The 144,179-nt window shown below is 41.2% G+C and overlaps 1 protein-coding gene across 4 annotated transcripts; it reads left to right on the forward strand.

Annotated features, from left to right (window-relative positions):
• The first annotated feature begins 5,559 nt into the window (after window positions 1–5,559).
• ARHGAP12 (Rho GTPase activating protein 12) lies at window positions 5,560–115,189 on the forward strand. Of its 4 annotated transcripts, none has more exons than XM_082845827.1 (19): window positions 5,560–5,705; window positions 22,408–22,446; window positions 24,083–24,837; window positions 66,307–66,570; window positions 73,792–73,872; window positions 80,379–80,504; window positions 83,991–84,065; window positions 84,395–84,409; window positions 91,520–91,581; window positions 95,634–95,715; window positions 101,464–101,565; window positions 103,804–103,902; window positions 106,666–106,768; window positions 108,513–108,629; window positions 110,644–110,742; window positions 112,058–112,135; window positions 112,235–112,369; window positions 112,599–112,701; window positions 113,534–115,188. In XM_082845827.1, the coding sequence occupies exons 3-19, from the start codon at window positions 24,154–24,156 to the stop codon at window positions 113,706–113,708; spliced, it is 2,400 nt and encodes a 799-aa protein (XP_082701953.1). In that variant the 5' UTR covers window positions 5,560–5,705; window positions 22,408–22,446; window positions 24,083–24,153; the 3' UTR covers window positions 113,709–115,188. The 4 variants fall into 4 exon arrangements, with proteins under 4 accessions (XP_082701953.1, XP_082701955.1, XP_082701956.1 ...); XM_082845829.1 differs by having other exon boundaries at window positions 80,400–80,504; XM_082845830.1 differs by lacking the exon at window positions 66,307–66,570 and having other exon boundaries at window positions 113,534–115,189.
• The last annotated feature ends 28,990 nt before the right edge of the window (window positions 115,190–144,179 follow it).

Consider the following 144,179-nt stretch of genomic DNA (forward strand, 5'->3'; position numbering starts at 1 on the left):
TAAGCGGGTGGTGAGGCCTGCAGCCATCAGTACAGCCAGGAGCCCTTCCTGGGCCTGGGTCGCTCGGTGGAGGAGGAAAGACCAGTGTTCCAGAGCCTGGAGAGAGCAGGAACCATGACAGAAAGGCTTCCTAAGGGAACTGCATTTGTGGAGGTGAGCAGCTACCTTTCCACCAGAACCTTCGAGGCAGGGAGTAGAGAGGAATGAATACCCTGACCTTTCTCTCTTTCCACCCTCTATCCTGTGTCAGTGCCTTCCAGCCGAGAGCCACCGGGGCAAGGGAGCCTGGTTGTGATGCAATTCCAAGGAATTAGCCTCCAGGACATAAAGCAGGACAGAGAAGGGTGGAGAATGCATCTGGGAATGCTGGTTGGGATGGAGAATAACCAGCCTGTTGAACTCAGAATTTTGGATCAAGTAAAAGTTTTGTGCATGAACTCTGTTCCACCTTAGCGCCAACTCACCATTTTTTTTTCTTATTTTTTGGTTCTCAGCTATTTGGATAGTCTATATTGCCAAGATATCTGATTTGTAGTTGATCTGACTTATAGTTTTGTAGTCATATCATCATATTTGGGTTGATGCTGGGAAACAAAACGGTTATACTTTATGTAGCAATAAAGATGACAATGTGCATTTTAATATTCTAATATTTTTAATATAATTCTGACTGCACAAAAACATTTTCTTTTTTTCTTGATATTTCTTTTTTTAAAATTTTTATTTTTTATTGGAGTAAGTTGATTTAGAATGTTGTGTTAGGGCTTCCCTGGTGGCGCAGTGGTTAAGAATCCGCCTGCCAATGCTGGGGACATAGGTTCGAGCCCTGGTGCGGGAAGATCCCACATGCCGCGGAGCAACTAAGCCCATGTGCCACAACTACTGAGCCTGCGCTCTAGAGCCCGAGAGCCACAACTACTGAGCCCGCGTGCTGCAACTACTGAAACCCGCGTGCCTAGAGCCCGTGCTCTGCAACAAGAGAAGCCGCCTCAATGAGAAGCCCGTGCACCGCAACGAACAGTAGCCCCCCGCTCGCCGCAACTAGAGAAAGCCCGCTCGCAGCAACGAAGACCCAACACAGCCAAAAATAAATTAAAAAAAAAAAAGAATGTTGTGTTAGTTTCAAGTGTACAGCAAAGTGATTCAGTTATACATATACCTATATCGATTCTTTTGCAGATTCTTTTCCCATATAGGTTATTCCAGAGTATTGAGTAGAGTTCCCTGTGCTATACAGTAGGTACTCAAACAAGTATCATACAAGATTATAAGGGTGAATTGGAAGTACAAAGGCTGCAAGCAATGTAAATGTCACAGGCTCAACTAAAAGTGGCCAAGGCTCCTGCTATTGTGGGGCTGGAGGGCACATCCTGGATCTTCAGGAAAATACGATTATGATGGCCAGCTCCATGTGCACATATGTTTTGAAAATCCCACAAAATCAAGTATGTATTTGAGCTTAGGGCTGCTCAGTTTTATTTGAAAATGAAAGAGAGGTTATTCTTTCCAGCTCCCAGAATTTCCCTAGTGGGATTACCTCCAACTGCCTGCCTGCTGGATTCAGCACCCTGGATTAATTGCCTTCTTCCCTATCTCACTTCCTCACTCCCAATACTGGTGCTTCCATCACCTCCCAAATAATCTTGCACTTTAATCTCTGCCTCAAGGTCAGCTTCTGGAGGAACCCAAATTAAGAAAGAGGTATACTTTCATCTCCTGCGTAAATCTGTAAAGGTGTGTCTTCCACGACTTTATAACAAATTACTCTTTTACTAAGAATTGAAAAAACGCTACAGAACTTGTTTTATCCTTTACTGACCACCTACCAAATGTCAGATGGCACCAAAAGGGCTAGGTGTTTTACCTCATTCAATCCTCCCAGCTGCCCTGATATACCAATCATATGGATTTTAGTAAAGTGATTTGTTTGCATGTTTTATCTACTGTACCAAATTACATAAATTTACATAAAGTATTATCTGCAAATTTACTTATCACCAGTTACTTGCTAGAACCACCAGTACAATGTTGACTGGAAGTGGTGAAAGCAGATATCCTTCCCTCGTTCCCAAAGTTAGGGAAGTAGTTTTATTTTTAAATCAAGAAATATTGGGATTTCCCTGGTGGCGCAGTGGTTAAGAATCCGCCTGCCAATTCAGGGGTCACGGGTTCGAGCCCTGGTCCGGGAAGATCCCACATGCCGCGGAGCAACTAAGCCCGTGTGCCACAACTACTGAGCCTGCGTTCTAGAGCCCGTGCGCCACAACTACTGAAGCCCACGAGCCACAACTACTGAGCCTGCGTGCCACAATTACTGAATCCCGCGTGCCTAGAGCCCGTGCTCCGCAACAGGAGAAGCCACTGCAATGAGAAGCCTGTGCACCACAACGAAAAGCAGCCCCCGCTCACCGCAACTAGAGAAAGCCCGTGCACAGCAGCGAAGACCCGATGCAGCCAAAAAAAAAAAAAAAATTATTTCTACCTTAGCTATGTTTCACATTGAAACATTGCACTACTGTCTAGCTGTGGCAAATATTAAAGGTTGTTCATGCATTTAAAGTGGTTTAAATAATGAATTTTTTTTTAAGTTTCCATGGAGTTAAATTTCCTTTTTTTAACTTTCTTTTTTCATCTCTGTGACCTGTGGGAACAGGAGGCAGGTGACATTACAAAGTGGGTGAGTGAACAGATACACACAGAAACACATGCTTTCGGTGTTTTTTCTCAACCTTAATTAGGAGATGAACAAATGGTCCATACAATTCTCATTTTATTGTTTAAGACAGAGGGTCCAAGTCGTTAAAACTTAAGGCCCCACTTTAAGAAAAATAAAGCACTCTTGAAAATGTACCTATATTTGATACGATGTATACTAAGCCTCAAACTGAATGTAGTGACTGGATCTTAAATTATTATAGTAAAGAACAGATATTTGAACTTAACGAAAATAACTCAATTTTTAAAAAAGTTTACCTGGCATGTGTAATAATTTACCTGGTATTCTTATTCTCCCCAGGTAAACTTTGATAAAATAGATGAAGCCTGAATGTTTTAATAACAAAGATACCGGAAAATTTTTAAATTAAACATTTTAATTTGTTTGAATAGATAAATCCTTCTCACAGTTTGATTATCAAAAAGTTGAAATATGAACACAGTGAAAAGTCCTACCTATGCCTTCCATCCACAGATTTCTCATACCTCGTTACTTTGTCTCAGTTTAATGCATATACAAGCCAATACGTTATTCTGTTCCATTTTTCTTCTTTTTTCATTGAACAAAAAAATCTTGGAGAGCTTAATATTAAAACATGTTAACAGCTACATATGTTCAAATGGATGGATATATCATAATTCAACTAGTGTCTTGTTGATGGATATATTTATCATTTGCTACTCTCAGGGAAGGATAAGAAATACCTTATCATTTCTCGTGTGTGTAACTACATCTGTGGGCTAGATCCCTAGAAATGAAGCTGGAGGTTCAGAGTAGGCGTGCATTTGTAATTTTGATAGATGCTGCCAAATTCCTGTTTCTCTATATTTTAGCCAAAGCAGTGATGCCAGCTATAATTTTATGCTTTTTTTCATTTCATTCAGAAATGCACAGTGAAAAGTGGGTCACCTATTAAAGAATAAGGAAGAAAGCAAGGCAAGTTTATTTGGCAATTTACAGAGTATATTTTCACTCAAAAATACATTCAACAGAAATTTATTGTGCATCTACCGCATGCCAAGTGCTTTTAGGCTTTTGGACACACGTATCTAAACAAATCAAACTCAAATCTCTGCCTTTGTGGAGCTTACATCTTGGAACTCTAGGCTACTTCTTAAGAAGTGAGTTAAATGTCAATATCCTGAAAATGATCCGTTGCGATCCTGAGCCCTGGCGCCAGACATACGCTACCAGTGTGATTTAAAAACTAACTAGAGGCAATGCTGCATATGATTTCATAGCTTTCCATCAGGTCCTTTTAAACAACACACTTGGGCGAGAGCTCTTTTTATCTGACTCCATCTGCTGTCGGTAGTGATCAGCATGCTGTGGGCATTGTGGTAGCATCTGAGATTAGGTTGTGAAATAGGAAGCGGGGTTACAGGCAGATCAGCAAGGATGAGCAAACTGTTTAGTTCTATCTCTAGCTGGAACCAAGGGTGCCCAACTCAGGCTTGGGGCGTAGGGAAGATAGGGTTATCAGCACATTCCCATCAGGGCACAGTTTCCTTATTGCTGTCTGTTCCTGTTTTGGTTCTACAAAGAGATCACAAGGGATTTTATGGAAAACAGTGTCAGGATCATACAGCAGCAATACTGTGTCTGCTGAACAAGGGCATGGAAAAGATGACTTGTTAGAAACTGAGGGAGACTGAAAAGACCGTTGATGCCAAGGAAAGGGGGTATCGAGTGTATTGGCAGAGATAGTATGGTTTCAGGCTTATGTATCTTTTCTTTCTAAAAGGAGAATATCGTTCAACTTTAGACCCCCATTAGATCCAGATCCAACGGCATCTTCAAGCATGAGGTGAAGAATAGAAAGGAACCAGTTCCAGAGAGTGTCTCTTGAATCACAGCCTGGCCTTTTTTCTTGTATTATCAAAATTTCATCCCGGCCATAATAGATACGATCAACAACTGGTTACTAATGAATGGTTTCTGCAGTCCTAATACACATCAGTTAGTTTTCTCAGTCGGTGAATCTTAGAGTTTAGAAGGAGCCTTCGGACTTGTCAACATGCTCCTCTGACAGCTGAAGCGAGACGGGTGAAGTGACAATGGCAGAAGCCAGGTCTCTCTCGATTCTCAGGCCAGCACAACTCCCGCCCCCGGATCCCCACGGGAAACCTTTTCACGCCTCTGACTTCCGGAGTCTGTGCTGCCATCCTGCAAGCGCTGCAAGCTGGGGTGACTTCGGGCAATGACACCGTGGCCCCCCGGGGCCTGCACACTGCAGGCCAGTGGACGGCGGGGCGCGGGGTGAGCGGTCAGGCCGCCCTGGCGCCGGCCGCCCGCCCGCGGAGTGTGCGCGCTGGCCCCGCACTCTGCCCGGGTGGTCCCGGCGAAGGACAGCTTCGCAAGGACCGGGTCAGGGATCAGGGCCTCCAGAGTTGCGTTCCGTCCCGCTGAGGTCGCGTGAGGACTCTTCCCGAGCCTCCCCGCGGGACTTCCGGGCGCGGGAACGGCTGACCGACGCCGGCAGCGCTCCCAGCGTGCCGAGGAACGGGACAGGCCCTCCTTCCCTGGGTCCCACTTCCGCCACGCAGCGCTCGGGCCGTCTCCCGTGGGCCCGTCCCACGTTTTCCCCACGAACGCTTCCTCAGCGTCTCCCACTACGCGTATACAAGGCGCCACCGCCCCCCTCCGCCGGCAGCTCCGCGCGCCGGCCGCGCCCCTCCCTCGGCCTCCCCTCCCCCTCCCCCTCCCGGCTCCGTGCCGCCGGTTCCCCCCGCGCCCGCCGGGCCGTCACGTGGCCGCGCCCCGCCCCCGTCACGTGGCCGCGCCCCGCCCCGCCCCCGCGCCGGCGCGCTCCGACGTGCCCTGGAACTCTGTCTCACCGGGAGGGCAGCCTGCGGGGACGCGCCGGCCGCGGCCGCCGCCGAGTGAGCGCCCTTCGGGCTCGCCTGGGCGCCCCGCCGCCGCCGCCGTCGCCGCCGCCGCCGAGCTGGGCCAGGAGGGAGCCGCCCCCCGCGGGGCCGCCGGGCCCTCGGTGAGGGGGGGGCGGGCCGCGGGCGGGCAGGTCGGGGCGGCGCTGCACAAAGGCGCCCGGGGCCGGGGCTGCGGGGCTGGGGGAGGCGTGTGCGGGCGCGCGGCGGCGCTGGGGTGCGAGAGGTGCGGCCGTGGGCGCGGCCGGCGGAGTCGGGGCGCGGGGCCGCTGCCGGTCGGTCGGCCGACTGGGGCGACGGGGTTTAAATGGCTGGAAGTTGCGGCTCTTCTGCCCCCCGGGTGTCCTGACTTCCTGTGAGAGGGCAGTGCCCGCCGCCCCGCCCCCAGGAAAGAGGGTGTTGGGGTGTGTGTGTGTGTGTGTGTGTGTGTGCGCGCTTGTGCGTGTGTGTGTGTGCTTGTGCGTGTGTAAAAGGCCGGCGGTGCCGCCCTCCTTCCTGGCCTCCCGCCGCCGCCGTGCCCGCTCCGCCAGCGCTGCCGGGGCTGCAACCTCCCTCCCCCAGGGCCTCCCCTCGAGGGCTGTTGACCTCAGCACTGGGCACGCGGGGCCTTGCAGCCCTCGGATGTGCCCCGCCCCTGCTCGGTGGGCTCTTGCGCCTTTCCAGCCCTTCTGCGAGGAATCTTCTCCAGGTCCTTGAGTTTAAATAATGCTGTGCACTGTCCTCGGGGGTGGGGGATTGTCTTATAAGCATGACTGTCTTTGACGTGTTGCGGCTGAAGGTACCGAAGACCCTTTGAGACGAAAAGGCCACAGGGTCATCAGCCCTGAGAAGGGCACGGCCTCCTGGCGTTCTCGAGGCGTGTGGTGTTTTCTTTCTGACTGCAGCCGCAGTTTTCAATGCACTTGCGAAGGCGAAAACAAAAATGTTCAGAGCGTGGCTTTATGAAAGTTTTGATGTCTTTCCAAGTAGAGTGTGTGTGGTGGGTAGAGCCAGTTAACACTCGTGCTGCCTTATGGTTAATCATGACGCGATGAGGTAGACTTTATTGAGCAGTTACGCACATGCTCCTAAGGGGAGGTGACGTAGAGAGGAACGAGCTTTGAATGAGGAGTCGCTCGGGTTCAGATTCCGCCCCCCCGCGTCTGAAGGCGAGACCTTCAAAGACTCTTGAATGTTACAGTGAAAGGTGGTTTAAACAAGTGTCCAGTTCCTAGCCACGCCTCTTTCCCACTTAAACGCTGGGAAACGGAGGCCTGGAGGTGTATGTTGGTCCATATCCAGTGTTCTTTCCTGATCCTCAGGAGGGTGCGTTACAGGATGGGGCATCTTTGTCTGTCTTTTGGTCCCAGTAGACAGTCTGGCTGCTGGCTCCAGTATTTTCTCTTTCTTTTTATCTCTGTTTTAAAAATGCCTTGCAAATGTTTCACAGCAGGGATTTGGGAGCCCAGAGTAGTGAGCCGGGCTCTGAAGACTTGACCTTGAGTGGGGCACCCCGAAGAGCCAGAGAAGCTGGGCATGTAGGTGTGACCCGTGGTTGCAGGTAGTAGCTCTGCTGCTCTGGGGGGGGCTCTCTGGGGAAAAATGAGTTAAATACAGACTAATGTAGCAGATTACGTGCGCATGCCGCAGTACTGGCTGATAGGTTTCTATTTATACTTGATCAACGACAGACGTTGGAGAAGATTGCTAACTCATTGATTCTTTTTAAAAAATTAATTTATTTATTTTTGGCTGCGTTGGGTCTTCATTGCTGCGCGCGGGCTTTCTCTAGTTGGCGGCGAGCGGGGGCTACTCTTCGTTGCGGTGCGTGGGCTTCCCGTTACAGTGGCTTCTCTTGTTGCGGAGCACGGGCTCTAGGCGCGCGGGTTTCAGTAGTTGCAGCACGCGGGCTCAGTAGTTGTGGCTCGCGGGCTCTGGAGTGCAGGCTCAGTAGTTGTGGCACAGGGGCTTAGTTGCTCTGCAGCATGTGGGATCTTCCCGGACCAGGGCTCGAACCCGTGTCCCCTGCATTGGCAGGTGTATTCTTAACCCCTGCACCACCAGGGAAGTCCTTCATTGATTCTTAATATGATGCCCTCTATAGAATAGTCGTCCATATATAGTCAATATTTTACATACCTTTAGATTTTTCAAATTATTGCACTAGTTGTGAGGCACAAGTGAAAATATGTAAATACTGCAGAAAAACAGCGCGTTATTTGTAGTCAGTCATTTGGCTTTTCTTTCATTAATTAGAAAGTATCTGCTGAGTGGTTTTTTTAATAGGTTGACAGAAAATGGGTTTTACGATTGTAAGTTCTTTAAGAATGCAGTTGACATTTCTGAGCACAAAAGGGTAATAAACAGTTTAAATTAATTCAAACAGTGAATGTGGTGATGTGTAAAATTACTAACTGGTAGTACTGGTTTTTGCTTATCTGAGAAAATTGGTACTAGGAAAAAGCAGCTAAAGGTAAACCTGCCTAAAATGGGCAGTACAGTTTTATAATAGTGGGAGAGAAAAGTGAAATTAAATGTTTATTTTATCTTATATTTAACAATTTTAGTTGTAATTGCAAATACGCACTGCTTTGTAGAATGAATCAGATGTGAAAAGGCAGGATGGTACCACATAGCATCATTGTGCTTCAAATCATGCTTTTCAAATCATTCTCTTTTGAGGAACCCACTGGGCCACTGTCTTTGTGTTTTCTTTCCTTCAGTTGTTAACTGTTCTAATTGTGCCACACCCTCATCTGTGGATGGCTTTGCAGTGATTCAGCCATTTTCTTACTATATTGACTTAGTATTTTGCAGTTTCATTTTGCAGTTGAGCAGCTTTTCATTTGAACTGAACTGCCAGACACTGATGTCTGTAAGCACCCTTCCCCTGTTGATAATCTGTTCCTTCTCAGATTTCTTTGTGCATGGGAATCACCTGAACTTCTAACAAGCCCCGGATGATACCGATGCTGCCGGGACTTCAGACTGCTCCTGTCCAATAGAAATGTAATGCCAGTCACCTGCGTAATTCTCAAGTTTTTAGTACTCACATGATAGGTAAAGTTAAAAAGAAACCATGAAATAAATTTTATTATCATTTTTGTCTACATGGCATCTTCAAAACCCCGTATGTATTTGACACTTCCACACGTCTCAGTTTAGATTAGCTGTACTTCACATGCTCAGGAACCACGTTTGCCTGCTGTGTTGAGCAGCATGGTTCTGGAGTCTAGAATCCAGATCAGTACTGTTCTCAGTGTGTGTTCACATTGGCCCTATCAGCAGCCCTTGGGAACGTGTTAGAAATGGACATTTTAGAGCCCCCCACAAACCTACTCTCTTTAGAATATCTGGAGTCTCAGTAACTTGCAGCATATGACTACGAAATGTATATGTGATGTTTTGGATGGGATCCCAGAACAGAAGAAGTTCATTGGGGAAAGACTAAGGAATATGGACATTATTAGGTATCAGTATTTTGTTCATTGAATATGACGAATGTACCATACTAATGTAAGATGTTTGTAGTAGGGTTAACTGTGGACAGTGTATATGGGAACTCTACTATCTTTGCAGTAATTCTGTAAATCTGAAGCTCATCTAAAAGAATTTTTTTTTTTTTTTTTAAAAGAAGCTCTCCAGGTGATGATGCCGTCTCTCACTAAAAGTGAGAAGCAGTGATCTAGATCGCTAATATGACCTGCACTATTGCAGCTTGGGTGGGTAGGATGGAGGCTACTGTTAGGTCTCATAGGATAATAATGGTATTTTTTGGGGGGGGGGCACGCCTCATGGCTTCGGGGATCCTAGTTCCCTGGTCAGGGATCGAACCAAGGCCCCCTGCAGTGGAAGCTCAGAGTCCTAACCACCGGACCTCCAGGGAATTCCCAATAATAGTATTTCTGTAATAAGAGCTAAAACTTATAAAACACCTAGCATGTGCTGGGGACTATACCAAGTACTTTACACATATTTAACTCTCCCAATATGTGATATGTACCATTAGTTAGCTCCTTTTCACAAATGGAAAAAATACTGAGGCTCAGAGAGGTTAGGCGACTTGTCTTAGGTAGCAAGAGGCAGGAACAGGGACGTTTGAGGAGGGACTAATTTAAGAGCAATCAGTTCATTTGTGAGTGTTTTCCTTCTCGACAAGTTTTGCTGCTTTGAGTAAGCACTGATTAACGTGCGTGTTCTGTATCATGCCTCGCAGTTTACAAAGTACTTTTTTGTCTTTCCATTTTCACAAGGATCTTCTGAGGTTTGTGTTGTTTCTTTTGTTTTACAGATAGTTGAGGTGCTGAGGGCCTGAGAGCTAATACATGGCACATCCTGATTTAAATTTCCATCCTCCCACCCTGAGTTCTCTGTTCCTTTACCACAGGAGAATTCAGAATACATTGACCAGTTAGAGTGATATCTTTAAAGTTAGTTGAAAATTACCTGTATTTTGCTGTGTATTACTGGTTTGTTTTAAAAAAATCAGTTTTGAGTTAAAATATACATACAATAAAATAAAACACTCAACGATAAAATGGGGTGAACTGCAGATACATACAAAGACATGAATGAATCTCAGAAGCATTGTTCTAGGTGAAACAAGCCAGATATGAAAGGCTACAAACTACATGTATATATGCTTTTGTCTCCATTTGGCTTCCTTGAGTAAACTGTGATTAATGTGAAGCTTTTTATCACGCTTTATAATTTACTAAGTACTTTTTCATGTTTTCTCTACCCATTTTCACAGGGATCTTCTGAAGTTTGTATTGTTTCCTGTTTTACAGACGAGTGTATCACAGTTAGTTTAGGCATTCACCAGTTGATAGGCCTCTGGGTCATTTCCAGTTTCTGGCTGTTATGAATAAAGCTGTTACGGATGTTCATGGAAGGCCTTTTCAGGGATTTATGGTTTCATTTTTCTTGGGTAAATACCTAGAAGAGGAATTGCGAGATCGTATGTTAAATGTATGTTTAACTTTATAAGAAACTGCCCCAATGCTTTCCAGAGTAGCTGTACCGCTCTGCATCACCACCAGCAGTGAATGAGCATTCCTGTTGCTGGTATCCTTACCCTACAAAATATCCTTTATATGTATGTAAAGCCATTCTAAATATATATAAAGTTGCTCTGGGGCATGTGGGATCTTCCCCGACCAGGGCTCGAACTCGTGTCCCCTGCATAAAGCCATTGCATTATAAGGGTTTTGTCTTATTGAGGTATAATTGCTGTAAAATAAACTGGACATATTTTAAGTGTGCAGTTTGATGAGTTTGGACATATGAATAGCTGTGCCTCTAAAATCATCACCATTATCAGGATAACAAGCATATCCTTCACCCACCTCCCCATTTCCTTGAGCCCAAAGGTGATTTGTTGCCCTTGTTCCCTGGTAACTATTGATCTGCTTTCTGGCACTATGTATTACTTTGCATTTTCTAGGATTTTATGTAGATGGAATCGTACAGTATGCACTCTTTCTTGTCTGGATTTTTTTCACTCAGCAAATTTTTTTTTTTAACATCCTTATTGGAGTATAATTGCCTTACAATGGTGTGTTAGCTTATAACAAAGTGAATCAGCTATACATATATCCCCAAATCTCCTCCCTCTTGCGTCTCCCTCCCACCCTGCCTATCGCACCCCTCTAGGTGGTCACAGAGCACCGAGCTGATCTCCCTGTGCTATGTGGCTGCCTCCCACTAGCTATCTGTTTTACATTTGGTAGTGCATATATGTCCATGCCACTCTCTCACTTCGTCCCAGCTCACCCTTCCCCCTCCCCATGTCAAGTCCATCTTCTACATCTGCGTCTCTATTCCTGTCCTGCCCCTAGGTTCTTCATAACCATTTTTTTCCTTTTTTTAAAATTCCATATATATGTGTTAGCATACGGTATTTGTTTTTCTCTTTCTGACTTACTTCCACTCAGCAAAATTATTTTGAGATTCATCCAGTTTGTTGTGTGTATCAGTAGTTTGTTCCTTTTATTGCTGAGTGGTATCCTATTGTGTGGATATTACACAATTAGTTTATCCGGTCGCCTGTTGGTGGACATTGGGTTGTTTCCAATTAGGGACTATTACAGATAAAGCCACTGTGAACATTCACATACAGGTCTTTGTGTGGGCATGTGTTTTCATTTTCTTTGGTGACTACCTAGGAGTAGAATCCCTGGGTCATATGGTAGATGTATATTTCAAGCTTTTAAGAATCCCTCCAACTTTTCCCAAAGTGGTTGTACCATTTTACATCCCCACCAGCAGTATTTGAGAGTTCTGGTTGTTCCACATTCTCAGAAATACTGGTATTGTCAGTCTTTTAATTTTAGACATTCTAGTAGACGTGTGATGTTATTTCTTTGTGTTTTTAATTTGCATTTCCCTAACGACTAAAGATGTTGAGCATCTTTTCATGGGCTTATTTACCATCTATAGATCTTCCTTGGATATGAACGCTTGTCTGTTCCTTCTTTTGCCCTTTTTTAATTGGGTCATTTGTCTTAATGGCTTCTACAGTTATTGTATATTCTAGATATGAGTTCTTTGTTGGAGATAAGTTTGTGTCTGAGACATTTGTGTCTATTTTCATGAGGGATACTGGTCTGTAGTTTTTCTTTTTTATAACGTCTTTGTCTGGTTTTGGTATGAGGAGAATGCTGACTTCATAGAATGAGTTGGGATGTTTTTCCTCTGTTTCGATTTTCTTTAAGAGGTTTGTGTAGAATTGGTATTACCTTCCTTACATTTTGTAAAATTCACCGGTGGAGCCATCTTGGCCAGGAGTTTTCTTTGTGGGAAGATTTTTAAAGACGGATTCAATTTATTTAATAAATATAGGACTCTTTAGGTTATCTGTTTCTTCTTAAGCTTTGGTAATTTGCCAAAGGAGTTTATCTGGTTCACGGAGTTGTTGAAGTTATCAGCATAAAGCTGTTCATAATATTCTCCTATCTTCCTTTCAGTGTCTTTAGGATATGTGGTTATCTCTCCTGTCTCATTCCCGATACTGGTAGTTTGTGTTTCTTCTCTTCAGTTCCTGCTCAGTCTGGCGAGGGGATTGTCAGTGTTACTGAGCCTCTTGAGGAGCCACCTTCTGGTTTCATTGATTCCCTCTAACATTTTTCTGTCTTCTACACCTTTCTGCTCTGACCTTTATCATGTCCTTTCTTCTGCTTGCTTTGGGTTTAATTTGCTCTTTATCTAGTTTCTTTTTTTTTTTTTTTGCGGTACGCGGGCCTCTCCCGTTGCGGAGCACAAGCTCCGGACGCGCAGGCTCAGCGGCCATGGCTCACGGGCCCAGCCGCTCCGCGGCATGTGGGATCTTCCCGGACCGGGGCACGAACCCGTGTCCCCTGCATCGGCAGGCGGACTCTCAACCACTGCGCCACCAGGGAAGCCCTATCTAGTTTCTTAGAGTGCAAGTTTACATCACCGATTGGAGACCTTTTTCTTTTCTAATTATGGGCATTTAGTATATAAATTTTCTCTAAGCACTACTATAGCTGCATCCCACAAATTTTGAGCTGTCACCTTTTTGTTTTCAACCGGTTCAAATTTCCTGTTTGATTTCTTCTTTGACCTCTGAGGTATTTAGAAGTATGTTGTTTAAATTCTAACAGCAAATTTGTGGGTTTTAATATATCTTTTTATTAATTTATAATGTAATTCAATTGTCAGAGAACATTCTTCATATTATTTCAGTCTTTTTAGATTTATTGAGATTTGTTTCATGGTCCAGAATATAATCAACAAAAAATGTATGCTTAGGGACTTCCCTGGTGGTCCAGTGGTTAAGACTCCACGCTCCCAATGCAGGGGGCACGGGTTCGATCCCTGGTCCGGGAATTGAAGATCCTACATGCCACACAGCGTGGCCAAAAATAAAGAAAAAAAAAAAAGAGAGAGAAAGAGAGAAAATGTATGTTTATAAGAAACTGAACTGTCTGCCTATACCATTTAGCATTCCCACTAGCACTGAATGTGTGTCCAGTTGTTGGTATCCTGGTCAGCACTTGATATTGTCTTTGTTTTTTAAAAATAACTTTATTATAGTTGGTGGATAGTGATATCTTGTTTTGGTTTTAGTTTGCATTATAGGATATTTAATGGTTTGTAAAATAATTTGAATGGAATAAAGATGAATAATCATGGAATTTTGTGGGTTTTTTTTTTCCCCAGTAGAGGACAGAAACCTCTAGGGGATTGGTAGCAGTAGTAGTTCATCATTGTCTGTGTGCTACAGAAGTGCTACTTTTCAGTTTTCTAAAAGGTTGAATGTTTATTTGCCTTATAGTATTTACTTTGAAAGAGAATCTGTAAAAGCTATATGAGGATTTTAGTGATTTTTATGGTTTTGGAATAGACAGGTATAAGGTGATTTAAACTGCATTCTCCATTTTACATTTCCACCAGCAATGCATAAGAATTCCAGTTTCTCCACATTCTCACCAACACTTGTTATTTCTGTTGTTATTTTACAGTAGCCACCCTAATGGGTATGGAGTGGTGTATCATTGTGTTTTTTTGTTTTGTTTTTATACATTTATTTTATTTTTGGCTGCTTTGGGTCTTCGTTGCTGTGTGTGGGCTTTCTCTAGTTGCAGCGAGCGGGGGCTACTCTTCGTTGCGGTGCGTGGGCTTCTCATTGCAGTGGCCTCTCTTGTTGTGGAGCACAGGCTCTAGGTGTGCAGGCTTCAGTAGTGGCACGTGGGCTCAGTAGTTGTGGCTCACAGGCTCAGTAGTTGTGGTGCATGGACTTAGTTGCTCCGAGGCATGTGGGATCTTCCTGGACCAGGGCTCGAGCCTGTGTCCCCTGCATTGGCAGGCGGATACTTTATTTATTTATTTATTTATGGCTGTGTTGGGTCTTCTTTGTGGTGCATGGGCTTCTCATTGCAGTGGCTTCTCTTGTTGTGGAGCACAGGCTCTAGGCGCGCGGGCTCAGTAGTTGTGGCACGCGGGCTCAGTAGTTGTGGCTCGTGGGCTCTAGAGCGCAGGCTCAGTGGTTGTGGCACACGGGCTTAGTTGCTCCGCAGCATGTGGGATCTTCCCCGGACTAGGGCTCGAACCCGTGTCCCCTGCATTGGCAGGTGGATTCTTAACCCCTGGGCCACCAGGGAAGTCCCTGGCAGGCGGATTCTTAACCATTGCGCCACCAAGGAAGGCCCTATCTTTGTGGTTTTGATTTGCATTTGATTTGCTTATTGGCCATTTGTGTATCTTCCTTGGAAAAACGTCTATTCAAGTCCTTTGCCTACCTGACTGTCCTTATCACAATTTAATTTGAAGTAGATTGGCATAATTTAAGCATTATAATGAGTACTTATTTCTTTTTTTAAGTAAGTTGCTGATGTCTGACTAGAACTTTGCAGTGACCAGACCATAATGATCACTGGACTTGTAGCTGTATTTGTCTTTGTTTTGTGGACTGTATCTTTTTTTAAAGCATGGGATTAGGTAAACATTTGAAAGTGGTTGAATGTAAATAGTCATCTCCGAGATTAAGACGGTAGCATGTATAGTTTCAGAGGAATATCTGAATGGGTTGGGCTGGTGGTTAATGCTTGGGTAGCCAGTGGAGTTGTGAAGTGAATGGAGTTTTTCTTCTAAAGTGAATTGTTAGAGGATTGGAAATCCTATTAAACTGCTAAAGACCAAGATTATGATTTTCTCCTTAATACATAACAATTTGTATAATTATGTGGACTGAGACCCTGGGCATGGGGTTGTTACAACAGGTAGGGTGGGCGAGATGCCACAGAGGCAAGAGGAAAATTGTGTTAACTGTAAAAATCTTAATTTCTTTCTTCTGGGTTTTTTTTTTAACTGATTATTTTATTTTAGTTATTTATTTTTTTGGCCAGGCCACACGGCTTGCGGGATCTCAGTTCCCTGACCAGGGACTGAACCCGGGCCACGGCAGTGAAAGCTGGCAATCCTAACCACTAGATCACCAGGGAACTCCCTTAGCTGATTATTTTAGGAAGTTCTTAGTGAGAAATTAAAATATGGGACTCAGGTGATGAGGATATAGGAGGAAGAATCCATTGACTAGAGTGCATGTAGCAGGAAGTAAAGAGCTGAAGAATGTAGAGGCTAAGTGAAGATCGTAGAAGGCTGGTTTTAGAGGTTGATGTGGAGCTATTGTTGGTATAGGTAGCTTTTGATGACACAGCATATGAAGGAAAGGAAGGTTTAACCTATTGGTTCAAGAAAAAGTTCTTTTTGTTCCTTAGACTTTTTACTGATTATGTGTTTTTTACCTTTAGGCTATCTTCTTGGTATCCTGCATCATCACATAGCACAGGGAGATCAGCTCGGTGCTTTATGACCGCCTGGAGGGGTGGGATTGGAAGGGAGGGAGACCACAAGAGGGAAGAGATATGGGAACATATGTATATGTATAACTGATTCACTTTGTTATGAAGCAGAAACTAACACACCATTGTAAAGCAATTATACTCCAATAAAGATGTAAAAAAAAAAGTCTTAGTGTGTGCAAGTGAATCCGAGGGGTTTAAAAGCCAGTTTAATAGTTTTTGGTCTGAAGGGCTTGATCAGGGCTGTTTTCCTAAAGTACTGAATTTGTGAAATTTTTTGGATACAGTACTCTCCTCACTTTCTACCCTATGTCAGTTGGGTCAGTAGTTACATTTCCATGTATAAGAAGAGATCATTTTAGAATGATTTTGAAGCTGTAACAACCAGTGATAATGGAGAACTCCTAATACCTCTTAAATACTTGTAATTTGTATTTTGATGAGAAAAGCAGTGTGTAAAAGTAAAGAACAAAAGAAATGTAATTTTGTTTAACTTATTTAAAGGTGGGACAGCATAATGTAAGATATGTTAATAGGAATATCAAATATGCATGATACCACTTTTAATTTGAGTTACTGTTTAAGAAGACAGTTGTCTAATGATAGGAAGCATTTAAATCAAGTACGTAAAAACCAGGTGGGGAGAATGTGTCACTGAAGGCTCCAGGCTCACCTTGTATATTTCCTGCCCCAGCCCTTGAATCAGTCATTTCTCCAAAGAGCCTCGGTTCCTTTATTTGGAGAATGGTATTAGAAACCAAATCTGGGTGCTAGGTGTGCTTGTTGCTGCCAAGGTGTCATTTTTACTGACAGCAAGGATCTGTGTATGGTGTACTAAGCAGTGTATAGACATATACCTGTAATACTTCTTTATGTAATCATCTGTATCTGTGGTAAGCTCAAAGTGAGTTCATATTTCTGTCTCCAAGTCTAATGTGTTACCCCAGGACCATTCTAGCCTTCTCCCTTGCATGTCTATAAATTCGTATTCCAACATTGGGAAACTTGGTGCCCACATCTGCATTCTGTGTACTTAATTATTCAAGTCCAGTGTGTGTACATGTATAGCAGTATCAGAATTTTTAATTCATACCCCATGGGGAATGTTTTTTATGTGTTAGAACACGGTACTTATGTGCAGTTCCTTTATCTGTGTTCTTATAAACCTCACTTATTTCCAGAATGAGTGAGGTTAGCCTCTCCCTCCATCCCCTCTCCATTCAGTGAGGTCGTTCCATGTATGTGTAATACCGTTAGACTATCTTGTCACATCTGCTTTCCATCCTGGGATTCCCCCGACCTCCTAAGTGATTGTTTAGAATTTGCAAACATTGAACTTCATGCTTGTGTTGTAAAGATTAATGGGTTTTGACAATGGCATAATGTCATGTGTCCACCACTACAGTATCATACAGAATAGTTCATTGACCTAAAAGAATCCCCTGTGTTTCATCTGTGGAATCCCCCCCCCCCCCACTTCGTCCTAACCCCAGCAATCACTGTCTCTATGGTTGTGACTTTGCCAGAATGTCATATAATATAATCATTCCGTATGTGGCTTTTTCAGGCTATGTTTTTTTCTTTCACTTAGCAAAATATATCTAAGATTCATTTCTGTCTTTTCGTAGCTCGATAGCTCGTTTCTTTCTATCACTGAATAGTATTGTAAGTCTGGCTGTCTCGCAGTTTATCCTTTCTCCTACTGAAGGACATCTTGGTTGCTTCCAGTTTTGTGCAGTTATAAAGCTTCTCTGAACATTTGCATGCAGGACTTTTTGTGGAAATAAGATTTCAACTCATTTGGGTAAATACCTAGGGATGTGATTGCTAGATTGTATGGTTAAGACAACATTTAGCTTTGTATCAATAGAAACTGTTAAACTGTCTTCCAAAGTGGCTGAACCATTTTGCATCCCCATCAGCAGTGAATGAAAGTTCCTGTTGCTGTATACCCTCATCAGCATTTGGTGGTGTCAGTTTTTTTGGATTTTAGACATTCTTCTAATAGTTGTACAGTGGTATCTCGTTTTAATTTGCAATTCCCTAATGACAATGTTGAGCATTTTTTCATGTGCTCATTTGTCACCTGCATATATTCTTTCATGATGTCTCTTTTCAGATCATTTTCGATTAAAGAATTTGGTCCTGGGGCTTCCCTGGTGGCGCAGTGGTTGAGAGTCCGCCTGCCAATGCAGGGGACACGGGTTCGTGCCCCGGTCCGGGAAGATCCCACATGCCGCGGAGCGGCTGGGCCCGTGAGCCATGGCCGCTGAGCCTGCGCGTCCGTAGCCTGTACTCCGCCACAGGCGGAGTGGGAGAGGCCACAACAGTGAGAGGCCTGCGTACCGCAAAAAACCAAAAAAAAAAAAAAAAAAAAAGAATTTGGTTCTTTTGCGTTTTAAGAGTTCTTTGTATATTTTGGATAAAAGTCTTTCATCAGATATGTATTTTACAAATATTTTCTTCTTGTCTGTGGTTTGTGTTTTCATTCTCCCAGCATTATCTTTCACAGAGCAGAAGTTTTTAATTTTAATAAAGTCCTATTTAATTTTTTCTTTCATGGATTATGCATTTAGTGGTATATCTAAAGACTAATTGTCAAACCCAAGGTTATATTTCTTCCTTTTTAAATTGGAATATTTTCTTCACTGTTGTAACAATCCAGGAAAAATTTCTTACGTCCACCTCATTTCTTTTTTTAAAAAATTAATTAATTAATTAATTTTTGGCTATGTTGGGTCTTCGTTGCCACACGTGGGCTTTCTCTAGTTGGGGCGAGCGGGGGCTACTCTTTGTTGCGGTACGCGGGCTTCTCATTGCAGTGGCTTCTCTTGTTGCAAAGCATGGGCTCTAGAGCGCAGGTCAGTAGTTGTGGCATGTGGGTTCAGTAGTTGTGGCACGTGGGTTCAGTAGTTGTGGCACGTGGGCTCAGTAGTTGTGGCTCACGGGCTTAGTTGCTCTGTGGCATGTTGCATCTTCCTGGACCAGGGATCAAACCTGTGTCCCCTGCATTAGCAGGCAGATTCTTAACCACTGCGCCACCAGGGAAGCCCACAAATATCATTTTTATTAAAATCTGCTGGCTCTCCCAAGTACTTCTTTTGTTGTTTCCTCATTTTTGTTTCATATTTCAATCTGGGTGTGAATTTCCTTTACCAGTTTGTGCTTGGCTGAGTTTTCTCCTGCTTTCCAGGTACCTGATTATTTCCTGTCTCCTTTCTGGTGTTCCTATTTTTGCTATTTCTTTATGACCAGAATAGTTTATAATAGCAATGAGTATATTTTGCTTCTGTTCTTTAGGCCTAAATATATATCTTATATTCTATATGTTTTTATTCTTAGAAAACAGGGATCATGCATTAAGAAGCAAACCTTAGGTGCCCTATCATGGCCTGTGATTTCTTGTTAAGTGTACAATCTACAGAATTATTTGGTGGAATAATTTCTTATTGTGGAGCTTATGCTGGAGTTGTTTTTAACTTTTTTGTTGTGCTCATTAAGTTTAATTGATTTCTTTAGCAGAGGGCTGTTTAGGGAGTGTTAATTTTAAACAAGTACTTTTAAAGCTACTGGAGGACTTAGTGTCAAGAATCGGTGCTTAAATTGTGGTATTTTTAAGTGGGTTAATATGTGTGTGAGGCTGTATTAGCATTTTGTTGTTCATGGTGTTAGAATTGCTAAGTATGTTGTACATGTATGTATCAGACTTAAATTGTAAGGTCATTAATTATGGATACAATTATCCCAGTCCTCTTAAGACTTTGTTTACTTGTTTACTTTTTGATGTACCTGGTAAGGATCTCACGCTGTGAGATGTAGTTGATTAAAGCAGATGTCTTGGGGGAGGAAGATAACATTTGCTGGCTGTGTAATTTGTGCTAGGAAAGAAAATGAGAAAAATTGGTAGAAAGGAGGAGTCCATTAGATTTTAAAATAGCCTGGTAGAAATGAATCTGACTTTGGTGGGGGGTGGGGAAGAAATAAAAGTTGTAAAAAGTTGTGTGTCTCTGGGTGTGTCTGTTCTTGTTGAAGCTCGAGGAAGAGGACCACTGGTAAGAGGCTTTTCACGCCTCAAAGAAAAGCAGTGGTTGTTACCGAATAGTAGATGTGCAAAAACTCTATCCTCGTGGTTGGGTGCTTAGTAGTTGTGTGTGTGTGATGAAAAAGGGTGGAGGAGTGTGGTGATAAGTGTAGAATATGTTTCAGTTGGAGGAGTGTTGTGCTCAGAGGGCGTTGTAGTTGAACAAGATTCTAATCGAAATACTTGAGAGGTTAAGATAGCAGGATAAACAGTGCTCAACCTAATCTAAAGAGAAGAATACACAGTGTGGGGAGGGATAAATTAGAAGTTTGGGATTAACATACACAGGCTAGTCTGTATAAAATAGAAAATCAAGGGACTTCTTTGGTGGCGCACTGGTTAGGAATCCGCCTGCCAATGCAGGGGACACGGGTTCAAGCCCTGGTCTGGAAAGATCCCACATGCCGTGGAGCAACTAAGCTTGTGTACCACAACTACTGAGCCCGCGAGCCACAATTGCTGAGCCCGCATGCCACAACTACTGAGCCCGTGGGCCTAGAGCCCGTGCTCCGCAGCAAGAGAAGCCACCACAGTGAGAAGCCTGCACACTGCAACAAAGAGTAGCACCCACTCACCACAACTAGGGAAAGCCCGTGCACAGCAATGGAAGACCCCACACAGCCAAAAAATAAATAAACAAAATAAAATAAAAATTAAAAATAAAAGAGATGATCACTCTTAATTAAAAAAAGATAATCAACAAGGACCTATTGTATAGTACAGGGAACTATACTCAATATTATGTAATAACCTATAAGGGAAAAGAATCTGAAAAAGAATGTATATATAACTGAAGTGCTGTGCTGTATACCTGAAACTTACATGATATTGTAAAACAAGTATACTTCAATAAAAAACTTAAAAAAAATCCACAGTTTGGGGAATAGACGAAGAAACAAACCAAAATTAAAACCACAAACATTTGTTTTAATGCAGCTTATGTTTTTAAATAGAAATAGGCAGCAGATGTTATTCACATATATGCAGATAAATTTCCCTTAGATCCAAGTTTTTAGAGCTACCCCACAATTATTTTAATTTTATTTGAATCTGTAGTTTATAATAGGGCTTTTCTCTTCATATTTATTTTATCTAACTTTTCCTAGACCTTGGATTGTTGCTACGTGACTTTCTAGAAGCTTATTATTTCAGTTGTCTCGGGCTTCCCAGTTCGTTTCCCACCCCCATCCCCGTATTAACTAGAAACCTCTCCTCAGGTCCTGTTACCCCTGTGCTCACTCTTGCTCATGTCATCTGCCTTGTATCAACTACCTGTTCTATCTGGATGTCTTTTGACTGCTTCTCCGTCTTTCTTGTCCTCCCACTTCTCATTTCCTTTACAGTACTGAGAACTTTAGTTTGGGTGTCCCATGTTGAGCGTGGTGAAACTGACTTTCCGTTTTCCCTGGTTCCTCTTCCTCCATACCTCTGCGGTCGGTGGGGAAGGTGTGGTCGTAAAGCCTGGCAGTGAGAGGCCCGGGCGTGGACGCCGCTAACCTGTGCTGCACCCCACCCCACGGCCCCTCCCGTGCTACCAGGAAACCATGCAGTTTACTCCTTACTCTTCATACTTCCCTTTGCTCCATGCCCGCGGATCAGTGTCTGAGCAGTTCTGGTACACCTGAGCTCCTGTAGCCTTCTGTGTATTCCCTGACTTGTTTCAGTATCTTCAGAGATGTTTCGTAAGTTATTTTATTACTTCCTGGAAAGTAAAAGAAAAAAAACATCACCTGAGGATAAGTATTTCAATGTGGAGTTTTGAAAAGTTGTAGTGAAAACCTTTTATGTAGGTAAAAGGATTAAGGTTCATAGTGACTAATGCCCTGGTAATGCGTGAAAATAAAGGCTGATTGCTTTGAAGCTTAGAATTTCTGTTTACTGTGTGGGGAAAGACCAGGCAGATTGGGCAGGGTCGGGGTGGGGGGGGGAGGTTTTGGATATGGTTAAGTTTTAGGTACCTGTTAGGACACTGCGTGGATTCAGTTGTTGTGTGTCAGTAGTTGCCTTTAATCTAGAAGAATCTCTCTCTCTCTTTCATTTTTCATGAAATTGAGTTTTTGAAGAGTTCAGGTGTGTTTCTCATAGAATGTCTCACATTCTGGGTTTGTTTTTTACTAACGATTTTACAAAAGTTGTTACTCATGTTATTAGAAGTTTGAAAAGATATTTCTGTCAGGATAAAAACTAAGGGCGAAAATGAAGTTGAAACGAAGTGGAAATGAAGTAGGAGGGGCAGTGGTAAAGGGTGCTTTGTTTGGAGGGCGGTGCTGGATGCAGTCGTGATATGTAAAATTGTACTGTGTGCCTTATAGCTGTTGTAAAAAAGTTATGCTTCTAAAACCGCGAGCAACATTGCATTCTTAGCCTTCTTTAAGCAATCTCGGTTAAAGTTAATGAACTTTATTATTTTTTTTTCTATAGGTTTAAATGTAAGACTGGCTGTTTAGTTCTCCTTCTAAGGTACGTTTTTTATTTTTATTATTTTTTTTGAAACAACATTACTATATTAAATTTATTATTCAAGTAGTTTGTCTAGAAAGTAAATTTTAGTTGCTGAAATTGTATGCCTAACTAGTTATCACCTGGGCTTTGTCTGTTTCAGAGGATGTTGTCCGCAGGGGCGTGGTGGTTACTGCACATATAGTGTAAATAGCTCCGTGCCGGTACTTAGGTGCTGAGGAAAGTTGGGAGGCTCCGCGACCTTGTAGGAACATTTCTGGTACATCTCACTAGTCAGAGTTACTCTGGTTTGCCTGAGGATCCTGGAGTGCTGGGTTGAGTGTGTTTCCTAGGGCTGCTGTAACAAAGTGCTACCAACTGGGTGACCTAAAAACTACAGAAACTTACTCTCTCACTGTTCTGGAGCCAGAGGTCCTCTGTGCTCCCTCTGAAGGCTCTAGGGGAGAATCCTTCCTTGCCCATTCCAGTTTCTGGCGGTTGCTGGCATTCCTTGACTTGTAGCTGCTTCACTCCCCATTTCTGCCTCTGTCTGCACGTGGTCTTATTCCCTCCGTGTCTCCTCTCCTTGTCTCCAAGGATTTGGGGCCCACCCTAATCAATGTGAACTCATCTCAAATTGACCCTAGTTCCGAGTACGGTCACGTTCACAGGTCCCGTGTTAGGACTTAGACATACCTTTTTGGGGAACACAATTCATCCCACAGTAGTTGGGGCTCGACTTGAATTGTAGCAAAATCGAGATGCTGTGATCATTCTGAAGCTTGAATGCTGTGTCTTATGAGGTACTAAAATACTTGGAATTGTAACAGTGAATCCTAGGTTTCTCAAGCCATTTTAGGGATATTTCTAGTAGGCTTTGCATGGTGTGTGTGTGTGTGTGTGTGTGTGTGTGTGTGTGTGTGTGTAAAATTTACAAATAAAAGGACTGGTTATTTGCTGGGATTTGTGGGATTCAGCTAAGGAGGATGTCATCGTCCTGGGGTGGATGTAAGAGGAAACAAGTAAACTAGCAGATTCTTTTCTCTGTTTGTGTGTATTTTGCCTAAAAATAACAATGCTGCTTTTTAATCAGTTTATATTAGAAAATGAAACATATATTTGGATAACTTTTTTTTAAGCTCACTAATGCACTTGATCATTTTAGAAAATAAAGAATACAGGGTCAGTGAATGAAATTCAGGGTCATTGAAATTCAGCCTCAGCTTCAAAGAGGGTTTTTGATAAGGCATGCAGTGAACCTAGAGCAATGCCTGGCCTTGGTAAGTGCCTAACATGTATTAGTTATTGTTAGTGAGCCTTTCTAAGAAAGTGAAGGAGGATTGAGGTAGTCATGAAAGGAAGGAAAGTTCTTCTCACCTCTTATTTTTGATAGTCGTACATCTGGTTGGTTAGCGTATTTACCATTCCAGTCATTGGTTCAGTTTTGGTCATAAACGACTGAAAAATGTAGATTACAGTTAGAATGAGAGGGTTTGTAATGCAGGACCATACATACAATATTAGACACATGTTTAATTTCTGGGTTTGAGATTTGAAGGTAATGTTCTTTATTCTATGATGCTTGTGAATGAATATTAAAAATCCGGACTATGTTAACTTTTTTCTTCATTCTTTTCCTTCATTTAAATAAAAATAGCTGTATCGATCCAACAAGCCACAGAGCCATAATGTGGCAAAGCATCCTTTTTGAGAGGTGAATATTACGGAATGAAAATGGCTGACAGAGGTGGGAAGATTGTTCCAGGGCAGGTGTATATTGAAGTGGAATATGATTACGAATACGAAGCGAAGGACAGAAAGGTCGTGATAAAACAAGGGGAGCGATATATCCTGGTGAAGAAGACCAACGATGACTGGTGGCAGGTGAAGCTGGATGAGAACTCCAAAGCGTTTTACGTGCCTGCCCAGTATGTGAGGGAGGTCGGCCGCAGAGCCCTGATGCCACCTGTGAAACAGGCAGCGGCGCTGCCGAATCATTCTGTGAAAACGATGCAGAGTCTCCACCTTCAGCGGTCAACAGAAAATGTGAACAAACTGCCCGAGCTTTCAAGTTTTGGAAAGCCATCGCCGTCTGTGCAAGGAACAGGTCTTACTCGTGACGCCAATCAGAATTTTGGACCCAGTTATATGCCAGGTCAGACTGTCAACCTCAGCCTGGACCTGACCCATAATAATGGAAAGTTCAACAGTGACTCACATTCTCCCAAAGTTTCTGGCCAGAATAGGACACGGTTATTTGGTCACTTTCCTGGTCCGGAGTTCTTGGACGTAGAGAAAGCTGGCTTCTCCCAGGAACAGTCTTGTGATTCAGCAGGAGAAGGCTCGGAACGGATACATCACGATTCAGAGTCCGGTGATGAGCTTAGCAGCAGCTCCACTGAGCAGATAAGGGTAAGACTGAAAGTGGATGATGGAACACTTGTGCCACCTTCATAACCGTTTAATTATAGGTGTTACTATTTAAAAATTTTTTTTTTTTGCGGTACGCGGGCCTCTCACTGTTGTGTCCTCTCCCGTTGCGGCATGTGGGATCTTCCCGGACCAGGGCACGAACCCGTGTCCCCTGCATCGGCAGGTGGACTCTGAACCACTGCGCCACCAGGGAAGCCCCTTTGTGTCAATTTGTCAAGTAAAGTGAAGTAATTTTAAAAGCACATGCGTGAAACTGAAATGTGTTTAGAAAAGTTTAATCATTAGTGAATTTGATAAATTTTGGGCCTAAAGCTGTGTTGTAAGTTTTATTCGTCAAATTCAGTCAGTGAGGCTGCTCTTAAGGTGTGTCTGATTGTAACGGAACTAGTATGCTCTTTTTCTTTTATAGGTTTTAATTTTTCTTGTGACATTTTGAGTGGAGACAGGAAAAGGGAAGGTTCTCTAGAAAAACTTCTGATGCTTGAGGTCAAGCCAGTTGCTGTCAGTTTATCATCATTCGTCTTAGTCTTTTCTTCAGTCCTTACGTGATACTTTGATGTAGAATATTTCTTTCGTGTGTCCTGGAATTTTTCTGCATGTGGCTCCTTATGTATTAGTTGGACTTGGGAAAGACATGTGTTTTCTCTTCCATCTGGCCATCACCACTGTTTCACACCTGAAATTACACGTTATGTGTAGGTCCACTAGCAGCCCTGTGTTCTCTTCATCGTGCTCATCTTAAATTCACTACGTGGAAGGTCATGGCTTCTGACCTCTCCTGGACTATTTGGAAATCCTGTTCGATTTCTCTAGCCAGACCTCGTCCTAGCTCTTCGTGGCAGCTGTTTCAGACCTTTTCCGTTTTATTCAGTTCTCTGATTCACCTGCTTTCCCCTGCTGTCTTAGCAGATAGTCTTGCCTTCTGTTTCACGGCAGAAGTGAAAACTGGGGTGGGAACTGCTTCTGCTTGGGGAGGACGTATGCACAGCAGTTAATCGAGCTGTCCTTAGATTTGAATCCGGATCCATATCTCTTGCCGGCTGAGTGATAATTGGGGCCAGTTACTTAACTTCTGTGTGTCTCAGTTTCCTCCTCTTGACATGGGGATCACGAGTGGGTTCCTGTATACCTAGCATGCCTGGCACTCAAGCAAGTAGAGAAGGTATCTACTGCTGCTTAATAAATTACTCCCAGATCTCCTGGCTTAAAACAGTAAACATTTATTATGTCACAGTTTCTGTGGCTCAGTCATTCAGAAGCAGCTTAGTTGGTGGTTTTAAAGGCTTAGGGTCTCTCACGGGATTGGCGTCTTATGAAGTCTTGGCCGGGCCGGAGCAGCTGCCTCTAGGATGGTCACTCACGTGGTACTGTTTGGGCCTCTTTGCAGATGCTTGAATGTTGTGACTAGCTTTCCCCTAGACAGAGCCATCCAAGAGGGAAGAGGGTGGAAGCTGCATTGTCTTTTATGCCCCGATGTTGGAAGTTGCGCCCTGTCATGTCTTAGCAATCACACAGCTCAGCCCTGCTCTGTGTGGAGGTTACAGCACAGAGTGTGAATGTCAGGCTACGGGACATTAAGGGTCACCTTGGGGCTGGCTATCGCAGTATGCATTCGGCACCACAGAGCTGTCATTATGGTTGTCGTCGTCGTTTCTGTTATAGTTATTCCCACCATGAAACCTACAGGTGCACCAGTGTCATCAGTGATCTCGCCCCAGTACAGGCAGTGCAGGCGTGGCATCTTCTATCAATGAGTGGTCTCTTCATATTTGCTTTTCCCTCTTTTTCACAAACCTTTTGCTAAACATTGTGTAGCGTTGTGCTCGTATGGCTTTAGACTCATTATTTACCAAGTTTTTTTCCTTCAGGATGTACATTTGCTCATGTTTTCCTATTTTAGTAAAGCTCTTCAGCAATACCTTCCCTTCCGAGTATCACCTTATCACTCTTTACTGGCAACTTCTGGAAAGAGTTGCATGTGTTTGCTTCTTTGTGTTCGCTCATTTCCTGCTCATTCCTTAACCTGGTCTCATATGGCTTCACCACCCTACCTGAACAGCTTCTGCTGAAAGCTGCCCACGGTTTCATTGTTGATAAATGTACAGACAGTTAAAAAAAATTTTATATATAATCATATGGTTACAGTGAACAAGATTAATAACCAAAAGGCAACTTAAAATAAATTTTCACTGAGGCATAGCATATAACCACGTGTGTAAATTGTACTAATCTTAAATGTATGGCTTGATGGATTTGTGCTTGTGTAAAGCCATGAGCCCCTTCCCAGTCAGTATCTACACCCTCCCCGCCGTGTCTCTGCTAGGAGATTTTCATTCTTCTGACATGTTAGTACTGGTCAGTCTTCTTTAACTAAACTTCCATTTTGAGATGATCGTAGCTCCATAAGCAGTGGTAGGAAACCATAGTGAGGGGTCCCCTGTGCCCTCTGTCCATTTACCTCCGTTGTAACGTCTTGCCAGACTGGACCGTAGTATCACAGTCAGGGTGTTGATGTTGGTACAGGTGAGATGCTGGGCGTTTCCATCAACACGACCAACCCTTATGTTGCCCTCTTAATGGCCACACCCGCTCCCCTCCCACCCCCAACACCGCTTAACTGCTCACCACCACTAATCTGTTCTCCATTTTTATAATATTGTCATTTCAGGAATGTTATATAAATGGACTCACAGCCTGTGTAGCTTTTTGGGATTGGCTTTTTAAAAAATATTTATTTATTTATTTGGCTGTGTCAGGTCTTAGTTACGGCACGCGGGATCTTTGTTGCAGTGTGCAGGCTCTTCTTTGCGGCACGTGGGCTTCTCTCTAGTTGCGGCTCACAAGCTCAGTAGTTGAGATGCGTGGGCTCTCTAGGTGTGGCGCGTGGGCTTATTAGTTGTGGCATGTGGGCTTAGTCGCCCTGCAGCATGTGGGATCTTAGTTCCCCAGCCAGGGATTGAACCTGCGTTCCCTGTGTTGGAAGGTGGATTCTTAACCACTGGACCACTAGGGAAGTCCCCGGGATTGGCTTTTATCATTCCACATGATTCTCTGGAGATTGATCCAGGTTGCTGTGTGTATCAGGGTTTGTTCTTTTTGTTGCTAACTAGTATTCTGTGGTATGGATGTACCGTACTTAAAAATAATTCACCCATTGAAGAACGTCTGCGTTTCCAGTTTTTGGCTTTTGCAAACAAAGCTGCTACGTATAAACGTTTGTGCACAGGTTTTTGTGTGAACGTACCTTCTTTATTTCTTTGGCATAAATGCCCGTGTGTATAATTGCTGTTTAACTTTTCAAGAAAATTAAGCAGCAGTTATATGGCAGTTGCACGTTTAATTTTTCAAGAGGCTGCCAAGCTGTTTCCTAGAGCGGCTGCACATTTTACACTTACGTCAGCAATGCTTGTGGTCCAGGTCCTCTGCATGCTCACCCGCATTTGGTGTTGTCTCTTTTTTATTTTAGCCATTCTGATAGGTGTGTAGTGATTGCTCCTGATTTTAATTTCCATTTCCTGAATGGCTAATGATGTTGAACACCTTTTATGTGCTTATTTGCCATCAATAGATCCTTCTCATTGAAATGTCTCTTCAAGGCTTTTGCCTATTTTTAATTAGACTTTTGTGCTGTTGAGTTTGGAGAGTTTTTAAATTTTTTTACTTTTTTAATCTTTATTGGAGTGTAATTGCAATTTACAATGGTGTGTTAGTTTCTGCTGTACAACAAAGCGAATCAGCTATATGTATACATATATCCCCATACCCCCTCCCTCTTGAGCCTCCCTCCCACCCTCCCTATCCCACCCCTCTAGGTCATCACAAAGCATCAAGCTGATTAGAGAGTCTTTTTTTGGTATAGTCTAGATACTAGTCATTTGTCAGATATATAATTTGCAAATATTTTCTCCCAATGTCTTTTTGTACTCTTAACAGTGTCTTTTGCAGAGCAAAGGTTTTTAATTTTGATAAAGTCCAATTTATTAATTTTCCCTTTTATGGATCAGGCTTTTGTGTCAAATCTTAAGAACTCGCTATATAGCTCTATTAGTCAGGGTTCTCCAGGGAAACAAGCAATAAGGCGTGTGTGTGTGTGTGTGTGTGTGTGTGTGTGTGTGTGTGTGTGTGTATGTATGGAGAGAGATTTATTTTAAGGAATTGGCTTATGTGATTATACAAGTTGGCAAGTCCAACACCTGCAGGGTGGGATGGTAGGCCGGAGACCCAGGGGAGAGCCAGTGTTGAAGTTCAGATCCGAAGTTTGTCTGCTGGCAGAACTTATTCTTGCACGGGAGGTCAGTCTTCCGTTGTCTGAGGGCCTTCAACTGACTGGATGAGGCCACCCACTCTATTGGGGGCAGGGGGCAACCTGATTTATTCAGAGTCCACCAATTTAAATGTTAATTGCATCCAAAACACCCTCACAGAAACGTCTAGAATAATGCTTCACCAAATATGTGGCCCAGCTGAGTTGACACACAGAATTAACCATCACAGTAGGTTTAGATTCTAAATATTTGCCTCAAGTATTTTTTTTCCCCTAAAAGTTTATAGTTTTACATTTGAATCTGTGATCCATTTTTTAAAAAAAGCAATTTATTTATTTATTTATTTTTAGCTGTGTTGGGTCTTTGGTTTTGTGCACGGGCTTTCTCTAGTTGAGGTGAGTGGGGGCTACTCTTTGCTGCGGTACACAGGCTTCTCATAGTGGTGGCTTCTCTTGTTGTGGTGCATGGGCTCTAGGCACGCGGGCTTCGGTAGTTGTGGTGCACAGGCTTCAGTAGTTGTGGCACGTGGGCTCAGTAGTTGTGGCTCACGGGCTTAGTTGCTCCGCGGCATGTGGGATCTTCCCGTACCAGGGCATGAACCCGTGTCCCCTGCATTGGCAGGCGGATTTTTAACCACTGCTCCACCAGGGAAGTGCCTGTGATCCATTTTGAGTTTAATTTTTGTATGAGGTTAAATCAGGGTTCATTTTTTTTGGCCTATGGGTATCTGATTACTACAGTACTGTTCATTGAAAAGCTATCTTTCCTCCAATAAATTGCTTTTACACTTCTGTCAAAAATCAGCTGGCCACACTTGTATGGGTCTGTTTCTGGGCCATCTCTTCTGTTTCACTCAGAGACATGTATGTCCCTCCTCTAATACCACACAGGCTTCATTACTCTAGCTATATAATAGTCTTGAAATTGAGTAAACTGATTCCTCCTACTTTCTTTTTTTTCCAAGATATTTTTGCTATTGTAGGCTGAAGAGGGGAAGAAGGCCTTTGCAGATATGATTAAGGTAAGGATTTTGAGATGAGGACATTATCCTGGACCCTACATGCAACCACAGATGTCCATAGAGAGGCAGAGGGGCACCACACAGAGGGAAGGTGTGAAGATGGAGCAGAGGCAGGTTTGAAGATGCCAGCTGGGATTCTAATAGGGATCATCTGTAGGTTGATTTGGGGAGTAATGCCATCTTAAGAGTATTAACATTTCTTGCAGGCAGGTCTGCTAGTGCTGAATTCTCTCAGTTTTGTTTGTTCAGGAAAGTGCTTCACTTTGGCGCATGATTTCTTTAGGTACAGAGTTCTTGTTGGTGATTTTTTTCTTTCAACACTTGAAGTATTTCACCCGCTCTTCTTTTGTTTGCATGGTCTCCAGGGAGAAGTATGCTGTAACTCTTATTCTTGTTCTTCACTAGTTCAGTGTTTTTGCTTCTGGCTTCTTTCAAGATTTTCTCTTCATCTTTGGTTTTCTGCAGTTTGTGTGCGTTTTTTTGTACTTTGGTATTTGTGTAAGTTTTTGGTATTTATCCTGCTTTCAGTCTGGGAAATTTCTGTTGACGTATCTTCAAGCTCATTGATTCTTTTCCCAGCCGTGTCCAGTCTACTGATCATCACATCGAAGGCATTTTCTCTTTTCTGTTACAGTGTTTTAATTTGTGGCATTTCTTTTTGATTCTGTCTTAGATTTTCCATCCCTCTGCTTGCATTACTCATTTGTTCTTATATGTTGCCTACTTTTTCCTTTACAGCCCTTAAAATATTAATAGTAGTTATTTTAAATTCCGCCTGATAATTCCAACATCTGTGCCGTATCTGAGTCTGATATCTGAGTCTGATGCTACCTTTATCTCTTTAGATGCTTTTTTTCTTGCCTTTTGCCATGCTTCGTAGTTCTTGTTGAGAGCCAGACATGTTTTATTGGGTAATAGGAATGGAAGTAAATAGGCCTCTAGCGTGCAATGTTATGTTCAACGGGCTAGAAATTGGACTGTGTTTAAGGTTTGATGTAGTTGTAGGTACCAGACAGAGGCTTTAACCTCTTCAAGTACCCATGTTTTTGGCCTTCTCTGAGAGTTCCTCATTAGTGCCTGGCTCCCCAGTACATCTCCCTGCTGCCTTCCTGGCCGGGGCGGGGGGTGGCGGCAGTGCCTCATTCCTTGGCCCACATGCCCTCCACTGATGTGCTGGTCAGAGGATGGCCTCCTTGCTGCTCGGCAGTGGTGCAGGTTCTGAGTCTCCAGTAAGCGCCCTCCGTGTGTATGTACATAGGTTGGGGGGTCTTGTGACTGTCTGGCAGTGACCTCCCTGGTTGCTGCCTCTGCCTTCTCTGACACCACCCCGGCGGGGGTTGTAGGGTGCCTGTTACAGCCCTGCTTGTCACCGCTGGTGGTCTGTGGGTGGAATCAGTGGTTTGTTCTGTGGCATTTGGCTGGACTAGTGCGGTAATATCCAAAACCTTTCAGTCTTGCTGGTCTTCCCCTTTTCTGGATCTTCTGCCAGATGTAGAGCAGGGATTTGTTGGGGCTTTTTTGGTCTGTGCCTGTTGGTGTGTCTGGGTTGCTGACTTCCCTCTTTTTTTTTTTTAATATTTATTATATTTTGGGTGCACCTGCTTTTAGTTGCAGTGTGCGGACTTCTTAGTTGTGGCATGCGGACTTCTTAGTTGCGGCAGGCGGACTCTTAGTTGTGGCATGTGGACTCTTAGTTGCAGCGCGCATGTGGGATCTAGTTCCCCGACCAGGGATTGAACCTGGGCCTCCTGCATTGGGAGTGCAGAGTCTTACCCACTGGACCACCAGGGAAGTCCCTGACTTCCCTCTTCAAACCTGTGGTGTATGAAGCCACAACTAAACCCAGGGAACTCACCGGTTTGTTTTTCATTGGGTCCTGAGGTCACAGTTGGTTTACCTTCTCTCTGCCTTTCAGAGTTGTCTTCTGTTTGTTTTATATATTATGTTTTTATTTATACCTAGTGTGAGGAATAGGGTAAAGTACATTTCCTCCTTTTTCCCAGAACTGGAAGTGATTGGTAAGTTTTTAATGGTAGTTTTTAAGTACTCATTGTCTTGACCTCTTAACAGTCTTGGTTAGAGGATGGCCTCTTTGCCACTTGGCAGTGGTGAAAGTTCTCTGGGGGATCCTCTCATCACAAGCTTCCATCATGCCCTGTCTTTTTCCTTTGCTGTACTCATCACACTTATGATTGTTTTCTTTCTTCTCACTAGTCAGTCTGTGGTCTCCAAGGCCAAGCTATCTACCATGTCTTGATCTCTCTGTCTGTCCGGTGCCTAGCATAGTACCCTGGTACATAGTAGATGTGCTAAATGCTTCTGTAATAATGACCAGTGTTTAGCCATGAATACATGGAAGGGGAGACCTAGATTAACGTCCCATCAAAGATGCATGTTTCTGCTTGAAAAACAGCCGTCCAGCAGTGCTATGACCTTTGACACAGCATAGGCTCTATGAAGAATGTTATTAGAGAGGTGAAGTTGGGGGTAGAAAACTGTAATGCAATAGAGAGATTCCAAAATTTGAGTAAAAATAAAATCATAGGGCTTCCCCGGCGGCGCAGGGGTTGGGAGTCCGCCTGCCGACGCAGGGGACGCGGGTTCGTGCCCCGGTCCGGGAAGATCCCACATGCCGCGGAGCGGCTGGGCCCGTGAGCCATGGCCGCTGAGCCTGCGCGTCCGGAGCCTGTGCTCCGCAACAACAACAACAAAATCATAATATTCAGTCTCCACCCCCCCCCCTTAAATTGGGTACATCATATGCAGGGTCTTCATCAGATCAAGTTTTTAGGTCATTTCAAAGTTTATACCAATGGTTGATATGAAGATGAAACTGAAAAATCAGTGTTCGTTCCGAGCTCCAAACCTTAGAACAGCCTTAAAAATTATACGCTTTGCTCCTGATGCCCTATTTTTCTCTCATGATCTCATTAATATTCCTTTAATATGTGTGTCTTACCAGCCTTGAGTATCAAGTTTCCCGGTTCCCTGTAGTTAGAAAGTGAGGTCTAAAGCTGGAAAGTCGAGATGGTAGACCTTCATCTGTGAGGCTGACAGGATGCCAGAAGAAGTGATGACTTTAGGAAGAAGGCCAAAATACTGTAAAGCTGAGAATCATGTTATTTTAAAAATACAATATGAATGTTTATGATGACTATGAATCTAGAAATGTTTATGTTCTATATTAGCTTTTTTATATTGGCAGATATATTTATAGAAAGTTTCTTCATTGACAGTGCTAAACTAATGTATTTCTGGTATTTGAAATCTAATATTAAATTCATCTGGAAAATTTTATATATGGAACAATTCATCAACATTTCTAGGTGTTATCATAGTACACTAGGTTCACAAAATCAATTCTGTAATTTTTTATAGATTGAAGCTTTGTTTCTAATTGAAGAATATTTAAATATTTCTTTTTAGTCTTTATTCCCATATTATGTGGACTGTTAATACAGATGTTTATTGTATTTAAAAATACAGATTTTAATTATACAGTCATAAATATATCTGTGTATTTACAAAGAAAGAATCATACTGTATGTGCAGTTTCACCATACGGAGTATTTTCAAAATATCTGTTATGCAAACAGAATATTTACTAAACAAAGAAGAATGCTGAGAGGTGTAATTTTTCAGGCTAATTAGATTTTCTGGTTAATTCAGGATTAGGTATAGAAGGTTTCAGTGTTTGTTAGAGATTTTCCTAAATCTGTTTCCACAAAGATGGTGCTGAATCTAAAAACAGACATAAATTAGCTTTGTGTAGCAACAGCTAATAATGTCCCCTTTCGTCCAGATCCTCGCTCGCTGTTGGTAGACCCTTTTGTGAAGTCCTCCCGTGCCCTGCTGCTGGAACGCGTGGAGTCATTACTTAGCTTCCTTAAAATTCTCTGAAATGCTGCTTTGCCACCTGCTCAGACTCACCACAACTTCCTGTTTAATTTCTTTATTGCTTAGAGCAGTTCCCAAATTAGGAATTTTAGGAGATTTGGGTGCTGATGGCTTATGCTATATAATGACTTGAATAAGTTTTAGTGAATTTGTGTGAAAACCTAATCTTCAGCATTTATATCATGATTTTCTTTGGTAAAGTATGAAGTTCAGTGTCTTATTTCAAAGCAGTTGGAATTGCCTCTTGAGTGCTGGTATTGTTTATTTTACTTTTTTGTTGTTGTTGTCTTTTATGATTTGCTCTCAAATTATGTCTCTCTCTCTCTTTTTAAAAATAAATTTATTTATTTGTTTATATTTATTTTTGGCTGTGTTGGGTCTTCGTTGCTGTGCCCGGGCTTTCTTCAGTTGCGTCGAGCGGGGGTTACTCTTACTTGCGGTGCGCAGGCTTCTCACTGCGGTGGCTTCTCTTGTTGCAGAACACGGGCTCTAGGTGCACGGGCTTCAGTAGTTATAGCACAGGGCTCAGTAGTTGTGGCACACAGGCTTAGTTGCTCGGCGGCATGTGGGATCTTCCCGGACCAGGGCTCAAACCCGTATCCCCTGCATTAGCAGGCAGATTCTTAACCACTGTGCCACCAGGGAAGCCCTATTTTACTTTTTAAATTTAGGGCAATGTAGTGTCTGAACTTGAGTTAGGACAGATGTGGCTTTTAAGATTTGGGATCTGCTGCTGTGTAGCTGTATGTCCATGGGCAAGTCCCCTAATCGCTGAGCCTCAGTTTTCTTACCTCTAAAAATGAACTGAGAATTGTTGTTATATTTAATGAAATACTGTGTGTGGAACTCCTTGTGTATCTGGCACAAGGGAAGCCCCAAGCATGATACTAGTTCTATTCTCTCCAAGTCTTATAGTTGCTGGCAGTCTTAGAGATTAGAATGCCCAGGCACAGTATGTTTAAGGGTTTCACTGCTCTTTCAGAACCCTTAGTTTCTAAAACCTGATGTTTTAAGTTTATATATATATTAAAAATCACTAAAATCTTTCTTAGACCTTGAATCATAGGAGATGAACATTTTAAGTGGTTCCTGGATTTTTAAACAATTTTCAAAATTATTTTTAAATGTTTTTATAAAGTAGAAAGCTGTACCTTTACTTATTTGAGTGTGAAGGTGAACTTTGTATTCCTTTTGATAATAATTATTAGGAGAATTGGTGGTATATTTTTTGGCACAGAAACTGGAGTGATTAATATCTCTACCAAATTTCAGAAAGACGATCTCATGGGTGGCAGATCTACTTAATCAAATCAACTGGCAGGTATATTTAGTGGCTTTGCTTTCGAAGGCTGGCCAGCCAAATTACTGTCAGATTCTGGATTTTCTATATCCCCCTGCCCAGAATGCATAGTCTAGTATTAACAGTACTTGAATCTTGAAAAATTAGTTAAAACAGTTGACTGTTTTGAGACAACCAAGATAGGTGTATCTGGTGACTTAATCATTAGAAGATAAAAGCGAAAAAGCTGGTAAACTGGAACTGACATTTCATTTAAATAACTAAAATAAATAATAAATAAAGTACTCAATATAAGAATAGATGTACATGAAATTGAACATATTTATAGTAAGCCCTTAATAATCTCTGCCTGTGTTGAACAGGAAATGTATTAATGTGAAATCTGTAGGTGGAATAATAAAGTAGTTTTTCTCTCTCCCCTCGTTAATCTTTTTTTTATTCTTTAAACTTACTTTAGCAAGTAGTAATTGATCAGCATTTTAGTTCCATTCCAGTTCTTGGACTGTCCTTTGCTTGAGCATATAAAGTACTAAAGGGGTGGTGGGAAGTAAAGAAAAGGGTTCTGATGATCTGCAGAAATGGTCATCATCGCCACATGTGGAGAGTTGTTTGTATTAAGATTGAATCTTATTTCAGTAATATTTTAATTCGTGACATCCCTGGGAGTGATGAGATCAGCAGTGCTCTTTTGGGTGGTTTTGTTAGTTTGTCCTTTAGCTTTCCTTTCTTTGTATTTTCCTCCTCTGAATAGCATTTGGGAAACTATCTTCTGTTTCTGCTTTCTAGGATCATCTTCTTGTCAAATCTTTCTACTAAATCAAAACAGGAATGAATAAAGTTGTTTTGATTTTATTTAATTGACTACATACATATTTATAAAGTCACAGGATTTATATGAAAAATGCAATTTGATGAAAAATGCAATCAGAATTTGGTGAAAAATGCAAACTCCTCTCTCAAGAAATGCACATTTACATCAAATTTTGCTCTAATTTCAGGGTATCCAGAAACCCAGATTCTTAAAGTGAAAGTTCTGGGCAAGGTAATTATGGAGTGAAAATTGATAAATCTTTAAGGAAATTTAGGCATAAATGTCTAATTAGATGGAAATTTGGGAGAGGAGCTAGATCTGCTTGAAATTACATTTGGGTCACACCTGAAGGCAGAATGAATCGAGCTCTCTTAGGATGACTGTTCTTACTTTCTTTGGCATGCCTTCTCTTCTCCGTGAGAAGAGCACCTTGTTCTAACTGCTGCGGGTCTTTTCTCAGAAACTCTTGATATTAGAAAGTAAATGCTTTATCATCTATCATTAACTTCTTCCTGGAATCAAGAGCCTGCTTTAATTTAGCATCGATCTGTTTACCAGGCTCCTTTCCGAGGATCTAGTGACAGCCGTAGACCATCTTTTCAAGAAAATGCCTGCACGTGTATGCATGCATATGGTGCCACTGGGCTCACTATCCACATAAATCTCTTTACATCCTCCTCTCTTCCACCTTTTTCCTGCCCTTTTCTCACCTTTTCCTTTTCTAAGACACGTTGGTCTCTTCTTTACCTTTCTTATAAACTTGGCCTGCCCTTCTGCCTCATGACCCTAGATGCACTTGGCTTTATTTTACTCTCTTCTGCTCTAATTCCTGTCTGTTAGTCAGGACTTGGTGGTAGAAACCCAACTGTGCCTAGTTTAGGCACAAGGGAATTTACTGGCTCATGTAAGCAAACTAGAGGAAGGGTTTATTCATGTAGGCGTTAGGGGTGATTGGAACTAAGGCCTTCTCACTGTCAGGATTCCTTTTATCCTTTCTCTCTTAGCTCTCATTCCCCTTCCATGACTCTGTCATTCTTCCACACAGACTTCTTCCACATGGCTGTAGACAAGTTGCTGGCGAGTGCTAGGGTCACATCCTTAGTTTTTCTATGAGAGCGTCTATTAGAGCATCTAGTTTTCCTCCCTTAGTTCTAATTCAGAAAACCTTGGAGAGAGAGTTGGCTTGGCTTGGGCAAGGGTGCACGGGTGGATCGTACCCAGACTGCGTAGCTGGAATTTGAGTAGAAGCAGTTCCCCCACGGAAGGAGCAGACGCGCTGTTCCCAGAATAAGGGAGAGGAGCCAGGCAGGCAGATAATAGTTGTCGACCGTATCTTCTTCTTCTGAGGTCTTCCCACTTCACGCCCATTCTGTGCCAGGCCAGTTATCAAGTGCCACGAAGGCCAGGGGAAGAGCTGGCCAGGACAGAGTTATCAGGCTGATTCCAGTCCAGCGTAGGAAGAGCAAAGTAATATTCCCTTTGTGCACGTCCTACTCTCTTCAGATTGTAGTCTTTAAAGCCAAAGATTGTATCCTACCCATTTCTGCCAGCAAACTTCTGACAACAAATAATAAAGAATCTGTACAGTGAAGGCAATACTGATGGGAAAAAAAAGCAACTTAATATGCTTAACATGATACGTCTGCAGTTGATAAGAGGTGAGCTTGTGATGGTTAATTTTAGGTGTCAGCTTGGCTGGACCATGGCGTCCAGGTACTTGGTCAGACGTTATTCTGGATGTTTCTGTGAAGGTGTTTTTTGGATGAGATTAACATGTAAATTGGCGGACCTTGAGTAAAGCACGTTGTCCTCCATTATGTGGGTGGGCCTCATCCAATCGGTTGGAGGCCTTAACGGAACAGAGAATAGAACCTCCCCTTGGTAAGAAGGAGTTCTGCCACCAGACCGCTCTTGAACTTGAACTGCTATGTTTCCCTTGGTCTCCAGCCTGCCAGACTGCTCTGTAGATTTTGGACTTGCCAAGCCTTCACCATTGCATGAGCCAATTCCTTAAAATAAATCTTTTTCTGTATCTGTCTATCTATCTATCTCTGTCTGTCTGCCTGTCTATACACCTCTTCTTGTATCTGTTTCTCTGGAGAACCGTAATGTACAGGTTACAGCTGCTGACTGCTCCACGCTTCTATCATCACAGTTAGATCCAGGAGAAAGACTGAAGTTCGTATGTGAAATCCTTTGCAGGGACGGCTCACCTTAGCTTAATTAAGTCTTGTGCTCGTCTCTGGACCAATTCCTCTGGTAGGTAGGTTCAGCACTCTCATGCGTCAGCACTGTATTTATTGCCAGCCCATCACAAAGAAGGCATGAGGTGTGCAGGGTAGTATGATTGGCAGTACCACCAGAGTCCCAGCTTTCGGGGGAGGGCAGATAACCAAAGAAAGGGCCGCGGTGGTGCTCGCGCCTGAAACGAGGGCCTGCTGGGCAGTCAAAACAATACATGTTCATATGGCACAATTATTTGCTACACATTGGAATATATCTATCTTTTGGAATATGGAATGAGTGTATTCTTTATGTTTTAAAATTCTTGGATACTGTGTAACATCAATTGCATATAAATTTCTTCACTTCTGTAGACCAGTTCTGATGGACTTTAATGCATGAATTTTCCAGTTTGTGATTTGAAGTCTTAGACATGTTTAAAGATGAAAGTCACAGTGTCAGTTGACCTGAGATACTGGAAATTTCTCTCTCTGTCTCTTTAGATGTATGTATGCATATATGTATGTATGTGCATAAGTATGAGTGTATGTATCTGCACAGACGAGTGTACATATGCATGTGCATGCGTACGTACATGTATGTGTGCATGTGTGTGTATGTATGTATACACACATACATAATTTTAGTATGATTGTCGTAGAGTAGCAGTAGAAAAAGATGGTTGGAAAGATGACATAATTTTAAGACTCATTTAAAAATGTGTTCATTAAAAATGTTCTGTGTTTTCACCCTGTTTCCTTCGTAGGAAAGAATTTGCTAATCTAGGTGACATATCAACAAAAACAACAGACGTGAAAACATTTTTGCATTTTTGTTGAGAAAAATCTCATCTGTATGCATAGAATATCTTTAGCAATTGCTTCAGTAAATGCCAGACAGATGGTTTAAACTCAGGATGACTCCTTGAACAATTTTATCACAACAATTATTTTGAAACGTGTTACAACAACATTTGAGCTCACATTTCTGGAGAATCATGAATGTAACTTGGTACATTAAAGGGAGAGGGAAAGGACTAGGCTTCTAAAGCAGAGAAATTTGTGTCTCGGAGCCTTTCTACAAGATGCTTGACTTCTGAAGCTCTCTTTCCGTAACCTATGGTTGAATACGACCTGTCTGTTTTTCTGTCTCATAGAGAGGAATTCAGTAACTTAAAAGTGGTTGGAAGGTAGGTGAGTGACAACTTGGTTATAGAGGAGAAATAGAAAAATGAAGAACTAGAGGGGATTCATTAATATTAATAATATAGTGAGAGACAGGATGATGGAAGGAACTAACCATGGTTAGTAGAGCGTCTTTACTGTGTCAGGCACTAGAACAGATGCTTCCATATGTGGTTGCTTCACAGCTGCTTTGTAAGGCAGGTAGGGATAACTTTCTTTTTACATTGAAGAAACAATTGCATATTCTCAGTTTATGAAGTCAAGGGAGTATTTATACCTTTAAAAATACTTAAGGGCTTCCCTGGTGGCACAGTGGTTGAGAGTCCACCTGCCGATGCAGGGGACCCGGTCTGGGAAGATCCCACATGCCACGGAGTGGCTAGGCCTGTGAGCCATGGCTGCTGAGCCTGCGAGTCTGGAGCCTGTGCTCCAAAACGGGAGAGGCCACAACAGTGAGAGGCCCGCCTACCGCAAAAAAAAAAAAAAAAAAAAAACCACTTAAAAATAATTAGATCAAAATTCTGACCTTGTTTGATTTTTTTAAAAATATTTATTTATTTGGTTGTGCTGAGTCTTAGTTGCGGCAGGCATGGGCTTCTTAGTTGCCATACGTGGGCTCCTTAGTTGCAGCTCACAGGCTCCTTAGTTGTGGCATGTGAACTCTTAGTTGCAGCATGCATGTGGGATCTAGTTCCCCAACCAGGGTTTGAACCCAGGCCCCCTGCATTGGGAGCGTGGAGTCTTAACCACTGGACCACCAGGGAAGTCCCCTAACCTTGTTTGATTGAGCTGTGAGTTTAGCCAGTTACTTTTTTAATGGAACACCAATTTTACTTGAAAGAATGACTGACAGACTGCTTATTCACAGCAGGGCATTTGTTGGACATTTTCTCAAAAATGAACAAAGTAAGGCCATTGCTTTAAAAAAAATTGATTTTTGTTGCCAGTGATAAAAATCAAGCTTTCAGATGAAAATTAGAATCTTGAAAACTTGTATCTGCTGCTGTGAGCTTATAGTTTTTCAATCTCAAGACTTTCCTGATAAAAGCAGTGGTGATGTTAAAGATTTTGTATTTGTTTTTTGTTTTTGATACTGTGTAGTGAAATGTTCCAACATTTGGAAAATAAGATAAGCCTAACTCAGTGAATTAATATTTTTCAAGTGACCAATGCATGATGGATACAAGAGTCATTCAGAGGCAAGATAGACCAGTGGATTTTAATGTGACAAAGTACAACTCGTTAATTGCGATTTTAGATTCCACATTGCAACTAATCTTTAAGAAACCGCTACTCATTGAGTTTTGGAGGAATGTTAAAGAATGTCCACAATTATCTGAAAAGCTTATTAAAATAATTCTCCTTTTATTGTCTGCATGTCTGTATAAGACCATTTATTCTATATGTGCTTCAGCCAGAACAACATATTGCAAGAGGTTTAATGTGGAAGCAGGTATGAGAATCCAGATGAGGAGATTTGAAACTGCGAGACCGTGCTGTTTTCCTCACTGTTGTTTTTGGGGGAGGCTGTCATTATTTTTCTAAATACATATTCATATTAACATGTAACAATTATTTTTAAATACATTTAACAAATAATTTAAAAATTTCCTAGTTTTAACTTCTAATACTAAATATCAATAGATATGATATTGAACAGGAACAAGAGCTCTTCTGTATCCCAGGTAATTTTTAAGAGGGTAGAGGGGCTCTGGGATCAAAAAGTTTGAGAATGCTGTTTTGGCGAAAGGGTCTGCATTTAGCCAAGGGAAAGTAGTGTCTGACTGAGGCCTCACGAGATGCTTCTCCTTAGAATCTAATGTCTTTATTTATAGGTTCAGGGTGTATGTTAGTGGTTTAGTGTTTGATGATGATAACATTTTTTGGTAAAATGTTATAAAATTTGGCCAGAGACATTTTGGCTAAACTCTATTTCAGTTAGAGAGATGAATTCTTTGTTAAAATCTATTATCAGTTAATTTGGTAGGCATATAGTCAGTGGTGTTTTAACAGTACATTGAATTAAATTTAATTTTTTTGTTTTAAGCATATAGGCAGTGTTATGAACTATAGTAATATTAAAATGTTGGAAATTTCTTGCATTAGAAATTCTTCATACTTAATATAAAATATTATATATAGTATACATGAAGTCCCATCCCCATAAGAAGGGCACAACATGAACACACTCAGTTTCAAGATCTGAAAACCTTGACTATGCAGAAATAGACATGACAAGAAGTGAAAGACGTGTGTCTCTGGTAAGGATGGAAAAGAGGAAGATTTCCCGTAGCCAGACTGTTTTAAATATTTTTTTGTGCTGAAGTTAGAAAATGGAAAGCTTATCAAAGGGGCTGGGGCGGGGGGAAGTCTGCCTTCTGAATCTGTTCTTCCTTAGGCAGAGTGAGAGACGCCTCAATCAGTGCCGGGACTGTTTTTCAGTACTTTCATATAAGATGAATTAACACCATTTCTCTTCTTTTATCTGTTTAGCTTGTTGAACTAAAATTTGAAGCAAGTTCAGGCAAGGAGATAGTTAATGTGAGCCTTAGGGAGTAAATAAATATGTAGTTTTTAATGCACTGACACCTCAATCAGTTTTTCTGGGGGATGGAAATTTTTGCCTGATTGAATATCCAGTATCTGTGTTTCATTCACCACCTATTAAAGGTTTTCTATGTGCTAGAAGAGATGCCACGTCTAGTCTGGTTTCTGCCTTTAAGGAGCTCATAGTTTAGTGTATTTCACTCTGCTCTCCAGCAATAGTAAAGCTAGCGGATGAAAGATTATTGAACCTTCCTTCAAAGAATCAGACGTTTGTAGCCATCATTATTATTACTATTAGTTGTCTGTGTAGTACATAGTATATTTGTTAGTTCATAGTGTCTCCAGGACATACTCAGTGTTACTTTTGGAGGAAAAAAAATAATTGTACTGTCAGGTGTCATTTGTCTAATTCTGCTAAAGTGAAAATGTTGAAAAATTCCAGGTAACAGTTTTGGTTAGATAGGCTCTAATTACTGTAATTTTTTTTAATGTATATGTTTACTTTTCTTTTTGTCTGATTAAAAAAAATACATGTAAACCAAAACACTTGTTTCTCCTACTCTGTGATCTCTTTATCTCCGTGTTCATTATTCTGACATTCACTTAAAATCCTATGGATGTGGACTTATTTTGGGGACTCTACCCTCTGAATTTTACTTATCATTCTTGGCCTCTTAATGAGAGTCCAGATCATATGTCTGTCCTTCTTTATCTCCTTTTTTTTATATATATATATAAATTTATTTATGTTTTTGGCTGCGTTGTGTCTTTGTTGCTGCACGCGGGCTTCTCTAGTTGCAGCGAGCAGGGGCTGCTCTTCGTTGCGGTGTGCGGGCTTCTCATTGCGGTGGCTTCTCTTGTTGCAGAGAACGGGGCTCTAGGCACGCGGGCTTCAGTAGTTGTGGCTCATGGGCTCTAGAGGGCAGGCTCAGTGGTGCACGGGCTTAGTTGCTCCGCAGCATGTGGGAATCTTCCTGGACCAGAGCTCGAACCCGTGTCCCCTGTATTGACAGACGGATTCTTAACCACTGTGCCACCAGGGAAGTCCTGTGGCCTTTTTTATCTTTTTGTCTAATGCTTCTCCACAGATGAAGCCCAGAGTTGTGTTAGTGAGAATCTCATAAGTACCCAAGCATGTAATCTAGTGGAAGGTCGTCAGTGGGGGGAGTTCAGCCTCCCTGTCTCTTTGGGAAACCAGTTGAGCTGGGGCGGGTGTCCCATCCCTGGCTCTGGGAGAGCAGACAGGTGTGGCACTTGTAGGCAGAAATGTTTGTGAAGGTCATTTAAAAGAAAAAATGGTGGGTGTGTCTTGGCAGTCATTTTATAGTTCCCAAGTGATTGTGATTTTTTTTGTTACTTGAGCATACTGAAGAACCATGAAATGAACCTTGAGGATTCTTTTTTCACTTAAAATTACCTAGTGTCCCATATTTACAGGTGCTCGGTGACTTGGGGTATTGAATCAAGGAATCTGTTTCCTAGTGGAACACACTTGCACACTGTTAATCATCCTGTTTTATTTTGCATTGCAAACTTAGCTGGAGAGCTGGCAGCATTTTGAGCTTGGAATTTTGGTAGTGTCATGGTGAGGCAGCCGTACTTACCGCACCAAAAGTCACAACATTTGTTCTGATGAGTGTAAGTGAGAATGTACTTCTGGGAACGCATGGGAGGTAATATTTGAAATCTGAACTGCGTCAAATGGTTGCCGTGCTCATGGAGAGGAGAGCATTATTTATTTAGGTAAGTATTTCTTGCTTACTTTTGCTGTGACAGGCATGATTTAGAAATTACAGAACAGTATTCTCAAATCTTTCACTGGAAGATAGGCAAAATGAAATTAAAGTGGAATAACATAGCACTTAATATTTCTTGTTAGTGTTTTTCTGTTTGTAACTTTAGGGAGAGAGAATGTGCCAGTTCTTAAATTTGAAAATATTTTACACTGTGGTAATAAGAGTATTTATTAAACACAGCTGTAAGATGATTACTGTTACTTGTACTTGGTAGGGACAGTATAGGTAGTGAGTAATAGCCTGGACTTTGAAATGAAACAGACGTAGTTTTAAATCTTGGTTCCGCAACTCCCTTGTGAGGAGGGAGGAATCATGAAGCTCCTGGGTGCTGAGGACACTAATGACATGAGAGAGTCAAGTGCCGCAAACAGAGTATATGCTTAGTAAATAGTCATTGCTATGTAGTATTTTTTTATTGCTAAAGTAAAATTTTATTTAAGAAAAGACAGTTCTAAACTCTGTGGGTTTCTATTTGAGACCGTTCAAAAGAGATTTTCTAACTTCTAAGGACGCAAACAAAAATTTTTAAGAAATGCATAGTTGGCACATTGGGTTAGAATCAGTTTATTTGGGTATGTGTTTTATGTATTTTGTATACTATATTGGGCCTCTTCTCATTCCTGAGTTGCAAAGCCTCTCAGGGACAGGGATTTGTCTGTTACTTTTTTCTATCCTGTCAGTCAGGATGTATTGAACATTTCTTGAATGAGAAAGTGAATGAAGGAGAGCATAAAAGGCTCTAGTTAAATCAAAAGGCATTGACGAGCGTGACTTCTCGGTTCTGTTTCTTAATTAACGTTGTGTTGCCAGACAGAGATCTTAGTTTATTCACTGGCACAAGCCCTTTTCATGTTTTTCCAATTTGGTCAATAATGTACTTCCAAAGAAGACATGAATTTTTGTGTGGTTTACTTTTTATAGTTCATAACTAATAACTCTTTCTAAGAATTCAATATTATAACTTTCATGAAAGTTTTTCCCATTAATCGAGTATAGAGGCAGCATAGTATAAGAGAGGCAAAGAGCCAGGTTTCCTGGGTTCAAAGTTCAGATCGATCACTTTCTAGTTGTCCACACCTGGTCAAGTACCCAAACTTTTCTGGAACTATTTCCCCATCTGTAAAATGGGAATAATAGTAGTACCTATGTCGTAGGTTTTTATGAAGATTAGTTGGATTTATATAAGTTCTTAGAATAGTGTCTGGTCCACAAATATACTGCTAAGTGTTTTCTATGTTTATGTGTAGGTGTACTCTTATTACTTTGATCTCAAACATACCCATAGAGCTATGTATTTTTGACATTTTAATTAAAAATAGAAGAAAAATAGCAAAAGCCTATTTTAATTATGTAGGAAATAAAGTTTACTTAGTAAGTGAATGGCTGAATGTATAAGTCATAGGAATATAATTATCTATTGATCAGAATATTAAAGGTAGAACTTAATTACTGTGGTTATTCGATGTAGATACTTACATGTGTATCTACACTTGGTTCTTTTCCATGAAGTGATGTAAGGCTATGTTTTCTGGATAAGCATTTTTCTGAGACCATAAGTCAGGATATTTGAAGATAGAATCTGCAGTGTCTTCCCTGTATTTCAGAGAGGTTTGGACACATCAAATTAAACAGTAGTTTTTTTCTTCTCTTCCAGTTGTATCGAGATGCAATTGACATACAGCACTGTGTACGTTTCTGTATAGCATAATGATTTGACTTACATACATAATGAAATGATGACCACAGTAAGTTTAGTGAACATCCATCACCTCATGTAGATACAAAATTAAAAAAAAGAAAAAAAAAGAGTTTGATGAGAACTCTTAGGACTTACTCTCTTAACTTTCATAGGTAACATACAGCAGCATTACTTATATTAACCATGCTGTTCATTGCATCCCTACTACTTGTTTATCTTATAGCTGGAAGTTTGTGCCTTTTGACCCCCTCCATCCGGTTCGCCTTCCCCTCACAGCACCCTCTTCCCGCCTCTGGTGACCACAAATCTGATCTCTTTTTCTATGAGTTTGTTTTTTGGAGTATAATTGACCTACAGCACTATGTTAGTTCCTGGTGCACAACATAGCGACTTGATATTTCTGTACATTACAGAATGGTCACCACTAGGGGCTTCCTGCTGGCGCGGTGGTTAAGAACCTGCCTGCCAATGCAGGGGACACGGGTTCGAGCCCTGGTCCAGGAAGATCCCACATGCCGCGGAGCAGCTAAGCCCGTGCGCCACAACTACTGAGCCTGCACTCTAGAGCCTGTGAGTTACAACTACTGAGCCCATGTGGCACAACTACTGAAGCCCGTGCTCTGCAGCAAGAGAAGCCACCGCAGTGAGAAGCCCGCTCACTGCAACTAGAGAAAGCCTGCATGCAGCAACAAAGACCCAACGCAGCCAAAAAATAAATAAATTAATTAAAAAAAAAATCACCACTAAACAATAGTTTTTTAATACCCACTGTGAGCTATTGGCTTTAATAGAACTGTTAGATTTTTTTCATACATATTTGTTAAATATTTTAATCATTTTTTATTTAGAAAGGAAAACACTGATGGAAAAGAATAAAATAAAACAAAAACCATAACTGTAGATTTAATGGAATAATTAAGTAATTCATGCATTCAGGAAATATTTGTTGAGCACCAGCTGTGTACCTTGTATCGTGCAAGGTTCTGGGGATTTGATGGTCAGCACAGAGCATATCTTTTAATAGAGCCCTACTTTATGAATGCATACAGGATACTTATGTAGAACAGTGGATCATTTCTGTTGCTTCCCTATTATCTCCTATAAGAAAATTTTAATTGGACATTCCCTGACCTCCGGGGGTTGTTAAACGTACCTGCAGAGAATTGCCGGAAACCTTGTAGAAGTGTGTAGGTGCCGTTACTGTAACCGTGGAGGAGCTGTGTAGGAGATTCTAATACGGCTCTGGTAGTGTTGGTGGTGGCGATTTTAGTTAAGGAATTTATTTGATATAAAAACTGCCAGCCTAGTGTCAGTCTCTTAGTCTATATTGGCTTCTTTTAGAACTGGAGCCAGGGCTTCCCTGGTGGCGCAGTGGTTGGGAGTCCGCCTGCCGATGCAGGGGACACGGGTTCGTGCCCCGGTCCGAGAAGATCCCATATGCCGCGGAGCGGCTGGGCCCGTGAGCCATGGCCGCTGAGCCTGCGCGTCCAGAGCCTGTGCTCCGCAACGGGAGAGGCCACAACAGTGAGAGGCCCGCATACCGCAAAAAAAAAAGTGGAGCCAAACGTGAGCGTGTTAGGTGCTTTGTGGGGATGCAGGTAATTAGTAGGATAAGGCAATGAACTAGGTAATACAAGGTCAGAGGTCAGAGGAAAGATTCATGGGGAAGGATAAGTTAAACAATAAACAAGAAAGCTAGAGATTCTGCACTTACTTTTTGTGACTATTTGACTTAGGCTAGGTTCTAATAAAGTTATATTTTTTAAATAAAATTTTCCTTTTTTAAAGGAAACCACTGAAGTTCTCTGTGATAAGTGTTTATTTCCATAGTTAAGGAAGAGAAAATTTCTTATCTTTGAAATAGGTATTAAAACTAACATGTGAATTAAGAAAATCAGTTGAAACTCACTGTTAACATGGAAGTGACACTTGTACGTAGCTGAAGATTGCACTTTCCGTCCATCCTTTCTGAGGTTTCTAGAGAAGGAGAATGTCAAGGTTGAAGGAATCTAAAGTTTGTAATTATTTGAAGTAATTGCTTTGGAAGAATGCAGCACAGTGCATATCCATCTAATTTTTGTGTGCTTGGTTTTAATAAAATCTAGCTTAACTTGAAGAGGGCATTTTCTTTTTTCTTTTTTTTTTTGCGGTACGCGGGCCTCTCACTGTTGCGGCCTCTCCCGTTGAGGAGCACAGGCTCCGGACGCACAGGCCCAGCGGCCATGGCTCACGGGCCCAGCTGCTCCGCGGCATGTGGGATCTTCCCGGACCGGGGCATGAACCCGCGTCCCCTGCATCGGCAGGCGGACCCTCAACCACTGCGCCACCAGGGAAGCCCAAGGAGGGCATTTTCCAGGAGTTGGCAAACTTTCTCTTTAAAGAACCAGAGAGCAAATATTTTAGGTTTTGTGAGCTGTATGGTCTCAGTCACAAGTATTCAGTTCTGCCATTGTGGCATTAAGCAGCCAGAGACAGTGGGAACAAGGGTGCATGGCTGTGCTTCAGTCAAACTTCATTTACACAAACAGGCAACAGGCTGCATTTGGACCATATCTTGCCTGTCCCTTTACTATAAATAGGGAGATGCTGCAGTATTTTTTTTTCCATTTTCATAGTTTTACCTTATTTTAAAAAGTGTAAGATTCAATAAAATACTCAAATACAAGACTGCAGAAGCATTGCTATACAGAGAAATCTAAGGCTTCTGAAACAGAATTGTTGCCATTATTTGCTCAGAAAGTTCATCAGCTGGTATAAGACAGTTCAAATTTTATGTATGAAAGGAAGCTTAGGAGTTTGATTTTGAAACCATGGAAGTGCAAGATGTTTAAAAGTTAAAAATTCTAAGCAAAAGGTCACAGCCTGCACCTATTATGATTACAGCTTCATTGGAGACATCAATAGGTTATGCTTGAGTAGTTTTCTGGAGGTTTTTTTTTTTTCCTTTTTAATTCTAGTTTCTATTTTCCGTTTTTTTATAAAAGGAAGGTAGATTTTGTGCAGGTTATTAATACATCACTTTTCTAGCCAGCAGAGTGTGGTTTCAAAGTTTTATCAGTTATCTGCAAAATATCTCCCTTGAGTATGTCAGGTTTTCCTTTACTTGATTTATTATGCTTACTGTAGAAAAGCATTGAGAAAGGCCCATGTCACGTGGATGTTACTGCTAAATATTCAAGTAATGTGACATATACATAGAGATGAAAACTTCTTGTTTTTATAGAAAAACCATCTATTTTATGTTTTAGTTAAAGTAATTTTTCTCATCGACAGTTTTGTTACTATAATTTAAATGAGTTTATGGAGAGAAACAATCAGTTTATTCTTCAGTTACGATAACTTAATCGCCAGCTGTTAAAGAACGGGTGACGTAATCAAGTGGGGAGGAATGTGACCTTTTTATCTCCTTAGCTGCAGCTCTAAAGATTTAAATAGGAATTAATAAATCTCAGTGTTCCTATAAAAGCTAAATATGCTGTAATTAGAAAAATGGCATGGATACTCTTAAAACAGTTACTTGCTCTGACACATACGTATCATAGATTTTATGTTAGTGCATTCACTGAAATAGAACGTGGAGCCTGAAAACTGTGATAACCAGACTTGTTCCTTCCTGTGGCCAGCCTTTTCTTCTCTTAAAAGGAACCAGGCATCTTTATGCCACTTTCAGTATGTCTCATTCTGAAGAGCAGCAGTATCCCCAAAGGGCAAATTGGGCAAGAAACTAATGAAGAATTTAGGTCTCTGCCGCAGATGTTCTCTAGAGACTTCGGAACCCTGAATGAAAACCTTTTTATTTCTCCTGTGAATGTTCAGATACCTGATAAAAAGGAACAAACATATAAATAACTGATTTGCGGGACTTCCCTGGTGGCCCGGTGGGTAAGACTCTGCGCTTCTGCTGCAGGGGCAGCACAGGTTTGATCCCTGGTCGGGGAACTAAGATCCCGCATGCCTTATGCCCAAAAAACCAAAGCATAAAACAGAAGCAATATTGTAACAAATTCAATAAAGACCTTAAAAATGGTCCACATCAAAAAAATCTTAAAAAAAAAAGCTGCTTGGGAACAGAGGGAGCCACCATGTCTCAAGTGAGCCTTGGAACAGGATGGAGTACTTGTGAGTCTTTAGATGAGGATTGGGGTTAATTTGACTTATGGGAAACATGTCTTTTGTATTTAGGAATCTTTTCTGAAAATTCTGAACTGAGAGCTAGCTGTGATGAAGAAGAGAGGTTGGAAGGGGCTCTAAAAGGAGACCAAGGATCTTGGAAAACAAACTGCAGCTTTGACTAGCTTAACTCTCCATTGACCTGGAGTACACTTGTGAGGTGGATTTTGTTTCCTGCACGTTGAAATATAAGTAGAATGTTTTATATTTTTCTCCCTGGGAATGGGGCTATATGAGGAGGTCAAGAGGAGCAAAAACAAATTGCTTTTAAACTTAGCTGCGGATTGATTTTCCCCTCTCTTTTGGATTAATGGTCTTCAGTGTGCGTAAGATGTTGGGAAGCAGAAAACGTGTAAAGCATCAGTGCTATTTTTAGATAATGACGTCTAAAGGTAATGGTAAGCCTTCCTTAAGCAGTTTCAAAAGATAAGGGCTCTGGGTATAAATCTATCAGTCAGGGTTCTCCAGAGAAACAGAACCCACAGGGTGTATGCAGATACATATCAGAGCATATTTGCTATAGGAATCAGCCCATGCTGTTCTGGAGGCTGAGAAGGCCCACAGTGCGCCGTGTGCAGGCTGGGGAACAGGAGAGCCAGTAGCGGAATTCAGTCCAAGTCAGACACCCTGAGACTGGGGCGGGGGTGGGGGGAGGGGTACGTCCCGTGGTCCAAGGCCCAAGAACCTGGAGAGCCATCGTCCTAGGACAGGAGCCGTGGATGTCTCATCTCAAGTTGAGAGTGAATTTGCACTTCCTCTGTTTCGTTGAGGCCCTGAACTACTGGATGATGCCCACCGCCACTGGTGAGGACAGTCTTCTTTTTTTTTAGCAGTACGTGGGCCTCTCACTGCTGTGGCCTCTCCTGTTGCGGAGCACAGGCTCCGGACGCGCAGGCTCAGTGGCCATGGCTCATGGGCCCAGCCGCTCCGCGGCATGTGGGATCTTCCCGGACCGGGGCACGAACCCCTGTCCCCTGCATCGGCAGGCGGACTCTCAACCACTGCGCCACCAGGGAAGCCCGAGGACAGTCTTCTTGACGCAGTCTGCTGATGCAAATGCTAATCTCTTCTGGAGACACCCTTACAGACACATCCAGAAGTAATGTTTTACTGTCTATCTGGGCATCCCCTTAGCCCAGTCAAATTGACACATCCAGTCAATCATCACAATACCCAAAGGAATTGAAAGCAGGGACTACAACAGATATTTGTATGTCCATATTCATAGCATTATTCATGATAGCCAGGAGGTGGAAGCAGCCCAAGTTCCATCAGCAGATGCATAGAAAAAATTTTGGGTGTGCATACATACAATAAGATGTTTTTCAGGCTTAAAAAGAAGTAAATTCTGACATATGCTACAGCATGGGTGAATCTTGAGGATGTTATGGTAACTGAAATAAGCCAGTTACAAAAGGACAAGTATTGTGTGATTCCACTTATATGAGGCACCTAGAGTAGTCAGATTCATAGAAACAGAAAGTGGAATGTTGGTTGCCACTGGCTGGGGTAGAGGGGGATGAAGAGTATTGTGTAATGGGTACAGAGTTTCAGTTTTGCAAGATGAAAAAAGTTCTGGAGATGGATGGTGTTGATGGTTCTAAAGAAAGAAGGGCTGAGAACGATTACCCAATGTCTAGACAGGTCTCAGCTTGTGAAACTTTAAGATGAACGGCTCAAAGAGGCGCTAGACTTTTGATCACTGTCATTATAGAACAATCCCATTCTGCCTACCCTGCTTTATCCGTTAGCTGCTTGGAGAACTTGCTAAAGGGAACTCTATTCTCATTGTGGCTTATTATGAGGATCATAATTCTAAGTTCAGTGACTACATTTTTGACTTAGAATGAACTCAAAATATCTATGACCATGAACAAGCCCTTCCACCTTGCCTGCTCTAGACTTTCTGGGTAAACTTGAAGTTTTGAGTATTGACCTCCATAGATATCATAAATGTTCTTGCCTTTGTAGATTAGGCTATAGAACTCCCTAAAGGCCATTCCAGAATTGTTTTGTGGGTTTAAAACTAATGGCCTTTTTTTTCCCCACAAATTTTTTATCTTCAAAGTAAGTGTGCTCCTTGAAGAATAAATTAGAAAATACAGGACTTCCCTGGTGGCACAGTGGTTAAGAATCGCCTGCCAATGCAGGGGACACGGGTTTGAGCCCGGGTCTGGGAAGATCCCACATCGATGGAGCAACTAAGCCCACGCACCACAACTAGTGAGCTTGCACTCTGGAGCCCGCGAGCTACAACTACTGAGCCCACGAGCCACAACTACTGAGCCCACGTGCCTAGAGCCCGTGCTCCGCAACAAGAGTAGCCACTGCAATGAGAAGTCCGCGTACCGCAATGAAGAGTAGCCCCCACTCGCAGCAACTAGAGAAAGCCCGCGTGCAGCAACGGAGACCCACCGCAGCCAAAAATAAATAAATAAATTTAAAAAGAAAGAAAATACAGATAAACAAAACCAAAACAAAACCAGCCATAATTCCATGAAGTAAATTGCAAAATCTTATGTAGTGTGTGTGTGTGTGTGTGTGTGTGTGTGTGTGTGTGTGTGTGTGTGGTGTTTTTTTTTTTTTTAAATTTTGCGGTACGCGGGCCTCTCACTGTTGTGGCCTCTCCCGTTGCGGAGCACAGGCTCTGGACACGCAGGCTCATGGGCCCAGGCTCATGGCTCATGGCTCATGGCTCATGGGCCCAGCCGCTCCGCGGCATGTGGGATCCTCCCGGACCGGGGCACAAACCTGTGTCCCCTGCATCAGCAGGCAAACTCTCAACCACTGTGCCACCAGGGAAGCCCCTGGTTTTTTTAAAAAATAAATTGATTTATTTATTGTATTTTTGGCTGTGTCGGGTCCTCGTTGCTGCGTGGCTTTCTTTTAGTTGTGGTGAGCGGGGGCTACTCTTCGTTGCGGTGCGCGGGCTTCTCATTGCAGTGGCTTCTCTTGTTGCAGAGCACAGGCTCTAGGCACGTGGGCTCAGTAGTTGTGGCTCACAGGCTCAGTAGCTGTGGCTCATGGGCTCAGTAGTTGTGGTGCATGGGCTTAGTTGCTCCACGGCATGTGGGATCTTCCCGGACCAGGGCTCGAACCCATGACCCCTGCATTGGCAGGTGGATTCTTAACCATTGTGCCACCAGGGAAGCCCCTTACGTAGTGTTTTGATCTTCTTTCATGCATGTATGTCTGTGTGTGAAAGTATACACATATTTTTATATGTATAGATTCATACTATATGTATTTTAATACCTATTTTGAATATTTTTTAAGGAATTCAGGGCTTAAGTATTTTTTGCTGGGCAATCAAAATGACGGTAGATCATCAACTTTTTATTCACTTTGTATACTTAGACCTTCTTTCAATATAGCTTTAAGGAAGTAATGCTTTAAAACTTAAAACTAACACTCAGTTTGGAATTAATATAATAATAGATTATCCAAGGAGTTGTATTACAGTGTTCTCATGCAGACTTGTTAATGAATTAGGACATGTGATAGGTTAGAAACCCATTTATTTAGTTGTATTTTTTCGAAATAACAATTTATAAATTATTTTACTTAGATAATGAAAGTTTTTCAAAATATTTTATTTCCAGAATCTTAGTTTTGAAAAGCAAAAAGGAATAGTTATTTGTCAGAAAATTAGAGGAAAGATAGTATGTCAGCCCTTTAAATGTATCCCATATTACTATGGATTAATTTTGTATCTTTTTGAAATTATTATATTTTTTGTTGTTGCCAGATACCTCAGCTTCTAAGCTTAGATTTGTACATGTAATACATGCTTTCAGTAATTAAACACAGATGCATTTGTTTTTCGTTTGTAATTGTACCATAAACTTTTACCTTCTAGAAATTTCAGCAACAGAGTATTCTTTAGTCATCCCCTGGGTGCTGATCCTAGAGTTACCATTCAAGTTCCCAGGGAGGGAGATTTGTAATAATGAATGGCAGTGCACCAGGCCATTGCACTGTTGCTTCATCAGCATAAAATGGTAACTAAGTCCTGTTATCTCAGCATTATGTCCTGCTGAGGAATTTTGTTTGCTTAACTGACCAACGACGAGCATCTCTTGTTGAATACTTTTAACACAGATTAATAATGAGGTTTCATCAATAAATATTAGTATCTAGCAGCTATCCCCATTACCTTTCTACTTAAAACATACTATGGACTGGGAAAGCAGTTACTGGGAAAACAGAAATCATTAGAGTCTGAGTCAGGGCTTGAGAAGGGATCTTCAGTTCTAGACTTTGAAAGCATATGATGATTAAGACGTGGTCTTGCTCTGAACTCTTCCGGGGCCTACAGTTTACTGGGAGGCAGAAGAACAGCAATTAATTACTGTGGGGTGTGCTGGGGACAGTTAGTACAGGGGAATACGAGGTGCTGCCAGCTGGCCCTATTTGGTCTAGCGGCCGCTGGCCAAGTGTGGTAATCGCACACTTCGAATGTGGCTAGTGAGGCCGAGGAACTGAATGTATTTTATTTTATTTTATTTCAGTTACTCCAAGTTAAAATTTTAAAACTCATACTTGATTCATTTATGGGAAAACTTTTAAGACTGTTTGGAATCATTTGAGTCTGTGAATCTATTTTTCAACTGTAAATTTTATGAAATCTGTATACAGATCAAGTATTTTTGATGAAAGTTTAGGATCTGAATTGAGATATGCTATGAAATACATGCTGGATTTTGAGGACTTAGTCCAGAAGAAATAAAATATCTCAATAATTTTGATATTCATTATACAGTTAAATGCTAATATTTTGAATATTAGGTTGAATGAATGAATATACTATTAGAATTCATTTCACCTCTTTATTTTTACCTTTTTAATGTGGTCATTGGCAAATTTTAAATCACCTGGCTCATGTGATATTCGTGTTAGCGCTGCTCTAGAGGCACAGGAAATCTACGACTTCTGCCCTTGAAGAATAGAGGGGCATCTCAAAGAGAAAGTGATCTTTGAACCAACTCGTTATGGTTTATATGTGGTTCACGGGTTGGTGGTTGGGAACAGTATGTTGTAGATAGAGGGATAAGGATTTGAATGTGTAAAAAGGGAAAATAGCATGACATTAATAGAATTGTGAGTAACATGGGGGTTTTGGACAAAGAATGTAAAAACAGTCGCAATAAAAGGCAGAAAAGATTGTTTGGGACTGAAGTTTTTAGGAGCCTTCAATTCTCTGCTGTGATATTTGAACTTCTACAGTCAGTGAAATATTCATTGATGTTTTTGAAGTGGGTGAGTAACGAGATCAGATTCGTTTTTGGAGAATAACTCTTGGGACTGGAGGGTCAGTTCGACAAGGTGAAGAAGTGGGACTTGTCCTCACTTATTCACCACCTCGATTAAGGTGGTTGTCTTGGGATAGGAGAGGAAGGAATTCAAGACAGAGTATGGGGAAGAGTTAGTAGAAGCTCATTGGGGTGAAGAGAAGAGACACAGGGTGACTTTGGGATCTCCCCCTGAGGAGCTCGTGATGCTGTTGTTTGAACTGGTGAGGGTACTAGGATAGTGTGTTACGGACAGAGGTTGAGGCCGAGGAGGTGATGAGTCTGAGCGTCTGGAGGGTCCACGCCAGGAGGTCTTTCACAACACATCTGCTGTGCAGGGGAGGGAGGTGGGTGTTTGAGAGAGAGTTTGATGTTTTTGAAGCAGTGGAGTCAGTTAAGATTTCCCAGGGAGACTGTAAACACAGGAGTAGGAAATTAACTTTAGTGCATGGATTTCCTGATAGCTTCTTTAGTTCTATAAAGGTAGTTTTCCTTTAAGAACATCCTGAGTGTTTACCGTGCGCGAGTGCTGTGCTTGGCGCCAAAGACGAAGCGAGAAACCAGGCAGACGTTTCTGCGTGAAAGGCGATCAGGCTCCAGAGGGAAAGGCCGGCAGCCCATGTGGGATGACACTGCGGTGTCGTAAGGTCCACGACAAGCTACAGGGTAGTTGGGCCCAGGAAGGACCCACGTGAGGACAACAGAAGCTGTGGGCTTGATCTCCAAGGGGAAGTTTGTCACTTGTCCCTTTTTGGCAGATCTTTTACTTATGATAAACCTCCCAACTGTACACACACCCCCTCACGACTATGTATGTGTTGGGCTCCAGGCCCCTGGGCTCTTCACTTGGTGTCTGTCAGCTGCTGTCTACCCACCCTGTAGGTCCAGAGTCCTGAACCACAGCGATTTCTGTTGATGGTGTGGCCCGGTTGCTCTGTTGGCAGCGGTTACGGCAGGTTTGGTGGCACAGGAATGACTCCAGTGTGTTTGTGTGGTTCCCAGAAACGAGCATCCGTCAGGTCTCCGCGCCTTCCCGCCTGGGACCTGCCTTGTTTATGTCTGTTGGGGAGGAGGCGTAAGTGATGGACCTGTGATGATGTGAAGGGCTCCTTCAGGTCGTTGGCCACGGTCCGCGGAGCCGGGGGAGGACAGAAGCCAGGTGGAATGGGAACCTTTAGTAGCTGAATGTGAGACAGCAAGCCCCAGAGGAGTTGGGCAGCCTTGGGTTGCAATAACTAGAAAACCAGGAAGAAAAAGAATTTATTTACCATGAAAATAATATCTGTGAAAGCTTTTCACAGCACTGGATTCACTTAGCTACCAGTTATGTTTCATTATTGAAAGACTGTGCTTCATTTCCTTGTGTTATGTCAGCTTAAACACTAAGACCGTGAGTGTTCTTGGAGGGTCCTCACCACTTCCTGGCGTCCCTGGCTTCCTCCTGCTTTCCTTAAAGATGCAGTTAAACCTGCCGGGAGCCTTTTCCCGAGCACCCCATCTCACCCTCTTCTCTCTGTTTATTGCTGCTTCTCTGTATAACTCTCAGCTCCTGTCCCTGGAGTCGTGTTCTGCCTGTCTCTTCCTCTTTTCTAGGCTGCTGGCCCTGAAGGACAGGGACTGTCTTATGTTCATCTCCCACCTGGCTCATAATTAGTTCTTAAACGATAGTTAAATAAGTGAGTTGCAGAAAATACCAGAATACTGTACAGAGCTTGAAATCTCAGTGCAGCCATGCTTTAAGATATGAACACTTCAACTTGCAAGTGTTTGTATTTAAAAATTATTAAACAGAGGGTAATATATTTTCCTCCTCCCCCTAAAATTTGACTTTAAGTGAGAATATTGTCTTTTGGAAAGTTGCATTTTCCAGTTTAAAGTTGATGTCCAGGGCTTCCCTGGTGGCGCAGTGGTTAAGAATCTGCCTGCCAATGCAGGGGACACGGGTTTGAGCCCTGGCCCGGGAAGATCCCACATGCCACGGAGCAACTAAGCCCGTGTGCCACAACTACTGAGCCTGCGCTCTAGAGCCCGTGAGCCACAAGTACTGAGTCTGTGTGCCACAACTACTGAGCCTGCGCTCTAGAGCCCGTGAGCCACAAGTACTGAGTCTGTGTGCCACAACTACTGAGCCCCGCGCGCCTAGAGCCCATGCTCTGCAACAAGAGAAGCCACCGTAGTGAGAAGCCCACGCACCACAATGAAGAGTAGCCCCCACTCGCCACAACTAGAGAGAAGCCTGCATGCAGCAATGAAGACCCAATGCAGCCTAAAATAAATAAATTTAATAAATAAATAAAGTTGGTGTGCAATTTTCAGTTGTGAAACTGAAACAAATTTCCGTCCTGTTTTAAGTGAATATTGGCTTGTTGACCATATTTTTTCTTTTTGTCCTCCTGTTAACTGACCCAATGTTATTATAATTAGCAATTATGGTAAAGCAGAGTTTAAGCAGGTAAATTACCAAAGGCACATAAATGTCATTTTTCCACATGAATTAAAATAGAGTTTAAAAAGTAATTAGAATTCCGTTTTGGAGTCTGATACTTTGGTATATGTTTTTTTCCCCATAAATCTAAATCTAAAGGTATGATTGTAGGCTGCAGGGACTGATTATTCCGTAATATAAATTACTGATTATTCAGTAATATAGATATAATTTGTCATTTATGGTAAGGTAGATATAATACTTAAGTATTGGTACAGATTAGCATATGCTGATTAAGAAACAAGAAGTGTAGCTAATAGGTATTCTCCTGTTCTCTGAAGTTTATTTTAGAAACAGTGACTGAATGTCAGAAGTAAAGAGGGCCAAGTCTCAGTGTTTTTGGTATTAAAGTAAGAATTCAGGTACAGTCGAAGTTTAAAGTTACCTTCTTTATACATGGCCCCCCAGTGTTTCCTTTCTGTGGACAGTGGGAAGACTATTTTCGTCTGCATATAGATAGAAGTGGAACAGGCCAGGTCTTTTTTTAAATATTAAATTGGGTCATGTGCAGAGGTACTGGTCCCAGTTCAGTTGTTAATTAATGACAGATATGACCCATAAAATTAACTTTGTTTCTGTGTTCTCCTTTTAAAGATTTTTTTTTTGGTATGAAAAATCCACTCATTTTTGTTCGTGACAGTTCATGAACAAGGCTGTTTGTTCAGTTTAAGTGTGTGATACTTAAGTCTTATAAATATTTGAGAACTAATTTTTATTTGATTCATATATTGGAAGTACTTCTTGTTGCTTATTCTTTTAAGACTTCTTCCTTTGAATTATCTGCAGAGTAAGAAGCTGGTGGTATGGACTTAAGAATTGTCTTTAAGTTTTTTATGTTTTTTGTAATACAAGTGTATTGGACCAGGGGCCTGGTTTGCCCTAAGTTCATTTAGAAAGATTGAGTATCTTCTGAATAATAGTATACATGGAAATCACATAGGGTACTTAGAAATACAGATTCTTGACCCCCACCCCCATTACTCTCCACCCCCAGTAACAAGACTTTTAATCAGCACCCCTAGATGAGTCTGTTATAGATGATCCATTGACCATCCCTTAAGAAACACTAGTTTGTATAGTGTTAATACTATTGCTGTCACTTTGAGTCCAGTAGACTAGACAGATGCCCCAGATTCTTGTCCTAATCAAACTCTATGGGTAGTAATTCTCATTGTGATGAAATTAGGTAATAAAGCACATAGAAAAAAATATAATTACATTATGCAGAGAAAACTGATTTTTTTTTTTTTGGCCATGCCTAGTGGCTTTAGGGATCTTATTTCCCCGACCAGGGATTGAACCTGAGCTCTCAGTAGTGAAAACGCCAAGTCCTAACCCCTGGACCACCAGGGAATTCCTGAGAAAACTGATTTAAAATTTTTTTAATTTTAATTTAAAATTTTTTCTTCCAGTTTTAATGAGATATAATTGCCATACAGCACTGTGTGAGTTTAAGGGGTACATTATAATGACTTGGTGTACATACGTCATGAGGTGATGATCTCAGTAAGGTTAGTGAGCATCCATCTTCTCATGTAGATACAAAATTTAAAAATAGAAAAAAATTTCTTTTTGGGATGAGAACTCTTAAGGATTGACTTTCTTAACAGCTTTCATATGTAACAGACAGCAGCGTTCATTATATTTAACATGCTGTGCGCTGCACTCCTAGTACTTCTTTATCTTATATACCTTTTGATCACCTTCATCCAGTTTCCCCCATGGCAACCACAAATCTGATCTCTTTTTCAATGAGTTTGTTTATTTGTTTGTTTTTGAAGTATAATTGACCTACAACACAATAATAGGTCCTGTTACACAACATAGTGACTCGATATTTCTATCTTCTCTTCCCTTGTGTGACTTCATGACTGTCTTTATTGCTGTGTTTGGATTTCTTTCTCTTTTTTGTGTGTATCTATTATAGATTTTCGGTTTGTGGTTACCACAAGGTTTATATCTATCTATCTATCTATCTATGATTATTTTAAGTTGCTGATCTCTTAAGTTCCAACGCATTTTGACAACCCTGCATTTTTACTCCCCTCCCTCCCAGGTTTACTGTTTTTGACATCGTATTTTACACCTTTTCGTTTTTTGTATCACTTACTTACTGTGGATTTTACTACTTTTGTCTTTTAACTTTCCTACTAGCTTTATATATGGTTGATTTACTACCTTTACTGTGTATTTGCCTTTACCTTTCATAATCCTCGTGTTTCTGCTTGTGGCCATTTTCACTTAGAGAAGTCCCTTTAACATTTCTTGTAAAGCTGGTTTGGTGGTGCTGAACTCTTAGCTTTTGCTTGTCTGTGAAAAACTTTTGATCTCTCCATTAGATCTGAGTGAAAACCTTGCCAGGTACTCATAATGTTTTAGCTTGTTCTTCTTCATACTTTAAAATTTTAAGTTGGAAGTTAGATGCACTTTTATATTTTGCTTTTCTCATTAACCTCATAATTTTTTTTTTTTTGGCGGTACGTGGGCCTCTCACTGCTGTGGCCTCTCCCATTCCGGAGTGCAGGCTCAGCGGCCATGGCTCACAGGCCCAGCCGCTCCGCAGCATGTGGGATCTTCCTGGACCAGGGCTCGAACCCGTGTCCCCGGCATTGGCAGGCGAATTCTTAACCACTGTGCCACCAGGGAAGCCCCCTCACGTCTTCTTAACCCCTGAATCTAGTGGTTGTTTCACAGCCCTCGTATTGAAGTCTTCAGAGTGAAACAAGTTCCCCTTCTTTTGAAATTTTCCTTCTCCTTGACTTTTTTTTTTTTTTGATGTACGCGGGCCTCTCACTGTATGGCCTCTCCCGTTGCGGAGCACAGGCTCCGGACGCACAGGCTCAGCGGCCATGGCTCACAGGCCCAGCTGCTCTGCGGCATGTGGGATCTTCCCGGACCGGGGCACGAACCCGTGTCCCCTGCATCGGCAGGCGGACTCTCAACCACTGCGCCACCAGGAAAGCCCAGCCTTGACTTTTAAATACCATCTTTTCCTGTCAGGCTGTCTACTTCTGACTTTCTGTTTCCTTTACTGGATCCTCTTACTTTGCTTAGTACCTTAATTATATTAATTGCATCATTAGTTGTAATAACACCACCAGAGGTCATCGTGCCAGACCTCAGGCTAACTTCATGCCTGTTTCCTCACTTTACCTTGTAACGCAGCTGCATGGTGCTCCCCAGGGGCCTGTCCTTCCCCCCCCCCCCCCCCCCCCCCGTGCGCTCCCTTAAGGTCTGGCCCCACCAGTATGCTGATGACTTTCATGTTTTTAGCACTGATTCTGTACTGAGCTCCCAATCGGGGTACCTGACAGTCTGAGCATTTCCACCTGGACTTGAAAAGGAGTTCCAACCTCCTACAATCTAAATGGAACTCCTCTGTGTTCCTCTCTTTATCCTGTTCTTCATCTTGACATTATTTAGCCCATGGTTAAACACACACACACCAAACATATGCTTCACATAAACAGACATACAATCTGCATGTTAATGTAACTTCTAATTGTTTACTGCATCTGGCCCTGCTTCTCTATTCGTACTCTTCTTGGCCTGTTGCCTCTCTCATCTTCTGTCTGTACCGACCTCCTAACTGATCGCTGCCTCTAATTGTGTTCATCTAAAATCTGCAGTATTTCAAAATTTTGACTCAGAATATACTTCCTGGCTTAACTTCTCCAGTTATTCCCTAAATGCTGCTGGGTAACGTCTGCTTTTGAACATGACACACAAACTCTCCTTGTTCTGGCATTTGCTTCTCTTTACATCTTTCTCGTGCCTCTCCTCTCACCTGCCCTCTGAGTCGGCATCCTTCCCTGAATGCACCGTGCTTTTCAGACGTTTGTTCTTCTGCCTCCTGTGTCCCCTGCTTTGACCTGGCTAGTTCTGATGTATTCATTTCTGAGGCTTATTCCCATGGTTCCAAGTCTCTTCGATTTTGCTCCTACACTGTCCCATGTGTAGCTCTAGCATGAGGTCTGTTATGCATTTAAATGACCTTTGTTTCACGTTCTTTTACTACATTATGAGGTCCTAGAAGACGAAGACTCATTTTTTAATCATATTCGTAACCTTAGCACTGCTGAGGGTTTGATGCTTAGTCCACTTTTAGTCCTGTCTTAAATGGTGACACAGTTGTCCATCCTTGTTCCCAAACTAGAAATGTGAATGATTTCCTAGTTTCCTCTCTTTATCACATGTAACCGTTTCCAAGTCCTTCAGTTTTGCTTTTACTCGGGTATATATGTTTGCATTCTTTTGTTCACTTGTTTGTTCATTCAACAAATTTCCTTCAGTGCTACTGTGTGCAAGGCTGTGGACTAACTACACTGTGTGCCAAACGTTGCATTGAATTTGTAGAGTGTACAGATTAATTTTATGAGAAGGAACACAGTTACAAAATTGAGGAACAACAACAGTTTATCTAGAAGTATTCCTCATTTCTTTAAGCTTATTTTTTTAAAGCTTTTTGTTAAACTTATTAACTGTGTTTTAACAGTTCTTAGTATGAATGAGATTTTAAAAATTCTGTTACAGTTTCTAACTTGTCATTGCTCATGTATCAGAAACTGATTAAATGATCTTTTTATCTGGCCAACTTATTAAACTTCTAAGTAGTTTTCATGGACTTAGATTTTCAAATATTCATTATGTCAGTGACAGATATCAGGGTTGTTTTCCTACTGGGTATTTATGAGTTAACTCATTTTTCGTGTCTCAGTACATTTCATATCTTAGTATTGCACATTTGTTGAATAAAAGCCATGATACTTGGCATTCTGGGATTTTTCTTTTTTCGGCTGGGCTGTGTGGCTTGCGGGATCGTACTTCCCTGACCAGGGATTGAACCCAGGCCCTGGCAGTGAAAGCGCCAAGTCCTAACCACTGGACTGCCAGGGAACTCCCCCTGGAATTATTCTTGACTTTAATGAAAATGCTCTATCAGTGTCTTGCTGAGTATGATGTTTATTTTGAATAATAATTTAAAAAATCAAATTAAGGAGGCATCACCTGTTCCTCACTTGCTAAGAGATTTATCCTGAATCCATGTTGAATTTTATCAGTAGCTTTGTTGGTGTCTGTGGAGATGATCAAGTTAATCTGTTAATGTAAAGAATTACAGTAAGAGATTTCCAGAAGACAGACTCCCTTAATATTTCCACTTTTTCCTGATTTATTTAATGCATTGCTAGATTTGAGTGCTAATGTTTTATTTAGTATATTTTCATTGATATTTATAAGTGACATTGGTTTGTACTTTTCTTTCATTTAATTCTCTGCTTTTGTTTCAGAATTATGCTAGCCTTATAAACTTTGTTAAGGCATTTCAGTTTTTTTTAATTGGGAAGGCTGTTTAAATTTGAATTGTTTAAACAACAGGAATTAGTTATTTCTTAAAGCCATAGTACAGTGTGTCTCTAACATTGTTTAGAAAGTTGCTGTTTCTTGGTGTCTTTATTTCCCCAAGTCTAGTGAAGTATCAGGAGCAAAGAACTTTAACACTTGTTGGATTTTCTAGATAAGGTCCTGGGAAATGATTTACGATATAGAATTACTTGTTATACTAACAGGGTTGGTTTTAGTCAGAGAAGCACTGTTATCCAGCTAAGTCATCAGGATATGGAATTAGTCTGGAAGAGAAACACATGGAAATCTGTCTTCATGGATAGATTTTCTTCATAGAAAAATGCTGTTTGGTGATAGTCTAAATTCAAAGCTAACATTTATAGGAAAACGGTCTAATTTGTATCACTGAGTACAATATTTGCATAATTACCATGTTTAAAAAGACCAAAGGTAACCATTTTATAAATGTATTCAGGTCTTGGGTTAGTTTTACTATTTTCTTTTATTTTTATTTTTCTATTTTTGGCTGTGTTGGGTCTTCGTTGCTGCACGCAGGCTTTCTCTAGTTGCGGCGAGCGGGGGCTACTCTTCTTTGCGGTGCACGGGCTTCTCATTGTGGTGGCTTCTGTTGTTGCGGAGCACGGGCTTTAGGCCTACGGGCTTCAGTAGTTGTGGCTTGTGGGCTCAGTAGTTGTGGCTCGCAGGCTCTAGAGCGCAGGCTCAGTAGTTGTGGTGCACGGGCTTAGTTGCGCCGCAGCATGTGGGATCTTCCCGGACCAGGGCTCGAACCTGTGTCCCCTGCATTGGCAGGCAGATTCTTAACCACTGTGCCACCAGGGAAGTCCCTACTGTTTTCTTTTGTAAAGCTTATTCTGTAATTTAGATTCATTATAATTAATTTATAGGCAAATAATATTTTAGCAGTTAAAGTACTTTAATTTCAATAAAACTGATTCAGTGTATCCATCCACATTTCCCTTTTATAAAATTTTTATTAGCATATAGTTGATTTACAGTGTTGTGTTAGTTTCTGCTGTACAGCAAAGTGAATCAGTTATACATATACATATATCCACTCTTTAATTTTAGATTCTTTTCCCATATAGGTCATTACAGAGTATTAAGTAGAGTTCCCTATGCTATGCAGTAGGTTCTTATTAGTTATCTGTTTTATATCTAGTAGTGTGCATATGTCAATCCCAGTCTCTCAATTTATCCCTCCCTCCCTCTTCCCCTTGGTAACCAAAAGTTTGTTTTCTGCATCTTTGACTCCATTTCTGTTTTGTAAATAAGTTTATTTGTACCATTTTTTTAGATTCCACCTATAAGCAATATCATATGATATTTGTCTTTCTCTGACTTACTTCACTCAGTATGGCAATCTCTAGGTCCATCCATGTCACTGCAGGTGGCATTACTTCATTCTTTTTCATGGCCGAGTGATATTCCATTGTGTATATGTACCACATCTTCTTTATCCATTCCTCTGCTGAATTTAGGTTGTTTCCATGTCCTGGCTATTGTGAATAGTGCTGCTGTGAACATAGAGGTGCGTGTATATTTTTGAATTATAGTTTTGTCTGGGTATATGCGCAGGAGTGGGATTGCTGGATCATATGGCAGCTCTATTTTTAGTTTTTTGAGGAACCTCCGTACTGTTCTCCACAGTGGCTGTGTCAGTTCACATTCCCACCAGCAGTGCAGGAGGTTCCCTGTTCTCCACACCCTCTCCAGCAGTTATTGTTTGTAGATTTTTTGATGATGGCCCACATTTCCCTTTTTTAATTCAGTGTTTTCAAGTGTTCATAAAACTAGGGGTATATTATAGAAGTAATTGAACATCTGAGTCATTCTAGGACTAATATGGCAAAGGTTCTCAACCAGGGGCAGTTTGTCCCCATGAGACATTTGGCAGTGTCTGGAGACTCTAATTGTCACAGTGAGGGGAAGCCACTGTCATCTGGTGGGTGGCAGCTGGAGATGCTAGTGAACATTCTACAATGCCCAGGATAGCCTCCCACAAAAAGAATGATCTCTTCCCAAATGTTAGTGGTGCTGAGGTTGAGAAACCCTCTTGTAAAAGGAAAGATGTATACACAAATACACACACACAGTATTAAAAAGGCGTTCTCAGACGTGCACTTTTTCTTTCAGCAATTATAATTCTAACTTAATACAGTTTACAATGTCCTTATGCAAAGTGTATGAAGAGTATTCTGCTCTTGACTGACATCTAGTGAGACATTTAAAAATAAAAAGTAAAACTGAAGGTTGAGACTGAATAAGCATGTAAATCAGAGTTCCTACTAATTGTTTTTCCAGTCAGGAAATTCACAAATAAGTAGACTAGGAAGAGAGGAAAGATTTGTTTATGGCTACTGAGAAATTACAGCTGAGAAGTAGTATGTGGTAAATTCTTACCTGAAGTATTGTGTCTCCTTCGTCTTTTACTTATATTCTTGATTCAGTATTAGAGCTTAGGATATGAAATCTTTCTTTTGATAGTTTTCTGAATAAATGCTGAGTTACCTATATGTAAGACTTTTTATATTTTGAAAATTGCCTAAAATCATAGAATTTTAGAGCCAATGGGGACTAGGTGGTTTAATCCAGTTTCTTCACTTACAGAGATTAAAAAGTTCAGTTTCAGAGATATGAAGTGATCTTTTTTGTTGTCTTACAACTTGTTAGGTCAGATCTTGAACTGGAACCCATAGCTCCTCACTTCTAGTCGAGTATTCTTTCAGGGTGAGGGGAAGTAATTAAGCACGCTTTAAAAAAAAAAAAATTATTTATTTATTTTTGGCTAAGTTGGGTCTTCGTTGCTGCGCACAGGCTTTCTCTAGTTGCGGCGAGCGGGGGCTACTCTTCGTTGCGGTGCACGGGCTTCTCATTGCGGTAGCTTCTCTTGTTGCAGAGTACAGGCTCTAGGTGCACAGTCTTCAGTAGTTGTGGCATGCAGGCTCAGTAGTTGTGTCTCGCGGGCTCTAGAGTGCAGGCTCAGTAGTTGTGGCTCACAGGCTCAGTAGTTGTGGCTTGCGGGTTCAGTAGCTGTGGCTCGCAGGCTCAGTAGTTGTGGCTCGCGGGCTCTAGGGCACAGACTCGCGGGCTTAGTTGCTCTGCGGCATGTGAGCTCTTCCTGGACTAGGGCTTGAACCCGTGTCCCCTGCATTGACAGGCAGATTCTCAACCACTGCCCCACCAGGGAAGCCCAGGCACACTTTGGATTCTCTTTAAAGCTTATGTTTTTTTTTCAAACTATGAATATTAAAACTGTTAAATTCTTATTTCCTTATAAAGAATATATACACCTGTATATATGTTTTAAAATGAATTAGTATTTATGTTTATAAATCTCATGTTTAATTTATAAGCGTTATGCCAGTTTAAACATGGATATTTCACATTTTTCACAGGCGACAACACCTCCAAATCAAGGGCGGCCAGATTCTCCTGTCTACGCTAACCTGCAAGAACTGAAAATATCCCAGTCGGCTCTCCCCCCGATCCCTGGAAGCCCAGCAATTCAGATTAATGGAGAATGGGAAACTCATAAAGATAGTTCAGGGCGTTGTTATTACTATAACAGAGGAACACAGGAAAGAACTTGGAAACCCCCTCGTTGGACTCGAGATACAAACATAAGCAAAGGAGATTCCCAGAGTCCAGGAGATCAAGAGGTATGAGGAGTTAGGGGGTCAACCAGTGAGTTACCGAGCTTTTTCTCTTTTTGTTCCTCAAAGAAGTGAATAGGTTTGCTTCTAACCCTTGAAATCTCTAAGATACTAAATCTTTTTTCCACGTTTTATTACATTACTGCTTGTCGCTTCCTAATCTCTAACTAGTGGACAGCGTCTAGCCTTGTAGCATGCTTACTAGTTCCAGAATTAACTGGGTTAATGTTGCCTAGTGGCAGTAGTTTCCCTCATGCGCTAGAAGATACTAATTCAATCATTGTTGTTGCCCAAGGAGTGACATCTTTTAGAAAAAGGAGAGAAAATATGTGATATGATTTAGCCAAACAAATAAAAACAAAGTTATTTAATTGACACTTTTCTTTATGGTTTGGTGGGGCTAGCAAGGTACTTGTCAGTTTTTGTTAGACATACAAGATCACTTTTTATTTCTATGTAGGGGAAATTAGTATAATTCCTTTGCTGCGAACAAAGGACCACCCTCTAAGTCTGACAATTCACTCTATATCGTTATTTTCTCTAACACGTGTCCATACTGTCTCCCCACCTGCCTTGGTTTCACTTCCCTCCCACCTCTCAGAGGGTGGTGTGGTGAATTGGCCAGCGGTGTTTTGAGAAACACTCATCTCCGAGGCCTGGAGAGAGTCCTTGGGACTGTTCAGGTGTGCAGGAGAAGCTTGGGTAGCGTGGATAGAATGGAGTTAAATCCTGCTGTTTGGTAGACGGCGGTCCCCGCACCTGCACAGGACACCTGCTCTTAGAGAGAGCAGCTGGCTTGTACGGTAAGAACAGAACTCCAGTTATAGGTAGGAGCTGGAGAAATCAGGTAACACATCCTGTATCTAGCAGAATCTGGAAGCTTTTTATAGTTAACGACCCCTCGTCTTATCCTGTTTTTCAGTTGGTTATTTATAGCTTTGCTTTGGTGGTAACTTGTACTTTTAGTATTCAGGAATGAGGTGGGAGGATAGTGAGAAATTGTTCATGTGTTACTATAATAGGAAAATGTTAGGAAAGTGATTTGAATTTGTGTGTCCAGAAAGATTTGAAAATAAGTTGTCCTGTGTATCAATAATAAAGTAAAATCATATAATTTGGAAGAATTGGGGTAAGGGCTAAATTGTAGAATAATTTAAAGAAATTTGAAGTATACATGGGAACTTCAACAGCCCTTCTTAGCTTTCTATTTCAGTGACTAGATGAGAGTGATTAGTGTTTCAGAGTCTGAGCTCACACCACTCACTCTCTGCAGGTATTGTGTAAAGTAGGTATTTCCAGAGTGGCTGGAGCATATCTTCCAGTACCTTCTTGAGAAAGGTTGTGCATGGGAGGTAACATTGAGACTTTGTGTGTGAAAAGGTCTGTATTCTGCCCTCCTATTTAATCGATAGTTGGCCTGAGTGAAGAATTCTGGGTTGGAAATCATTTCTTCTCACAGTTGCAAGGCATTTTGAACTTGACTTTATGGCGATCTCGGTCAGCTGCGTGTGGAATGTCTCCAGTGTTGGAACCATTCGGTCTTCCCTTTCAGACTGACTCGTCTCTGCAGAAGTCTTAACGCCTGGACAGTAAGGGCCGCCTGGGTCTTGGTACCCGGCGTTTGGTTTGCACATAGTTCCTTAGTCTCCCCTCTTTCTGTTTGGTACCTGCGTCCCAGTCGTGCCTGTTGTCTTCCAACTCAGAATCCCTCTTGATAGGGAGTAAAACCCTACACTTGGGCTGGAATAAGGGAGGGGTGCACACCTAGCGGCCAGGCACGAGGAAGGGGAGTCTGGCGATTTCAGTCCTCAGTTCAGTACCCTCGGTTCCAGGAGGACTTAATACTGTCACTTCCTGGGCCGTTTGAAGATTTCGCTCTGCAGGCCTGTTGCATTTCATCTCCCCTCCCCGGCACCCATCCCCCCACCAGTTTAGATTCTGCTTTCTTTGCGGATAATTTAGGGGTTTGTTCATCTGCTTCTCAGCCTCCAGAGTTTTGTGGCTGTTGTGTCTCCTTGTGTTCTCCCTGTTCTTGGCGGTTCGGGTCTTTCTAGGCTTGTTTCGATACTTTTATTTCAGTAGGGTTAGAGAGGGAGCAGATGCTCACCCTCTCGTCCTAACCCAGAAGTTTGTTATTTCGGTGGTTGCCCTAGCACAGTGGTCCTCACGTGGGGCAGTGTTGTCTCCGGGGGGACCTAGGCAATGTCTGGGGGTATTTTGGGTTGTCACAACTCAGCGAGGGCTACTGGCTCCTCGTGGGTAGAGGCCAGAGAAGCTGTTGAGCATCCTGTGGTTCACAAGACAGCTCCCACCGCGAGGAACAATCTGGCCCTAACTGTCCACCGTGCTGCTGCTGAGAAGCGCCTCCTCAGGACGTGTAAGTGGCGCACTTATCAAAGTCTGCGGTTAATCAGCTCTTCTTGCTCCTTTTGAAACCATACAGGAACTATATGTGCGGCGGTGCTGTTGTTGTTTATTTTATTTCTATTTTTTAGCTCCCTTACTACTTGTTCTACATGATGGCTCAAAATTTATCCTCATACGTACCACTTTCTTTTTTCACATTTCTTAGGCAAAGTAGATTACCTTGGATAACTTTATACTGTCCTAAGTACCTACTTTTAAATTTCCTTAGTGAGCCTCTGTTAGTGATAGAATCTCAGTTCTCATTTGCCTGGAAATTTGTTTTTCATCCTTACTTTTGAAGAGTATCTTTACCTGGTGCACAGTTCTAAGCTGATGGCGTTTTATTTTTCCCTTGTTCGTTGAAGACTTTATTCTCATGTTTTCTGGCTCCCATTGTTGATGTGGAAGATTCAACTTGTAGATCCCTTCCTGTGGGTGGCTTTGAGGATCTCGTGTCTGTAGTTTCACTATGATGTGATTCGGTGAAGTTATCTTTTTTATTTCCTTCCGGGGCTTTGTTGGGAATCCCAAATTTGAGGCGTTCCATCTTTGATTAGTTCTGGAAAAACTCGTAGGCATTGTCTTTATACAGCTCCTGTCCCGTTTTCTCTTTCCTCTTGTTTTGGGACTTTGATTAGACGAACAGTTAATCTGCTCGCTCCGTTTATCATGTCTCTTGATTTCCCTTATACTTTAACATTTTATTGCTGTGTCTCTCTCTGCTTGTTCCCAGTCATTTCCAAGCCAAGCTCCTGTTTGCTCTTTTTCTCTTCATCATGTATGTTTGTTTGATATTAAACCCACCCTTGAATTTAAAAAATGTGTTATTTTAAATTTGTTTGGGGAGCTTCCCTATCTTAATTACTTGGAGAAGTTTGAAACATACAAAAAAAGTAGAAAGAATAGTATAGTGAGCTGCCAGGTGCCCTCATCTGGACTTACAAGTTGTTAACACTTCACCACATTTGCCTTGTTACTTTCCCCCTCCTTTTACCCTTCTAACTCTGCAGTAATTTTTTTCTCTGAATCATTTGGACCAGACAACATAATGTTTCATTCTCTAAGTATAAGGACTGTTTCCAGCAAAATCTTTTTTTGTGTGTGTGAAAAATACTTTATCATACCCAAGAAATTTAATATCAGTATATTATTTAATACAAAGGTAATGTTCGTGTTTCTCACTTGTCAATTCATATCCTTTATAGTTTTTTTCGTGCAGTGAAGGATCATATATTGCATTTATTTGTCATGTCTTTCTTAAGTCTTATTTTCTACTTTATTTTTGCTAATTTCAGTATATAGTCTTTAAGAGTCTGAATATGCTGTTCTTCTGCTGACTCTCACTCATGGTGTTTGTTTTACATCGTGTGTGTGTGTGTGTGTTTTTTTTTTTTTTGCAGTACGCGGGCCTCTCACTGTTGTGGCCTCTCCCGTTGCGGAGCACAGACTCCGGACGCGCAGGCTCAGCGGCCATGGCTCACGGGCCCAGCCGCTCCACGGCATGTGGGATCTTCCCAGACCGGGGCACGAACCCGCGTCCCCTGCATCGGCAGGCGGACTCTCAACCACTGCACCACCAGGGAAGCCCTGTGTGTGTGTTTTAATGTGAGATTATAGTTGTTGGAAATTCATATATAGCAAGTTTAATGCTAGGGTTGAAAGTTTGTTCCTTCAGAGAGGATTTGCTTTTGTTTCTGCCAGGTGCCTGGGGAAACTAGTATGCTGTGAACATTTGAAACTAAATTTTCAGTTTGCGTTTTCACAGGCCACCTAGGTAGTAGTAATTTTGGATTGCATGAAGAGTGGCTTGTTGCGTTCTCCCCCAGTTTCCCCTGATTAGTCCTGTGATTTTCCTAGCATGGAATAAAGGGCCAAGATTTGTTTCTGATTCACCCCGTAAACTGCAGGTATAATTCTTTGGGGTCCCCTTTCTTTCTTGTGGGACTCACTGCCTTAGGTTGTTCCGAGTCCTGTTCCCCAGCACTTCTGCATGGCCTTGAAAGCTAATGTTCTAGTTCAGGATTTGGCAAATGCCATCAAGGAGAAAGCTGCCTTTTTATTGTACTTACCTTTCTGGATTCTTCTTCTTCTTCTTTTTTTAAAATAAATAAATTTATATATTTATTTATTTGGCTTCGTTGGGTCTTCATTGCTGCACGCAGGCTTTTCTCTAGTTGCGGCGAGCGGGGGTTACTCTTCGTTGTGGTGTGCGGGCTTCTCACTGTGGTGGCTTCTCTTGTTGCGGAGCATGGGTTCTAGGCACGCGGGCTTCAGTAGTTGTGGCTCGCGGGCTCTAGAACGCAGGCTCAGTAGTTGTGACACATGGGCTCAGTTGTTCCGTGGCATGTGGGATCTTCCTGGACCAGGGATCGAACCCGTGTCCCCAGCATTGGCAGGCGGATTCTTAACCACTGCGCCACCAGGGAAGCCCTCCTTCTTTTTTTTTTTGATGGTTGAATAATATTTTCCTGTACAGATTGCCTTCTTTTACTCTGTTTCTAAAAGATTTTATTGTACCTTTCCTATATGAACTTACATTTTAAGTGGTCTCAATTAAATTAAAATAAATCCTGATTTTTGAGTTAGGTTTTTCATTTTTTAAAAATGTTACTGTTACAAAACATATATAGTTCACTCTACGTAAGACTTCTGTTAAGTTGTCTATGTCAGTTGTTGTGAACATATTGCTAACATTAGGATGTTTACGTATGTTACTTCTACAGCACTGAGAATCTACATCTTAGTGTTTCAGACCAAATTATGGTAGAAAATCCAGTCTGATTGAGTAGATTTAATTGTCGAAGATATTTTACCTGAACGTGACCCTGGAAGGGTCATTTGCACATTAGAGTTAGCCTAGTAAATATTACATACTGAATTTCTTAATCTTTCTGTATTGTGTTTGTATTTTCTCAGTATTATTTTTTCTTCTTTCAAAGTGTAGTTTTGAATAGTTTTAAGAAGCATTTGGTTGAGTGAGTTAGGAAAACTTGACAATAAATTAGAACATAAAATATAGTGTTACAAAGCTAGTGTCTTTTCTCCCCCCATCTCCATCCCACACGCTTTAAGAAAATAGTTGAACATATATTGAGCACTTTTTGCAGGGCATTTGGCTAGGAACTTGCAATAAATCGGTGAGAAGTTTCAAGAATCTCAGTCTACAGAAGTGCCCTCACTTCTTGCTTTGCTTACACATGGATGTGTGCACACACACACACACGCACCCCTGTCATTTTCTAACCTGATTTCAGTTCAAAAGCAGCATTAAATAGAAGGTAGCATTTGATCTCTCAGTCTGAAAACTGTTCTCAATTTCATTATAGTAAATTTTTCTAGGCTTGCATTAATGCGATAAAATAACTTACTAATTTCGCCTTACTTACAGTATACCATTAAAAAGACTAAGCAATTTGTTTTGAAAACTAAATATTTAAATATATTCAAGATATATTAGTATGTGTAGCCAAATAAAGTCAATTGCTTAGATTTTCAACTGCTGCGCGCGCGCGCGCGCGCACACACACACACACACACACACACACACATATACATGTTCAAAGAAGAAAAATCCTTATGTTTCTGACTATTTATAGCTTCTTTCATCAGAAGAAAACTACCACAGCGTTTGTTACAGCCAGTCAGATAGTCAGTGTGGTTCTCCTCCAAGGGGTTGGTCAGAAGAGTTGGATGCACGTGGGCACACCTTGTATACCAGTGACTGTACTAATGAAAAGGTACTTTCTTTTTCTCTCATCTAGTTTTCTTGGCACATTCCACTCATAAAATCATTATGTACTGAAGCTTTTTTAGTATTTTTAAAACTCATGAAAATATTTTCTTGTAGTTCTGTAATCATGTCAACTGACAATATGAAAACTCAGTGTAACTACTTACTCATGGTTTTAAACTGCTTCCAGTTACAGTAATGTTTGTGGTGTCAACCTGTTTAAGACAGACCCTTTGAAGAGAAGACCTGTTGAGTGTCAATCTGCTTACGCTTCTTCAGTAAACATATTTCTTTGTGTTTTTCTTGGGGAATAGTTTTTTGGGAATAGTTTTTTCAACATGCTGTTATGACATACCACCTCACTTCCTACACTCCTTTTTCTTTTATAACCAAGTTACATAAAACAAAACCCATGAATCTAGTATTTTATGATTCATCAACCAGTTTGAGAATGCATTTTGAAATTTTATGTGTTTATCATCAGAGAAGGTAATGGGTTGTTGTGCTAGTTTAAAGAATAAGACCCTTGGGAATAAATGGAGATATACTTTTTTTAAAAAATTAATTAATTAATTATTTTTGGCTACATTGGGTCTTCGTTGCTGTGTGCGGGCTTTCTCTAGTAGTGGCGAGCGGGGACTACTCTGTGTTGCGGTGCGCAGGCTTCTCATTGCGGTGGCTTCTCTCGTTGCGGAGCCTGGGCTCTAGGCGTGCGGGCTTCAGTAGTTGTGACACATGGGCTCAGTAGTTGTGGCACGTGGGCTCTAGAGCTCAGACTCAGTAAGTTGTGGTGTGCAGGCTTAGTTGCTCCACAGCACGTGGGATCTTCCTGGACCAGGGCTTGAACCCGTGTCCCCTGCATTGGCAGGCGGACTCCTAACCACTGCACCACCAGTGAAGTCCCTAGTTTACTTATTTTTACCAAACTTAAAATGCAAGTCTGTTAGTATAGGTTTTGTTATATTTCTTTTGCAATGGTCTTGAGCAAGTAGAATAAAATTCATGAGAATGTCATCTAATATCTCTGGTTGTATAGGCTTAAACTCAATTTTATGTACATTTAAAATATAACACCTGTTTTGTCTTTATAGTGGCTCAAGCATGTTGACGATCAAGGTAGACAATATTACTACAGTGCAGATGGATCTCGGTCAGAATGGGAGTTGCCAAAGGTAATAAACATTAACACTGGATTTCTGTTTAGAAATAGTAGATAAAATAATATCTGAAAATGGTTACAGCAGATTCACTTTTAAATTTTTATTCAACTTCTAAAAAGCAGCAAGACTAGTTTTTTCAGAATTCATCGAGAATCCTTTGGCTAAATTTTTCTAAGATGTGCATTATCTTATAGCTATATAATACTGATAATCCCTATTTAAAAATTCTTTTGGTTTAACTTGAAATCAGTTTTTCATTGTTCCTGGATACAGTGTCCCCTTCAGTGCCAATAATGCCAGTAGTTTCCTTGAATATATTGCGTCTTCTACATGAAGTTGGTCTTATATTTTTTTTTAAAGAAAGAAAAGCAACTCAGTATTCAAGTTTATTCTTATATGTAGATGTGTGTTGTAATTGAGTCAGTCATGAGCAGCTTGTGGCAATGAGATCTAGGGTCTCATTGGCTCTCTCTCTTTAGATAAGTGCACCAGGGCTGAGTTTATCCAAAGCAGTAGGTTTCATAGTGGTCATATACTTATCACTACTAGTATTCAGATAATTTTAAGTGAAATCTGAGCAAACATTTAAACTTTAATTGGTACATTATTTTAATGTTTTAGAAGGCAAGTGTATGTAGCAGACATATCTGTAGTGTCAATTACCAGATAGACTTTAGTTTTCTTTGTCCCGGAGTAAGTCAGTTTAAAGAAAAATATTATTAGTATAAAGATACATGGATATAGAAAAAAAATAATTGAAATATAAAGTGCAGTGGATATTGTAAACTATAGACAGAGGGACAGGAAGGTAACGAATATTAAAGCATAGTTAGGAGAAATGGAAGATGGGTGGGAAGTTTCCTACATTCATATATCAGGAATTCTAGAAGAAGAAGATGGAGGAAATGGTAGAGAAATAGTATTGGAAAATATAATTTCTGGGAATTTTCTAAAACTAAAGGAAGGCATGCACTTTTTATTTTCTATCATTTTTTTTGTGTGTGGTACGTGGGCCTCTCACCATTGTGGCCTCTCTCGTTGCGGAGCACAGGCTCCGGACGCGCAGACCCAGTGGCCATGGCTCACAGGCCCAGCCGCTCTGCAGCATGTGGGATCCTCCCAGACTGGGGCACAAACCTGTGCCCCCTGCATTGGCAGGCGGACTCTCAACCACTGTGCCACTAGGGAAGCCCCAGGCATGCATTTTTAACTGGAAAATATGCCCTCAATACAGACCAGAAGAGAGAAAAATAAATACACGTGTTGCCAGATTTTACTGGATCTATGGAAGTTCAGTAGAGGAGACAATCTTAAAAGCCATCAAAGGGTAGACAACCAGATTACCTGTGGTGTCAGACTGCAGCATTGGACCCATTCCTTACCCACTCCTGTATCAGTGCTGTCTGCTGTGTACCTTTGTAGTGGCCTCCCGCTGTGGATGGGGCGTATTGTCCTGCTGTTACCATCATGACTGAATCCAGTCTAGTCATGTGACTTGCTTCCATTGGTGGGACATGAGCAAATGTGTCACAAACATGGTATTGAAATGGGCTTGTGTGCCAGGACTTGCTCTTCCACTTCTGCCACTGCCATGAGAGGCATGCACCAGGCTAGCCTCCTGGACCCAGAAGGAGTAAATACATTTTAAGAAAATGAACAGAGCCTCAGAGATCTGTGGGAAAATACAGAAGATCTAACATTCATTTCATCAGAATTCCAGAAGAAGTGGAGAAAGAGTGTGAGGCTGAAAAATATATGCAGAAACAATGTTTGAAAACACCCAAATGTGCAAAAGACAAATCAACAGGTTCAAGAAGCTGAATAAGTACTAAACAGGATAAACTCAAAGAAATCCACATCCAGATGCATTGTAATCAAATTTCTGAAAATTAAAGAATTCCCTTTTTCCTCCTCCAAAAAAAAATCTTGAAAGCAGCTCAGTGAAACAACATAGTACCTGTAGGGTAATAATGATCTGAATGGCATGGATGTCTTATCAGAAACCGTGAAGCCAGAAGGAAGTGGTGTAACATTTTACAAATGCTGAAAAAAAAACCTGTCGACCCATAATTGTACATCCAGCAAAAATATCCTTCAGGAATGAAGGTGAAATGAAGACATTTTGAGATGAAAGTAAACTAAGAGATACATTACTAGCAGTCTTGTTCTCAAAGAATTGCTATAGGAAGTCCTTAAAACAGAAGAGAAATGATAAATGAAGATAACTTGGAACATTATGAATGAAGAAAGTACAATGGGAAGCGTGAATATCTGAGGAGAGTTTTAAAAATTATGTTTGACCTTTAAAGCAAAAATTATAACATTTCTGAAGAAGTACTCATTGTAGGCGGAGATGATATTTAAAACAACTATATCATAGAGAGGGGAGAGTACTATGATGTAATTGTTGGTAAGGTTTCCACATTTCACTTGAAATAGTAAAATGCTGATATTGGTAGACTGAGAGAAATTAAGTATGTACATTGTAATCCCTAGAGCGAGCACTAAAAAACTGTAACAAGAGATAGACTCAAGAAACTACAGGTAAATTAAACTATAATAGTAAAAACTCCTCAGGGTAGTCCACAGGAAGGCCAGAAAGGAGAAACAGGAATGATAAACAGAACAGAAAACAAATAAAATAGACTTAAATCCTAACATATAAATAATTACATTAAGTGTAAATGGTTTAAACACAGCTGTTAAAAGATTCTCAGAAATGACAAAAAACTATGACCCAACTATATGTTTCTACATGTTTCTACAAAAAGATCACTTCTATATATATATAATGATATATATATATCATATATATAATGTGTATATCATATATATATCATACATATAATATATAATTATATCATATAATATATATATAATGATATATTACATCATGCTAAAGGTTATTTATCATATAATCAACAGTAAATTTCATACTTCATGGTGCGATTACAGAAGCTTTGCCAATAGAGTTAGGACCTAGCCTGTAACTTTCCCATCAGTGTTTCTATTCAACAATAAAATAAGAAAAAAAAATGAATTGAAAGATTCAGTTGTTCTTTTGATTATTAGAAAATCAGGAGATTCGGCAAACTGAAGAGTGATGATATTAAAATCAACTTAAAAAGCACCCATGTCTCTAATAAAAAGTCAATTTGAAAATGTGATAGGAATAAAGATCTTTTTTACATTAGAAGCAGCAGCAACACTAAGAAGAGTCATAACTAAGAATACGCCTGCAGAAGGTTTGGTTTGTAAGATCTTAATGAAGAAAATTTCAGAGCAGAATTGAGGGACATAAAAGTTGACCTGAAATGGTGCAATACACCATTCTGACCTTGGGTTGGGACACTTAATTTTATAAATGTCCCCATTGATCAGTAAGTTCACTGTATTTCCATTTCCTGTCGCCGTCCCTACTTTTTTTTTTTGTCTTGAACTGATGGTAAATTTTATTTGCAAACAAAGGTCTATGAAGAACCAAAATGTTCCTGAGTAGGGAGAATCTGGGGGTAGGAATGGGGTTCCTGCTGTAGTGATTTTAAGTTGTGGGCACATGTGTAGAGAAATAGACCAGCAGAACAGAATAGGAATCTCAGATGCGGCATCACAAATTAACAGATAAAGCGTGGGCTGTGCAATAAATGTTGGGAAGATTATTGGTTATTCACATGAAGAAATGAAATAAACATAGATCTTGACTTAACACCTAGTAATTAATTCCAGGTAGATGACAGTTGTCAACGTAATAAGCAAAACTTTAATAGCTAAAGAATATGTCAAAGAATATCTTTGACTTCAGAATGGGAAAGATTTCTTAAACAAGACTATATAAGGAAAAATTATAAAGGGAAAGATGGACAGATACAACTACATAAAATTCAACAGAACACCTTTTGATACAAAAGATACCATACACAAAAGGCAAGAGATGAGCTTCAGACTCGGAAAAGCTACATTCAACTCACATAGCTTACGAAGCCTTAGAAGCCTAAATATATAAAGAGCCTCTTGGTTCTTTCTGTACACACTAGTGAGAGAGAGAACCCAGTCAAAAATAGGCAAAGTATATGACTAAGCAATACAGAGAAGAGGAGATTCATGAAATAAGTATATGAAAAGATGTTCAAATTTATAAGTAATCAGAGAATGCAAAAGATAACATTTCACTCTTCTAATAGAATTTTTAAAATTTGTGCACGTGTGCATACATTTATTTTTTATACATAAATGCATATAAGTTCAACAGTACCGAGTAGGGCAGTCCAAAGTATTATGTTCTGCTGGTAGAAGTGTAATTAGTACTACCACCTCGGACATGTCCATTTACAACAGAACGGTTAAATCGTGGTATCTGCATATAATGTAGTGTTACATAGAAGTGAAACAAATGAGTTAGAGCTGCATACTCACCAATATGGATGCAGGTTTTTTTGTTTTAATAAAAACATGTTGAGTGAAAAAGCAAGTTGAAGATTGATGCATGTGATATTCCACTTTTATAAAATCTAAAAGCTTACAGGTACTGTGTATTTACAGATACATACATATGTACTAAAGTGTAAAGTGCGTGAGAATGGTGAGCACTGAACTATATGGTACTGTCAGGGAGGGAGGGAGAGGAATGGAATCTGGAAGATGTCTTCAGAGGACTCTAGTATTTTTTTTCTTTAAAAAAAAAGGTACCTGTTTTATGTTAGATATGCTGAAGCTTGTGGTGGGTTTTTTATTATAGTCGCTGTTCTTTTGTATGTTTGAAATAATTCAAATAAAATTGCAATTAAAATTCTTAAAAGAAAAAAGGTGTTCTAAAAAGATTTCTAAAATGTTGTTTTAGCCATCTTGTTTAACTACACGTGTGTGTGTGTGTGTATTTTAGCTGTGGTGTCATCTTATTTTTCTTTTCTCTGATTATGTGACACTTTATTTTTGTCTTCTGTCTACACTAGATTTTATATGACATTTTATTGGTGCTTTATTTGCTTTTATCAACATACTGTTGGCTAATAAAATTACCAGCACCTTTTAAATTGTGAATATTACCCAGTTTAATTTTACATTATTTTTCTTGCCCCTTGGAAAGGATTTCTAAACAACTGTAGTTATAAAGCTCAACAGCTAGGGTAGGTATCCATTAAAGTTCACACACAAGCTTACACGCATCTACACATTTTAATTATTGCTAATGATGATTGTCTGGAAGGAGCTCTGCTTAATAACTCGGTCTCTCTTCACTTAGTGATTTACGGCGCAGAATTTTTGCGGGGGAAGCCTTTAAGCTTCGTCTTTGTTCATTCTAGAAGTGATCCCTTTGTTAACTTCTGTGACAGATTTTAAGATGGCGGTTTGTTAAGCAGCAGTGAATGAGAAACATACACACATGTGCTTGCCCGGCTTTGGCAAGTTTTTAATGTAAAAAACGAAGTAACAGCTTTGGAAACAGTTTGGGGGACCTGTCTGGACTCATTTTGGAAAGTGAAGAAATGGCATATTATGGAGAAAGATGTTGGAAAGTTTTTAAATTTTAAAAACAATATAAATAATATGTTACTGAGATTTAGTAGTGTAACATATAATAAGACATTTCACTGAAATTACGAGTCATTAAAATTTAAAATTTACTGGGCTTTTTAGAGAAGTAGATATTAGGTATCCTTTGGTTTCAGGAGAAGGATGTATCCCTTAAAAAGTAGATGAATTTTCTTTTGTCGTTTTATTATAATTATTTATAATTTATTAAAACTGCCTGTATGAAACAGCATAACCCTTAAACCTTGCATTTCTCCAATGTTTATGCCTGGTGGTCTACTTGGCATTTCAGACACTCACAAGACCTAATACCTTATTGATAATGTGTTCTTACTTTTATATTTCATTTTCAGTTGGTAGTTATTACTTATCCTTTGTACACAACTGGTATGTTCAGGATTGGTGTTTGGAAGGAGTACCATCCCTGCCTTTTGACTCGGTTATGTTTCACCACTTCAGAGAAACAAACAATAGTGTGTTTGGCCTATATGTGGAAAGTAAAAGTAAAAACAAAAACCCCTTTAAATGTGAGAATACTGTTGTATATGAAAGCATCTTTCAAAAAACCTAAACCACAGATTGAATTCATGTGGATTTTCGAAGTAGAAGGAACCTTAAAAAATTAATTTGTCCAGTGACCTCATTTTATAAATTATAACCACTAATATTTATTGAGAACCTATCAGGGCTACATCTGGCACTTTTTATACTGTTTAATCCTTAGAACCCTATTTCCATTATATCTGTTTTATAGTTGATGAAACTTAGCCTTGTGGAGATTAAGTGTTTTGCCAAAGATAACATTAACTTGGTCTCTCCAGTACCCAAGTCTGTGATCTTGATTGTGTCACGGTGCTGGTCAAAGATGAGAAAACTCAGGTTAGTGTCACGTGGTAAATTTTGCCTAACACCATGTGTCACTTGGAGCCAGCATGTTTAGATTCCACTTTTGTTTCTATTATTTATGAGGTATAATCTGTTTTCTTTAGTATAATGCCTCATCTCAGCAGCAAAGAGAAATTATTAAAAGTAGGAGTCTGGACAGGCGGCTGCAGGAACCAATAGTGCTGACAAAGTGGAGACATAGCACCATTGTGCTGGACGCCAATGACAAGGTAGGACCTTCTGAGAACATCTGCTGCGGACTCTGCCAAGTTCTTTATGCTGTGTTTTCTCCTCAGCTGAACCTCATACCTTGGTGATGACCGGTTTATCGTATGTCGTATCAGTTTGTCCCGGAGTGGGGTTTGGTATTGAAATTTTTTGGGTTTTGCACAGTGGACTGACTTACATGTGGCATGACGATGTGTTCCATGATACGTTTGGGCCTAGTAGGTGACAGGTTTTTTTTCATCATCTCTTTTTAAAGTCACATATCCGTTATTGTTTGTCTTCAGTCTCTAGGAGGTTTAACGGTAAAGACGTTTAACTAACTTTCCCATCCCAGGGAAGGTTGGAACCCTGCTCCTGTTTCCCTAAGTGCTATTTGCACAAGTGCTTCTGAGAAGTCATGTTCTCTGTTTCAAATAGGGAATGGATTTTTTTTTTTTTTTTTTGCGGTACGCGGGCCTCTCACTGCTGTGGCCCCTCCCGTTGCGGAGCACAGGCTCCGGACGCGCAGGCTCAGCGGCCATGGCTCACGGGCCCAGCCACTCCGCGGCATTTGGGATCTTCCCGGACCGGGGCACGAACCTGTGTCCCCTGCATCGGCAGGCGGACTCTCAACCACTGCGCCACCAGGGAAGCCCCAGGGAATGGATTTTGATGCAAACATGAGATTGGAAAAGCCATGAAGTTTTGAATTTCCTTGTGAGTTACATCTTTACATTGTGACTTCATTTTTGGGATAGAATAGGAAATTAGTACGAATTTGTAGAACAGCAGACATACTAATGCTAAAATCTGAGGGTGGTGGAAACACCCTAAAGCTAAAATATTGGTCGCTGGGGACTCTTATTTTACCACCAGGCTGCTCCTTTGACATAATTAATGTTTCCTGCATTTTTAGGTAGTTAGTGAAAACAGGATGAACTCTCCTGAGGCGTATTTCTCTGTGTCTGTATGCTTTCAGTCCTAAATTCCTTTCTAAATTATCTCAGTCAGTCATTCAGTCAGACAAGTACTTCTGATTTCTATTTGTAAGGATGTGATGTGGTTGAATGTAGGGGGCATATTAAAGGAATGAAATTTTGGAGTCTGTCTATTGAAGAATGCTTGAAAATATTGGGTTGGCCAAAAAGTTCCTTTGGGTTTTCCATAAGCGCTTGTGGGAAAACCCGAACGAACTTTTTGGCCAACCCAGTATACTAGCATTGAGGTTAACCTGTGTAGGTAAGAGTCCTAGAGATTTTAATAGAAAAATTCATTTAATTCCAAGAACGAGATTACAGTTCAGTGTATACAGAAAGCTCGTACTGTATGTAATGAAAGCTCTAGTGCGAAAGCCGTTGTTGAGCCAACTCTACTGCCTCTTCGTACTAGAACAAAAGGGATGGTTATTTTAGTGACGTAGACTTAAAATGTGTTACTCCCTTATAATCTTTCTTGAGATTCATTTTCAGTCTATTATTAAAATAACCTGCATGAAGTTCTTATTATGTATCCTTTTTCATCTAATTGTTTCAGCATGTGATAACGTGATTTTCTTGAGACCAGAGCTCTACTTATTTTTGGTAGACATGTCTCCCCCCCCCCACCCTTATAAATGGAGTCATAGATAGCTACTTCACCAAGTAAACTCTTCTATTTATCATTACACAGTATACATGATTTTAAGATTTGAGATTATAAAAGAGGGACTATACCAGAACAAACTAGCTGACTAATATATGATAAGGGGTGAAATGCGTATAACTTGAAAGGTAATCAGGGAAACCTAATACTATGTAGTGAATGTTGTTATGATGATATGGGTCCTAATTCAGTTGCCAGACAACCTTGGTGGAGCTAGGTGTGTGTGCGTGTGTGTGTGTATATGGATACATCTGTTTGTTTCTGCCTATGTATGATTTTTACCAAAACCTGCTGCTTGTAGACATTAAGATGTATTTATATGTGCATATACGTTTATAAGTATACATAAACAAATGGGTAAATGTAAAATTGTTTATAATAATTATAATTGTTGTGTTTACATTATTACTCCATTTGCTATGGTTTTCATTTCTGTAGGACTGATAATGCCATGAAAAATAAGTTGTAATTACCATTCATTTTATTCAGTTACTTATTTTATAGTTTATGGGTCATCAAATCTTTCCTCTTTTTCTCAGAGTGTTTTAATATTAGACGCTTTTAGAAGTCAAGAAATTGAAAAGTAAAACATCTGAAGCTGTTAGAAAAAAATACTTAATGAAGCTAAACTGATATTTGGACATTAAATGTAATTAATTTTTATAAAGATATATTTGATAATGATTTTAATGTTTTCTCCATTTATAGTGTAGGTCTTGGATTTTAAGGTTGTTACCTTCAAGGATTTTCCCTGTACAGTTTCACTGCTACCTGGTTTCTGTATTTACGAATTGTACAGAATATAAACCTGAAGACTTTTTTCTAAGTGAACGGATTTTACTAATGGTTTTTTGTATTGTGATTTAATACAAATTCCCAGGCTTATCAACAGTACGTTATCCAGTTTCATAAGTATAGTAAAGTAGATGATACAGATGTGAAGATGAATGTCCAAGTAAATTATTTGGTTTTATAGGAAAAATAATAATAGACATTGGCATATGATTTTCCTAATTCTCGTTTCCTGAAATTATTCAGAGCTTCTAGGAGAACAGAGAAAAATGGAGCTTGGTAGATACCATTGGTACCATTGGCTACGAGTGGCTCTTGGTACCAAAAAATGTTTTTTCAGTCTTATCCTCCATGAATAGTTTTACAGATATCTGAGGTAGAAATCACATACCATGTTTTAATATTAACAAAGCAGAATTGCTTTAAAAATGCACATTATTGGTTTGCTCCTATTATATATTCTTGTAGGCTTAGACATTAAAATATTTTTTTTTCCTGGTGAGTTATTAATCTGTAAATCTGAGGTTTCTTCTTTGCATTTTAAACAATCTTGCTTATTTCTAATAATTGGAAAGTTAGCTATAAATTATATTAAATATTAATAGCAATTTAATTTCTTAATACAACTTCTCATTCTGGCAGTTGCCAAGTAGTTCCTGTGACTATCCCTTGCCTAATCCTAAATCCTAAACCAGGATTCATACCAAGAGCAAGTTAGCATGGGGACTGTTACATGTTTATCCGTAGTGTTCGGATTTTACTTATTTTAAATATGGTTCATTTAAGCTGATGCAACATCATGATTTTAAGGCAACATGCATCATTTCTTTAGAGTAATTCCGTATGCGGTATTTAAATTTACTGTAATTGGTATAAAATATGCCGTATTTCATAAACTTTATGATATCTGTAGTTTTCACATCTGTACCATATTAGTTTCGTAGCTGAATATAGAAGGGAAATAACTAGGAAGAAATTTTTCTTAGCGTCCCTTAGTAAGCTTTCCCACTGTCAGTAGAGGGAGAAATATAATTATATGAAATAGAGTAACATTTTTCATTACTTATTTCTTGTAGGAATCTCCAACTGCCTCAAAACCCTGCTATCCTGAAAATGAGTCTTCTCCCTCTTCACCAAAGAACCAAGATACAGTTAGTATGATAGCAGCATATAGATAATATGGTCCAATTATTTCAATCAATTTCAGTAAATTAATCTTCTCTAAGTGTAATGTTTAAAAATACCTCTTGGGCGTCTATTAAATTTCATTGGTCTTTCAAAAAATAATCAGATAATAGGTTTAAATTAAAAATCAGATTTTATTGATTTAAAAATTCCCCCTTTTATGTAAAATATGGTATCTTCATGATCAACTTGTATACCATATTTGTAAGCAGTGAATTTATGTTTGGCTGTTAAACATAAATATAAAAATCCCTGGAGAATACTGTCAAATTACACTTTACCCTTCCTTCCTCAGGCCAGCAGTCCAAAGGTAAGAATCATTTCCCTCCTTCTTAACGAGCGTTAGATGCCTTCCCCCCCCCCCCCGCCCCCGCTAAGCTGTCAAATGCATTGCCCAGCCTAGGCCAGGTAATATTGGCGATACAGTGACTTCTCTTCAGTTATTCATTCATTCATTTATTTATTTGCTGCCTTGGGTCTTCGTTGCTGCGTGCGGGCTTTCTCTAGTTGCGGTGAGCGGGGGCTACTCTTGGTTGCGGTGCGTGGGCTTCTCACTGCGGTGGCTTCTCGTTGTGGAGCACGGGCTCTAGGTGCGTGGGCTTCAGTAGTCGTGGCACGTGGGCTCAGTAGTTGTGGCTCACGGGCTTAGTTGCTCTGCGGCATGTGGGATCTTCCCGGACCAGGGCTCAAACCCGTGTCCCCTGCATTGGCAGGTGGATTCTTAGCCACTGCGCCACCAGGGAAGCCCTTCTCTTCAGTCGTAACTTTGGAGGAATCCTACTTGATCTTGGTGTTTGCAGCGCCCCCGTCCCCAAGTCTAGCCTGTGATTTGCCCCTCCTGCTCTTCCCCTCCAGCGGCTCTTCTTTCATTTTAGAAGGAGGATGCAACTTTGTGACGAGCTCTGCAACACTGCGCCTGTCCCGGGTCCTCATACCCCCTCCTTGCCCCCACTTGCGTGTTTTCCTGCAGCCCTTCTACTCTCCTCTCTGCAAAGGAGCCTGCTCTTCAGCTCCAGCCCCTTCACGCACTGAAACCCATCTTCCCCGACGTCTTTGCCTGGTCAACTTCTGGTCATTCCTTAGAGCTTGGTTCAGGCTCGGAATTTTCTTCATATCCTCTAGATTTGGTCAGGTTTCCCTGTGATACTCTTAATAACATTTAATTATATGTTATTTGATTCCGTAAAATCGAGTAACTCTTCTCATTTCCTATTTCTTGTAGGAACTTCCAACCCTCAGTTAATGTCTTCCCCACTAGACAAGGAAAAGACTCCTTAGAGCAGGGCCAGCGTAACCCCAGTGCCATAGAGCCGCTGTTCCGTGGGGTTTTGCCAAAAGGAAGAAATGAAACTTCTAAAGCTTTCCAGAAGACAAACTTTTATTGTTACTTCCTTAATTTTAAGAAACTATAATAGACTCTTGTTTATTAGGATACTTCTGATTTTCTAGAGGCACAGGTTTCTCACAGATGCTGTTTTCCTTGTCTGGCTCTTTTCTCCATCCCCTGAGCAAATCAGGTCTTTTGATTCCTATCACATGTTGTCGACCCGTCCTGCTGATATTGCACAGGTGGTTTCCCTGCCTACCGTGGTCCTCAGCCTCTCTGCACCTACAGTTAATCTTGTGCTGACCAGTGAGATGACCCCTTAGGGCCTGCCCACACTAACCTCAGCATAATAGCATCTCTTCTTTTTCTTTGAGCTCTCAAGTCACTGATGGCATTAATGGTGTGAAAGTTACCTCATGTGCCCCTCAGCTCTCTGCTAAGGGTTTAAACTTTGAAGGGACTCAGAGAGATAGAGAGGGGCTGCTTTCTAATACTTTTTATCTGTTGCATTATTTAACACAGTCCTGGGTGCATGAACATTAAATAAAGATCAAAGTGAACATGATTTTAGTGGTATTGTCAGGATTTCCTGTATGAATGTAAGGTGCTATTACTGCAGTATTCTTAATCTATCCATCCATCTAGAAAAGAGGCAGAAACGCTTTTTAACTTATTTTAAATATGGGTAATATGTAACTTCTGAGAAGACCTTTTATAAATTATTTACATTTTGGTAAAAGGGAATTTCTTGGTAATCCTGGAAACATGAGTTTATAAGTGTTCGCATGGGAGTTAAAAGGACGGTTTGCAAATTATTCCCCCAGGCAGTTACCCCTTTCACAAGAGTTTGCCAGTCACCTGACTGCCCCAGATTCAGGGTCCCCTCTGGTGGCCACGGCAAGGAACTGCCTCAGCAGGGTTCTGTTTCGTTCTTCATTTACCTTCGGGTGGAAAACAGGAACAGCTCTGTTAATTCTGCTGAGGCTGTTGTTTCCCTGTAAGTGTGCAGCGTCCTTCCCCCCAAGCCCCAGTCTGGCCCCCCTGGGCTTCTGCTCCCCAGAGTCTCTTCTTTCTTCCTGCAGCCTCTGCTCCCTCTTCTCTTCTTGCCCTGTTTGAATGGAGTCTTTTGCCTGTCTTTCCCACTCTTACCCAGTTAATACAAGCAGATTTCTTTTTTTTGGTTCTTTGTGAGTTAAAATCTGGTTGGTGTAAAGCCTTAGTGGTAAGAAAAAGAAACTGACATCGTAATCAGTGTTAGTTACCTCATGGCATCTTTAAATCTCTGCAGATTGCCTATTGAATCTCTCTTCTTTTATTTTTTTTTTGTTAAAACCGTATTGAAATATGACTAACATACTACACCGTTCACCCGTTTAAAGTGTACAGTTCATTGGTTTCTAGTATGTTCAGATAAGTGCAACCATCAGGACAGTCATTTTAGAACATTCATCACTTCAAAAAGCAGTACTCGTTGCTGTCACCCCTCTGCTTCCACATCCCATCAAGCCTTAAGCAGCCAGCAATGTGCTTTCTATCTCACTAGGTCTGCCTCTTCTGGACACTCCACATGCGTGGAGTCATAGAACACGTGGTCTTGTTTGACGGGCTTTGTTCACGTAGCATATGATGCTTTCATTCAGTCTCCTCCAGTCAAACCAGATTAAAATTTCATCCCTTAATCTAAATTTTAAACATGTTCATTTTTTCTTGTCTTATTTCCAGTTTTCAAATGCATTGTTATTTTTCATAGTCACTTCAAGTCCTGTTTTTTTTTTGTTTTGTTTTTTTGCGGTACGCGGGCCTCTCACTGTTGTGGCCTCTCCCGTTGCGGAGCACAGGCTCCGGACGCACAGGCTCAGTGGCCATGGCTCATGGGCCCAGCTGCTCTGCGGCATGTGGGATCCTCCCGGACTGGGGCACGAACCCATGTCCCCTGCATCGGCAGGCGGACATGTTCCACCATGTTCCACCAGGGAGGCCCTCAAGTCCTTTTTTGAAATAGATAGGGTATACATTTTTTTAAAATTGATATTTCTCTAAAATATGACTGCCACACATGGATTAAATAGGATTTTGTAGGCTGATCTAAGAACCTCGTCTCTGTTTGTCCCAGTGTGCCTATGAGGATATGCATTTCAAGTTCTCATTTACTGAATACTGAGTACAATTTTAAGTATGTAATTTGGAAACTTGAACTTTTGACCTTGTGTTTCCAATTATGGTATTAAAATGCTTTACCCACTTTGGAGAAAAGGGCATTTCAACACGTTCGTTACCAAAAGGGTTTAGTGGACAAATCGGCTAATTTTTTTTCATTGAATATTACTATTCTAAAGCCTTTTTTAAAAACATGATTTTAACAATTTTTTATAACACTGGTTCTTTAAACATTTTTTTTAATCGAGGTGAAATCCACATAACATAAAATTAGCCATTAACCACTTTAAAGTATACAGTTCAGTGGCTTTAGTGTATTTAAAATGTGTGTAGCTGTCACTCCTGCCCAGTTTCAGGACACTGTCATCCCCTCAGAGGGAGCCCCCTACCGTTAAGCAGCCACTGCCCCTTTCCGCACCTCTCCTCCCTCTGCACGGTAGCCTCTGGTTTGGAGGTCTGCATGGATCTACCTGCTCTGGAAGTTCTGTCACACTGGTTCTTTTTCAGCATATCACAGGGCAAGGTTACTTACTCTGTAGAGAAAGAATCTTTTTATTACATGATTGTAACATGATTAACTGAAGATAAAGATTTTAATGGGAGGTATTGATTTTGATATATAATAATTATTAGCCAAAATTGGGAAATGCTTATCTTACTAAATGAATGTAAAATCAATTAGAAATTCTGGAGCCTGCAAAGTGATTTTGAACCTGTGGAAGTTTTCCCAGATTACTCAATATAACTGACATTTTATTGTTTTCTTGCCTTAATTAGGATAGGACAATCTTACTACAATATTTTTGGTTAAAATTTAACCATATTTTGCCAGTTCATATTAAACATTCCTGCTTATTTTCAACACGAAGTTTCCCTTAGAGTATCGACATATTTAGACTAAGAAATATTCATGTGTGAGTATGGGCAGTTTTTAAAGGACTTAACAAGGTATTTTTATGAAGTTATTTTAGTAAGCTACACAAAAACATGGGTTGACTTTGAATCATATTAAGTAGAGAAGAGTACACTACACAGTATGAAATGATAATCTGCCTAAATCCCCCCCTGAAATCTACACCTGTGTAGCCAAACCTGTATCTGCCTGGTTGTCACTTTGATGTCAAATTCAGAACTTCAGTGCTTAAAAGTTAAAGCTTTATTTTCTCCATCACTGACCTTCTCTTACATTTCTTGGTAGTGTGATAGCACGGCTGCTTTGTTGGTTAATTACTTCAACACACATGTGTTGAGCCCCGGCACCATGCTAGCCGCTGTGCTGGGCGCTGTCATACATGGTGAGCACAGCAGATGTGGTCCCGACGGACAGCCTGACAGTAGGTGGCGAATAAATAATACGTAATTGTGCTTTGCATTAGGTGCGACGAAGGAAACAACCTGGGGGCTGTCGTCAGTCATTGGAGGGCAGAGGAGCTCCTACCGCAGGGGTCAGGGACGGCTCCTCTAAAGCTTGTCTTGCAGCTGAGGGCCCCCAGCTACCCAGCTGCTCAAGCTTGGGAGTCCCCCCGATCTTGCCTCTTACCTCCCGGCCTGTCCCTGTCAGTCCTGCCTTCCGAGTCGCTCTCACGTGCGGCCCCTCTTCACCCTCTCAGGCCTCTCCCTGGGCCAGGCCGTCAGCACCTCTTGCATTGATAGGAGTTATCAGAACACTGTTCCGGTGGCGCTGCGTCACCTGCTCCCGCCTTGCTCGTTCCGCTGCCCCCTCTCTCTTGCTGCTGCTCTGCTGCACCCCGTACGCTGAGGGAACTAAGCCTGGTAGAGATGATGCGCTTCCAGCTTCTGTGCCTTCGCCTGTCCGTCGTTTCTGTGTGGCCGACTCCTGTTGCTCGCTCCTGGGTCAGGGTCTCCGGGAAGCTTCTCTTCCTCCCTACTCCCCTCTCAGGTGGAGTTAGGTATGCCTTCCTCAGAGCACTTTGACTTTGCACACCGCGTGGTAATGGTCATTGTATTGGTACGTTTCGGACGTGGCACATTTTGTTCTTATTTTATGTTAACGTTAGAGTGCTTACTGCTCAGAGCATTAGTGCTTGGGTCTTGGTCCCTGTGAAAATTTCATGGGAGCTCTGGGCCTTTCCCTTGAGTGATGCATGTACACGCACGATTATGTGCGGTGTTGGTCCAGCCACGACTCAGGTAAGAATCCCCGATCCAGAGCGTCTCTTTCCCCCGTAGGCTTTGGCCGTCTGTCACTGCTGCTGTCCCTTCCATTTTTCTTCCTGTTTTGATGCTGGCATTTCCTTCCTGTGTCTGCTTTTTCACCCTGCATAGTTCCAGCTTTGGTGTTTTTTAATAGGCTGTTCCCACCTCCGCCCTGGAGTTCCTGTGCTCACATCACCAGCGCCCATCCTCTCAGATTAATGTTACTTAGTTCCTGGATCATTGAAAGTTTTTCTTTCCCTCCCTGCTTCTGATGGTAAATTGGGAAAGTTCTTACTTAACGTCCTGTACATACTTATCACCGTGTAATTGATATTTTTATTGAGAGGCAACAGAGAGCTCTTATGAAATGTATCAGACTTGCATATCTAAGGAGATGCAACCTATGCTTTGTGAAAAAATTATAGTAATATGGATATTTCCCAAGTTCCCAGTATTATAAAAGTGAATAACATAATAGTTTGTCAGCTTTGTCTATAGATGTGAGTTATTATCAGACCAGGCAAAACTTTCAGACATTATCTTTTAGACATTAGTGAGAAAATAATGCTATGTTTGTCCCTCATACAAGAAAGAGTTTTTTTTCTAATTAAAGTACATTGAGAAAATAGCTGAGGTAAATAGTTAGAAATAAATTCTGAATTGAGACTATTTTTTCCTGTGTGTGTGTGTTTTGTGTGTGTGTGTTTTAACTGAAGGAAAATTGACTGTTTGGTCATTTTCAGACAGTGCTCACTAATGGATGATTGCTGTGGGCACAAACGCATTTTGATTAAATTCATTTGACTATAGAAGGCTAGAGCAATGAGAAAGTGCTTCTTCAGTTCCACCTGGAAGAATTTTAAGATAACATTTAACTTGAGCACAGTGACTTTTGCCTTGCTAGGGTTTGATGATCAAGCTGGGTTGCTGTTTTTTACATCAGCTGACTGATAGATCTAGTTTGTCCAGAGCTCAATTTGCCATCTGATAATATGTTTAATGAAGCAACATACTGAATTCTTTATGCCACATTAAGGCCAGTTCTATGCATAGTGCCACTTACTTTTAAGTAATTTATTAAATACAGTCACTGCATTTGTTCTACCTACTTATTTTCACATTCTGACAAAGTAGGTTAGTATCTTAAATAATTTTCAGACTACACTGTTCTAAAATGACAGCAAAGTAAACTGTTCCTTTTTTGTGGTATTTATAGCATCGTATCACTTGGTTTGAACAGGAAGTCATAAATCATTTTTCCAGTGCTGATCTGTAGCATTCATGTGGAAATTTAATTTGATTTTACCTTATGGCTGCTATTCCTTGAGAAGACCAAGTGTTTTTTTGTTTTTGTTTTTTGCGGTACGCGGGCCTCTCACTGTTGCGGCCTCTCCCGTTGCAGAGCACAGGCTCTGGACGCGCAGGCTCAGCGGCCATGGCTCACGGGCCCAGCCACTCCGTGGCATGTGGGATCTTCCCAGACCGGGGCATGAACCCGTGTCCCCTGCATCAGCAGGCGGACTCCCAACCACTGTGCCACCAGGGAAGCCCAGACCAAGTGTTTAATCACAAAAATAACTGAAAAAACTTTACAGAAGTGTTAGGAAATTATATTCTTAAGGTAGTCTAGAACTAACCATATTACACACTGACTGATCTTTTCTTTTAAGCTAATATTTAGAGTACCAGATCATTTTGATTCAGTCCTATATAAGAATTTGAACTTCACTGTCTGTATGAATGATCTATAAACAGTAATACCTCTGTTCCATATCATAGGGTCAAGAGAAATATGGATTATTAAATGTAACAAAAATTACTGAAAATGGGAAAAAGGTTCGGTAAGTACACAGATCATTAATGTTCTCACATGTTTCATCTGATTGATATAAATAAAAACTGAATATAATTATATTCTAGTAGAAGTGATTAACAGGTTCAAAGAATTTCAAATGTGTTTTCTAATATGATGGATATAAGATTGTCAGGAAGTAGAGGAAAATTTTTCTTTGTCTTGACCTATTTCTAAAGGTGAGATTAAATTCGGAGGTGGTAAGGTGGAGGATTCTGAGCAGGCATTAGCTTTATTAAAATTTTTTTCAATAAGTAATAAATGCACACGGCAAAATACAAACATACACAAAACATGTAGTCAGAAGTCAGTGACCAGCCATCAGTTTCCCTCCCCAGAGGTAACCAGTTATGTCTAGTGAGGTGTACTGTCTTCCTCCAGAGATAGAAAATAGATACATTTACATGTGCATAGATTAATTTTTTTAACACAGTCTTTTAACAGTTTATCTTGGAGATGGTGCATTTCATTGCATGTACAGCTGACACATAGTTTTTAACTGCTGCATAGTTGTATGTTGTATGGCTGCATCATAGTTTATTTAACTGTTATTTATTTGCAAGTGTGTCTATTGGTAGACATTTTAGGATGTTTCCATTTTTTGCTATTACAAACAGTATTACCCTCAGTGTCTTGCACAGTTCATTTTGCAAGTATGTAGCTATGCCTGTAGAACATATTTTATGAAAGTGGAATTGCTAGGCCTTATGCAGTTGGACATTTTCATACAATTCCAACCTGTGCCCTAAGGCCCTCAGTCAGTTCCAACCTCAGGAGCCTTGGATTTCTCCATGCCTTTGCCCATTCAGTACGTTGTCAAACTCTTTGATCTTTGCTAATAGAGATTTGAGAGAAAATGGTGTTTTTACTTGCGTTCCTTTTTAGTGGGGTAGAGTACCACAAGCCATTTATATTTCTTTTTTGTTGTCCTCGAATTATCAGTTTATACCCTTTGTCTCTTTTTCTGTTGGGTTGTTGGTTTTTTTTTGGTTAATAAATTAAGGAAATTAACTCTTTGTAAGGTAAGTTCCATTTTCCCCAGTTTTAAAAAACCGCTGAAATGCTAGGGTTTTATAGCCAAAGTGAGATCAGTCTGTTGTTTAAGAAAGAGTTTAAAATTTACATGTAGTTGAGTTTTTTAGATTTGCTTTAATTGAACTTTGTCAGATTTTGGTACTTGGAAGTTTTTCTTTTAAGTGCTTTGAAATAGCTTTACAAATACTGCAATTACCTGTTCCTGAAGCTGTTCCTTGGTAGAAGTCATGTGAATCGGATCTTTTTTTCTTTTCTCCCTTTTGGGCATATGTAGTGCAGGTAGGTCTTTGGCCACTTTCCCTGTTTTCATTGCTGTCATTTTTCCTGTGATAATTAGTTTTTTAGATTTTCTACTTACTTTGGAATGCTTTTTGGAATACTTCTCCTAAGAATATCATCCATTTCATTATATTCAAATGTATTTATATAGAGCTGAGCACAGTGGTATTTTAATTTCCTGTATTTTAGTGTTTATCAAACATTTTGTTCTGAGGACCTCTTTAAACTCTTAAAAATTATTGGTTAGTGCAAAGAACTTTTGTCTATATAGTTTATCTAGAATTATTTACTGTAAAAAATTAAAACTGAGAAATTTTAAGAATCTCTATTAACTCTTTTAAAACTAATAACCTGTTACATGTTAACATGAATAACATCTTTTATGAAGAAAACCCCCTGTATTTTCTCATGCCGAAAACTTCCATGAGAAGCGTGGCATTGTTTTATGTTTTCAGAAATCTTTACTATTTGGCTTAATGGAAGACACCTGGATTCTCATCTCTGCTTGCAGTCCGTCTGTTGCAACATACTGTTTTGGTTGACGTATATAAAGAAAATGCCCCTTTACATAGATAAAGTTGGAAAAGGGAGGAATATTTTAATAGCCTTCTCAGATAATTGTGCGTATTTTTCTGCTACACCAAAACGCCAAAAATGTTAGTTGCAATGAAGATTCTGAAAAACTATCCTTGAACTTTCAGTACTCAGTTACACTAAAATCCATGGGCCTGTGTTGCATTGTGAATGAATCTTTACCTATGCATAATTTTGTAGCATCTTGTAGGTCATTTGGAAAATACTGGTTTACTAAGTTTGCCGATTTTTCAAATGTTGGCACATTTTATTTTATAATATCGAAGAGTCATAAATCAGTACTACCATCACCAGAGTCACTAAGGTTTGGAATATTGTCAGCCTCACAGTGGCAGATGTGCCAAGTTTTCCAGAATTCTGCTTTCTGTTTGAAAGCTTTGTCATTGTGAACATATACTATCATTTATTTTCCTTGAAATGAAAGGCTCACTTCATTTATTTTTGAGATAATGTCTACCTGCCAAGTAGTCAAGTCTAAATAATCAGTGTATCCGTCAGTTGTTTGTTCAGGAAAAAATTGGTTCCATGAAAAATGTGTGACTGATTCTACCTGCAACTCAATATTTGGATACTGTCATTCATTCAGTATCCAAATATTCAATATTTGTTCTGAGATACACATTCTACAGTTTTTTTAATTTTGAAAATTAAACTCAAAAAGTTTATTTAAAGTGGAAATACATATATATCTATTTTAAAGTGGGAATATATTTTAGCATTTTTCAGCATAGAGAAGTTAGATATTATCTAAAGAAATATAAGATGGAATATAAAATAAATTTACCAATGAAAATAAATCCTTCCAAAATATCTTGAGGTCCACACAAAACAAAATAATAAAATAAAATGAAAATATAATAAAATGATGACAGAACAGGTACCAAACATATGTGTCGTATCAGTATAAATAAATGTAAATGCACTATATTCATCTGTTGAAAGAAAAAGGTGCTCAGACTGGAACACAAAGCAAAACCCAGTTCAATATTACATACAAAAGAGACATCTGAACAACGATTCAGAAAAGTTAAAACAAATAACGCATATCAAAGGCATAAAAAGTAAAGCAGGAATAGGGATCTTAATAGCAGACAGGTTCAACTCAGGGGGAAGGCACTAAGCATCTTTAAAATGATAAAGCACTGTGGATCAATCCACAGTGAAGATCTCATCATTAGAAATAGCCATTCACTGAGTAAGTAATGTTAATGACCATAAGCAAAACAACAGGAAATAAAAGGAAAAATAGAGATTCAGTAGGAGTAAACTTTATTTCACTTTTCAAGTTCAAGTGGACATTAAAAGTCGTAAAATAATCAAGTAGGTCTAATTGGTAGATATTAAATTCTACCTTCTGAATATGGAGAATAAACCTTCTTTTGAGTGCCTATAAAGTTTTCACAAAACTGGCCATATGTTTGGCTGTAAGGCGAGCCTTAATAAATTCCTGTGGAAGATACATTTGACGTTCGTTTTAGCCTGCCAGCAATTAAATTGCCTTATAACGTAAACACTGGTTACCTCTGGAGAGGCGGTTGAAGGAGAAGAAATGGGGCCTTTTTCTGTCTACATTTCTGCGTTCAGAGTTTTGATATAGTTTGTGTGTTGATTCTGTAATTTAGGAAAGAGTTTTTAAAGCCTCAGTTTAGTAGTAGTAACCTTAGTTATCAACCAGCATGTGATTATACGATCTACCGCTTACCTGGTATAGCCTTATTAAGGGAAGGAAGATAACTAAGAGATATAAAACAATCTGTATCTGCAGAGGATTAGGTAAGATGAGCATGTTTGTCGAATTTTTAATTGCGAATAAGAATTCTTGCCAAATGCAGTGTTCCGTTCACGTGACTCTAAATTAGTGTCCTTGATCACAGATGTGCTGGATTACCCCCATGTGCACACAGTTAGGTGTGTAGTTATTCTGATAACTTACATCTCTCATTGACTTCATTAGTTTTGGGACCATAAAATGATTGTAATTTCCATTAGAATTATATCCCCAATAAAAACAATTGGAATGTCAGTATGACTGTAAATTGTGGACAACATTGATAACAGCTAAGTAACTTAAGTTTTTAAATTTGGGGGGAAAACTGGATACGGAGCTTTAATTGGCCGTCTTTATCATTACAGAAAGAACTGGTTGTCTTCTTGGGCCGTGTTGCAGGGTTCATCTTTACTGTTTACCAAAACTCAAGGAAGTAGCACAAGTTGGGCAAGTATTTCTTTTCTTTGGAGGTTTTCTACATTTAAATTACGTGGGTGGTGTTGCACCTGAACTTCACGAAGTATTCCAGAGTCCTCCCAGCTACCGCTAGCTTGCAAATAAGAGTAAATGAGGTTTTCTTAGTTAAAGATGCATTTTGACTCACAAGAGAAAGAAAAGGGCTAATCAGAAAAGTCTGACTCATATTGTTAAAACCAACCAATTATATTTTATGCATTGAACTGAAAGGTGACCTTACTGCTTGGGCATTAGAGAACATATATTTCTTGGTCTGTTTTCAGGATGCCAAAGCTTTCCTGTGTCTGTGACTTGGCTCTTTCAGATATTTAGTCAGAAAATAAGCAGTCTTGTGACAAGCCCCACCTTGAATTGTGATCTGACCCTTGGATACTAGTCAGGTTTCCATGTCTATATATGACATCAGCCAGCTTTGAGAAGAAAAAGAAATGTCACCATTACCTGTGGGACTTTGAAGCTTTTTGTATATTTGAGTGTTTACTATCGCTACTCCTTGGTTATTTGTAATACAAATACCAAAAATTATAATTTGTGACCTATCACAATAGCTAACATTTTTTGAATGCTGAAAATATATTAGGTACTGTTCTAAGTGTAGAGGATGGTATATATATTATCCTCTTAACTCTGGGAGAGGACTGTTTATCATTCCCTCTCCCCCTGTTGGAGATGAGAAAATGAAGTATAAAACAGTTCAGTGCCTCGCTCAAGGTCTTACAGCTACTAAGTGACAGATCTGGGTACCATTTTGGCTCCAGAGTCCATGCTCTGGGTATTTCCAAAAAGGTTTTAAAATGAAATTAATCTAATGTTTTTAGTCTGCTTTATATCCTGCCTTAACCAGTATTTCTTACACTTACGGAGTTGATTTAAAATTAACAGGACCTATTGACTTTACGTTTGATAAAAGAGAAATCCATTTGTAAAATTCAAGCAAATTTTAGTCCTCTGCGTTTACAGTGCAGCCATGTAACATTGTTCTGAGCCAGGAGGGCCACAGAGCATATTAGTCCTCAAATACTCTGCTATGGCAACCCCCCAAATCTGCTGGATTGAGCATGAATATGAACTTCCTGGAATGTTTCTTCTCTTTTGCTTCACTGATGCTTTGATTTGCTCTCTGGGCAGCCAGTACAGTGGAACTGACCTGTGATATGCTTTCCAGATTAAAAGACTGAAATTTTTGTTTGACTTGTCTTAAAGTAAATTGATAATTATTTCTCCTTTTTCCCCTGAGGTGAAGCATATGATACTTTTTTGTTTATATTAATGCATTTCTAGAAGAAGATGCAGTTATTTCTTCTTCCTACTTGTGGCTCAACTTTTATTTGAAACTGAGTGAAGTGAATGAAAGAAAAGGAATGGAGAAGCAATTAGAGATTAAAATAACAAAAAAGTTCCTGAAGAAAGCTGGATAATGGTCATTTATTTGATAATTACTGACCCCTAAAGATTGAAGGTTGTGGTATATACAGATAAAGCAAGTACATAGATCATTGTGGTAAGTGAGGCATCGTTGAGGTAGGCAGATATGCATGTGATTTAAAGAAAATGAAATTAAAAAAAAATTTTGAAGATGTTAAGTGAATACCCTGGCACAGAACCATTAGTACAGTCTGGTTGCATTTTATGACGGTCTCTTGAGGACCTTACATAATTCAGAACTCATGATTAAAACTCATGCCGACAGAGGGTGTGGGGTATTTCTGTTTATCAGCTGAAGTTGTGTTATAGCATTACCATGTGGTAATAGCAGAAGCGTAGCTTAAAATTCACTGAGCTAGCCAATTTTGAAATTGGAGAATTCTTAATGGAGTTTTAACTTTAGAGATTCACTCTTTGAATTTTTGCCTTTAAATGAAATTTTATTAATATGTTGTTAATAATACAGTACATTATGGTAATCATTTCAGGTTGGTATAATTAAATAAAATATAGTCACACGGTGTTTTATAGTCTTAAAAACTAAACAGATATGATAAAATGCTTGGCTATACAGTCAATTCTTAATTTTTATTTTATGGCTAATTAAAAAATCTCAAACTGCCTTGCTTTTTCTTCCCATATGTAACACATATTAAGGGAACGAAAACTAATTTAAGTGGCCTAAGTAAAAGCTAGTAAGATTATTCAAATAAAAAGTATGTAAGCATATGTGGCATATACAACACTCATGAATATTAAAAATTGATGAAATATGCAAGATGCTTCTTAATTAACTCAGTAATTAGGATTGTTCAAAAAGGGTTTGAAAGAATCCTAGCTTTATTTCCCTGCTCGGTCACCAGCTAGATCTTTCGTAGGTAAAATGTTACCCTGTTTATACAGTGAAATCACACCTAACCTGAGGCTAACACATAAGCCCAAAGGACAAAAATCACCCGTAATGAAAATTTCCCTTGAGTGTCTCTCGGGAAGATGCTGTGAGGAGTCAGTCTCTCGCAGAGCCAGTTTTTTCCTTTGATGTTAGAAGAGATTGCTTTTCCTTCAGCTGGGTTCAGATGGTTTGTTCCGGGGCCATGCTGGAGAAGTATGGTTCTTTACAGATTAGTGTCACACTTGGTGCAAAAACCTATACCGAGATCCCCTGGAAGAAACAGCCAGTTCAAATCTTACAGTTTACTCCAGGGCATATACTGATCGATGGGATGCTGAGTAAAACCATCCGTACTATTGGAAGCTCTGTTTTTAGAAAACCATTCATGCTTTGTGTTTATTTTTGGTTTCATGGGTAGTAAAAACTGAGTAAATGAAATGTGCATATGCCACACGCAGCTCCACTGTGAGATAATTTTACACCAGTGCTGTATCATCCAGAAGCCACCGAGCCTTTCCTTCTCCTTGGGATAGGTAGACGTCACTTGTTTTCCGGAAAATATTAGTTATCTCCCGGGTTGTTGTATCAGTAACTTAAATTATACTTTCTCTTTTCTTACTTCCTTCACCTCATTTGTTCAGCAGACATAAAAGCCTGCTCTGTTCTGGGCCTGGTGTTAGGCTTCGGGGTTCAGAAGTGAGTAACGTGACCCCCGTCTTCAGAGCTTACACTGTAACAGGGGGACCAGCACGTGCACAGTCACAAGACGACACGACATACACTGTGTTCACTGCAGATTTAAATACTCATATTCCTTGAGTATTTCAAAAGTCACCCCACAGATATTGGTAGTTGTTCAAATTCATTTATATGATGCTTTCAAATTTCTAAAAACAGTGGCTTCTTTGGACCAGATAATACTTTGTTGTGGGGACTGTCTTATGCATTGGGGGGTTCAGCAGGTAACAGCAGCACCCCACCTCCATCTGAAAGAGTCTCCAGACATTGCCAGATGTTCCCAAGTGGCAGAATCGCCTCTGGTTGAGCTCCACTGTCCTAGAGGACGGGGAGGGCAAGCTGGGTGGCAGGGCCTCTCCCGAGAGAGGACGCGGACAGGGACCAGAGGACAAGGCCCGCAGGCCATAGGAGGGGCTCAGGGACTCCTCTCCATTCCCCCAAGGCTTCCATTGTGAGTATACGGGAGAACAAGTTAGCTTAAAGTAAGTTGTATAAAGCATTCATCTTAAAAATAAAACATGAATTTATAGAATAAATTCAGAAGTCAGAAAATACTCTGAGATAAATTCTAGGGCCTTTGAAAAATATTTTGGAGATGCAGCTTGGCCTGTGTTACCTGCTTACGGAGTCCTGTTTTTGTCCTCTCTGGTTCCGTTATGGTTTTCTCTTGTACGTCATTTTGCCATTGTGCACTGTAATGACATCGTCATTTTCTTCCCTTTTCCCATCAAGTCATTCTGCCGGCAGGGCTCAGTCTCTGAGCTCCTGCTCTCGCTGCTTTCTTCTTGGACAAACTCTGTCAGCCGCCGGCCTGCTGTCGCATATGTAAAATCTGCTCCTGTGTCCGCTGTCACTGTATGTTTTCTTGTTGCATGTCCTTTGCCACGGTAGTTCTGTTTTCTTTGCCATGAATGCATTGGAGCGATGATTACAGTAGAGAAAAGCAGGACTAGATTTTGAGAAATAATGGATAACAAACCCAAAATTTTGCCAACCACATTGAAGCATTTTTATAGCATTCCTTGTTATGTGATTGTATTGATATTTGTATTTGGTTGCTATAATTTATTTGGTTGGCTACTTATATCTTACCTTATAGCTAACTATCTACAGAGCATGTCATGATGACAAGTTAAATTAAGTTGATTTCTATCATTTTGTTAAATGTGTCCATTTAAGTTTTGTGACTTTTGAGATATATCAAATTTGCTCAGAAAGTTATCTGTGCCCATCATAGCTTTATGATTAATTACATGTCTTTTGAATGACAAAAGGTACTAAGGAAGGCAAAGGCTTTGTAGAATTGTTGAAATTTTTGTTGTGAATTTTATTATGATGCCACTAATAAAATTCCATGAAATACCCTAAATTTTGTTTTGATTCCACTAATAAATTCAATATAACATCCTAAGTTTTGTTTAGTTATAACAAGTATATTATTTAAGTCCACACTGAAAAGATGAAGTAAATGGGAACAGATGAAGTCAAACCATTTTTTAAATGTGAAACTACGCAGTAGTCATTAATGTTATGAATAGCGGTAAGTTATCACAGGATTGGGGGGTAAGATCCATTTCCAATGACAAACATAATTTGAAAATATTTTAGCAAATGAAATTTCCTGTAACAAATCTTTATGACCTTAAAGATTACAATTCATCAGCCCTTAAAGATTTTAAAACCCCCAAACCCTACACTAACATAGGAATTCTATTTTCTATTCTCAGTTAACAGACTAAACAGAAATTTAAGTTATGATGGCAAGATACAGAGTAGGTCTATATTTAACATAAATTTTCTCATATTTTCTAATCTTTTCCTTGTCTGGTTAACAAAATATAATAGTTAAGTGCTGCTTCTTCTCAAACCACCCATGTCAACTGTTTTCCTCTTCTGTTCATGGTTCCTCATTAAATTGCTGAGGCTTTAGAGCACCTGGCTCTAGTTTTTATTTCTAACAAAGGCTGAATAGAAGAACATGGGGCTTAGGATGTTGTTTTTACAAGTTATTGTTAGTTGTTGACAACATAAATAGTTGATAAGAAAATAACCCTTGAAAGCACGAAATCAGGTTTAGAGAATATTTATTAGGTGGAAAAGAACTTGTTTTTCTGCCAGATATTATGTGTACGTATATAAGAATACCGCCTTTTGAACACATCATTTTCCCTAGTCATCGATAGTTTAGAATAAATTCCAAAAAATAGAATTGTTGAGCCAAAGGATACACGTCTTTATAAATTTGTAAATATAGTATGAGCAGCTTTTCTTCTCTAGGAGTTCTGAGCTATATCCTACTTGCAAATGAGGGCCTGTTACTCTGTAGCCTCACCAATGCAGTTTTTCATCGAACTTTTTTTGTTGTTTTTGCACTAATGGGTGAAAAAAGATTTTACTATGGCTTTATTTTGTATTTTTCTTATAATGATGGAGGTTGAGCCATTTTGTTTCCTTTTCTATGAACTATATATAATCATGTCTTACATTTTTCAATTTCAATTTAAAGTAGGAATTGTTATTTTATAATACGAAAAGAGAAGAGGAATTTGAGGTGACCACCTTTTTGATTTATTGTTAACAATATACAATTGGCCGTATTCTTTTTGGATACACACATGTACATGAATATAACATAAAGGTTTTTCCTTTTTTCTAAAACGAAGTTTGGGAGTAATCAGTCCAAACCAGAGTTCACGGTGGACCTTAAGGGGGCAACGATTGAGATGGCTTCAAAGGATAAATCCAGCAAAAAGAATGTATTTGAGGTAATAAATTATTCTCTAAGTATAATCCACATTCTTAACCATAGTAACTTCATGTTCTGTTTTGAGTTATTTCGGGAAATGGTCTTTCAGTGTGACTAGTTAAGGCAAAGTTAGTCATTAAGTTACTTTGATTCATAATTTAAGGAAAAAAGCTGGTGTAAAGATCTGGCTTCATTTGCATAAATCACTGGATCTCCGAAGATGTATTACAAGCCTTTGTTCCACAAGTCGTGCCTTTCCCCAGCAACAATAAAAGGGTGTGGTTCCCTTTGCCTACCAAATCTAATATTGAAAAACAAATTAAAACTTTCCTATTTGCCATTAAAAGCCCTCCGCGGTAATGCACGATCCTGCATCAGTTACTTATTGCTGCCTAACAGACCATCCCCAAACTCAGTAGCCTGAGGAAAGAACCATTTTGCTTGTTTGGTTTGGCCTGTGCGGAGCTGAATGGTTCTTCTGGTCCCACCTGGGTCCAGTCACCCGGCTTCAGTCATCCAGTGGCCTGACTGGGGCTGGACGGTCTAGTTCCCCCCTCCGGGTTGGTGCCAGCTGTTGGCTGGGCTCCCGGTCACCATCTCTCCTCCTCAAGGAGGTGACCCCAGGCTTCTTCACATGTCAGGGTTCCGGGGGGGCCAGAGTGAGAGCCGCAAGGCTTCTTGGGGACCAGATGTAAGAGCCAAACAGCAGTGTGTTCTGTGGCTTAAAGCACGGCCCCCCCGCTGGTGGAGGGGCAGCAACACTGCACAGGGCTGCGTATGCAAGAGGGCAGAGGGCGCTCGGACTGTCTTTGCAAAGAATCTCTCCTGTCTCAGGGCTTTCCTACTTGTCGTCTAGGCAGATTAGAACAGTTGATATTTCCCAAGTGGAACCCGGGTTTTCCTGTCTTGATGGTTTTCGCTCCTGATGGATCTGCCTTTAATACCAACGGTTGCTAGTCTCTCCTTGTCGAATGTTCCCTCTCTTCCAAGACCCACAAGAAACATTACCACAGCACAGATGCTGCTGCTCTATGCTTTTAATGTAGCGCTTGTTCTCATGTACCTGGAGTTTTCCTCATCTGTAAATTATTCCCCCGCTAGATTATTAAAAAAATTTTCTTTGCAAGCAAAGAGACTGCATGCTTTTCCTTACTTTTACAAAGTGAGACCCTCTAACAGAGTATCTTGGCCCACTTTCTAGAAGAAATGCAGGAAAGGAAGTCACTGTTACCTGAGGTAGCCTTGTTTCATTCCAGAATGAAGAAGGTCCCATGGTCAAATAAATTTGGGAAAAAGTATATATTTTATTCCTCTGTTAGGAAGTCACGGTGCACCCTGGAATAGCAAAACTCTGAGAAGTCTTGAAGGATGGAGTCTTGTTTAGCTCTTTTCAATCTAGCACTTCCCAAATTAACATCACATAATGAGTTCTTTATTTTTTTGAGGAATGCCTTTTAAAACATTACTTCAGGAGCTGTTTGAGGAATATATCTCAGAATGTTGTTTGGGAAACATTGCCATATGTTCCTCTAGGAAAAAAGAAAATCAGACACTTAGCAAACAGAAAATAGAAGGAATGATTTCTATAAATACCTCAAAATTCTTCCTCAGTCAGGTGTGAGAAACTTTGAACCCAGGAGATCATACATAAATGGGTTATTGCATTCATGTAGAATCATATATCATGTCCTTACTTTAGTGAGTTCATGATTTTACAATTTAGTGATGTTTCTGTCCAGAAGGCTTGTGATGTATAATTTCCTATTAAATAGTCAATATTGAAAGTCTAACTCTTGTATATTCTCTTTCTATATATATTTTTTTAACCAGAGAGAGAAATTCTCAAAGTTATGTTAAAATATTATAGATTTTATTTCTTAACAAATTATGTTTCAATTCTCATTTAAAATGCGCAGCGTAGGTACTTGAACTTATTTTTCAGTGATAAAGTATTCTAGATTCCAGCAAGTTTTATGTTGTTTGTGTGACGGAGTTTGGGATCCTAAATTATTAGATTTTCATTGAGAATTTACTCTGAGAAAAACGTCATGTTTTATAAAATTATCCAGCTGGTATTCTTTTATACTAAAATAAAAGATAATTCCATCACTGTGGAGTACTGTAACCTTTCCACTATTAATATGATATATGGCATCCAATCTTCTGGTGGTTTTGTAGACTTTGGATTAAATGTATTTATTTACTTCATTGAAAGCACTAACCATGCTTTTTTTTTTTTTCCTTCTTATCTCTAAAGCTGAAAACCCGTCAAGGGACAGAACTGCTGATTCAGTCTGATAATGATGCTGTTATCAATGAGTGGTTTAAAGTTCTTAGTAGCACTATCGGTAATCAGGTATGTGTTTGACTCAGGTAAATGTTTTTTTTAACTTTAGAGCTGCTTCTCTTGTTTTGTTTTTTGGCTTTCTAACTGGTTATTATATATCTAGTTTCCAATTTATATTTAAAAAATACTTTTAAAAAATACATATTTTGAAAGAGGTAGGAAAGACAGTGATTAGTTTAGCAATTCCCAGGGGCTGATGAGTGATTTAACATTGGCATTTATAGGATTTTGCCACCAGTAGATTTCACATAACTTTCACATGAGGCATTGGTTCAAAAAGAAAATAGCTCAGGAGGTAGGGATGGTCTAACTGTGCCTAGTATGTAGTATTTATTCGTGGAGTGAATGCTTTGGAAATCATCCTATTTGGTGGAAACAGATCCTGAGCAAAATGGTGAGATGCATGAAGCTGTCGTCTTGTCGTTCGTACTTTTTCTTTCCTAGTGACCTTTCTACTCAGAGTACCCTCATGTTCCTGGAAAATTTCTTCTCATGTGTATTACAACCAAAAAGAACCTCGCGTTTATATTCTGAAGCTGTGTTTGTAAGAGCAGTAATAAACAACTAGAAGCTGTACTTTCTTAGACTGCACTCTTACCCCCTCACCATATGGGGACGTGGTTCCTGATTAAGGATCATCTATCAGTGACAGAAGTGAAATGAAAGTGAATACTTACGGGAGTATGTAATACAGGTTTTAAACTAAATGGAGACAGAAAAAGCTTGGGAATCACTGGCTTTAGTGGAGATGGAGATGTCTTTCAGAGACTTTATAGGTGACGCTTCATTATTAATAAGGTTTGTGATTGTATCAAGGTGTTCTCCTCCTGTGAGTCTCAGTTTTTCTACTTAAAAAAAATAGAGAGATTGCACTGGATTGTCTCCAAGTATCCTTTTAAGCTCCAAAATTTTATGATTCACCCAGTTCAAATCACCCAGATTTGGAATCTGAGTATTCTTTAACTCTTCCGCCTCCAACTTTTACCTCTTCTAGCAAATTATTTACCAATCTAGATGTGAATTCTTCCTTTGCAGTTTGTAATACTGTGTGATATTTCTGAACCTTGTCCCTTTCTTTCCATTTATTCCTGAAACCATGGGCAGGCCTTTAAATGTTGATATTAAGAGTAACCTCCTAAACAGTTTTCCTTATTTCATCTCATCCCCCACCAATGCATTGTTAATGCCACTACTGTATGAAACTTCCTGATGTCACTTTTATAATCCTCCCCTGCACAGAAACCTTACGTGACTCCTATTAGAATTCAGCAACCTGAGCCCAGTCTTTTCAAATGTACCTTCTCCTCTACCCAGTACGGACTTGCAGGTCTAGTCACTGTAATGTGCTCGCTACCCCTTGAAAGCAAGGGTGGCCGCGTCCATCTCACACACATGTGAGTGCCTTGCGCACTGGGGTATAGCAGCGTGCAACCGGATGCTGCACCTAATGCATGGAGCTTACAATCAAAGACAGAAGGTTACTGAGGACAGACAACTGAACAGTTCATATAATGAACTATAAAAACTCCGATTAAGTAGGGGCTAATGTAGTGTGGGGATCAAGGGAGGCCTTGCAGAGAAAGTGGCTTTTTAAATTAAGGCCTAAGGGTTCAGGGAATAAGCCAACTGAAAAGAGAGGAACATATAATTGACTCTAAAAATTTTAAATGTGTACTGTTTACAAAGTGGCAAAAGATACTGAGGGCAAAGAGATGGGCAAGATTACAAAACTTTATTAAGAGACATTGACAGAAACTTAAATGAGAAGTATGTCCATAGATTAAAAAATTCAATTATGTAAAGATATAATATTCTTCCAAATGGCTTATAAATTTGTAGGTTTGAGATTTTTGAATCTCATTCAAAATCCCAGTAGGTTTTCTGGGGGAACTTGACAAACTTATTCTAAAATTCATATAGAAATGCAAAGGGCTAAGAATATGCAAGACACCTTTGAAGAAGACTTGCTGTAGCATATGTCAGGACCTTATAAAGCTGTGTGTCCATAATGGGATAGATATACAGACCTGTGGAACAGAATAAAGAGCCTGGAGACAGACCCACGTACCTTTGGACACTCTGTGCCAGGTAGAGCACGTGCTGGGTCAGCTGGATGTCTGAGAAGAATTGGGGCCTTTCCTTACACTGTGCACAAAAATAAACTCTGGGTGGAGAGAGGACCTCAGAGTAAAAGGCAGAGCAGTGTTTTTAGCTTTGAGAATTCAGTTTGCTTTTTAACTTGTAAAAATGACCGTAGTTAGGCTGTAAATGAGTTCTAGGATTTCTTTCAATTCCTGATATCTGTAGGTCTGTGAGTAATGAGTGATGTCAATTAACTGTTGACACAAAGTGCAATTTTAAAAGATTGTTGGTGTGAAGCAGTTAAGGTACCATTGCTAGTTAGCTTTATCTGTCCTATCATCAACAATGTACCATCATCCTGTTCTGTCACCACAGATTATATAGCCCAGCCTTTTAACTGTTATTACTTGTCACTTGATCAAAACGAGGCAAGATAGCATCACCATCAGTACAAGCGCATTATCCTTGTGAATTATCAGTAATTTTTTCTTTATCGAAATTCTGTTAATGCCATCATTGGGGGTAGGGGGAAGAGTATTTTTAAAGATTTATCAAATATCTAAATCATATATCGTATATACTAATTGGTTCCCTAAAATCATTTGGAAGAGTCGACTACTGATCATTCTGAGAATTACATCTAAAGTAATAGCAAAAGTAATATGTGTTTGGAAAATCTCTAACCAACAGACAGTAGAACCCGATGAAGCGATTGAGGAGGACGTACCAGATTCACCAGGAATAGAAAAGCACGATAAAGAAAAGGACCATAAGGATCTGAAGAAATCGCGTTGTAAGTTTTCTTTCCCGGTGTTGCTAGTGGTTTGAGTGAGCTTATTCTCTTAGCAAAGGTTTAGAGTAAATATATGAAAGCTGAGTGGACTCTCCAGTGTTGCAAGACTTCTAAGATTCAGGAGTTGCAGTCTCAGTGGTTCTCTCTCCTCGTTAACTCATAATCATTTTTTTTTTTTTTTGTGGTACTCGGGCCTCTCACTGTTGTGGCCTCTCCCGTTGCGGAGCACAGGCTCCGGACGCACAGCCTCAGTGGCCACGGCTCACGGGCCCAGCCGCTCCGTGGCATGTGGGATCTTCCCAGACCGGGGCACGAACCCGCGTCCCCTGCATCGGCAGGCGGAGTCCCAACCACTGCGCCACCAGGGAAGCCCAACTCATCATCACTTTTCAGCCTAATCGTATGCACCCCGATGGAATCATATTAATTTTAAGATATTATGATACCCTTTCAAGAGAAAAAATGCGCACAACAGAATGCGCTTGTGTTGAGGCCTCTAGGAAGCTGAACTTTATTGATTGGAAAATATATAATTACTGTTTAAGATTCTAGATAGACCCTTAGACATTAAGAAGTCACAAGTTATGGGATATGTACCATAGTTCCCTATTGGATGCCAGGCAGCCGCCTCTAGACTGGGATATGTCTGTGCATTTAATCTCCAGACCACATATTATGTTACAGGACCAGAGAAACGCCAGCAGTTGTAAGGATTTCATTTTCTTTTCTTTCCTTTTTTTTGGCCACTCCATGCCGCATGAGGCATCTTAGATGGAACCCGTGCCCCCTGCAGTGGAAGCACGGGAGTCCTAACCACGGGACCGCCAGGGAAGTCCCAAGGATTGCATTTTCTAACACAGGCCTCTTGTGAATTATGTGCTTTAAATAGGCCATTACCCGTGACTTGAACCTGCTTAAATCTATTTTAACAAATCCACATTTAACTGAGAAATTTTTGGTCTTCACATTAACTGAATGATTAGAAAATCAGTTCTCCTTTTTTTCTCCCACATTCTTATGAAGTTTAGGCCTAGTACTGACACTGTCACTGTATAATAGTGTAAACCATGAAACTTTTATTGTTTTAATTCTTTACTAATATATTGTATGTGCTCTCAACTTTCTTCAAGTATGGTTATTTTCAAGAAATTTACTTTCTGAATTTTTATTATTGTAACCCAAAGATAAATCAGGTCTGCAGGCAATGTGGAAATCCAGGTGGTCCCATCCTTAGCTCGGAGTAGAGATAATTATGATGGGTCTTAGCTTGAAGTACAAATAGTTGTGATGGATGTTTATACATATATATCCCCTGACTCCTGGTTCAGTGAGTATGGGGAAGGGTAGGGATTTTGTTTATGTTTTATGGGTTGGTTACTTTATTTTTTGCTGGTCATTTTACCGTCTAAACCTGATGGAGAGTCCAAGACTATATCATTTGTGAAATAATGAATATAAATTAGAATGACTTACAAATGTCTTGGCACATATACTAAAGAAGGCACAGTTTGCGGTCAGTGTTTAGTGATAAAAATGAAATGTTTCATTTGGTTTGTCACTTTGAAATTGTGTTAGTTTTTGATTCTTCATGTGTTACTCTTAAACCGTATTAAAGTTAGAAAAACTGAATTTATATACTGTGATTTTTTATATATGAGATTAATATGTTTTGAGTACTAGGTGGAAAACTTTTCATCAAAAAAGCCTTTATTTTATAAAATGCTTAATATCTATCTGTCTTAAGCCACGAAAGTATCTAGCATAGATTCTTCAGAACAGAAAAAAACCAAGAAAAACTTAAAGAAATTTCTTACACGACGCCCCACTTTGCAAGCTGTTCGTGAAAAAGGTTATATTAAAGGTAGGTAGAAGTGATGTTTATCATAATGAACTTTGGCCTAAATCGGAAATAAGACATTTTACATTAAAAGCTGAAAATTTTCCAAACAGTAAAAATGTCTCATTCTTTATTCATGAAGTTATCAGATTCAGTGATTAAAATACATTTGAGTAATTAAAATTGATTTTTTAATGCACATGAAGAGTTTATTTTAACTAAAGCATCAAACAGACATAAATACCAAATTAGTTTTTTAGAAACCCTGTACCAGAGGAGCTACATGGATGTGATGGGGTGGCGTGGCAGATTTTCAGAATGACAGATTTTTAGTTTTGAGATGCACAGATCAGAAGAAATTTCAAGTAATCACTAGCTGTAGAAAGAAAAGATAATGTACAATTTTATTCTTGATTGTTTGCCTCCAGTTCTCATTTAAGGTAATTTTAAAATTAGGATAAAGTGTTTTTTTCTAACTAATTTTTACATTTTATTTTCATGTATAAGAACCATAATGTACTAACAGAATATTTTCTTAATAGGAAAGTATTCTTTAAAATCACATATACTTGTATATATATATACCTTTAGTTTTTACAAGCATGTTTAATTCCAAAGATAAAATTTTCTAACACATGACTCAAAACAGAGACATTTGTTCATAATAAAACTATAGGAAAAGGTAACATAATTTATACCATATATATTAGAGCTGTCTTTGATTATGAGGTTTCTAACAAACACCATTGCAGAAACATCCGTTATGCAAAGCATCTGGATTAAAGTACACAAATGAGTTTCATTAAAAAGCTATTTAAAACTTCTAGGAAGAGTTCAGCTAATTAAGTGATTCAGATTAGCAGCCTTAAAGAGTTAAGGGTAAGCAGGCACCCCCAGATAATGCACGTGAATTTAGCATGTTGAGCTTAGAACCTTCAAAAAAGCCTCACAAATAAATGGATAGAAACTGCTGCTCATTCTTCGTCAGACCTTTTCAATGAGAAATGCAAACTTGCCACTTTCTGGTGTTGTTCATCCACTTCAAATACTGTATTGTATTTGTTTTCCTGAATATTTAGCACTAATGTGGAATTTCAAAACTGTTGGGTTGAAAGATTACTAGAACGGACTTTGATATATTTTGTGAAATCAGACGTTGGCACACGATGGGCATGTGTTTTTTTTTGTTTGTTTTTTATTTTTTTATACAGCAGGTTTTTATTAGTTATCCATTTTATACATATTAGTGTATATATGTCAGTCCCAATCTGATGGGCATGTGTTTTTTTTTGTTGTTTTTTTTTTTGCGGTACGCGGGCCTCTCACTGCTGTGGCCTCTCACGTTGCGGAGCACAGGCTCCGGACGCGCAGGCTCAGCGGCCATGGCTCACAGGCCCAGCCACTCCGCGGCATGTGGGATCCTCTCAGACCGGGGCACGAACCTGTGTCCCCTGCATCGGCAGGCGGACTCCCAACCACTGCGCCACCAGGGAAGCCCAGATGGGCATGTTTTAATAGTTTAAAAAATATTTGAGTATTTGCTAAGTGGTGGACTTGAGCCTCAGTGCTGGGAATAACTATCTATTGGCATTCAAGAATGAGAGGGTCCCTGCCCGCATGCAACTTCTATAAAGATGAGAGACAGCCAAGGTAATTTAGAATAATGGTGACTTACCTGAAGAATCTGACATAGTGATAAAACAGAGAGTGACTGGAATTGGGCTGCCTTAGGATGGTCAGAGGGTTCTTAAAAGGAGGTGGCATTTTAGCTGAGACCAGGAGTGGTGAGAAGGAGCTCCATTTGGGGGAAGGTTGATCTCCACACAGGAGGGGAAGGTAAGAAGGGAGCCAGGCAGGAATGAAGAAGGGTGTTCTTGGAGCTTGGAGTCGGAAGAGGTAGGCGAGTGCAGATCAGACAGGCGTGCGTTGTGGTGAAAGTGTCTGCATGCAGGGGTATCTTCTGTTGCACTGTGAATCATTTAGCCATTTTGTGAACTAAAGTTTAGCAAGGTGACTCATTTCTTGAAATCTCTTTCAGATCAGGTATTTGGAGCCAATCTTGCTAATCTGTGTCAGAGAGAGAATGGCACCGTGCCAAAATTTGTGAAATTGTGCATTGAACATGTTGAGCAATATGGTAAGAAAATGAATTTTTTTTAAAGTTAAGCACACCACCCATTGTTTTGCCATCAAAATCTCTAGGATTTTTATGATTTTGAGTGTTGCAACCCAAAGTTCTTTATAGTCATAAGTTGTCAAGAAAAGCATCTTTTTTGCAAAAAACCATTTTTTTTGCATTGTTTCAAATTAAGGCCTTTGCAGTCATCTATTGCATGTTCAGTACTTAGGGTTGATTCAGCGTATGGTATTCCTTGAAGCCATTGGGAGTTGTTGGCATTTGCTTAAAATGGACGTGGTGATTGTGAAACTGTGTTTATTAAGAAATGATCCAGCAGTGTAAGAGACAGGAGGAGATAGTGTTTACTTACTAAGGGGAAGTTTCTTCTGTTTATAATAAAAATGAGATGACATTCCCAAACTGCTAAATCAACTCTAAAGTGTGCAAATAGACAAATCCTCTTTATGTCATTTCCTGTACTTCTGAAGACTTAAACTAATTTCTGTTTTGGTTAATTTTAACATGTTTATAATATTTATACTAGCTTTTAAAATAACAGCATCTTGACTGCAGTCCCATTAACTTATATCAGTATATCATCAAAAATATCTTGTGTAATTAAAATACTTGCATAAAATGTAATTTCTGCTAGTCACAGGTCTCTGACTCTCAGCCTGACAATAGAGACGCCATGCTCCTTGGCTTTACTAGAACTTAAATGAGTAGCACATTAGATGATGTTAGGTGTGTGCATCATTATCATTTAATGAATATATGAATTTTGGGGCTTCATTGTGTGAATTTCAAATGATTCTGTTTCATATGTAAAAGAAATTAATAACTGTATCAAATTATCAGTTGTTATAGAACCATTATTTTAGTTGCTGGCTTGTATTAAGTTTATTACAAGCACTTAATATGACAAGCACTTTGATTCAGAGAGCACCTTAATATGTACATTTACACTCTTAAATGACGTGCCAAGAAACGGGTGGGCTGATTTTATCTACTGGCTTCCTTTACTTTTTGAATTATCGTCTGGTGTTTGCTGAAGTTTATCTTAAATTGCTAGTATTTCAAGTTTGAGATGATTCCCTTGAGGTGGTGATCCACAGTCTGCATGATAAAGTAGACTTGTTGCTGTTTACCAGACGATGCAGAGCGAATCCCCACCCCTCTCTCACTGCCAAGCATCTATAAAGAGCCATTTAGAGGAAAAGAGTAATTTTATTTTAGGCTAATGTTAATAAATAAGAATTCTGAAACATGAAAGCATCTTTAGAAGAAGCCAACAAGAACTTTAAACATAAAATTATTGTTATTTGTCTCTTAGGGTTGGATGTTGATGGGATTTATAGAGTTAGTGGCAACCTTGCAGTGATCCAGAAGCTGAGGTTTACAGTCAATCATGGTAAGATCATGTATTGTTAGATACAGAATAAATAACTCACGACTGTTAGAATTGGTTTAAAATAATTTCAGAAACTTTCCCGTTCCTACTGTTTTCCAGATGAGAAATTGGACTTGAAGGATAGTAAATGGGAAGATATTCATGTCATCACTGGAGCACTGAAAATGTTTTTTCGAGAATTACCAGAACCTCTCTTTACATTTAATCATTTTAATGATTTTGTTAATGCAATTAGTAAGTATGTAATTAACTCCACTCAGTTTTTTCCCTAGATGTTGAAAACCCTCTGTAGCTGCTACAACACTGCTTGATATTTTAAACAAGTTTTTTCAAAGGATTGTTTTACTCCAGAAATTTTAAATGTAACCACCAGGTGTCACTGTGTATTACCAAATACCAGGTTCCAAAATAATGTCACTGCTTTCAGTTTCATGCAAAATCTCCAGTCATTGTCTTTTTTCAGAACAAGAACCAAGACAGCGTGTCTCTGCTGTGAAGGATCTAATCAAACAGTTGCCAAAGCCTAATCAGGACACAATGCAGACACTGTTTAGACATCTCAAAAGGTAAGAGTCTCACCGCAAAAGAGAAGGAATAATTAGGGGGAAAAAGAAGGTCGGAGAAGTGCACAGGTATGAGATGTGGTGTAGGACCCCCGGGGCCAGGGCCACGCAGACCTAGGTTCAGAGCCCCGCTGTGCTGCTCGCCTGTTTGTAACATGAGAAAGATGACTTCTCTGAGCCCCAGTTCCTCGTAGGTAAAACGGTTTGGTATAAAGAACACACTGAAGTAGATTTCATATGTGAAGCATTTATATAATGCCTAGCACGTAGTAAGTGTTCAGAAATTGTTGCTAAAAGTTAATTATGATGAAGATGAGATTGGTTAAGTGAGGAATATTCAGTTACGTTGAAGTCAAGGTAATTAGGTCTGAGTTACTACATAGTCACTCTGGAACTTCTGATAGAAAGAACACGAGATTACTAAAATAAGTGATCACAGTATGAGAGATTTTTTAAAAAAATAGCATAAAATGAGTAAAATTCAAAGTTTAATCTCTGTGCCCTAATGATATTTTCCCCGTCACCCTAGCGGAGGAATCATTGTTACCTGAATTGTAATAGGTATTCAAGTCTATGTCTTATTTTTAAAACTAAGCTGAAATATCACACATTTAAAGTTTGTGAGAATATGTATACCTTTCAGCTGTGTTTATGCAAAAGAAAGCTTTACGTGCTATTCAGACTGAATTCTATTTGGTTAAATAGTTTATATGTACCTTAGGAAAATGAGCATTATTTCTCTTTTCTAAATGCAAGCTGTTTATAATATTTTTTGAAGAATTTCCCCTATTTAAAAATTTTCTCTTTTAACTAAAATTTTTGTTTTTCCTCTTAGAGTGATAGAAAACGGAGAAAAAAACAGAATGACGTATCAGAGTATAGCAATTGTGTTCGGTCCTACTCTGTTAAAGCCAGAGAAGGAGACTGGCAACATAGCAGTTCATACCGTCTACCAGAATCAGATTGTAGAGTTAATTCTTCTCGAGGTAAATTCCATCTTCGGACGTTGACTCTTCCTGAAGAGAACCTGTGGAATAGAAGCCGGATTTCATCAGATTCCAAGTCCTTACACCTGATGTATTTTATGTTTGGACCAAGCAGTGACTCTTTGATTTTGCACTTTTCTGAGGGACCGGAAGGGAATGGGAGAGTCCAGATGTGTGATAGGCCCTCATATTTGCTGCTCTGTTGCAAGTTGATAGAACTGTGTGTACGTTTGAATTAATTTTATCCTGAATGTTTGCATTTCATACTCTGAATTCCAGTAAAAATCAAAACTTGCGATTCTAACCAGTCATATACACTGGATAATTTGGTAAGAATACTACATTTTTTCTCCTCAAACTGGATGACGTAGAATTTCTTCTCATGATTCAATAGGTTCATCACTCGATAGAAGAATACTTACTATCACCTATTTTGAAAACGCTCCTGGGCATTTTAAACAAAATGAAGTATATCTGTTTTGAAACCTGTGTTGTTTTTTTTCGGGGTTTCTGCATGCAGTGGCAGTCTGATTGCTAGGACCCATTATAACCCAGATGCGATCCCTTGATGAAGGCTTGCTGTCTTTACGGAGTAGCACAGCAGCATACTAACAGTACTTAAAACACTGTGATATACTGGAGTTTAATTTAGCATAAGCCAGTTCAGGGTATTTTGGGGCTGTCTGTGCTACACTGACTTGTAGCTAACAATCCTAATCTACCTAGTGCCATACTGAGTTCTTGGTATGATCCTGTGGAAACCAATGTTATTTGATGTAAATACAGGCTAAAGACTCACTGTCCTTTAGCTTATGTATATAATTGTGTTATATAGTCTCAGAGTACATTCTAACCTCTCATTTCTAATCACGATATTGGTAATTCTCCGTGAATATTAGGGTTCCTCCAGAAATAGGCCGTTATTTGAGAAAGTTAACTGTGTGCACTTTTAGATTTTAATTACATTTACAGGCAAATCACTGTAATGCAAATGGTACTGGAACAATGCTGAATAGACTTGCTAAATGGTAAATGCACTACAAGAGGAACCTTTTAGATTATTTAATATGTACAGAATACATTAGAAAAAATTTATTACAGAATTCTAACTGCAGTACGAATAGTGGAAACCCATATGTAAATTAGAGGGAAGTCAGATCGAAAATGACATTGCTAAATTTGAGAATTTCTTTTTGCATTACTATTGTAGATTGGTTTGTATAATAAAACAGGGTTTGGAAGGTTTTGTTACAGAGAGCATGGTCTGCTGAGGATTTTTTAAAATGTATTTTTCTAGATTAACTGCTGTATATGAAATATCTAATCTGAATAAAGAAAACTATAAGAGGTTTAGAGATTTTTCCATTGGAAATGTGTATTTTGGTTTATAATTTTGTTTTGTTTTTGCATTTACTGGCACACTGTTATAATACCTCATTTTTAAAAAATCAACTGAATCCAGTACTTCCTGTGGCAAATGTTTTCCTTGTTTCACACCTTTTGTGCTCCCTGCCATGCCAGTGCCTCTGCCACCCACCCCTCCCACCCCCTCCCACCCCTTCCCACCCCCTCCCACCCCCTCCCACCCCCTTCCATCCCCTTCCATCCCCTCCCACCCCCTCCCATCCCTCCACTCTTTATTTCTTCATCAGTATTTGAAAGTGAATGATTTGTAACCAAGATTCTTTTTCTTAGGGTTGCATCTATAATTTACAGATTACTTTTCTTGGGGACAAATATTTTTTGTATGACCTGCGTAAAAACCTCTCACCTGAGTTTTGTGGTGAAAATGTTGTTTGTTGTTGTGATCTTGTTAAATTGATAACAAACCAAGCTACTTGACAGCAATGGGAAAGTATTGTTTTTTGGGTAGGGAGAAAAAGCTCCCAAATGAGAATGTTTATATTTGCCTAAAGATGTCCTTAACAATATACAGTATGCTTTAGGCCTGGCCTATATAGTGATTGTAATGCCAGGAAAACAATTAGATTCAAATCAGTGATGTTCTTTCTCTTGGTAGTTATGACATATCAAAGATTAAAATTGTCCTGTGTTTCTTGTTTCCAAGTACACCTGTGTGTATGTGAAGTCTTGAATGTTTTAATAGTCCACAGCTAATCAGCTTATTGTAATATTGTATGTATAATGAGATCAATGTCTTGTGTTTTCATCCTTTGTGAATTAAAAATTCTCACTTGTTTTCTTGTCATAACAAAACCAGTAATATTTTTCTGTCTTGACAGCTTGATTTTTAGTAGAAAATATATTAAAGGCTGAAATAAATTGTCAGTGGAATTTCATTTACTAATAGGCGTTCCTTCAGAATGTCATTTAAAAAAGTAGTTGGAAATTGAAAGGAAAAAGTATATTCAAGTATGTTGTTATAATCCAATAGAAGGAAAATACTTATTTAAATGTTACAGCAGTAAGAAATTTTACCTTTTACTCTAGAAAAATTATGAAATATTTCTTGGAAGACGATGTTACCTTTTAGATAGAGGCAAATGTATAGATTTTTGTTTTTCTTATGTGAAAAGTACAGATGGAATAATTCAGCCAAACTTTGGGCCTAGGCAGTTGTGTTATATACACGTATGCACATATATGTGTATGTAAATGTGTGTGTGTATGTGTCATTGCTTACATACAAATGAAAACTCATCAATAATAATCATGGCAGATACCTGGAGACCTTTGTACTATTTTAGTTTTATCCTATGGTTCTTTGTAAGCCTGTAATAATAGATATTAAGATAGCAGTGAGAGGAAATTTTTCCTAGTTCGTGGGAGAGGCTTCTAATTAAATGTTTAAAGTAAACATGCAGTTTCCCATGACACTGATTTCTCCAACATCTTTAAGCATTTAAAAAAATATACAGAGGAACCTACAACATGTCATTTTAGTAAAAAATAAGAATAGTCAAATGGGTGTCATCCTCTCACTGATCTTAAAAAGTCAACTGTTCAAATACTGCATCTATATAGAGTTGAAAATGGTAGAATATAAGATTTTATTGAGTTTACTGGTCTCTGAACTCCAGCCGTCAGCTCTAACGATTCTCTTTTATAGAAAGCACGCCTCTAGTTTGAGACAGAGGTGTCTTAATTAGCAAGTTCAGCCTGTATGTTACAGTCCTGGAGGTGGGGCATCATTTCTGTTTTTGTTTTTTTTTTAAACAGTATTCCTGTATAACTAATACAGTCGTGTTGAATGCAACTTTAGTTTGAAACCAAAAGGAAAAAAAAAAAAGGCAAAGGGGCTGCAAAACCGCATCAGCAGCCTTACAATGATAGTGATTAGACTCTGCTGGAAATTCACAAGCCGTGAACCCAGGCCAGGCAGAGTCAGACTTAGCCTTCTAGAAAAGGGGGAGGCTCAGAATGCTAATGAAACGTTCCCTAACTGCTGAAGGCCGGGCGTTCTCCTGAAGAATCTCAATTAGCCTTCTCAAGTGAAGTTTTGTGGGGCAGTGCTGGCTGTAAATGTGTTCAGCTGCTTTGAGCTTTTTCAAATTAGCCTTATGTGAATATGGCACTCAAATGAACTCTTTCATTTCCCTCATTGCTTCCCTTCTCCCACAGGAAAGAAAAAAGCACTTCCATGGTCCTCATAAACAGAGGACTTCCAGGACAAGGTAACTGTTTAACAAATCACTACAATACGAATTTAAAGAAGTTTGGTTTCTTACTTTTTCTCATCACCCTGCCCCCCCTCTGTTTCACTTACTCTCTCCACGTTTTCAGAAGAGCAGTCTTTGGTAAAGATTTTAACTGACAGCCAGATCTTCCAGGTAGTTCTAATCCTTGTGGCTCGCACTGCAGGTAGCACTGAAACTGGTAAATTGTCCTGAACCTTGTAACATTCATGGAACCCCTGCTGATACCAGAGTGACAACGTCGTGGAAGCTCTTATCAACAGAGCCCTTGCGGAGGTAGAAGTCAAAACAGCCGTCCGGTCAGGGTCATGACTAGCGCGGGTTCCGCATGGCCTTCAGGGCCGCCTCCTGGGCATTTGGAGAGATTGTTTATATATGTAGTCAAGAGAAATGGGTATCTTAACAGTCAGGTAAAACGGAGTCTCACTGATTGATAAAGCAGGCCAGAACCATAGGGACGCTCACACTCACAGTCTTATGTTATGGAGGCCCAGAGTGCATGTGAGTGCCTACAGCCTGATGGCTGGTTAGCGGCTCAGAAGCCTGAGGGATGTTGATTAGTTATGTTATTTCAGTTTAAAGTTTGTGACAGGCACTTCCCCGGCCGTCCAGTGGTTAAGACTCCACGCTGCTTCTACGGGGGGCTCGGGTTCAATCCCTGATCCTTGCTTGGGAAACTAAGATCCCGCATGCTACACAGCGTGGCCAAAAAAAAAGTTGGTGATGAATTTAAGTAAAGCATATTGTGGCATGTTCACATAATATCATTTGAGGAGGAAGCATGTAGCTTGTCTACCTATTGTGGACATCTGTTTTCAAGCTAAATTTTTATTTATGGGGCATGCTGAAACTTCTGTTTTCTTGCTTTTATATGTTGTGTACATCTCTTATGAATCTGGAGGTGGCCTGTCTCAGCAGTTGCTGTTTGCCTTGGACAGTCAGATGTGTGGCTACTCACACAGGCCGTACTGGGGCTTGCTGAGGTCCTTGTGTCCACAGTGGACTTAAAGAGGAATCAAAGACTTAAAGAGGAGAGGAATCAAAGAGGAATCAGAGGCCTCCACAGAAGCCAGCACAGCTGCGTTATAAAGGGGGACAGTAGCTAAAGATACCAATATCTTTAGTTCTGACTATGAGGTTCCCTGAATTCAACGCCTTACGTTGGGAACCAGATGCGGTGTTTCTGACACCTGGCTGCATCTTATAACGGCCCTGTTTCCTGGCCTGTTACATTAGCCAGATTGATTGCCTGAGCACTGCCAGTACCAACAGCTCAGCCTCCTTACCCATCTTACCACACTCGGAAGCGGCTGGAGCATATTCAGTTGGCATCAGTGGTTCCACAAAGCCAGCATCATACAATATGAAATTGCTGTTTTAAATAACAGGTAGTACTGAAACATCCCCCACTGAAGAGAGTTTAATATAAACAACCTGCTAGGATCCCATTTATTCATTCAACAAATTCAGTGACGTTGTATTAGGTGTTTACGCATGGTGTTAACCTCTGGGGATATAACGGTAAGCAAAACAGAAGCACAGAGTCTTAACCACTGGACCACCAGGGAAGTCCCATTTTCTGGTTTTGAGATTGGTATTATGACAGCTGGTATATATTTAGTTCTGATATAAACCCTTATTGAGTGGGTGAATTGAAATGGTCAGTCTCAGTAGTTTTATTATAAATGTGCCTTCCCAGTCAGCTACTAGTGGCCAGGCCAGGTTGCTGAGATTGAACTAAGATTTATTGCTACGTGATTGGGTATGAGTTGAGAATGACATAATTCTTGAGTACTTGTGGAGTTGAAGTTAGGCAAGTTTGTCAAATAAATACAGGAGATGTCAAAGGCTTTGATGAAGCATCATTTCAATGGATGAGGCCTGGTTTTAAACAGCAGATGGATCATCGTGGCATGAAGCAATAAAATGTGAAGTGGGACATTCTCAACTGAGAATGTTGGAAAAGCATGGATTTAACCACATTGTCAGTGGTCACACAAGTAATCCACATCATACCTCCTGTATGAAAATTAATATATGGAAAGGATTCCTGGGAGGTAGTGGTGATGGCATAGTTCTTCAGTTCCCGTGTTAGAACAACAGCATGATGACACTGACAGCAAAGCTAGGTAACAAGATATCCTCACAACTCCCAGAATACGAGCACCTGGGGATAAAGCACCACCAGCCCCAGGATCTGGAAGCGTGCGGAATTTGAAAGAGGCAGCAGGGTAGCATCTGGTAAGCCCGAGGGCAGGAGAACCACAGCATAACCACCAGGACTGAAGGGGCTGAGTCACTGTCACCCCAGGAATTCTCAAAACCAACTTGCCAGAGATCCCTTCCAGGACAAGGCCTCACACTGAAGAAGAGTTGCTGGGAGTAGAATCAAAATTGGGTGGGATAGGGACAGTAGATAAAGGAGGTTGTCTAGTTCAAGGTGGGCAGGGGAAGTAGAGCCAGGAAGTCCCAGGAATCAAGCTGCCATACTTTTTAACACAATGCAGAAACAACACAAGAATGAATCTGTGAAGTTAACAAAGCTTTCTTGACTCCTTAGTCCATAAGTTCAGGAAAATTAATTGTACATGAAAATGAGCAAAATAATAACATCAAGGCCAAATCCCATAGGAAGTTATAAGGAAAAAGAATAAGCAGAATAACACCCCTATGGAAAATGGGAGCATTCCAGAAACATGTGCCCATAAAAGAAAACTAATGTTTTATTGCAAAATGAGCTTTTTAAGAAATAGTATAAGACATGAAAGAACAACATCAGATCAGAATTATAAGATGGCAGAACTCAGGAAAGAATTAGAAATAAAACACTTTAGGATCATAAATAGCAACATAAGAGCAGATAAATAAAACATAATGCCTTAAAAGAAATAGAAGGTGTAAAAATTTTTTTAATAAAAAAGACAAAGATTTTTAAAAGATTAAAACGTGACATTGGAGATAGGTAAAGAAGGTCAAACATAGTACCAATAGGAGTTCATAAGAAAACCAAGGCAAGAAAAAGACATTAAAAATATTTTAGGGCTTCCCTGGTGGCGCAGTGGTTGAGAGTCCGCCTGCCAATGCAGGGGACACGGGTTCGTGCCCCGGTCTGGGAGGATCCCACATGCCACGGAGTGGCTGGGCCCGTGAGCCATGGCCCCTGAGCCTGCACGTCAGGAGCCTGTACTCCACAACGGGAGAGGCCACAGCAGTGAGAGGCCCACGTACTGCAAAAAAAAAAAAAAAAAAATATATATATATATATATATTAGAAGCACTTCCCTGAAATTAGAAATTATGTATTGAAAGAGCACACCAGATAACTAATATTGACCGAAAATAACCATCAATAAGACGTACTCTAGTGAAATTACTGGACTGTAAAGAGGAAATTACTAGATTATTAGAATTTTCAGCTGTACTATTTTATACCAGATGCAGGTGGAACAATGTGTTTAAGATTCTCAAGAAAGTCAAGGATTTCCTATCTAACAAAACGACTTTGAAATATAAAAGGCACAAATTGTTATCAGCATCATTTAAGAATTCAAGAAAGCCTCTTCTCATGATCCCATCTTTAAGAATTGATTACAGAAGTTTACAGACTACAGATTACAGAGTTTCAGGCTATCAAAATGTCTTGGAGACATCTGCATAAGCACTGGTGGTTGAGTATTAAATATTTAGTTACTTATAATAGAAATAAGACTAAATGAGGGCCAACAGGGAGGAAAGATAGTCCTTAATGACTACATACGCCCTTCCAAATGAAGATTTAGTACCATTGTTACGAAGAATGGGGAGGACATACGCAAAAATTCAAAAATATTTTTAGTAATTGTATTGGTGGTATTACTCTGGTTGGTGTATATGTAACAGGAGACTAAACAAATGAACACTTAATTCTGTCATCCCCTGGGTCCCTGAGAATCAAGATTCTCCAGCTGAGAACAATTGGAAAACCTGGTAACATTTAAAAATCAATGTTATTGAGGTACAATTTACATACAATAAAATATGCCCATTTAAGTGTATAGTTTGATTAGTGACAAATGTACTCACCTGTGTAAACCACTAGCACAAACAAGACAAAGACCATTTCCATCACCCCCAGAAGTCCCAAGAGCCCATTTTGGCCAATATCTATTCTCCAGACCTGGTCCCAAGCACAAATACCGATGGGCTTTTCTATAACTATAGATGAGGTTTGACTCTGCCAGAGATTCATATAAGTGTTACCATTATGCAGATACTCTTTCTGTCCAACTTCTTTGATTCACTGTAGCGTTTTGGGATTCACCCAGGTGTTTGTGTGTCTTTCTATTGCTGCGTGGTATTCCATTGTGTCTCTATTGCATTTGTTTATACATTCATCTCTATATTTATTTTGTGGGGAGAGGGAATTTATTGGGAAAGAGGCCCAAGGAGTGATAAAATGTGCCATATTTTGATAGATGTGGGGTGTGTATTTGTCAAAGTTCATCAAACTATTCACTTAAGATCTTCACATTTCCCTGCATGTAAATTATGCCACAATAAAAAAAGGGGGGAGATGTGTTTAAAACTTTTAAAAGAAGCTTAGCCTCACTGTGGGACCAGAACATCTAAGTCACAATTTTTCATACACAGTGTCTGGCATTAAATTAAAACAAGACAAAACAAAGCAAAAAAGCAGAGAATAAAAGCAATAATTGACCAAAATCAATAGAAAAAACAGACAATAGAAATAGTTACACATGAGTTCCAAATATTGGAATTGTCCTATTTTACAAATGCTGTGATTAGTATGTTTAAGAATGAACAGATTCTTAAATGAATCTGTTCATTTCATTTCATTAATTCTGTTCATTTCATTAATTCTGTTCATTCATTTCATTAATTCTGTTCATTTCATTAATTCTGTTCATTTCATTAAGAATGAAAAGATCGAGAATTTCAGCAAAGAACTAGAAATAATAAGACTCAAATGGAATTTCTGGGACTGAAAAATACAGTAGTTGAAATTAAGAACTCCATAGATGAGCTTACAGATTAGACATAGCTAAAGAGAGAATTGTACCAGAAGATAGCTCAACAGATAATATCCAGATTGAAACCTGGAGAGACAAAAGGATAGAAAATAAAGAATTGAACATAAGGGTTATATGGGAAATGGTGAAAAAAATTTAACATCCATGTAGCAGGGCTTCCAGGAAAGGTGAGAGAGAATATGGTAGAAGCACCATTTGAAGAGAGAATGGCTGGGAATTTTCCAAAAATAGATTGAAAATCGACAAACCATAGATGGAGGGAGCTCTCTAAATACACAGGATAAATACAAAAAAAAAACCCCCCACATCATTGTAGGGATATCATAGGGAAAGTACCAAACAGTAGAGACAAAAGAAAAACATGTTACCTTCAAATAAGCAATAATAAAATTGGCTACTGACTTCTCAACAAAAACAGTAAAATACTGAAAGTAAACTGCCAACATAGAATTCTTACTTGCGTTATTGTGATTTGTAAGAAATATATATTTGGTCATTCAGATATATTTTGGTCATATATATTCAAATATATATAAAAATTTTTTCTGTATGTATTTAGTATTTGTCTGCAATTCCTGGCTCACAGCTCCCAAAACACTTGGAATTTCCTGAGAGCCTGAGAGGTAAGAGCAGTGGGAGTATCTTTTGTTACAATATTTGGTCTCTTGTCCTCAGTTCCTGGAAATATCAAAGCCATAAAAGTGAAATGTCTCCCCCTCATTTTCTGGTCTTCTTTTGACTCTAGTAGTTTTCAATATTTCACTTCTCTTACTGTAACTATTAGCTATATATCCTTTTACTATTTTTTTATGATTAACAAAATAGACAAAGAAATCTGTCATAGACGAAGAAATAATCTCCGTAATATTTAAAGAACTCTTAGAAATTAAGAAGTAAAAGACCAATAATCCAGGAGAAAAATGAACAAAAGAAGAAAGAGAAGAGCAACCATGAAAGTAATAAGCGATTCAGGCAAGAATCGTTAGTAGATGCTGAACTGGCAAGTGGAGGATGAATGAGATATGAGGTGTATTCCTCCCACTTCTTTCAATCATACCCCACACTGCAAGTGCTGTGTGATCTGTAGACTCTAGCCCTCGCTACGGCTTTATTATTATCATTACTACTATTACTCCTCCTCCGCTCCTCTTCCTTCCCTTCTTTTTAAAAATTTTTTTGTTTAATAAATTATTTATTTATTTTTGGCTGCATTGGATCTTCGTTGCTGTGCGTGGGCTTTCTCTAGTTGTGGCGAGCGGGGGCTACTCTTTCGTTGCGGTGCGTGGGCTTCTCACTGCAGTGGCTTTTCTTTGTTGTGGAGCACGGGCTCTAGGTGCACGGGCTTCGGTAGTTGTGGCCCGTGGGCTCAGTAGTTGTGGTTTGCAGCCTCTAGAGCGCAGGCTCAGTAGTTGTGGTGCACGGGCTTAGTTCCTTCGCGGCATGTGGGATCTTCCCGGACCAGGGCTCGAACCCATGTCCCCTGCATTGGCAGGTGGATTCTTAACCACTGCACCACCAGGAAAGTCCCTTTTTTAAAATTTTTTTAAATTTTTTTTAATAAATTTAGTTAGTTTTGGCTGTGTTGGGTCTTTGTTGCTTCGCGCAGGCTTTCTCTAGTTAGGGCGAGCAGGGGCTTCTCATTGCGGTGGCTTCTGTTGTTGCAGAGCACGGGCTCTAGGTGTGTGGGCTTCGGTAGTTGTGGCTCTGTGGGCTCAGTAGTTGCAATGTGCAGGCTCAGTAGTTGTGGTGCATGGGCTTAGTGGCTCCACGGCATTTGGGATCTTCCCGGACCAGGGCTCGAACCCGTGTCCCCTTCCTTGGCAGGCGGATTCTTAACCACTGCACCACCAGGGAAGTCCTCCTTCCCTTCTTACATCAACCCTCAGTGTCTGTGTGGTAGAAGGAGCTAGGCTTGACCTTATGAAGCCTTAGAAACTGCCCTTTACCATCTTTTGGCCTTGATTTTCTTGAAATGACTATCTTTCCGCTTCTAAGAAGACACTATCTTCAAACTGAAGATTTTCTTGGATTCTCAGCTGCTTTGTTTGGTGACTGGTTATAAGGGCTACAATGGTAAAATTAGGAACATTGAAATTACATTTGAAGTGTAAGGAATCTACATTTTTCCAAAGTTGTATTCTACTATTTTTTTTTTTCAAAACAGAGCATTGGGAAGAAAAATTCCCCCATATGACAGGAATATTTGTGTGTGAGGCTAATCTCAAACAATTTACCTGTTTTTGAAAACTCAATTTCTGAAAAGTCTGATAGGCAAGGCTAACTGTTAAGACTCTTTTCATCATTTTTGGATGAATTTATACCTGGGCTTAGGGCACCAGAGCATGTGTGACATTTATTAATATATCTCATATTGATGTAAGATTCTCAATAACTTTGTCATATGTTACTTTGGGTTGGAGTAACCAACACAGAATTGTCAACTCAGTTAAAAAATGACTATATTTTGCGTGACATTCAAAAGGGAAGGAGAAAAACATTTTTCATTTAGTGGCTGTGGAAGTTATTTGTGTGGAGAATGCCGTTTCCCTGCATTTCACCTAAACGGAGTGATAAATCTGCATGGTTTTCCAGCTGTCACAGTGATCATCAATAAAAGGCACATGGTCCCTTTGTCCAAGTAGCTGAGTCTGCTTGAAACTTTAATAGTACTATTTTATTAGCCAAACAGCTTCAAGTCTTTCTCTTAGAGAACAGTTATATTTTATTGAGAATAATTGTGCTGCCAGGTAATGGAGAATAAACACTAAACACTGATGCTATCATGCTCTTGACTTGTCTAATTTTCCTGGTTCATAATGCATTGTGGCTAGACTGATGAAATCAAACCGTTAATGGTAAATTACCTGTCAGACTGATTTGTCTACTCTGTTCATTTTCTTTGGTGAAAATACGGCTCAGGGTGTGTGTGTGTGTGTGTGTGTGTGTGTGTGTGTGTGGTGGTTTAATTTCCTTGAGCTTGAGGTAGGAGTTGGAAATGTCTCTTTGCAGAAAGTAAACTTAGTATGTTTATATTTAAAATATCTACCCACTCATAACCTACATAGATGTAGGCATTTACTGTTTGGAATTGTTCATAGTAGTTAATTTTAGGGTCCTCGAAAACAATAGTGGAAACTCTTCTGGTTGTCACTCTTTAAAAAAAAATTAAAAAAAAATTTTTTCTGGTTGTCACTTGTTACCCCCAAGACGCACTGAATGCAGAGGGTTCTTCTGCTCCTTGGGTGATGGACATTGAAAAAAACTTTGCCATAAACACAGGAAGGCCTTCCAAAGAGCAAAATGGAAACTAAACTGATTCCAAAGTGGACGAGGTGTGGTTCTGTTCAGACTTAGGAAACAGGACTTTTGGATCTGGAGACAAGGGCAAAAATTTAAAGCTGGTTTTTGTCTTAGGTTGAAAAATCGCTTTTAGAAAACCTTTTGTAAATTGAAAAAGAACTTCCTTTGGTATCACCGTCTCCTTGCACGATCTTTTAGACACTCAAGGGCTGCTTGAACACGCCTGTGAGCGGAAGGCAGGGTGAGTGATCGTGAACTGAAGCAGATCTGGGGCGACCTGAGGCCGGTGGCCCCCTTCACCAAAGTCAGGGAGATGCTCTGCAGACCTGGGTTTCCCCAGGAGATCTGGGTTCTTGCCCAGCTGCCCTTACACTGGGGAATGCTGTGCTCTGGTGACTACACTTCTAGTGAATTTGGGAGGGACATGGAAAGCAGAGACCCTCTGGCGTTCCCTCCTTGATTCCAGCCAGCTAGTCATTTCCAGAGCAGCTCTGGGCGAGGGGGAGCTTGGAGAATACCCCGAGGCTGGGGGTCAGGAGAGTGCAGGCGCTGGGATCAGAGAGGCCTGAGTTCCGATCCCGTATTTCTCAGCTGGAGTCAAAGCAAATTTCTTGAACTTCTAAGAACTTCAATTTCTTCATATGTAGAATTCAGACAATCACACCTTCTTTGCAGTTTTTAAGACAAGGATTAAATGAGAAAATGTCTTGGAAGCACCTTGCATAGTGTCTGGTTTACAGTAAGTGCCTAATCAGTGTTAATCACAGAGCAAAATATGATATTACTCCAGCTGCAATCCTGTAATAAAACTTACATTTTTCATATATTGCGTTTTATTTGGTCCTTATAAGAACCCTGGGAATTGCGGTGTTTAACAGACATCCTTGCAGTTTAAGATGACACTTTTAAAATAAAATTCTCTGCTAATGATAACTTGAGCCCTGCCACTCCATGGAGACCCGGCAGGACCTGTAGGATCTTATGTGCAATTGACATTTTCTATTGCAATTTTGTTCCTGTTTATTTTTCGATTTTTCTTTTTGTTTCACTGGAGAGGAAAGATGACACTCAGTTTTAAATGTTAAAAGAGTACAAGTTGCTTTGCTACAATAAAACTAAATGTGTACACACAAATATAAGTCATGTTATTCCATTATACGAGAAGGGAAACCAAATTTCAGAAAGATCAGTGGCTGACGAAGGTCATAAGACAAGTGGCAAAGTTGGGACAAACCCCAAGTCTTCTGAGCTATTTGTTCAAAAACAATTTTGAGTCCATCCAATGTGCTAGACACTGGAATTATGATGAATATTACCAGATATATTTCCTGCTGTCAGGGTGTTTATAGTCTAGTGAGGGATAGAGATATTAATCGAATGATCCCACTAATAAAAGTATAATTCAAAACTGATTTAAGTGCTCTGAAAGCAAGGAACCAGGTTTATAAAAGTGTATTTAAAAAGGGGTTTAGGCTTGGGGTCAGAGCAAGCTTCCCTGAGGAAATGCCTTTGGGGCTGAGGTCAAAAGGATGAGCAGGGTTGCTGGTGGCAGAGAGAATGTCCAGCCCACGTGGGGGCCAGGGCGAGAGAGCAGCGGACTCCCAGGAAACGGGAGGAAGCAGAGCTGTGACGGAAGAGGGAGAGGGGTCAGAGAGGGTATGGAGGGGGTGATGGGGAGGCCGTCACGCTGGCGGCGTGGTGGGCGTGGCTGCTAGCATACCTTGACCTGTACCTGCGGAGCAGGCCCATCTGGGACCCTCTGACACACATGCTTGGCTCGAGTTTCCCTGTGAATCTAGGCTGTAAATTCAGTCCAGCGCCAGTGGCCAGGCCTGGGTCGTCCGCTTTCCTTGCTAGCTGCGAAGGCCATTGTCACATGGGCCCCGTAGTGAGTGTGCTTCCGGGGGTGGAGAACGGGTGCAGCCCCGGGGTAGGCCTCCCTGCGGGAAGGGTCTTCTGCTGGGCGCCCTATCACGGTGTGCGTGGGGGAGGCAGGCTTCGGTTTCTGTTTCTTTGCCCCAAGGGGCTGTTAAAGCTAAAAGCCATCAGTTTGCCCATTTTAGCAGCAGCCGTTAGGGTAAAAGCAGCCGAGACGCTTGGAAATCTGTCTCCTTGCAGGAGTCAGAAGTCCACCTGACGCTCTTGCCGGCTGCCCCACTCCCAGCCTGTGGACGCCTGCAGCAACCTGGGAGTGATGCGGGGTTTTTTCCGCTGCAGAGTTAAGTAACTGAAGAATTTTTTTTTAATTGTAAAATATACATAACATAAAATGGACCATTTTAAGTGTACAATTCAGTGGCATTAAGTATGTACACAATTTTGTGCAACCATTACCACTATCCATTTCCAGAACTTCTTCATCATCCCAAATAGAAACTCTGTCCCCATTAAACAATAACTCCCCATTCCCCCTCCCCCGGCCCCTAGTAACCCCTCTGGGTTTCTGTATGACATTGACTACTCCAGGTGCCTCGTATAAGTGGAATTGTACAATACTTGTCCTTTTTTTTTTTGCGGTACGCGGGCCTCTCTTTTGTGGCCTCTCCCTTTGCGGAGCACAGGCTCTGGACGCGCGGGCTCAGCGGCCATGGCTCACGGGCCCAGCCGCTCTGCAGCATGTGGGATCTTCCCGGACCGGGGCACAAACCCGTGTCCCCTGCATCGGCAGGCGGACTCTCAACCACTGAGCCACCAGGGAAGCCCTTACTTATCCTTTTTTAACTGGCTTATTTCATTTATCATAACCTCGAGATTCATCCATGTTGTAACGTGTGTCAGAATTTACTTCCTTTTTATGGCTGAATAATATTCCATTGTATATACACCATCTGTTGTTTATCCATTCATCCACTGATGGACACTTGGATTGTTTCCACCTTTGGCTGTTGTGAATAGTGCTGCTATAAACACGAGTGTACGGGTGTCTGAGTCCCTGCTTTCAATTCTTTTAGGCATATGCCTAGGAGTGGAATTCCCGGGTCATATAGTAATTCTGTGTTAACTTTTTGAGGATCTGATCATGTATGTTTTTCATTGAAGTATAGTTGATTTACAATATTGTGTTACTTTCAGGTGTACAGCAAAGTGATTTCATTATACATATATATGTATACATCTATAGTCTTTCTTTCAATTCTTTTCCATTATAGGTTATTACAAGATATTGAATGTAGTTCCCTGTGCTACACAGTAGGACCTGTTGGTTATCTATTTTATATATGGTAGTTTGCATCTGTTAATCCCAAACTCCCAATTTATCCCTCCTCCCTCCCCTTAACTGTAAGTTTGTTTTCTATGTCTGTGAGTGTGTTTCTTTTTTGTAAATAAGCCCATTTGTACTACTTTCTTAGATTTCACATATGAGTGATATCATATTATATTTGTCTTTCTTCATTTAGTATGATAATCTCTTGGTCTATCCATGTTGCTGCAAATGGCATTATTTCATCCTTTTTTACGGCTGAGTAATATTCCATTGTATATATGCACCACATCTTCTTTATCCATTCATCTGTTGATGGACACAGGTTGCTTCCATGTCTTCGCTATTGTAAATCGAATCATATATTTCTTGAAGTCAGTTTTTCTGACATGAACTTCATGCCCTGGGCTCCTCCTAGCACAGCTCCTCAAGGCTGATCCTCTCTGCAACAGTGTCCTGCCTGTGTGGTCCTGTAACGCCTACACTGGCCCTGTGACCACACAGACTTAGGTGCATCTCCTGGGGTTTCCAGCAGGGTGAGGTCTGTGTCTACTGGACACGGTGCCTGGCAAGCTGAATGAATTCTCTTTGACGGCTATTTTATACGCTCCCTTTCAAGGGTTGTGGCTTTGGAACACGGCCTCTGAGAACTGTTTCCCCGTCAACTAGACTTAGTGCGGACGCAGCCTGATCTGAGTGCTCTGAGCTCAGCCCTGCCCTGACTCTGGCCCCATGGACACGGCAGCCTTGGGTCTGTCCTGGCTTCTAAGGGTGCGGGCAGAGGGTGCAGCAGGGTGCCCCGAACTGAGGCACGTGCCGGTGCTGGGCACCACTCGCTGGCCGGGGCTGGGAGCTCGGCTGGCCTGGCCCTCTGGGCTCAATGCTGCTCCAGGCTCCTGGGAGCACAAGGGCTTAAGCCATCTCTCCAGAGGCCAGATCTGGAAACAATGGACCCGTCTTCTCTTTACTCCCCTTAGGGCTTTTCCCCATTTAAAAAATGATGGTAAAGTTCACAGAACATAAAAGCTACCATTTTAACCCTTCAGTGTCCAGCTCAGCAGTGTTAGTGCACTCACAGTGTTGTGCAACTTTCCCATCCGTTTTGGAAAGACCTTTATTTGTGCTCAGTAGAGGTTTTGCCTTTCTAAATGCTAAAGGGTTTCACGTGAAGGAGGCAGAGTGCCTCCCAGAGTGTGTGGCTCACTGGGCTGGTGAAGAGAGCATGTGGGCCACAGAACGGGCAGGGCGCCTTCCCTGGGCTCCTGTCACCCAGTCCTGCCTCCCCCCCGCCACACACTTTGTTTGCACAGTATTGGAAGTCGATGTTCACCTCCCAAGGCTTCCGCATCTTTGAGAGGCTGCAGGAAGAGTGCTGCTCTGTGAATAGTAGTGATTAATTCCCACTTTTGTCTGCAGGAGGTGGTGAGGGTTAGTTGAGCCATGGCAAAACTGAAGAGCTGGAGCTGAAAGCTTTCTCATTTTTACCAAACAGTCACTATTTTAAGCTGAAAACCCGTTAGCTTTTATTTCAGTGTCATTGTTTCAGAGCGCAAGGGCCATTTCAGAAATTAAGCAGCCGCAAAGCAGAGCCTTGTTGCCTCGGGCTCTGGGAGGCCACCGAGGCGCCTGGGTCCTGCTCTCAGCTTCATCCTTAACCTTGGGCATGTGACATCTCTGCAGCTCAGGTCTCCTCTTCTGCAAAACGCAGGAAGTAGGCTCAGTGCCTGCCGGGGTCTCTCCCCGCTCCGAGGTGCTGGGACCATCTTCCTTCCCACCATCAGGGGGAATCTCTGCACAGTTGTGGACTCAGAACTGGAGGAGCTGGAAGGGTCAGAAAGGACTAATCCTGAGCCCATTTTGTAGATGAGTTCATTGTGGTTCTCGGGGAGAAGTGCCTTTTAGCTGCAGCAGATGCAGGAGCAGAAGCAAACGCCCAGAGGGAACAAGCACACTTTCTCCCTGGCAGCTGCAGGACTGTCTGCACCAGGTGGGGCAGCTCTGGGCCCAAGTTGGCTGCCCTAGGGATTCTGTTACCAAACCGAACTTGGGTCCACTTGCCCTCGGCACAGCAAAGCCAATTTACTGACACCGGGTTGGGGTGAAGCAAGGTATAGTGTTTATTGCAGGCATCAAACAAGGAGAATGGGCAGCTCATGATCAAAAGATCCAAACTCCCTGATGATTTTCAGGGGAGCGTTTTTAAAGGTCACATTTAGGGGGAGGGCTGCAGGATGCATGACTTCCTTCTGATTGGTTAGTGGTGAGGTAACAGGGGGATGTTGCAGGAATCTCAATCATCAGCCAGTTCCAACCAGTCTGGGGTCTAGTGCTTGTGGTCAGCATCCTCCCCTTGGGGGCAGGGTGTCCTTAGTTCCTAAAGAACAACTAAAAGGTACCCACCAGATTGTTACCCACATCCCTGGAGGAGGAACTAGGACCCTGTTTTGTTTCTTTTTGGCTGCGCTGCACAGCATGCAGGATCTTAGTTCCCTGACCAGGGATTGAACCCGTGCCCCCTGCAGCGGAAGCACGGAGTCCTAACCGCTGGACTGCCAGGGAATTTCAAACTAGGACTCTGTTTTATCCCTGAACCATTGTTGTTACTTTTCTTTATTTTTAAAAAAATAAATTTGTTTATTTTTGGCTGCATTGCGTCTTCATTGCTGCACATGGGCCTTCTCTCATTGTGGTGAGTGGGGGCTACTCTTCGTTGTGGTGCATGGGCTTCTCATTGCGGTGGCTTCTCTTGTTGCAGAGCACGAGCTCTAGGCACTCTGGCTTCAGTAGTTGTGGTGCATGGGCTTAGCTGTTCTGGGGAAGACGTGGGATCTTCCCCAACCAGGGCTTTGAACCCATATCCCCTGCACTGGCAGGCAGATTCTTAACCACTATGCCACCAGGGAAATCCCTGTCATTACTTTTCTTGTTTAACTGCTTTTCCTTTCTCTCTGCATTCCCTCACCTCTCTAATTAGTAACTGCTTAAATCTGCTCTTTGGAACTCAGGGAAGGCCTAGGAGACTAAAGCCTTTTTCTACAAACAAGAAATGGAGAAGCAGAGGGGCTTTTGTAGCCAGGAGGGCCCCGAGAGGTCCTGCTTGTTTTCAGTCCCGCCTTTCCTTTGACACTCCTCAGTCCTGAGGGGAGCTTGTGTAGGACAAGAAGGGGAATAAAGTTTTGGATAGAGAGGGTAATCATGAACTCAGCAGAGGAACTCCGTTTTAGGGGGACTCGGGTTCAGTTCAGAGCCCCGGGATTCTCCCAGGGGCTCAGGACTGGGAGACTGGGAACCCCTGAAGTTCTCACTCCACCTCTGCCCTCAGGGCCCTGTTCTCAGTGTTGAAGGACAGCCACTGACCCCTTCTTCCTTTTCCCTGTCTTTTCTTAGGCAGGAAGCCTGTTTGGGCCCCAGGTTTGCAGGAGCCTTCCCAGGACCTAGGCCTGATGTTGATTTATGGGGACACGGCTCCCCTGTGTGTACTGGGCAGCATCCCTTAACGGGATCTGTCACCTTCCCTAACCGCCACGCATCTGGGGCCAGAGCAGCTGCCTCTGTGCCTTTGTCTCTGCTCTCACCCGCCCAACAGCAGTGGCCCCTCTCCTCCCGCCTGCCCGGAATGAGAGCTCAGGGCCCTGCCCACCAAGTGCTCGCGGTACACACAGTTTACGTGCTCACGGTACACACAGTTTATGAGAGTGACGGTAAGCAAGTGTCCTTTGTAAACAGAGAGTCGTGGGTGGTAGCATTAGCTCTTCAACATCATAATCAACTCTCCCGGTGGCCTCTTAAGTTTGTGTGAGGCTTTTCTTCTCCATGAAATAGGAGGAGGCCCCAGAGCTGGTGAGAGTGGGGAGCACATGTGTGGCCTTTGGTGCCTCAAACTAAAGTGCAATCCCCAGCTCGGGCTGCTGAGAATCTGGGTCCCCCTCAACACACACTTGGACGTGCACTCACAGACACACACATGCACGCACACACTGCCACACACACTCACAGATGCATACATGAACACACACATTCACATATGCACACACACATGCACACACACATGCAACACCCACATTCACATATGTACACACACCCACACATGCACACACCCACACATTCACATATGCACACACACACCCACACACATGCACACACACATTCACATATGCACACACACATGAATACACCCCCCACATTCATATACGCACACACTCATACATGCACACACCCACACATGTACACATACACACTCCCTCGCGTGTATCTCAGTGGGCTGAGCTGGGGGCCCAGGAAGCTGGTTCGTCGGCCACATGGGTTCATGGCAGACTCAGTTGTATTTCTCTGCATCCCAGCCCCCTCCTCCTGTCAAATCTCAGAGGAGATCAGGTATGGACTGGGAAGGCCTGGTCCGGGGACTTCGGTGCTCGCAGCCCCGCCTGGGTCTGGGTGGGGAGTGAAGTCCCACCAGGGGGACGGGGTGTCTCTGAGAGCTGTGTGCCCAGCTGCTGCCCCCGGTGGCCTCGTGCCACATAGGCCGATCTGCCCCGTCCTCGGTGGGTGCCAGAGTGTACCTTGGGACAGAGTTCACGACAGACACCCCAGTGACCTGCCTGCCGACTGGTCGGAACTCCAGCCGCGCTGCCTCAGAAATGGACTGCAGGGTCCCCAGACACACACGTGGGGCTCGCAGGTCCAGCTTCCCACTTCCGGGCTGTGAGGCGTCGGGCAATTTATTTATTCAGCTTCCCTGAGCTTGTTTCCTCATCTGTAAAAGTGAAGATGAAAGAGCCCACCTGGCCCGGGCTGTTGATGGGATTAAAGGGCAGCACGTGTGTAAAGGGCCTGTCGTCTGGGGCTCAATACTCTGCAGGTGCAGGCAATAACATCTTCAATTCCTCGCCTCTCTGGGCAGAGGCTTTGCCCCGCGAGCAGGCTGCCGGGCCCAGCGCCGGTTTCCGCAGCGGGGCCCATGGAGCCTCAGCTTTTAGGTGAGAGTCTGAGAGGGAGCAAGGCCTTGGGGCGGGGGCGAGGATGGCAACCCAGGGCCCCCGGCTCACCCGCTTTGTCCCCCGGTCCCCGCGCTCCGGTGGGCGCGGGGCCTGAAGCCACCGGGATGGGCGGTCAGTCCCGGGTCACCCCAGGGATGTGCGCTGGGCCCCTGCCAGCCCTGGAAGGCCTCCCAACGCGGAGGTCGGGACGGAGGCCGGGGGCTCGCACCGGCTGCTCCAGGCCACCTGGGCGGGAAGCCAAAGCCAGCCCGGCGGGAGCGGGGGGCAGGCGGGACCGAAGGGCTGAGCAGGCCCGGCGGGGAGCAGGGAGTGTGGCACCGCAGCCCTGGGCCACCGCCTAATGTTCCCCAGGTGCTGGCGCCTCATGTCTGCGTCGCTTGCGAAGACCGTCTCTCTCCTGACCCAGCACCCAAACCACGTTGTCGGACATCGAGGCCACGACGTGAAGTCTGGTGAGGTCCCCTTGGAAGAACCGTGTTAGAATAACACAGGTCGTTGCTAAGACCAAGCTGACAGGCAGTCTACCGCCGGGGACAGGGCGGGAAGCTGGGAAGTGGGCCGCCGCCCTGTGCTCGCCCTCCGCCGGCACCTGGTACGCGGCCGGGCTTCGCGCAGCTCCTGGCTCACGGGCTGCCCTCGTTAAGCCGAGTCCTGACTGCAGCCCCCCATCTCCCATCCCCCAAGCACAGAAGCACAGCTTTGCTGCTGTGTCCGCTCCCTCGCTTGCAGGAGGGCGTGGGCACCCCGCACCCACTTACCTTGAGGGGGCAGGCAGACACCGGTGGTGACAGCGCGAAGCGTTTGCTCCCTGCCGTGTACGTGAATAAATGTCACGTGTGTGTATACACTTTTTTCGTTTTATTTTAAAATTTATTTTATTTATTTATTTTATGCCAGTGTGGCATTTTCATTGGCCCATTTCTGAACTTCATGGCCAGTAAAGTGGATCCCTTGGTCGCTATGGATGTCCCAGGGGTCCTATATGTCGTGCACAGCTGTTCTAGATGCTGAATAGTGGTTTTTGGCATTGCTCGACAACTCGAGTAGGCCTTTTATAATGTCTCCCACCAGTTACAATGCTTTATGGACCGCATGTAGCTGCTCTTCCACCACACTGCATTGCTGCTCTGCCCCCTTCCACAGCTGGGAACAGAAGCCCAAGGGTAGTCTTATTATTTTGCCATTGCCACAGGCCTGGGCCAAACCCTTCCAGGTAACTGGCCATGTCCAATTCACAGGCCTGTCCCTGAGTTAATGTCGCTAAAGCCTGTGTCTGTAGTTGTTTAGGGCTGGTGGCTTGGGGGTATGCTTGTCCTTCGTAGATAATTCAGGTCCTTGCGTCTGTCTGTGTTCTCAGCCATCCCCGTGCAGTCAGAGGGGCCACGAGGATGGGGCTTCTGCTTTTAAACTGGAAAGAGACTGAGTTTAACAGGATATCATCGATATTATATAGGTGATTTACAATGTTGTGCTCGTTTCTGGTATACAGCAAAGTGATTCAGTTATATATTGAGATATATATATATTCTTTTCATATTCCGTTATTGTTTATTACAAGATATTGAATATATCAATAGTTCCCTGTGCTATACAGTAGGACCTTGTTTATCCATCCTATATATAATAGTTGGCATCTGCTCATCCCAAACTCCTAATCCATCCCTCCCCCACCCTCCCCCCCCCTTGGCAACCACAAGTCCGTCCTCTATGTCTATGAGTCAGTTTCTCTTTCATAGATAAAAGTCAGTTTCTCTTTCGTTTGTGTCATATTTTAGACTCCATATATAAGTGATATCATGTGGTATTTGTCTTCTCTTTCTGACTTACTTCACTTTGTATGATAATCTCTAGGTCCATCCATGTTGCTGCAAATGACACTATTACATTCTTTTTTATGGCTGAGTAGTATTCCATTGTATATATGTACCACATCTTCTTTATCCATTCATATGTCAATAGACATTTAGGTTGTTTCCATGTCCTGGCTATTGTGAATAGTGCTGCTTAAGAACATAGGGGTGCATGGATCTTTTCGAATTATAGTTTTGTCTGAATATATGCCCAGGAGTGGGATTGCTGGATCATATGGTAGCTCTACTTTTAGTTTTTTGAGGAACTCCATAGTGGCTGCACCAATTTACATTCCCACCAACAGTGCAAGAGGGTTCCCTTTTCTCCACACCCTCTCCAGCATTTGTTATTTGTAGACTTTTTAATGATGGCCATTCTGACTGGTGCGAGGTGATACCTCATTGCAGTTTTGATTTGCATTTCACTAATAATTAACAACGTTGAGCATCTTGTCATTGGCCATCTGTGTGTCTTCTTTGGAGAACTGTCTATTTAGGTCTTCTGCCTATCCTTTTGAGTGGGTTGTTTTTTGTTACTGAGTTGTATTAGCTCTTTGTATATTTTGAAAATTAAGCCCTCATTGATTGCATCATTTGCAAATATTTTCTCACAGTCCATAGGTTGTCTTTTTGTTTTGTTTATGGTTTCCTTTGCTGTGCAAAAGCTTATAGTTTGATTAGGTCCCATTTGTTTATTTTTGCTTTTATTTCTATTGCCTTGGGAGATGACCTAAGAAGATATTGGTATGATGTTATGTCAGAGAATGTTTTGCCTATGTTCTCTTCTAGGAGTTCTATGGTGTCATGTCTAATATTTAAACTTTTAAGCCATTTTGAGTTTATTTTTGTGCATGGTATGAGAGTGTGTTCTAACTTCATTGATTTACGTGTGGCTATCCAGCTTTCCCAACACCACTTGCTGAAAAATGTTTTTTCACCATTGTGTATTCTTGTCTCCTTTGTCAAAAATTAATTGATCGGGGCTTCCCTGGTGGCACAGTGGTTGGGAGTCCGCCAGCTGATGCAGGGGACCTAGGTTCGTGTCCTGGTCTGGGAAGATCCCATATGCCACGGAGCGGCTGGGCCTGTGAGCCATGGCTGCTGAGCCTGCGCATCCGGAGCCTGTGCTCTGTAACAGGAGAGGCCACAGCAGTGGGAGGCCCACGTGCCACACACACACAAAAAAATTAATTGATCTTAGTTGTGTGGGTTTATGTCTGGGCTCTCTGTTGTGTTCTGTTGATCCATATTCTGTGTTTGTGCCAAGACCATGCTGTTTTGATTACTGTGGCTTTGTAGTATGGTCTGAAGTCTGGAAGGGTTATGTCTCCAGCTTTGTTTCCTTTCCTCAGGATTGCTTTGGCAATTCTGGTTTTTTATGGTTCCTAAAATATAAATTTTAGGATTATTTGTTCCAGTTCTGTGAAAAATGACATGGGTAATTTGATAGGGATCACATTAAATCTGTAGATTGCTTTGGGTGGTATGGCCATTTTAACAATGTTAATTCTTCCAGTCCAAGAGCATGGGATACCTTTCCATTTCTTTGAATCATCTTGAATTACACTTTTATATACAAAATAAAATTATTGTGTATATCCTGTTTTTGAACCTGATCTTTTCCATTTAGCATATTGTGACTCTGTTTCTGTATCTTTGTATATAGTCTTCTATAACATAATTTTTAAAAACTGCAAAGTATTCCCTTGTGGTCTCCAAAGTGAGGCACGTGCAAGACAGTCCCCTGGGGTGAGGGAAGAAAATGTTGCAACTTCCTCTGCTATTTATTTTTATCCCCAAATAAGCTGATGTCTGGACTCACCATGGTGCTGCATGCAGTCTGTGAGCCTGATGGTACCAGGTGGTACCCATGGTCCTGGGGGAGGCTGTTCGGGGTGGGGAACCCCACAACTTTCTTTGCTTTTAGCAAACTGCAATTTACTGCCGTTTTTGATTTTTGGTTAGAGAGATCTCCAGATCATACTCTTTAATAACCGTCACAAAATGGACGGGTGGCTGAAAAAGCTGCCTGCAAAGAAAATGTAGGAAGTGAGAGGAAAACAAGAAGATAACAGAATAGGTTCTTCAGTGTCTGGTATGAGCTTGTCATAGTTCTTGTTAGATGTAAGAACACCACCAATATAAACAGACCTGAAAATAAGTCAGCCTCAAACGTATCAACGTTTTGAGAGAATAATGGATATATTAGCCATTCCGTTTGTAAGGGCCTTACTCTAAGTGTACCTTGAGAGCTAATAAGAATATCACCATAGACAGGACATTAAAAAAAAAAAAGGCATTGAGAATATAACGACAAATTTCACCATTTTCTACCGATGTTTAAAGACAAGAAATATTTCCGAATTTATACGTTTTGACTCAACTACTACTAATAAATGTTTAGAAGCTTAAAAGCCACTTACCAGGGTAAAACTGGCCAAAATAACATGTGGGGAAAATGTGGGGATGAACTTAAATGTAGTTTTTGCCAGAAAATTCTACTGGATGATGCATAGAAAGCAGTTGCTGAATATTTGGAGAAACAAGTATTCGAACACACAACACAGTGTGGAAATTTTGCTCTAGAGGTGGATGAAATCTCATACGTTTTCAACATGATTCGGTTACAGCATTTGCTGAGTTCTGTTTCAAAAACAAAACACATGAAGTATGTTTTTGTAGCCACTACAAGAAGGATAACTGAAGGATATATATTCTCAATATTAAATAATGTTTGCAATAATGGTTAAAAACAGCAACAACAAATGTTGTTCTTATACATAGGTAAAAGAGCAGATAGAAAATAGAGTGCCCGCTTTTTTTTTTTAAATTCATTTATTTAATTAATTTATTTTTTGGCTGCATTGGGTCTTTGTTGCTGCTCGCGGGCTTTCTCTAGTTGCGGCGAGCGGGGGCTGCTCTTTGTTGCGGTGCATGGGCTTCTCGTTGGGGTGGCTTCTCTTGTTGCGGAGCATGGGCTCTAGGCACATGGGCTTCAGTAGTTGTGGCAGGCAGGCTCAGTAGTTGTGTCTCGCAGGCTTTAGAGCGCAGGCTCAGTAGTTGTGGCGCACAGGCTTTGTTGCTCCACGGCATGTGGGATCTTCCTGGACCAGGGCTCGAACCCATGTCCCCTGCATTGGCAGGTGGATTCTTAACCACTGCACCACCAGGGAAGTCCTAGAGTGCCCGCTTGAACCACAAGGTTCTTGAACTTCAACAGATAGACGTAGACACATAGATAGTAGTCTAGCAAGCGGGGAACAGTACTGTCCTTGGACCTGGACTGTCATGGTTCAAATTCCAGGGCTGCTGCTTTCTCGCTGTGAGACAGCAAGTTACTTGGCCTCTCTGGGCCTCAGGTTCCTTACCTGTAAAATGGGGATAATAATTATATCTACACGAGGGGTAGTTGCAAAAGTTAAGTGAGTTAATATATCTAAAGCGCTTAAACTATGCCTGACCCGTAGTAAGTGCTCCACTAATATCAGATGATAATCTGCACCATGCTTGAAATTTATTTACAAACAAACTACCGTAGCAAAAGGGATTTGAAACTCAAGTGCAACGTTCTACGCTGAATATCAGTCACGTGGCTCCGTTTAGAAAATGAAGCTTTAAACATATAGTAGAATCTTTGTAATATTTTTTTAAGGACATAGGGAGTGAGCAAAAACGTCTTTTATGTACACAAAGTTTGGATGTGTATCATGTAGCAAATTACTTAAAAGAGCTAATAAATACAGGAATTGGGTGGCTTCTCATATTATGTCATTTAAGTTTCAAGACAAACACATGGGATCTGTCCCTTCAAGTTATGGTGACATTTTAACAATGAAAAAGAAAATAATGCTTTTTGAGAGGAGTAGTGAGTGCATTTTGATTTCCAATGTTATGCGATTTTATTGCTGGAAAAAATGCAGTTATATATAAATACTCTCATATTTGCTCAGTTTAAAATGTGGAAACAGAAATTTCTAACTTGTTGAAAGATTTTCCCATGAAAGTTTTCGTGTTTTGGATGCATTTGTTAAAAGTATTAAAAAAATGTAGGATGGATTCATTGACATCATAGAAATGGAAAATTTACTTAGCCCCATTCCAGAACAAATCTTTGTACGCTTAGTACATGAGAACGAAAAATTAACTTGATTTATCGTGTGCCCAATTATGCCTTCCTCCTATTTGTATCTGCCTTCATAAAAGATTACTTTCAATCATGGCAGCTTTATAACCAAGCAGAGAAATACATTGAACTTTCAATAGTTGCATCACAAAGTGTAATTACGACGATTGAGCATGTCCAAAATCACTTGCTCTCTCAAAGCCTAAACATTGCTGTGGTATTAATGAATAAAATAAAAATTAAAATATTGCTTAAAATGCCCATATTGTATGTTTTTAAATGCACATAACATTTGTAGTACCACAGTACCCATACACAACTTATTATAAATAAATACACATTTATTTATCAGGATGTGCTTTCAAAAATTATGTTTGCTAGGGGTCTGTAACTGTTGACTCAAAGTAGAAGAGACCATTCAATCCTCTCTGATTGGGCACGTAGGTTGTTTCCCATTTTTTCTGTTTGCCACATTCCTGGCTTATTTTTCTGGGGATGGATTCCTAGAACTGCAAGTGCTTATTCAGAGATCCTATCCATTTTCAGGGAGTATTTTATATTTATTTGTTTATTACAAATTGCCTGCAGAGACGGAGGAAATCCACAGTATCTGATGTGCCCACAGGCATCCATGAGAGTGTTTCTCCCCAGCCCTGGGTTTGTCTTCATGGGATCTTATCTCCCTGGTGGAGGAGAGGACGGTGGTCTGTCTCAGGCAGTTGTGGAGCCCAGGGGCCCCAGAGAAGGCAGTTCTGGGCAGGGAGCCTGGGTGACCTCAGACAACGGCCACCGAGAGCAGCGTTTGCCTCAGGCCCTTCCTCTCTGCCAGGACGAGTTTCCTGGGGACTTAGCGGTCCAGCTCCAGGTGGTCAGGGGGGCGGGTGCCGGGTGGTGCGGGGATGCGGTCACCTCCCTCAGAGGCAGGAGTGGGGTCAGCCAGTGAGGTTCTGTTTCTGGAAACTGTCTGTGGGATGATGACTGTTTACACGCTGCGGTGTCCAGGGATCAAACGCAGGGGGAAAGAAGCCTCCTGCACTCAGACCATGTGGAAAGCATTTCTCCCTCACAGGAGAACAAAAGCAACCTTGCCGAGGATGTGGGGCCCTGGCTGGCTGGCTGGCTGTCTGTCTGTCTCCCTCCCTCCCTCTCCCTCTCTCCCTCTCCCTGTCTTTTTGCCAACAGAGCAGAGTGGGACTTCCCACCAGAAACCACAAAGGCCGATTTCGCAAGCAGGGTGGCCTCCCGGCAAAGTGCGGGCACTTTCGTCTCCGTCTCTGGGCAGCCTAAGTCGGCACATCGCTCCACGTCAAGCACGTTTCTCCCTCTGGGGGCCCAGACCCCACGAAGGAACAGCCGGTCCGACACAGGATTCCGACCAACGTATTGAAAGCGGCTCCTGGTGGAAGGTGCCAGCCTCACCCATGGCAGGCGCTTGGTGGCCTGGATCCCCTGCGCAGGGGCAGCCTGGGCCGTGGGGGACGATGGCGCGGTCAGGGAGCCTTTGGCACCGACCCTCAGCACTCTGGCACCCACCTGTGTGCAGGGAGGGTGCTTGGGGATCCGAGGGCCAGCCCTGAGGTTGGGATGGGGGTGGATTCTGCTTCCACCTTGTCTCTGGCCTCACGGGGAGCCCTGACCTGGGGTCTCTGCAGCCACACCCGCTTCTTCCTTCCTGGGCTCTCCTAACCCCGCTGCGGCTAGAGGGGACATCTAGGGATGTGGGAAAAGCCTGGGCTCCCAGAGCGGGGTGGTTGCATTTGTGGGGTCTGAAGAGAAGGCGATTTATCTGCCCTCTGGGCGCAAAGCACCTGGGGAGATTTTGACGCTTGCTTCGGGCCATTTACGTAGCCTGTCTCCAGGCAGCCAAAGAGCCTGGAAGGCAGACTGAGCGCTGTCCCAGAATAAGCAGGCGGCGCTTAAGAGGTGAGATCAATCTCTCCGCTGGGGCTCTTGACCCATCCCTCCTCCCCGGGGACCCTTCCCTAGCTACCTCCAGCGCGCCCTCATTCTCTCTCTCTCTCTCCCTCCACACGCACACTCCCTCTCTCTCTCTCTCTCTCTCTCACACACACACACACACACACACACACACACACACACACACACACACACACACACACGTTCCTGCCAGCCAGCCATCTACTTGCTTTTTCATTGGTTCATTCAGCAAACATGACGATGGTTTAAAGCAGAGGGCTCCAATCCACTCACTGCTCACAGGACCTCACAGGCGGGCAGGACTTTGGACAGAATCTAGTTCATAGCTTTGCATAAGAGGTTGATTTACAAACCTGGAGGCCCAAAAGCAACACCCCAAGCTAGACTGGGTGGGATAACCGGCCCCTCCTGGGGCAGATTAAAGTGCAGGAGGGGATGTCTACTCAGGCGGCTGCACGGAGTTCTTCTCGTGCCAAGAAGATTCCTCTCTGGATAGTGCTACAGGAGCCCCAGGGCAGCCAGAGCGGGGTTTACAAATGTAAGTCAGGTCATGCCTCTCTGCTGCTGAAACCCCTGCAAAGGCTCCCGGCGGTCCAGTGGTTAAGACTCTGCGCTTCCACTGCAGGGGGTGTGGGTTTGATCCCTGGTCAGGAAGTCTTGCCTGCCTCGAGGTGCGGCCAAAAATAAATAATAAAAATTTAAAAAATAAAGAATTCATTGTACTTAAAATTCCAACTCCTCTGAGTACGAGGCTCTGGGGGATCTCGCCCTGCTTGCTCTGAGCACTTGGCTTCAGCCATGCCTCTCTCTCTGCTCCTGCACCATCCAGCCTGAACCCTTCACGCTGTCCTGTGCCGGGAGCCCAAGCCTGCGCGCTCCGTGAGGCCTGGCCTTGCCTATCTCCTTCGCCAGTGTACCAGGGCCGGCACAGAGCAGGTGCTCGACGTGTTGTTTAAATGAACGCGCAGTGCCCGTTAGTGACAGGGTCGGCTCTGCTTTGAACCGGGTGGTAAACGATTTTGGACTTTGTAGGGTGGAAAGGGATGCATCTTATTTCATTTTTCATTTTTATTTTCTCCTGGAGTCTAGCTGGTTTACCATGTTGTGTTAGTTTCAGGTGTACGGCAAAGTGATATATATACATATATCTATTCTCTTTCAGCTTCTTTTCGAAAGGGATGCCGTTTAGCCCTTTGCCTTTTGTTCTCCTTCCGTTCCTCCTACCGCCTCCTCCTTTCGGCTAGACATCACCATCACCTTGCAGCTTTTATGCAGATGGTGAACCAGCCTGGCTGACTGCTGTGTGGCTGTCTCAGAGGAGCCCTGGACAAACCAAGGAGGCACCAGCTTCCTGGAGAAGCTGGATTCCAGGAATTAACCAGAAAACGAGGAGAAACCACGGGAAGCCTGGGAAGCGTTTTGAATTGGCGCATGTGATGGGAAGGGAAGAGGCTGCAGCCCGGGTCAGAAGGTGGGCAGAGGCAGCGGGGCAAGAATAGACCTGGAGGCTTCTGAGATTCTCCCCTTGTCTCATGAGTGCTGAGATTGTACTGGAGTTCAAGAAACACCTGTTGCTGGGGTAGAGGAGGTTGTCCAAGACGACAGGGAATGAGATGCGTTTAGTAAAATAAAGGAATGTATCCTGGGATGGCGGCAAGACTTTGCAGGTGCCAAACCCAGTGGATTGTGTTTTGTGGATTTGGGAAATGAGAGGATCTGCTATACTGCTGCGCTCCATCACTCTGCTCTTTAAGGCTTCGAGAGTTTGTGAAAGCAGCTGCAAGTCTGGCCAAGTTAAAGGCAGCCTCTTCCTTCTTTTGAAAAGGAATGCACCAGAATCTCAGCTTGGTCCTGGCCTCTGAGGTTCCAGGGCTGGACTGTATGTTGCCAGTTATTACTGGACAGTGTGCAAGGAAGAGGAGGAAGACGAGGGGAGGCACAGCAAAGGGGGGGTCCCCGAGTTAAGCAAGCGGCCAGAGCTGTCCACGATGGCGTGGCAGAAAGGACACTGATTTCCACCTGGCCTGGACAGCTGGGCAGCCTTGCACAAGTGCCCTAGCATCTCCGGGCCGCACTCTCCTCATCTGTAAAGCCAGGGGGCTGGACGGGATTGTTTACGGCCGCTGTCGGCTCTGGCATCTGACACTTCTTTCAGTCCTCAGCCCAGAGCAGTCCCGGATCTCCTCGGCTTAGATGGGAAATTAATCTCCCTTGCAGATTAAACACCTATCGATTTTTTTTCTCTGGCAAAGGGGAATGAGACAGCTATTTCTTTTCCTGCAGACAGAAGCAAAGAAAAAAAAGCAAAATTAAATCAGGCTCCCATTCAGTGCTTTCCTGTTCAAGTCTGAACGCTAAGCATCATTGGCTCCCCCCCGGGGGCGGGGGGGTGTAACTCA

Source organism: Leucopleurus acutus (assembly GCF_964270905.1).
Source record: "Leucopleurus acutus genome assembly, chromosome: 1".
Taxonomy (NCBI): domain Eukaryota; kingdom Metazoa; phylum Chordata; class Mammalia; order Artiodactyla; family Delphinidae; genus Leucopleurus; species Leucopleurus acutus.

Coding starts and splice junctions, on each gene's coding strand:
- ARHGAP12 (XM_082845827.1), top strand. CDS start 24,154: ATGAAAATGGCTGACAGAGGTGGGAAGATTGTTCCAGGGCAGGTGTAT. Junction 91,582..95,633: donor GAAAATGGGAAAAAGGTTCG/GTAAGTACACAG, acceptor TTATCATTACAG/AAAGAACTGGTTGTCTTCTT. Junction 110,743..112,057: donor TGAACATGTTGAGCAATATG/GTAAGAAAATGA, acceptor TTTGTCTCTTAG/GGTTGGATGTTGATGGGATT.